We start from the raw sequence: 144,179 nt of genomic DNA, 5'->3' as shown, positions 1-144,179 counted from the left end.
CAGACCTCATCAAGTTTCACCATTTGTCCAAATAATGTCCTATGTAGCAAAAAAGGTTGAGTTCGAGAGCTCATGTTGTGTGTGGTTGTCCTGTCTCTTGAGTCTCCTTCAGTCTGGAACATTCCTTGGTCTTTGACTCTCGTGACCTGGACACTTTTGAAAGGGCAGTTACTTTGGAGACAGTCCCTCTGTTTAGGTTTGTCTGCTGTTTCCTCTCAATTAGATCGTGCATTGAGGTCATGCATCTGAGATTAGATGAAGATTGTGGTTTCCATGTATCACGGAATATTACAGAAGTGATGCTGTGTCCTGCTCACTGCCTCTTAACAGATGATACATGATTCCGATTTGTCCCATTATTGATGATATTAACTTTGATCACTTGACTACGATGCTGTCTTCCAGGCTTTTCCGCTGTGAATCTGCTCTTTTCCTCTTTGAAATTAAGAAATATTTCATAGGGAGTTACTTTGAGACTAGGTAAATATTCCCATCTCTTATCAAACTTTTCGTTTATTTACTTTTGTCTGTACAGACTCTTGATTCCATGGGTTATAATCCATTACTATTATTATTTTGGGGTTGCTCAAATTATCCTAGATTTAGCCTGTGATCACCCCTTCAGGCTGGCTTCTCTGTCCTTTTGACATGTCACCATTATTCTTAAAGCGCTTTCTTACTGTCTGGCATAAGATATTTCAGGCTCAGCTTGTGCTTTCCCTAATCTAGGCCTAAAATCAGCCATTTCTCTAAAGAGCCCAGGTTCCTTTTAGTGGCGAATGATATTTAGAAAACAAGACCTACATGTGCTTATTGTTATTGAGGTGTCACTGCCCCTAGGTCCTCTTGGTGGACAGAATTAACATATGTGCATGCACACGCATTTACATCTATACCCATTGTTTCTATAGACATCTATCTGTGTTGAAAACCACTAGTTTACCCTAATGGATCCAATTCCAATCTAAGTCACAAGGTTAATTGTAGTTTTTTTTTTTTTCTTCTCCATATTAGTAACTCCCTTCTCTGACAGTGAGAAATCTGGTATTCTCATTTTTTTTATTATGATCACCTATATGACTTATTCCCCATATGTAACCATTTTTAATTGATATTACCCTCTCCCCAACAAGATACCCTTTACACCCCACTCGAGCTCTGACACCACATGCTGGGCTGCTTTTCCGTGAGGATGCCCTCCTCACCACACGAGCTCTGGCCACCTGAGCTGGGCCACCCTCACCACATGCAGACACTCTTCTTATCTCGTTTGGGCTATGACACACCTCTGTGGACCAGCATGTACCCTCTGCCCCTCATCCCCCATTGCTGATGCTTACCTTGCTAGGACTCACCCAGTGGCATTTGGATTGAATTATTCAATTGTTCAAGAATAGAAACGAAGGGAAGGAAAGAGAAAGGGAAAAGAAAAGAGCGGAAGGAGGAGAGGAAATGGAAGGAAAATGTCAGGAGGCACATAAACCTTTGGCAAACTGGCTTTAGCTATGGGCCATCAATTCCTACCTTTGCTTACTGTAGTGAGGCAAACATTCATATATTCAATAAATAATTATTCAGTGTTTACTCCGAACCAAAGAGGACATAGGATTAAGTAATAAAGTGTTGTAGGGGAACTATTTCCAGATATGGAGCCACCTCTTTTGGGATTGTTTGGTCAACTTACTTCATCAGTTGCAAACCCTCTCTCAAATTTGCAGGACCAGCTTGGCCAGTAGAGTTAATTCTACTGATCGGAAATGACTCAGTGGGGGTGAGGTATTTACCCTACAAAGTTTCATCATTTTCTTGAGGCAGCTCCACCCAGTGTTAATAGCTTCTTCTCCAATTGAATCATTAAATCCTGGCTCTCAGACTGTCTCTTCCCAACAGCATCTGCTGGAATGGACAAAGTAGGCCAAGTTCATGGATCTGTGACATTTCATCCTGTAATGCAGCCTCCCCATGTGCAACATAGTAATAATATAACAGGTAACATTTATTGAGCACTGACTATGTTTAAAGTCCAATGCCTCCGCTTTCTAGCTGTGTGGCCATCAGCAAGGCATTTCTTGTTTGAGTTTCCTGTGGCTGAAGACTCGATGGTTTAAAACAACTGAAATTTATCCTCTCACAGTTCTGGAGGCCAGAAGCCCAAATCTGTTTTCCTGTAGCAAAATCAAGGCGTCTACAGTGCTGCACTCCCTTGGAAGGCTCTAGAGGAAAATCTGTCCCTGCTTCTTCCAGCTTCTGGTGGTTCCAGATGTTCCTTGGCTTGTGGCTGCATCACTCCAGTCTCTGTGTCCATGGCCTTCTCCTCTGTGTGTGAAGTCTCACTGTTTCTCTCTTATAAGGACATTTGTGATGAAATTTAAGGCCACCCTGGATAATCTAGGATAATCTCTCCACCTCAAGATCCTTCACTTAATCACACCTGCAAAGACCTCTTTTCCAAATAAAGTCACATCAAGAGGCACCAGGGTTTAGGACCTGATCCCTTTGGGGGCCATTACTCAGCCTACCACACTTCCCTCTCTGAGCCTCATTTGTCTCATTCATAAAAAGAGAATGGTGGTAATGGTAAACTACTCTCAGGGCTGCTGTGAGGTTTCAATGGGTTAATGAAAATCAGGCAGTTGGCACGCTGGCAGGCAGGCAGCCTTCCATGAATGGTGCAGTTATTATGAATTGATTTCTTGAGTTATTTCTACCCGCTACTGGCAATTGTGGGGGTAATTGATTCCAGTGATGTCACCTCTCCAAGTGCCAGGCTTTCAGCAGGATTAAATGTGCCAAATGGGCTTTGTTGAGCCAACTCCTCTGGGTATGAAGAGCTGCCATGCCAACCCGCTACACTGTTTCGTAGGACCTGTCTGCTGCTTCTCCTTAATTAATGCAAAGGCGACACCTGCCAGCAAGCCCACTTGCTGCCATCTCAGGAGAATAGAGCAGCACACGACAGCTAAATATTTGTACATTTCTTTAGTTACTGGATGGAAATAGTATTTGGGGCATTTAAACAGCACAGAGTGGAGAAGAGGGAGAAACATCACCTTATCTTCTACCCACATGGGCAGCCTCAGGGGGAAAATGCTCTAAGGAGACCCAACCATGTCACTGACAGTATCACAGAAAACTACTCTTGTTATTAAAGTGGAGAATATAAAAATTGGAAGCTGGCTTTCTTCATTGCATTTAGTTCCACAGTCATTTCTTGAGCTTCTCCATTAGACCAGGCTTTGCTAGATATTTTGGGCTTAAAGATGCTGCTCTCAATTCCTGTATTGTTACAGGGACGAATCATATACTGAATCCAAGCAGGTAAAAATGAGGACACAAGGAAATAAATAGGAGCACAGACTCTGGAATCTGACAGACGTGGGATCAAACCCTAGCTCTGCCACTTCTAGCCGTGGGACCTTGGGCAAGTGACATAATCTCTCTGCACCTCAGTTTCCTCATCTGTAAAATGGGGATCCATGTATCCCCTGCTTCAAAGTGTCGAGAATAGTTAAGGATCCACCTGGGATACAGGATGACACTCAGCTTAAGTCACATGGGGATACTGAAGGTGAGGATTATGGAAATGGCCTACCCAGCTCTCAGTAATTCTGGGTGAGAGCAGGGAGTTGATGAAAGTGGAAAGCACCCAGCTCACCTGTCAGGAGACCCACGATCTGGTCCTAACTGTTGTTAACTGGTTTCATGACTCAGTTTCCCTTTTTGAGCCTCAGTTTCCCTGTGTGTTAAGTGAGTGGGTCTGGCACGATGATTTCATAGGACCCTCCTACCTTCTAATTCCAAGTGTGGCTTTTTGGGTGTGTCTCTCACTCCTGCTGCCCCTGGCAGCTGGCCTTTCTCCAGGACCCAGGCCGGTAATGTGAGTACCCTACTGTCCTCATGAGGGTGGAGTAGAGACACACTTAAATGGGCAGAATGAGTGGTGAAGCTTTTCTCAGGGACAATGGCTCTTAAAATTCAATAGAGGAGTCTGGGACCATTCCAGGTGTTTGCTTAACAAAGATTGCACTTAGTTTTCAGGAACCGGTCCTGGCACACCATCCAGGTTGTATGACAAACCTCTCCAGCAGGGGTGCGGCTCTCCAGCTTGCGTCCCCATTCCCCCAACTACACAGGCACTTGGGATCCTGCCCCACTGGCCAGAATTTTATTCACTTATTGACTAAGTATTTACTAAGCACCTACTATGTACCAATCAGTACAGCAGAGGCTGGAACACAGCAGGAACAAGACAGTGAGGTCCTTGCTCTCTTGAAGTTTACAGTCTAGTGTAGGCAGGATGTTCCTTTAAAAAATTATTTGACACGGCAGTGAAAACCATGGAGGAAAAATTCAGTGTGTCCTGAGGTGACCTGACCTAGTCAACGGGGCCCACGGAGGGCTTCTCAGAGGAAGGGGCATTTACAGTGAGACCTGAAGGATGAAGCATTAGAAATGGGGGAAGAACCTTCCAGGCAGGGGGAACAGCACGGCAGAAATGTTGGCTGTGAGAGCTGAAGAAAAGGCCAGTGTGGTGGGCCAGGTTGGCCAAGGGTCCAGTGGATTGGTCACAGTGTGGACTTCATGCAGAGGGAGAGGGGAAGCCAAGGAAGGCTTGAGGTTAAGCAGAGAAGGGAGCTGCTTTGAAACCATCCACCAGTCTCTTTGAATTTGGGAACTTAGGAAGTGGAGGCTCTGCTATCCAGGGATGGCTCGTGGGTGCACATGTCCAGAAGTCATGGAAAACACAGGCCTGGCTTGATGCCCTATCTTGCACCCACATCTGACAGCCCAGCAGTACGGAAGTAGCATGGACTTTGAGATAGCAACCCTGACTCACTTTACAGGCCATGAGAATCCTCTGCCTCGCCCTGCTAAGTATCAGTTTTCCCATCTAAAAAGTGGGGTTGCAATAACCTATATGTCCCAGAGACACCATGAGAACAAAAGGAAGTCACACAGGCACAGGACAGTCATGTTCCGTGACTGCTAAGCAGGTACCGGCTGCATCTTCTCTCCTTTGAAGCTTCTGTTTCCACCTCTGCACGCCGCACGCCGAGGCCACCAGCTGCTCTTACTAAATACACTGCCACTTACCTCGTTTGGGCATGTCCTCCCTGTCTCTGGGCGTTGCTTTCTCCTCTATAAAGTGAAGGGTTTGAATGAATTGAGATCCGCCAAGCTGGGTCAGGTGGTTCCCTAACTGTGGTGAGGTCCGATCCCGCAGGGAGACTTGTCACTTCCAGAGAGAACTGGGGAGGGAGCTTTGACAATGGTTTCCCCAGCTGCTGTCATGGTTTAAGAGTCATATTTTATCCTAAAAGTGAGAGTCTCGCGCACCACATCTTTTCCAGAAAGCATGCTGTTTGCACACGGTACAAGCCTATCTTCAGAAAGTCAACCGTGGCAAAAGGAACCAGCCTGAGCCACAAAAGCTCTAATTCAGGACCCCTGCTACACCAAGGAAAAGCATTCTTTCAGAATTCCCTTGTGTATATAGGTCACGGCAAACTGCCAATCTACCTGGAGAAATCAGTATTTGAAGAGTTATTTTATTTTTCTAGTGGCTCCTCTTGTCCATAATACCCCCATCACGGAAATATCCATACTCACAGTGTGATGTGTGCTACAGGATTATTATTCTTATCATTGGTATTTCCATAGCTTGATTTTTTACATTAAATAATAGTTGAAACACACTTTGAGATGGCTGCACACATTGTGAATGTACTTAATGCCTCTGAATTGTATGCTTAAAATGGTGGGTTTTATGTTTTGTGTATTTGATTCCCCTTCTCCCCAAAAGTCACATATTAATAAAAAATAATTGTACTTTGAGCAATGCTGCTCTAGAAAAGTCTGTTGATAGGAATGCTTCTTGGTGACTGAAAAATGACTCAAGCGATAAGACCCCTTATTTTATCTTCTAAAAAAGAATCTCATTGTATGTATATACCATATCCGTTAACGATTCTGTACTGAACACTTAAAATTTTGTTAAGAGGACAGATCCCAAGTTATATGTTTTTTACCACAATTTTTTTTTTAAATTTTAAAAGGAAAAAGAAGAAGAAAGGAATTCCAACTTATGGGGTGGGGATTTACAAAGTGGGTTAATTCCGTATTTGACATCACCATGAAGGACCTAATTCTTCTCTCTTCCTGCCTTGTGATGGTCACAGCCTCTGGCTTCCTCCTGGCGAGATGCGACTGCAGCAGAACCACAGGTCTCCCACAGATGACAACACCCAGCACCACCCCTGCAGCAGACGTCCCCCGAAGCATCACTTGGGTCACCACAGTTGGCTTATATTTACCCCTGAGCCACATAGAGAGAGTCAATACCCTACTCCAATCATGGTGCAGCTTGAGTGAGGAAATTGGGGGAATCGCTATGAGTTTGTCAACTGGAGGTGAGCAGATAAACCACAATGTCCCTTCCTTTAGGAGAGAGGGAACTAAGCCCAGAACTTATTGAGGCAGGTGCCATGCAGAAAATTGTCAGTATCCGGGCAATTATAATACTAACAGTTATCATTTATCAGGTCCTGATAATGTCCCTGGCACTGGGTTAAGGCAGCTGTTAATGACAAACTGGTATTATTATCCCGATTTTACAGATGAGAAGACTGAATCTCAGACATGAAATACTGTGGAGCTAGATGAAGGCTTCTTCCTTCATATTAGGATAGCCTTGAAAAATAATATGAATACCAAAAAAGTTAGTGCCATTCCATCAGATAAATGTATTCCAGCAGGTGGAAGCAGGCTGAGCTACTGGAGGGTGCTGAATGGAAGGTTCTAGAACAGAATTCCATTTTCCAGCTTCCTCTGCATATAGGGGCAGGCCTGTTAGAATAAGGTCTGAAGAGCTCACCTGATTTACAGAAGAGGCTCTAATGAGGGAGGTCCTGGGCACACATCTGAAGAGGGCAGGCTTACTTGTACAGGTTTCTTTCAAGGTGATGACTTCCACATTGAGAGGGATGAGGTGAGTGCCACAGGCCAGGAGTTCTTGGAGGAATGCCACAGTGTCCAGGTGAAAATAAATAAACAAAATTGAGCGACAATAATTAAAAGTTCATCATGAGGAATGGTATGTCCCCCTATCATCCTGTGGTAGACGAAATAATGACCTCCAAAGACATTCACCTCCTAATCTCAGAACTTGTGAAGATGTCCATGGCAAAAGAGATTTTGCAGATGTGATGAAGGTGAAGAACCTTGAGACAGGGAGGTTATTCTGAATTATCCAGGTGTGAACATGAATCCTTAGAAGTGGAGAAGCTTTCCCAGCTGTGGTCCAAGGAGATGTGACAAGGGAGGAATGGTCAGAGGGTGATGCTGCTCCGCTGGCTTTGAAGATGGAGGACGAGGCCAGGAGCCAAGGAATGTGGCAGCCTCTAGAAACCCCAAAGGCAAGGAAACCTATTCTTCCTGAAGGCCTCCAGAAAAGAATGCAGCCCTGCTGACACCTTGAACTTAACCCTCACACCCCACCAGGCCATGTCAGACTTCTTTCCTACAAAAGTACATAAAATACACAGGATGTTAATAATGGGAAACTGGGTACAAAGTGTAAGGGGACTCTCTGTACTACCTTTTCAATTTTTCTGTAAATCTAAAGCATAAAAACTTTTATTTAAAAATATAAATGTCCAGGCCTCACCCCTGACCAATTAAATTGGAACCTCTATCTTGGGCATCAAGCATCAGGATTTTTTAAAAGCTCTCTAGGTGATTCAGACCTGCAGCCGAGGTTGAGAGTCACTCATGCATTGAAAGCATCTTATAAGGTATAAAGCATGATGGAAATGCAGGTTATTATGGTTAATCAACAAGGCATTATTTTTTTTAATTATATAAGTAACGGTGACCATCGTAAAATTAAAAAACCAAAGAAAAATAAAAATGAAAATCACCCCTAATCCTGTCCCCAGTAACATCTGCTTTTTTTTTTTTTTTTTTTTTTTTTTTGAGGTGAATGCCCTTTCACACCTTTTTTTCATGGAATACCTACATTTATTATTATTCCTGTTTTTATTACTACTAAAACACAAAACTGGGGCTCTGTCAGCCCCATAGCCCCAGGGTCTTTGAACTACCTGTCTACTTCTGCATCCTTTGTCTTCAGGGAGTGTGAGAGTCCCAGGGGAGAAGCTGGAGTGGCTGATGTTGCAACACTTTGAAAACCCAGAATAGATAAATGTGCCTTGGCAATGCCACCTGCTAATTGAGGGCATTGCACTGCATCCAGCGCTGTCACATTTCAGCTAAGGGGAGCTGCTCTGTGTCATCACACCTGATCTCCCCATTCCTATTTTCTCCTCCCATGCTAGGATACCCAAAGACACACGTCCAAGAACAGCCCCTTGTAACTGTGCGCTGGCCCAGGGCCCAGTGTGTGCAGAGTCCACCTGGATGGTCTCTAGGCAAGGCTTCCGCTCTCAGCCCCCTGTAGGCTATAGTTATCAACCTGTCACTAAATATTTAATATTGCTGAACTGTTTATATGGCCTGGCTGGTCCACATCTGGTAGCTTCTTTTAAGAGCTACAGCTGCAAGCCACAAGCTCCTGGAAAAGCAGAATGAGATTCACAAGCTCCAGAGGTTGGGCGTAAATCCTGCTCTCGTAGTTCTTGCTGTGTGACCTCAAGAGAGTTGCTTGATCTCTCCGAGTCTCATTTCCTCATTTGCAAAATGGAGGCAGAAATCTCACAGGTTGGAGGTTAAATCAGGAAATACATCTACAAGCACCTGGCATGCGGTAGGCATTCACATCATGTTAGTTCCTTTTTGTCTTTCTTTTTGCTTTCTTCCAATATCATCTCTCCTTTTTTATTTTGGAGAAAGAGGAGAAGGGATTTGAAGTTTGTGAATCTACTCATTCATTCTCAACAAATATTTATTGAGAGCCTACTCTGTGCCAGGTTCTGCGCCGACAGCAGGGAAGGTAATAATCCCTGCCCTGTGGTGCTGCTGAGAGGGCCAAGGCCCTGGAATCAGAGCTGCCCAGCTCTACCATCTACAAGCTATGGTTCCTTGCGCAGGTGATGCCACCTCTCTGAGGCTCAGTGTAGGCAACTCTAAAATGAGGACAATAAAATATCTCACAGGGTTCCTGGGAGGAACAAAGGAAAAGATGCTTGTAAAGATGCTTGATGAGCTACAGGCAGCTGTGTAATTATGAGGTTAGAAGTCAGACAGTGACGATGACCGTCCAGCAGAAGAGACTCAGAGGCTATGGCCTACAGCCTCAGGCTTCCAGGACCAGGCCAGAAAAGCCCTTGACTCTTTCTCCCACTAATGGAGCATGTTTGATCCTTTAAGGCCATTATACAGATCAGGAAACTGATGCCGAGAGAGTAGAGGGCCTCACTCAAGATGTGCAAAATCAGGACCTGAAGCCAGGTTTCTCATGACCCAATTCACATATTTCTGAAGTTCCTACCACACTTGGAGAGTCCCATCAGTAATCATTTATGTATTGGGCTCTTTTGCTCGGTGGGCAGCTTTGCCTGAGCTGGTAACAGTGAGTGGCTGTCTTCCCTGCCCATTGGGGACGCAATATGAAAAAGTGGCAGTGAGCTTGGCCAAAGGGGTAGAGACCATTAGGAGAGTAATCCTGGGGAGTCTCATGCACGGGGACAGGGCAGACCTTGAGAAACCATGAGTCAAGTAAAGGAAGATGTGAAAGAACGTGTGCTTACCTGAGATGCTCCTAGGTGCTTTCCATTTAAACCTTTATTTCCTCTCACGAGGGCAATCCTAGAAAGCAAATTGTTGGTATTCTTGTTAAAAGATAAACTGAGGCACATCAAAATTTTCAAGAGTGTTTTGATCATACATCAATTCAAACTGGGCAGTGCCAAATCTAAGGTGATTAGAGTCCTCCACCTATAGGCAAAAGCTAGGGGAGAAGTTTTCATAGAGAAGATGAGGAAGAAAAGCAAGGAAATCATTTTATTGGCTATAGCTTAAGCAGTTGCCTTATTCAGGAAAGGCTAGTTGGCTGTTTGTGATCTTAGGCTGTTGTTGTTCTTACGTTTAATTTTCTCAGATTTAGAGCATTGATTCTGGCTTAGGTTTTGGTTTGCTTGCGTAGGCTATGGGGAAGCATTAGAGCCACCTCCATCTAATGGCTTCCTTGTTCAATTATTTTAACATTCTTATTTCACAAATGAGGATGTCGAGAGATGAATTGACCTGCCCAACAACACACAACTAGCGTGGTGGAGGTTGAAATAGAGGCCACGATGTTCAACAGGATACTGTACTGCATCCAGGAAAAACAGAAAGAAGAAAGAAAAAATAAAGAGAAGAATGAGAAAAATGAAAGAAAAGAGAATGAAAGAAAGAGTGACTATTTTTCATTATCTTTTCAATAGAATAGTTGATACCTAAAATAATACTTATAACACGGCGAGTCATAAAATATACTAATAGAACCTTGAACCTGCAAGCATTCTAAGACAGTAGAAAGTTGCCAGTAAGTTGTTTCTACTTACACCAGGGATTCTCCAGGCCGGTTGCACATTGAATGCACCTGGGGACCTTGGGCAGCCACTGATGCCCTCAGAGAGCCTGATGGGATTTGCCTAGAGTTTGGCCTGGGCTTCTGGATTTTTTTAAGGCATCTGGATTTTTAAGACCTCTTCAGATGATTCTCATGTGCAGCCAGGTTTGAGAACCACTGGCTTATATTCTCCTTCCCTATCGTATCCCCCTGACTTTCCCTACCCTCACTTTTATCCGCCCAAATAACCATCATCTTGAATTTTATATAGTGAATAGATTCTTTTCCTTCATTTTTCCTTGATTTCAGGACTAGCGATTTGCTATCGATCCACCTCCCACCACCAGAGGGAGCCAGAGGAAAAAAACCACAGCCTTTTTTTTCTATTTGCGCGGTCTGTATCTTGCTGGAGGCCTCTTGGCCTTCGCGGCGCTCCGTCGCTGGTCTGTCGCCCGGGTAACGAGCTGGGAAACAGCGGGCTTTGGTGTACCGCGGCCGGGGAAGGTGGACGCAGGAATAAGTGGGTTTGGTTGGGGCATGCGGGAGCTGGGGCCGGGCGCTCTCTGGAAAACCCGGGCCATAGAGAAACGTGAGTCGGAGCTTGGACTCGGCCAGGATCCGGTCTCGAGGCCTAGCGGAAACCGCGGCGGGCGTCCGGGAAGCGAGCGCAGGACGCCTGGGGGCCGGTCTTCCGGTCCATTCTGCTCCCGTCCCGCTCTGGGTTCGACACTTTCTTCTGTGACCCCTTTTGTCCTGTGTGGATGTCGAGGCCAAGAGAGGGATGCGACTTGTTCAGGGAGCAGCCTGGGTTGTTTGTGGCCGGTCTGGGACCGGAATCTTGTTTCCTGATACCCTGGTGTAAAGGTTTATCCACGGGCAGTTTACAGGGAAAAGAAAAAAGCATGTCAATCCTGCTAGTTTCAAGGCAGAAATTATAAACAGGCGGTCTCAGGCTCAACTTGGCCCATAGACGCAGATCATTTCCTCTAGGTCTGGAGGACTCTGAATTTGAGACTTGGCCTGGTCTCCGGCATTTTGCTTATTCAACAGACGTTTGTCAAGCAGTATCATAGTCAGGCACTGTGTAGACCCTGCACATGGGATCTACACAGCGCCTCGCTGTAATAGTGGGTCAGGGGAAAAGGTGTCCGGAGTGAGACCGCTCTCTGCTTTCAAGTCTTCAGTTGTGTCCCAAGATTGCTCTGTGACCTGGGCAAATCGTGTATTCTCTCTGGGCCGCAGTTTCTCTATTTTTAAGATGAGGGATCTGCCCTGCATGCTAACCCAGAACACTTCCTGGTGTGACATCTGGACTAGGTCCCTCCTTGGAGGCTGCCAAAGCCAGGGCATGTTGGTCCCACAGGCAGCCTCTTGCAGTTAACAGAGCCTGGGTCCTGTGTAAATTAGGATCTCAGCTCTTTGATTTTTTTCTACTTTCTGGTTTTGTGATCTTGGGCAAATCACTCTACCTTTTTGAACTTGTTTCTTCCCTGCCAAATAACAGGGTGATTGTAATGGAAAAGGTCATATATACCAAGAGCTTGGTACACTTGTTCCTTAAATTATTATCCATGTTAATTTATGCAAAGCATACAAGTCTCCAGTGTGCCTGGTCCAGCATTGCTAGGTCTGGTTCCTTGTCTCAGTGCCCTTGGTGATGTCTGGCAGGCTTAAATCGATGATTTGCAGCCTTGATGGCAAATCATTTTAAAAATGCTGATGCCTGAGGCCTACACTAAGACTTTTTGGATTTAATTGGTCTGGACTGGGGCCTAGGCTCCATCAGGCGATTCCAGTGTGCAGCCAGTGGGTGAGGACCACTAACTAAAGGGATGAGGCCAAGCTTGTGAGGGTTCCTTGGGTGGCAGCAGGCTCATTTTCCTACAATTGCTGTTCATAGATGGCACTCCCCACGCTGCCCTCCTACTGGTGCAGCCGGAGGCTCCTAGATCAGCAGGTAGCGCGACAGCGACACCGAGAGCAGGAGGCCCGGCTTCGGCAGCAGTGGGATGAGAACAGCCGCTACTTCAGGATTTCTGACATCTGCAGCTCCAAACAGGCAGACTGGAGCTCCAAGACCTCCTATCAGCGGAGGTAACTGTGCAGTGACCACAGTTGGATGGAGGTGGGCGGTCACTTGCTGGTCAGGGGATGTGGCCTTAAGGACCTGGGGGAGTATGGCTTGACAGCATGTTTTCTTGAGAGAGTTTCTGAGCAGCATAGATTGCCTGCCTGGTGATGTTTTTCCAACTGTAAATTGAAAAAAGGATCATCATTGAAGTAAAACATTTGCATTGAAAAAGAAAATGATAGGAAATGTATGTAGAATCTGGAAGTTTCCTTGTAACCTCACATCCCCAGAGGCAACCACAATTACCAACCTGTTGCATATCCTCCCATACATTCTCTCAATTTTGTTTGTATGTAAATACACATACATCTGTTTTTATAAAAATACATGTAAAAATGTGGAAGTTAAAAGCAGAGGCTTTGGAATCAGACCTAGGTGGAAATCCTGACTGTGTTGCTTACTGCATGATTGTGCCTCAGTTTCTTTGTCAGTGAAGTGAGGCTGAAACAGAACCTACTTTGTAGGGTTTACGTGCTGGTTAGTATAAAACCATCGTTTTCGCTGGTACATGGTAATTTCCCAAGTTATATTTGCCAGTACAATTATCATGTGCATATATAAACACATTATACATCTTCTTATTGCAAAAACAAGGTTCTGTTATGCACAGTGTACTGACCTGCTCTGTTCACTTTGCCTGGAGATGACTTCTTGTGTCACCATTTTATACCTACCTCAGCCTCTTTACCCACACAGCAGAGCAGAGTGGTCCATATGGCTGTAGTATGACTGATTTATGGTGGGCTCCTTCTTACCCAGTATGCACGCCTACCAGCGTGAGAAGATGAAGGAGGAGAAGAGGAAGCATCTGGAGGCCAGACGGGAGAGACTCCAGCAGCTTCTGCTAGAGGAACAGGACCTGATGGCCAGAGAACTGGAGGAGCTGAGGCTGAGCATGAACTTGCGGGAAAGAAGAATCCGGGAACGGCATGGGAATCTCAAGTCGGCCCGGGAAGAGCAAAGGAAACTGGTAAATTCTCATTGCCCTTAGGAGTGTCCCCAGCCTGTCAGTGATGCACACATGGGTCACTTCTGGGTGGGTCAGATGAGATAGCAGTTAACTCCAAAGCCAACTGGGAAAACTGCTTACTCTAAGTTAGTTGCTCTTCATGTGTGTGTTTTGGACAAATCATTTTTATTCTCTTTGGCCCTTTAAATTGTTACATCTGAGTCTTTTTTTTTATTCCAGTTCTGTGGTTCCACAAAGCCTGGGACTGGTGTAATTTATCTTCCAAAGTAGCTGTGTGGAATAGTGAGCCCTAACCTGTGTTTTAAGCCTGCTGTATGTTTTGAAGCAGATCTGTAGCATCTAGGACCCATCTATAGCATCAGACTTTGCCCCTCTTTCATCACTATTGTAAGAGTCATTTGTCAGTGCCGTCCAGTTCCACTCGGGTGTCTGGCTCCTGGAGTCTTGAGTGCAAGGCAAGGAGGTTTGAAGGACAAGTGCAGTGCCAGTGTGCCAGACACCCTTAGTCTGAGCTGACTTGCATTGTGTGTTACCCAAAATGTGAATGGATTTGTGACATCAAGCTTCTTTTTTTTTTTTTTGACAGATTGCTGAACAACTTTTATATGAACACTGGAAAAAGAATGACCCCAAACTTCGAGAGGTGAAAATCAAGAAGATCTTCCCATTGATTTCGCCTAAATAGATGAAATCCTGTTTCCCAGCCTGTTTTAAACTTGTATCCTATGCTGGTTTGAGACAGGAGGGGACGCTCAAGCTACCTGAAAAGAGCACCACGCAGGAGATCTGGGTTAATTTGGTTGTTTAACTGCTGTTTATTGAACATCTTGCTGCCATGTCCCCTTGTGGGAGTGTGGAGATTAGAGGTGGTCTCCACTCCTGGTCCAGTGGGGAAAATAGTAGGCAGCTTGTTAACAGTACAGGATACAGAGTGCCAGGCAAGCCTTAGAAGACAGGCAGCGAGGCAGTGTCTCCAGCTCAGTCAGAGGTTGGGGAGGCATCCCAGAGGAGTCGCTGGGGTGGAGGAGTTTGGAAAGACATAGGCATTAACTTGATGGTGTAGAGGTTAGAAGACATTCTGGTTCGAGGCAACCATGCAAGAATCAAGCCTGAGTCATGAAAGCAGAGCGAGTCCAGGGAGCTATAAGTGGCTGGGAGGCTAGGATGTCAAAGAAGGGAGCCCCAAGAACTGAGGCTTGTGAGACAGATGGAGCCAGACCTCAGGCCGCCTTACGTACTTCCCCTGGAAGCACGAGGAATGACTAGATGGTTTTAAGCAGAGGAGCCATAGGATCCCAGCTGCATCTCTGGCAGTTGAGGGCGCTACAGCAGCCTAGGTGAGTGATGGTGAAGGCCTAAGCGGGTGTCAGGAGAAAGGAGGACAAATCTAGGACCTGGAGGCAGGGAGAGAGGGGGCGTCTGGGCTTGAGTGGCATTGTTCAGCAGAGTTTGGGCTAAAGAGCGATCCCATCACTGCATCTCAACTTATTTCAACTAATAGTTTTTGTATACATTTGGCATGTTAATTTATGTATTCATAATTACATTTAGAAATTGCCAGTCACTAAGTAATGGACATCTTTTTGCTTTGGAGTGTATGCAGTTAGCACTGACCATGAGAAGATGCCTCTCCCTGGCCGTTTGTCGGCTTAGTGGGTCCTCCAAAGTCATGTACTCAAAAGGTTATTTAAAATATTAAGTTGGTTGAAAATTTTCATATTTATAAGTTGAGAAAGAAAATTTAAACTTTTATAAACAGTTTCCCAAATGAAAGCTTTTGGACAGAGTACTATAATTCATTTTCTGATCCAAAAGATTCTCTAAACCCAAATCTCTTATTAACCACCCAGACTTGTTGCATCTACTAGAGCATGCGTCTTGATATGGGGAGTACGTTTTCTCAGCTACTGCTCTGCAGCGGAAATGCTGGGGAGCCAGGCAGAGTGTTGAGTCTTCCTCTCATCAGCTCCTGCTGCCCTGGGGCCTGGCATGCTTTAGCTGACCAGTGTGGCCTTTGACATGTCTGCTGACCTATTCTTGCTCAACGTCAAGGGACCTGGGAGAAAAGTTTCTGTTACTTCGTTCCAACTCTTGAGACTGGTTTAGAACTGCCTGGTCCTTTGGTTTTCTAATTGACTTGCATTCAGACTATATATGTTGGGGTCATCTCATACCAGACACGAGGGCCACTCCGAGTCCTCACAAAAGGAAGTCATTCCATTGTGTGGCAGTGTGCGCCCCGGGGACTATCTGTCAGATGAACCACTGAAGAAATTAATTTTCTGCCCTTTTATATCTTCAGATTGAATCAGACCTTCACAAGAAGCATGTGATAAACTCTTGGGAAACGCAGAAAGAAGAAAAAAAGCAGGTGTGGTATATGGCTCCAGAAGTATTCCTATGTGCTATGCTGTGGTGGCGACTGTCCCCATGTCTTTGTTTTCGATGTTAATGACTCCAATCCAAGAATAGCCTCTTCCTCAGTTTACTTAACACATGTTAAAACTGAATGTTGCTCTTACATGTCCTAGAATCCTGTCATTCCCAGGGACAGAATAAGACCAGGTGAGCAAGGCTGGTCTATGGTAGGGAGAATGTATGTTTTAAAGGATGTTTTTGTTGCTGGCAGTCTCTTTTGATATAGTATACATCATAAACTCTCAACCTTGGCTGATAGCTGCACATCCATGAACCCATCGCTTTGCCTCTGGGTTCACTTGGGGAAATGTTTGTTGAGCCCCTCTTTGGAGCTAGACACTATGCTGCAGCTCCGTCTCTCAGGGGAGCATCAGTCCCCCAGTTCCCACAGTGATCCCTGGGTTTCACAGACGAGAAGTGGCCTGCCCTGGTATAGACTCAGTGGAATGAGGAACCAGGCCTGTGGCCAGCTGAACAGCTGCGGGAGCTGGGTCTTTGCTGGCAGCATGGTACAGATACTGACCTGGAATCATTTGGCTCCATATAGCAAGAAGCCACGGAAGAGGAAGAGAACAAACGGTATGAAAATGAGTATGAAATGGCGCGAAGGGAAGCACTAGAGCGGATAAAAGCAGAAGAGGAGAGGAGGCAATTGGAGGATAAACTCCAGGCCGAGGCGCTGCTCCAGCAGATGAAGGAGTTGAAAGTAAAAGAGATGGAGGTGAGGGCATGCCCACAGCCACACAGCCCCTTTCGGCTGCTTGTTGTAAAATGGCCATTTCAAAAGCTGTTATAAAGAGTTCATATCAGGGAGGTGATTCTAAGAAATGCAGCAATACTGGGTTCTCCCTTCTGACATTTATTCCCATCTGTGATTTTTCCATTCTCCTAGGTTGTATTGTGAGCCCAGATTCTAGAACGTTAGCAATATGAAGGTAATGCTTGTTTTTTCAGACATGTTTTGAGACCTATCTGAGAGCCTTCTTAGAACTTTAAGTTTCCCATGCACTAAGCAGACTTGACTTAGTCTGATGTTTTAGCACACAGCTCTCCCTGGCTAGCAGGTTTTGGGTCTCAAGGCACAAACTGTGAGAGTCTTTGGTCCAGGAGTCTGTTTTGAGAATACTGTACTGTTTTCTAGAGAGGGCTGGGTCTTACCATTCAGATGAGGGAAGCACCCCCTTCCCCAGACCTGAATGATTCAAGAACTAGATCTTTAGTACCCACTACTTATTCTAGATGCTAAGCACTGGGCTGGGTGCTAGAAATAACAGCTGTGAACAAGGCCCATAGTCCTAGCCCTCACAGTAAGAGCAAAGTGAGGTGGAGGAGACAGGTGGTACGTTGCAGTAAGGCATGGACAATACAGGGTCCTGTGGGTTTATCCTTGTCTGCAGGGTTGTGAAATTTTCTTGTAGGAAATGGCTCAGCTGAGTTGAGATGAATCAGTTAAGCTGGGCCAAGGGGCTCCGAGCCCCCAAGGTAGGAGGGGATTATGATCACCAGCTGGCCAGGCCAGCCCAGCCCTCCGTGCACAGTGTCTGCTGAAAATGAAAATGAGTAATGAAGGAAACTCTGATTCTCATGATCTTAATTGAGGTAACTGTCATTGTAACCACAGGCCACCAAACTGAAGAAGGAACAGGAGAATCTGTTGAAGCAGCAGTGGGAGCTGGAGAAGCTGGAGGAAGAGAGGAAGCAGATGGCAGCCTTCCAGCAGAAGGCAGAGCTGGGGTGTGTGTGAGAAGAGCTGCCCCCACCCCACTTTCTCAGAGCCTCTCTCTCTCTTGGAAGTATCCCTGCTCTGGTATCCCTGAAACCAAAAAGGATACGACCTGTAGTAAGTAGCTGTCTAACCTCCGATTAATTCTTATAAGACACTAAAGGCGACCCATATTTTGCTCATTTTTAGACGCTTTTTGAGACATCAGTATAATGTGCAACTCCATAGACGTACACAGCAGATCCAAGAGGAACTGGTGAGTCTGAAGAGACAGGGTTTCTTTTACCTTCTTTTGAAAAACACGTTTTCCATTGCTCAGTAATGTGTCCTGGTAAGAAATAGAGGTAGAACAAAGTGATTTCCCTACGGACCAGCCCCTGTAATCCCTACCTCTCCCCAGAGTTGTCTGTTTTGGCATGTATGCTTCCAGATACATGTATATATTATATACATACACATATGGACAAGTGGTGGTTTTTTAAAAAATGGACTTGAAGTCTTTCTTCACCTAACAGTAAGCCTATACTTCATAATCATTCTGTTAGATTGAGCTTGCTCTTTTTTGACTAACTGCTCAGTATTCCTGCCAAGTATTTTGATGGGCTCCCTCCCTGAGATAGGGACAAAGAGAGTGAACAAGCAAACCCGTTTCCTCGCATCCCGGCCTACTATAGTCAGGCGTCCTGTCATGCAGATCCCCCCCACCCACCCAGGACATCTTTCCCATTTCAAGGCCTCCAGAGCACCCTCATTCTTTTACAGTGTTCCTGTGTATAGATGTACATGATAGCTAATTCTCTACCCATGCGTTTTGGGTTGTTTTCAGTTTTTCTCTCTTACATAACAGCTACAGTGAGGTTTTTGTGCATGTATCTCTGTGTATTTGTGTTTCTAGTCTGTGTTCTTAGAAGTGGAATTGCTGCCAAATTGTGTTCTAAAAAGTTGTGCTACTAGACATGTCTGAGGGCAGGAACTTGCATGTGGGTGGCAGAAGGGTCCCCTTTCAGGCGGAGAACAGCTCTTGGGCCTCTGCGGTATCATTTTAAACCATCCCTAAGAGTTATACCCTGACTCTTCAGAAACAACTCAGTGTCTTCCCATCTCTACCTGAGAAGATCTGGCAGCATCATGAGTGTCTGCACCAGATTGGAGAGGGGCTGGCAGGAGCGGAGGCCGTGGCTGCCCAAGGGTTCTGCACACGCCCACTGTGCTTCCTCCTCCTTCCTCTAGGAGGCGGACAATCGCATCCTGCAGGCATTGCTCCAGAAGGAGGAGGAGAACCAGCGCGTGCACTTGGCCAGGCGGGAGCAGGCTCTGGCTGATGTGGTGTGGATGAAGCAGGTCATCGAGGAGCAGCTGCAGCTGGAGAGGGAGCGGGAGGCAGAGCTGCAGATGCTGTTTAGGTGAGAGGCAGCAACTGTCTGGGCTGGACCCTCCTGAGTTCTACTCTAGTACTTGGGATCCAGTGCAGGTCTCCATGAGGGTAGTCTGTTATTACTGAAACACTTTTTATTGGTAATCTGTCCATCATTCACTAGGAGCACATCTTTGCAAATGGACTTGGCTTGTAGGAATGTTTCTCTTCAGTTATTTAAGATGGAAATCATTAGGGTTTAGAGTAAGGATCTGTTTATCTAAAATCTTAGAAATTCAAAAGGAAATTGTTATAAATTATGAAAATGTTGAATGCTTCTTAGGTCTATAAAATGGGTGTGGATCCTAAAAATTAATCTTGTATATAAAAACAACAGATAACATTTATTGAGCACTTACTGAGTGCCAGATACTTGGTAGATACTCGGCCATGGAGATGCAAAGTGGTCTCTCCTTTGCCCCAGGCCACAGGATGAGCTAGCAGGAAGCCCAGGGGCATGGTGACAGAGCTCAGGCACCGGCAGTGGCCTTCCTCCTCTCTAGAGTCCTGATGGTTTCATTCACCTCAGTGTTTAAATGGCCTGGGTGCAAATCATCACAAGTGCTTTTTGTAAGGAGATGGGAATATTTAAAAAGGTAACTTAAAGTACTTACCATAGGAATACTTTCTGTGAACTTGTCCTTAATCTGTTAAAAGCTTGTATGGATAAGGTTATTTGAAGATTGGCTCCACAGATGTGTGCTGCCTGATGCTTTGGAGCCCTGTTGGTTCTTTAGTTCCCTTCTGCCATCAGTGGTGCTAAGGAGCCTTCTTTCATTGTTTTGTGTTTCCCTAGGGAGGAGGCCAAGGAAATGTGGGAAAAGAGAGAGGCAGAGTGGGCCCGAGAAAGGAGTGCACGAGACAGACTGATGAGCGAGGTAATCCTAGCTGCGACAGACATGAGCTGGCTGGTCCCAGGGCTGGGATCTGGGACTTAATGACCATGTATTGACTCTGCCAGATGTTCTGGGAAGAGAGTCCTCTGGTTATTTTAAATGGACTCTTAATATCATTATAAAAGTAACATAATCTTATTAGAAAAAATTCAGCAAAGTAAAAACAAAGTCACCTAGCCCCCCAACATCCGCATAGCCACTATTACTGTTCTTTCCACTCTTCTGTTTCTGTGCAGAACGTTTTTCCTACATATTTCTTCCTATACTATGCTATTTGATTTCAAGCATTTTAACAAATTATTATATCTTTGTAAATATTATTTTGATAGCTGCATAATATATCATCACATGGGTATACCATAGTTTGTTTTTCCATTCCCCTTTTGCGGGTATTCCATTTTTTTTTTTTTTCTAATTTTGAGGCATTATAAAATCCTTGCAGTGAACATTTTGGTGCATAACCTTTCCATACTTAGGATTTTTTTTTTCTTGGGGTGCATAACCACAAGTGGACTAAATAACATAAGTGTTTTACTTGTCAGTATGTGTATAAGTAATGTGTATAAGACTCATCCCAATTAAAAGGATATCTTTTTGGGAAAAAAGTCTTCATTACCCATGTATTGAAAGTTATCTTAAAGCGGTTTAAAATGGAGACAGCATCAGAATGGCATAGATGACAAAGGCTCTGTTCATCTGCTCTTATGGCCACATCACAGTTGTGATGGAAACACGGAGCAAACAGCAAGCAGAGTCACCTAGGATCTAGATGAATAAGCCCTACAACTAGGAAGAGAAATAAGAAATCGCCCTACAATGGTAGAAGGTAGGACGGGGCGAAGATGCAAGGCTGCCCGGTCCCAAGCGCTGAGTGAGACAAAGCCTATGGCAGCAGCAGCCAGCAGCTGCAGACATTCCTCTTAAAGCGGCCATGTCCATGACCAGACTTTTGCAGTGATGGACTCGCTTGCCTTGAGCACCAGCACCTGGTTCGCTGCTGTGGGTGTGGGGGACCAGGGACCTATAGGGGACGCTGAGTTGTCCGAGTGAGGGCTGGAGACGAGGCTTCCTCCTGGGCAGAAGTGCTGGCGGTATCCATTGTTCCTCTGTTGAGCTCTCCCCACCTCCAATGTGCGGATGCAGCAGTGCCATACCTGAGATGTCCTCAAACTAGATAACAGAGGTCACTCCACTCAGAGGATTCCCTGAAACTCCACCTCCCCAACTCCTTAGCGAGTCCTGTGCAACTTGCTGAGCAGCGCCTAGACTCACACTGCTGGCAGCTGACTTCGGTTTATGGTGTGGTTTCTTGAGGCAACTGTAAGCACAGCATCTGTGGATTGCTTGCTGAACCTTAACAGGTAGCCTTAGAGGGACATAGGCTGGAGCTAAACCTGGTCTGCTGCTGAACCCCTCGCAGGACTGTGCCTCTGGACACCTCCTTCACAAAGCCACGTTAATAAGACTGGGAGACTTAGGAGCTTTGCTTAGTACATAGAAACAGACAGAGAAAGGCAGCCAAAATGGGAACACAAAGAAGCAGAAACTATACAAGAGAACAGAACAGATCCAGGCATAATGGAGTCAATCTAACAGATGCAGAGTTCAAAACACTGGTTATAATGGTTATAATGATGCTCAATGAACTTAGGGGAGATGTAGATGAACTCAGTGAGAACTTTAACAAAGAGGTAAAAGACATAAAAATGGAACTGGAAATTATAAAACGGAACCAGTCAGAAATGAAGAACACATTATCTGATATGAAGAGTACGTTAGAGGGAATTAACACCGTGGATGAAGAGGAGGATCAAACCATCAATATAGAGGATGGAGAAGCCAAAGACCATCAGAACGGCAAGAAGAAAGAAGCTAAGAATATAATAATTTAAGGAGTTGTTGGGACAAAATTAAGTGTAAAAACATCCGTGTAATACGGGTACCTGAAGGAAGAGAGGGAGAACAAGAAGTGGAAAAGTTATTTGAAGAAATAATGATGGGGAACTTCCTCAACCTGGTGAAGGAAATAGACATATAACCCAAGGAAGCTCAGAGAGTCCCAAGAAAGAGGAACCCAAAGAGGCCCACACCAAGACACATAATTAAAATGCCAAAGGTTAAATACAAAGAGAGACTCTTAAAAGCAGCAAGAGAAAATCAGTTACCTACAAGGGAGCACCCATAAGACTGGCAGCTGATTTCTCAAAAGAGACTTTGCAGGACAGAAGGGCTTGGCACAAAATATTCAAAGTGATGAAAACCCAGCATTTACAACCAAGAATAATTTATCCAGCAAAGCTGTCATTTAGAGTTGAAGGACAGATAAAGAGTGTTTCAGACAAAAATAAGCTAACGGAATTCCTCAACACCGAGCCACTATTACAGAAAATGTTCGAGGGACTTCTTTAAGAAGGAAAAACATGTATTGAAATCATGAATAAAAAATGGTAATGACTACTTAACTATCAATGACTATCTCAAATGGAAAAGAATTAAGTGCTCCAACCAAAAGATAGAGTGACTGAATGGATAAGAAAACAAGACCCCCTCATATGCTGCCTACAAGAGACTCACTTCAGATTAAAAGACACACACAGACTAAAAGAGGATGGAAAAAGATATTGCCTTGATGGACCTAGAGGGTATTGCGTTAAATGAAGAAACATAGAAAATGACAAATACCACGTAATTTCATGTACATGTGGAATCTAAAGAATAAACACTAATAACAAAAGAAACAAACCCAGATATAGAGGCTATTTTGAGGACTACTAGACAGGAGGGAGGTTGGGGGGGATGGTAAAAAAGGGCCTAGGGATTAAGAAATACAAATGGATAGTTACAAAATAGTCATGGGGATATAAGTTTAGAATAAAGAAAATAGTAATGTTGCAATAAATATGTAAGGGGGAAGAGGGATACTAGATTTAGTGGGGTGATCACTTGAACTCTGATCACTGCTGTACAACTGAAACTGATATTGGATGCCAATAATAATTGAAAAAAAAAACATTGAATTGTACAATGTAAATAGGAGTAACTGTCTATTATATTTCGATAAAGCTGGGGGAAAAAATAAAAAATGGTTTAAAATGGAAATTGTATTTTGTGTATGTCAAGTATGCTACATTTGGAAATCCATGGGAAATCAGGTCCCAATGGTACCTTTTCATTTTTTGCGAATACCAGATATTCTCCAGCATCTTTTTATTTTCCCCGTTTAAAATGTTTCTCTTAGTAGCCACTTTACATGCCCCTTCCAGAGACCTCACTGTTGGGTATGGTGGGTGGCTTCTGGCTGTTCTGGTTCCTGAGTCCTGGGCTGGTGGTGGGTCATAATCCTGCTCTGTAGCCAAAAATCAAACAGGTTGGGGGGATGACTCAGACTCCACCTCTGGTCATCTGTGTGGCTTGTGGCTTTTTTCTAGAACTCACCAATAGGGTGTGAGACTCACCTGGTTGCTGTGTTTCTGTGCCCCTGTGGAGGGAGCTCCATCCTGCTCCTTGGGGCTCAGCTGTCTCTCCTTAAGGCCCAACCTGCAGACATTTTGAGTGTGACAAGGGTGGGCGATATTGTTTGGACCGATTCTGTAGTCTGGGCTTGCCTCCATGTGGCGTATTTAGGCCTCAGGCTGAGGATTAGGCCGAGTCTCAGTGCAACTGCAGCCTATCCGTGGCTTGGAGAATAGGTATCTGTTAGAGTCAAACTAAAATCTTTCCTTCTCTCTTCTGCTGAGGCTAGGTCCTGAGAGGAAGACAACGACAAATACAAGAAAAGATTGAACAAAACCGACGAGCACAAGAGGAATCCCTAAGACACAGGGAGCAACTTATTCGAAACCTTGAGGAGGCAAGAGAGTCAGCTCGTCGTGAGAAGGAGGAGAGTGAAGAAATGAAATTGGCCAGGAAACAAGAGCTGGAAGCCCAGGTGGGGCCAACTCCATGGGTGGGAGGCAGCCTCAGCAAGGGGAGTGAGAGCTGCAGGCAGCAGGCCCTGCCGTGGTTCCTGCATCATTGTGGCGTAGGAACCAGAGGCCCTTGACTTATTTCCACAGCCTGGCACTAGTACCTTGTCCAAGAAGCCCATGTTTGAGAGCCCAGTGCATCCCTTTTTATTTTCAGCTGAAATTCTGATTTTTCCTGATTTGTAGTTCAAGCGTCACTCTAGATCCTTGTCTCATGTGGGAGCAAGGCTGTCATTACTGTCTACCATCTGTTTTTGCTGTCTGCATCTGAAAGCATTTAGCTCACTGGGCCACAATTCAATTTGTGTTACTCTTCTCTCACTTTGTAAGTTACATAAATGTCTAATCACTATTTTATACCTGAAACTAATATAATATTGTATGTATGTCGACTAATTGAAAACTTTTTAAATTAAAAATTTTCCAAACACGTGGCCACATCCAGAGCGTTTTACAAGGTACGTATTACCACACATATAACTTCTCCCGTACCATAAATGCCCTTTCCAGTTACTGGCACTTGCCATCACTGTTACATCTGATTCTCCAGCTGGGGTAGATCCAGAGGCTTTCCCTCTTCATCATAGGCAGGGCTCTGCCCCGTGGGCCTTGTCTTATGGTGACTTTGCTCTTTGTGCCCAGGTTGCAGAGCGCCGGTTGCAGGCATGGGAAGCAGACCAACAAGAGGAGGAGGAAGAGGAGGAAGTGAGGCAGACAGAGCAGCTCACCAATGCCCTACTGCAGCAGGAGGCAAAGATGATGGCCGAACGGGGCTACCAGTCCAAGGTAGGGAGTCTACAGTTGACGGACCACCACTGCTGCTGAGCCACTCAGCCTGGCCTCTGCTCTCCCAGGACTGTTCATAGCCCTGTGCTCTGCTCTGTTTTCCAGCCAGCTCAGTTTCTTCCTTGCTCTTCTCTTGTCTTTTTCCTTTTCTCAACTAGGAACCTTGACACAGGGTCTGTTTCAGTGCTTGGTTGGGCCTCCTATGGTCCTTGAGGTGATTTGCTTTGGCTCCTATCACTGCAGTCCAGGGTATGAGGTCCTGACTGCTAAGATGCATGTCTGTCAACCCTGTTTGAGGACAAAGAGCAATCTAAGAAGAACGCTGGCCGTCGATGGTGAGAGGTGAAGGCAGTGGTGCAAGGGCCTCTTTCCTTCCTCTCCTCTTGGCACCTGTGGTTGATCCTCTTCCCTCCTAACCTTCCTTCTTTCTCTGCCTCTCAAAGTACTTGAGTGACCCCCTGTGCATGGCATCTTGGGGGAACACAGAGAAACAAAGGCTGTCACCCCTGTTCCAAGGGAGCTGAAAGGTAAAGCACCCAGGAACTGACTGAGGGCCCAGCAGGCATGTCGCCTCTGCCCCTCCTTTAGCAGGGCCACCCAGGTGCTCTGAAGTGCTGCAAGACAAAGAGGCTGGCTCCTTTGTGGTCAGATAACTCTGGGAAGTCAGTGAAACAATCAGCAGGTACTACACCTACTACAGAACATTAATGTCCTAACCACTGGGGCTATTGAGGTTCAGGGAACAACAGCATTTTCTAAGCTTACTTAACCATGGATCAGTGAGTGTCACACAGCACATGTGAAAATCTTATTTCGGGCTGGTACTTAAAGTCATCGGGTGCCTTGTTTGTGGCTTAAGGTCAAAGCTTTTTCAGCTGTAAATGAAAACCATTTATACTGTGCTTTTAGCTCTTATTTAAAATGGGTTAATTCCCAATACTACAGAGACTGCTGATCTGATCAATCTTATGTTTTATTTTCTCAGCCTCATAGACATCCCAAAATTGCCTGGAACTGACTTCATTGGTACTGTAAGCACAGCGAACAAGGATGCTGAGGCCTTCGATATGAAGCCACCAGACAGTTTTACAATGTTCTGTTCTACTGTTTGGGTCACTGTAAAATAGTTCATCGAGCCTATTCAGGTCTGTGATTAAATGGATCAAGGGTCTGGCTGGACTTTAAGGTGCTGTGGATGCGCAACACCCAGTAGGAGGCCCCTTCCTGCCCTTCTTTTCCAGGAAAGGGGCTTTTCTAGTCACAGGTTAACAGTGCTGTCACAATCTTATAATATATTTATAAATAATATAAGATTCTAATTCAGTGCTAGGAGTACAAGTTATGTTCCATGACAGGATGCATGATCTCCTGTTGTCTTACCCTTAACTGTCAAACTCCAGTGAAGCTTCCAGCTAGAGATATGAGAGAAGTTTTCTAATTTTTAAAATTGCCATTTAAACTATTCTATTGAAGACAAACTTGTAGGTCTTGGTGTAAATTTATTTCAGGGTTTATAAATTTAATGATCTCAAAAGGATCACATCTTGTTTTCTGAAGAACTGTGAACCCTGAAACAGTCTGATGTAGCCTGTGGATACTTTCTGGAAAGGTGGTGAAAAATGAGTCTTTCCTCCTTTAGGAAGCGTTTTTGTAGAATTTCCCAGAGCATTGTGTCAGGGGGAAGTCATCCCAACATGTATGTTACTGAGCCTCATAAGGAGACCTCCAAAAGTCACTCAGACGGCTGACCTTTTGGCATGACACTTTAGACCTCGATGTCTTAAGAAGGTCTCAGCTACATGCAGCCTTCTAGGATTTATATGCCTTAAGGAAGAGGCACCGAACCTTAAAACTTACATCAGACTCAACCACAGATCAGTCAAAAATTTCTTTTCCAACTGTTATTATCAATGTGACAGTTCTAGATTAATCTCTACAAATAGCTACAAGTTCCTTGCAGCAATAATCATACTTTTATGGCTTGTATTTTTTTTATATTCTTCCTCTGAGGTTTCAGTTTTCATAATATTATGTTCAAGATTCCGTATCTTAGTAAATTACAGCTAATTACTGTTCCAGGTTATTAAAAATGAGTTTATTAAAAAATCCTGAGTTTAAGGGCTGCATTGCTTTCACTTCTGTTGTGTTGTAAAAACAAATTGAGCTGCAAACTGTATCCTTAATCTGTTTTTCATTTTCTTGTCTTGAATTTATTTGGATATGATCCCTGAGCTCCACTTTCATTATGCATGCTCATATTTACCCTGTTTCAGATGTTTATTAATTGTGAAATAAAGTTATGGTTTGATGGCATCACTTCCAGGCTTTGTTACTTTTGCTTTTATTAACTGCTGCAAAGTGTGTTGTGTAGAAGGATAGATTTTTACTAATTTAATCCATGTGTCCTACAGGTTTGTTCACATTTTCTAGGTTGTATTCATTTTTCTTGTGAAAGTGGTGTTGTCTCCCCTGTCATTTCCATTGGAGCCTCTTCTAAGTAAACCACAGGGAACGAGCAGTCATATTGTGTGAGCTTCCAGTATAGAATTGATATGGACAGAATGCCTGATAGAGGACTATGTACCCAAATATTTACTGAATATTTTTAATTTCTTGTTTTTGAAGCTTGCCAGTAATCTTCTCTATTAACATTAAAAACTTTTACACTGGTTCTTTACCCTAATATATTTAAATGTTTCCTCTCTAAAATATTTGTTTCTAAATTTAGAGCTTCCACTGTCTTACTATTTCTGGTATAGTCCACACTTTTATCTCGTATATATTTTGATCATGTTGTGGCTATACATATATTGGGATTATTGTTTTTAAGCACTTTTTTCTATTTATTATAAAAATGATTTATAGATTATGCTTCTGCAGATTCTTCTACAAAGTTTAATTCCTTTAGAACAAATGATGCAGAAGCCACTACTGATATAAAATGATTCTTGTTTCTGCATGTATGATTTTACTCTTTCTGCTCATTCAGCATATACTCTCTATAGGGAAGGATGCAGTGCTAGGCCTGGGGAAGTTACAAAGCTGAACAAGAACAGTGACAGGTATCAAACCAGTACACGGATGAGCAGATGTCATTGGCAGGCACAGAGCCAGTTGTAACTTGTGGGACTGAAGAGACCATTTGTGCAATAAATATATTCAGTACATCCATATTTCTTTATGGATATAATGAATATTTTTTCATGATGTGGGTTTTTAGGTAGTTTTTAGTGTTCATAAAATAGCATTATACATCCCCTGTTTCTCTGTAGAAACATTTAGGATAGAGAACATTGGCGTGTGGGGATTTCTCATGTGTGTGATTACCTAAACTATGTGGCACTGTCATCCATCCATCCTGCTGACTTGTTACTCCTGAGCCAAACTGAGCATTCTGGTTTAGAGTTAACATACACATTTCCTGCTCCATTTGGATTGACAATACAAATGGATTTCTTCGGGCGCTTTTGCAGAGTGAGTTTGGCCTTTACCAGTCATAACCAAGGAGGACCAGCCTTTGAGCCCAGGCCTGTCTTCACCACGCAGGCCTTTCCTAGGTGATGTGCGCCAGACTTCTGGCTTACAGCGCCGTCTCCACATCAGTAACTCCTGGATCTGTATCTCTAGCCCAGACTCCTATATCCACTACCACTTCGACATCTCCACTGTGTGTCTCAGAAGTGCCTCAAACTCAGCACAGGACTATCATAATCTCTTCTAAATTTCCATTAAAACAAAACAACAGACTCACTGGCCACGCGTCCCAGCCAGCCGAGCGATCTTACCACACCTTCCACCAAGACCTCACCAAAATGCCGTCTCAAAGGTAACGTCATGGAAACCATGATGTTCACTTTTCACAAGTTTGCTGGCAATAAAGGCTACTTGATAAAGGAGGACCTGAGGGTGCTCATGGAAAAGGAGTTACCTGGGTTTTTGGAAAATCAAAAAGACCCCCCTGACAATGGACAAAACAATGAAGGACCTGGACCAGTGCCGAGACGGCAGAGTGGGCTTCCAGAGCTGCTTTTCACTAATTGCTGGGCTGACCATCGTGTGCGATGACTATTTCGTAATGCTCATGAAGCAGAAGGGGAAGAACTAGGCAGCACCAAGCAATTCCTCCCACCTTGATTAAAGTCCTCTCAGTGGGTCGCTTAAGGAATATCTCTGCCCCACAGCTTTCCCTGTATAAGGATTTCATGAGTAGACTGAGACCCTTAGAAAATGTACACATAAAATCCCATTTTGACAAGAGAAAGAAAAGCCAATTAAAGCCAGATAAGCTTTTTGATTTTTATATTGCTTGCATCCTCTCGCCCTCAATAAATTTGTTTAGTTCCTAAAAACAAGGTAAAACAACAACAAAAAACATCTGGCAATATCTGGCCCTTCTCCAGTGTTCTCAAACAAGTGAATGACACCACCATTAGTCCTGCCCACTGCAGGAGCTATAAGCTTAGGGACACTGAGTCCTGCCGCTTTGACCTGAAATGTAATCCATCAGTTTGCTCCCTCTCACCACCATCTTTCTTGGCTACCACCGACTTCTGTTTGAAGTCACCCATCCACTTCACTTTTTCCTCCATCCTGCAGTCAGAGATATTTTATAAACATACACCTGAAATGAAAACCTTCCATCTTCGATGGTGTCCCTCTGCACTTAGGACCAAGACTCAAATGCTTCCCTGGCCTACCAGGCCCTATCCTGGCTGGCCTTCCAGGAGTCCTCCTGAGTATGCCATGCTGCCTCCTGGCCCAGGAAATATAAATAACAATCAGATAGGTACAAAGATATTCTTCACAGCATTAGTGCTATTAGCAGCAAAAACTGATGATCTAGATGTCCAACACTAGGAGGCTTTTTTTGAGTTTGTGGTTTTATTCAGTGCATTAAAATGAAATAAAATGTCTTTTTTTTCTTAAGTTCTGGAGAAATGTTCATACTGTGTTAAAAGTTCAAAAGCAATTTTTACATAATTCCATTTTCAAAAAATATTTTGTGGATGTTTCTACAAGTTGGGATAATAAATATTTTTTATTTTGGGTGGTTTTCCATATTTTACACAGAAAACATAACCTTTGAGATGAGGGGAAATGTTATTTAAAAAATAAGGCAAATACTAGAGAAAGTTAATAAAACTACCAGATAAAACTAAACAACTCAGCCTCTATTCCTTAAGGAGATACTTAACCCCCTCTGGCAGTGAAAATTAAGGACTCATTGTCAAATATGGGTGTGGAAGGTTTCTTGTCAGGGCATAGTCCTGTGATGATCTCTGTGGCCCCTCTCTGGGACCTCAGTGTCCAAACAACTTGGGGTGTTATGAACAAAGCCAGTCTTAAAAGGTCACATGCCATATTATTCCATTTATATAACATTTCTGAAAGGACAAAATTATGGAGATGGAGACCAGGTTTGTGGTTGCCAAGGCATAGGGTGTGACTAAAGGAGCAGCATGAGGTCTGTATCTTTACTATGGTGACAGAAACCGACATATTTGATAAAGTGGCATAGAACCGCATGCCCATGAGTGCCTATATATAAAATCCATGACATCTGAATAAGGTATGTGATTGTACCTATAGCAGTGTCCTGATTTTGATACTACACTACAATTATGTAAGATGTTACCATTGGGAAAAATTGAGTGAAGGGCACAGAGGACCTCTCTATTTTTGCAACTATTTTGTGAATCTATGGTTATTTCAAAATAAAACATAATAGTAGTCTAGTGTAGGGGAGGTTTCTTAAGACACAAAGAATACTAATCATAAGGAAGAGTGATAAATTTGACTACATTAAAAAAGTGTATCTTCAGAAGACACCTAAGAAAGGGAAAAGACATGCCACAGAATGAGAAAGGATGTTTATAATACAGATAATCAACAAAAGACTACTGTTCAGAACATTAAAAAACCCCTATGAATAATAATAAAAAAAAGAACCTAATGGAAAATGGATAAATCCTCAAACAAGCACTTCACAAAAGAGAAAATTTAAATGGCTAATAAACATGAAAAGGCACATAACCATGTTATTAATCAGAGAAATGCAAATTAAAACTACAAGATACTACTACAAACCCAGTGGATTGGGGTTCTAGTCCTGACATGCAGAATAGTGTGAAATCTCATATTCTGCTGGTACAACACTTTGGAAAATGGCATGAAAAGTGATACAGGTGTGGAGATGCACATACTCTAGGTATAGACCCTACATAAATATAGTCATACATGCACCAAAAGACATAATTATCATAGCAGTTATTTTCATAAATGCCAATAATTAAAAGTAACTGAAACACCCAACAATACTAGATAAATAAATCATGGTATATACATTCAATCGATACTACAACAACACTACACAACATGGAAAATGAACTAACCAGAGGTACACACACTGACTTATTTGAATCTCACAATGTTGAGGGAAAGGAAAGACTATATCAGTAGGGTTCCATTTACATGTTTGAAAACAGGCAAAACAAAAGCTCTTAGAGATGCATGCACATGTGTTGAACCAAACACAAGGAAGTGATTAGTATTAAAGTCTAGGGGAAGGAGGAGCCCATGGGACCTGGGTAGTGGGTATACAGATGGCCATGACATGGATATGTCTGACACATATCTGTTCACAAGTGGGGGCAGAAGTGTTGGGATGAAGAGCAGTGGCTGTGGCCCAAGCTGGATGGGGTTCTAGTCCTGACATGCTACCACTTAGAGGCCAGGTGACCACTCTTTGGACCCCATTCTTCATCTGAAATGTAAAGAATGACAATGTGCAGATGAGGTAAAATAAATACAGAAAGCTCAAAGCTCAATTGGACCTATTTTTCCTGCCAAGAGGATGCCACTTCACACCCAGGAAATATCCTGCCTATGGTAGAAGCATCCTTGTTTTAATTGAAAGAAGCAGGTCAGACTCAGGTTATACTCCCTTTCAACCGAGTCAGGCTCCCATGCTCAATGGGGGGAACTCACCCCCTACTCTGAAGATGGGGTGGACCCCCCTCATACTGTGCCCTAAAGGGAGCCCTCCTGCTTCTAGTAGCAGGCACAGGGCTGCTCTTTCCAGAATGGCAAACTTGGGGTGAGTCAACGTGCCACATGGAATCTGTGAAGGCCCTGAATCACTGAGACAGTTGAATTAGGCAACATCGTCTACTCACAGAGCCGTGTTACCAAGTGTCTCAATTTGAAACAGAAAAGATGAGGAATATTTGTGGCCAAAACAAAGAATTAGAAGACAAAACACAAACTTGGCCGCCCAGGCTCTATTTTAAGCCCCTCGCCTCCCACCCCCACCTACAAGGTGGACAGACTGGCATCCCACTTCTCCCTCCCATCTTACCTCTGCTGAGGTCGAGGCCATGGCTATTCCTCATTCTCTTCTGCTTCCAGAAGTTCTGCCATCAGCCATGTTCCTCCAGTCCTCCTTATCCTAAATAGTTCACCATGCCCGTAGAATGCTGTGGTTAAGAGCGCAGGTCTTGTGCTCTAACTTGCTCTACCATCACTAACTGGACTCTGAGGGCTGAGCCTCAGTTTCCTCATCTGCAAAATGGGGGTAGTTTCAGTTCCTACTTTACAAACTTGTACTTATCCCAGTGGCTGCACACAGTGAGTGCTCGTGTTAACTCAGCCCCTCTGGTCTGAAAGGAATAGGGCAGGGTAGGGTGGGGAGGTATGAGAGGTCCCGGGAAGGGGAGGGCTGGAAGAGGGAAGCAGATGGCAAGATGTGGTGCAAGGGGAGGCTAAGATGTCAACCTTAGACCCCAGGGTTGGGGAGGGCAGTCCATGTTCGATTTCAGAACTTCCTGTTCATAACTTGTTTGGGGGCTCATGAGGAAAAACAAGACCTGGAGGAAAGATGAAGCTTATAGGACTAAGCCAAGAGAAACGGTAAGGAGTAATTGCTTGGGGCTTCTGAAAGGGAAGGGGAGGGAAGAGCTGGGCAAGGTGCGGCAGGACAGAGAGGTCCATTCTATAAGGTCTAGGGGGATGGGGGGGCCTGAGACAGAAGAGAGAAAAGGGGGAAAATGAGTTCCAAGAAGGGAAGGTGTTGGGAAGGCGTGAGGGGTGAGAAGAGAGATTTTGGAGGAGAGAAGTGTGGGTCCTCAAAGAAAAGCTGTGTTTGGGAGAAATGGGGCTGAGAGGTTCCTAGTATGTTTACACCAGCAGTTTCCAACCTTTTTGGCATCAGGGACCGGTGCTCCTGTGAGAATCTAATGACTGATGATCTGAGGTGGAGCTGAAGTAGTGATGCTGGTGCTGGGGAGTGGATGCAAATACAGATGAAGCTTCACTGGCTTGCCAGCCGCTCACCACCTGCTGTGCTGCCTGGTCCACACTCCAGGTCTTAGGGACCCCTGGTTTAGACAGTTTGAGGGCCCGGGAAGACAGTGCAGTCAGAAAGCTGTGTAAGTGCCTGGGTGTGGAAGAGGAAAGATGGCCGTCGGACAGGATGAAGCAAGGGTTCACAAAGGCCTCTCCCGTCCCCAGGGGCCCCTCCCCTGGGGACCTATTCTGTGGAGAGCTCGCATTACTCCTGTAAAGTAATTAAAGAATCTGACCCACCTCGTGTGGCTCTGACTTCTGGCTAGAAGCTGGCTGGCAGAGGTGGGGACCATGGTCTCCTCTGCCTGCCATCTATAGGCCACAGGGACTGGCTCCTGGACAGTGTTGCACACAGCCTGCTAGGCAGTGGGTCACCCTCAGGTCTGAGCCGACCCTGTGGTGAGGCCACCCCGACTCAGCCCCATGGATAGGAAGGTGCTGCTCCAGGTACCTTAGAGCCAGAAGACAGCCTTTCCAGTTGGTCACTCAACAGGTGCTGGAGGGATTCTGGTGCCTGGGGCTCAAAGACGAGACAGTCTCCACTTAAGGTCCACATGCAGCCTGTGCCCCATTTATCCAATAAAGCCACATATTCACATAGTCACATATCACCCAGTGGCCTACTCTGATCTAGAGCGTCAGGGGAATGTAGCTGCCCCGAAATTTCACCTCCACATGAGGCCACATTCTCTGGGATTCCTTATCACAGACCCTAATAAGGTCATGAAAACCCACTTGGCTGATTAAGACAAAGTAGACTAACGGTAACTCACACACTCCCCTCTTCTTTTGATGTGGGACTTCACCCCTTTGAATGTAAACTTCCTCATCTGTACAACAGGAACTAACTCCTCTTGCTTCACACCCAGCACAGTGTCTGGAGCACAGCGACTAATTGATTAATGCTAGTCGTAATTAGAATTATCATAAAAACATGTTTAAAAGGAGCCACATGGGGGGAAGGGGAGCCTGGAAATAGTCTACAGCAGTGCTTTACAGAGTGTGGTCTCAGCCAGCAGTAGCAGCATCCCCTGGGACCGTGTTAGAAATGCAACTCCCAATCCCCAACCCCCGAGCTACTGAACCAGAGATGAATTGTTAGCTGTGTTTCAGCGAGCCCTTTTGGCTATATGCTGGCTCATTTGAGAAATCCTGCCCTCAGAGGAGCTTCTGAGTATGAGCTGGTGGGTCTGATCAGCTAGTACTGGGTCCTCAGACAAGATGTAACACACAGTGAACATGTTCCATCTTCCCCAGACTTCTTGCTTGGAAAGACACCTGTGATGACAAGGTCCTATCCCACCTTTCCTTCTGTTTGGGAGAAGAGCCCCAAGACACCTCTCCAAGAAGACAACTGTTGGGGACTGAGGGTGGTTCTGATGAACTCAGGTATAAATCTATATTCTATAGCCTCTCATGTGAATCTGCACGACGGGCCTTGTTCTGAAAGTTTAAGAGACCGGTGGCCTTAAGAGACTAAACTAACACCACAACCAGATCACTTGTGCTTGGCTGGCTTTCGCTGAATTTAAAAAATTAAACTTAAGAAGTAAATATATCATGATAAGATACCTGGAACTGATATCCTGATGCAGGATTTCTTTTAATAAAGCTATCTGCTAAGCTCAAAGGATGAAAAAGGTCATCATTCCTGTAAACTGACAGTGTTCAGGGTGAAAGCATATTCAATACTGTCTCATTAAAAATGGGGTTATGTGAGAACTTTCTCGGAACTTTGACAGAGTATCTGTAAATATCAACTAATTGATGGGAAACAGAATTACCACAAAGACACTTAAAGAGCCTGTTTATTGCATAACTAGCAGGCACAAATTCCAAAACAATTTTACAATGCTTAAAGGGTTGTACAATAATTACAGGAATAGAATGTACAATAAAAATGAAAAATAAGTACAGAATAATGGGTGACATGGATAAAACATTTGAATACAAGGCATTTCATTTTTCCTATGCAGCATTTTCCTTTGTAAAGACAAGGGTGACCTTCAACTGGGACGAGGAAAGAACGAAAATTGTTTGGAAAGCTCACAGTTGCTGTGGAGGACAAACATATGCTAGTCTCACTCTTGATTCTACAGCTTAAATTGCTTGAGGAATTGGATAACAGCTCCCGAGTTGTGCGTTTACAGTTCCAATTATATGAAGTGCTGTATTCGATCTTTGGGCCCAAATTCAGTGTTCTTTGGCAAATAAGAACTATTTGCATTTTGAGGCAGAAGATGACATCAGTTAAAGGAGCTTAGGGGTGGAGCTGTCTCCTCTTCAGCAAGTGCCAGTTTTGTAAAGTGCACCTCTGTCCTACCAGCTATGGGGAGGGGGGGGGGAGGATTTGAGAATAAAGGGCAAAATAATGACATTACAGAACACAGGCATTAGTGCAAGGCTATGGAACCCATGTGCAAAAGGCAGTGAACAACCGTTCAGACAAGGTGCGATTTGCCAACAGGACCAGAGAACTTCCGACACCAGATCTCAGATGAGACTGAGGAAATGTGCAGGGCACTTAAAGAGAAGGAAGACTTGCAGCCCTCCTGTCACCGCACGTCACTCCACTTGGGAACTTCTTTCCAGAGTTTTGGCACTGTAGGTTAACAGAGCACATTTCTGCGGTGTTCTTACAATTGTTGAAATGCTTTGTTAGTCCCCACATTCCCTGACTTTCTCTAGGGGCACAGAAACAGTGTCCTCCATCGCAGGACTTTGAATACTCAAGTGAAGACACTGCTTCATCCACTACAGATGACTCGTTATTCAGAAACCTGTCCCCCCAGGAGGCCAAGGACACCAACTCAAGGCTGCTGGGCCTTTCCCGAAGACCCCACGTGGGCCAACAGAAGGGCAGGTGTTTGCAAAAAAGAGGAGGGACAGCTAAGTACTTGCAGATGGTGCTTGAACTTAAAAGCAGAAGACATCCTTCGAGAAGGCATTCCCTCGTCATCTGATGGGAGCATGGCACTTAGGGTTGTGCAGACAAGCAAGTGGATGAGTCTTTTGGAGATGTGGACCCTTTCCCCATGCTACTCAGTGTAGCAAAACTTGGCAAAAGCATCCACACACAGTGACTCGGTAAACCAAACACCATCGCGGTGCTCCTTTCATAACAGCTTACGGTCAAGCTACAAAGGTGATTGTGAATCAAACAGTTCTGTGAAAATACAGGCTCATTTAGCATGTATTTAGGCAACTTTGATTATTTTGACTCCTTCACATGTGTAAATGAGCACTATGGGACAGAATATATGGGTAAAACAAGGACAAACAGCAATTTAACACAAGGTAGGGTGGCCACGTTCCAGGTAAGGCTGAGGCCAAACCAGGTGTGGCCAGGGAAGCCAGGCCCTCACACTGCAGTCTACAGGGACCCAGGGCAGAGGCTGTGAGCTGGCAGGCTAGAGAACACAGCTCTCCCACATGTGTACTTGAAAATGTTGACATCAGTCGCCAACATTTAGAAACAAAGATAGCACAAAAAACATCCAGATTTCTGGGGTCTCTTGAGAAATGAAAGCTCTGGCAACCCCAAGCCCATTTTTGCACCTGGCTCACTTCATTCATCTTTGTCACTACTGCCTGGCCCCTCTGGTCTAGGTCAGGGTCTGAGCCACACCCACAAAAAACTGCTGCACTAAGCAGGAACAGGAATATGTTTTAGCATTCAGAACAAGAAAGGTCTCTTGAGCAACTGAGAAAACAAACTCAGTATGTTCCAGAACTTAAATCTACTCTTTCATAGCTTTGGGATAGTAAATAGTCAGTTAGTTGACTCTAAGGAATTCTTGAAAGTCGATGTCTAATTTTTAAGTACCAGTGAGGTAATGGAGGAGAAACAAACTCAGATGGTTGTATAAATCTTACCTTATAAGAAGTCCTTCAAGGAAACAAGCTATGTGAAGTGGTTAAAGGAGTAAGCGAGTTTTGGATGAGAGGTACAATACAAGGTCAGGGAGTAGATTCTTTCTTTCCTTGGTTTATGGCAATGATAGTGGAACGAAGTGGTCGAGAATGAGTTATGGCCTGTGGACTGATGTTCCTCTTTGCTGTACGTCTGGAATGAAACGTCAGGTTTCCTGTGATAAGGCAAGAGGAGTGGACTATGCGTGACAATGTGGTGGTGTGCCTACCTGGACATGGCCAAATGTCACACGACGTGGAGGATGAGTGCTTATGTGATGCCACAGAGACTTCAGGATGATAGTAAAATAGAAAGAGAATATCAAGATAGAAAAATTAAAAAACATCTGACATGATAGAACAGTTAAAAGAAATGGAACAATTCACTGTTTCCTTTCAAGAGAGACCATTATACTATTTTTAGAAAGTGGCAAAATCCTGTGTCTACATAGATGCTTAGAGATATTCCAAACTTAGAGATTCTTGCAATAGGGTAGAAAATTCACTTATTGCACAATGCTTGGTAGGAAACATTTTTTTTTTTTTTAAACCCAACTCTCTCAAGAAAATGTTTCACTAAAAATTATTTCATTTATAGTTTTAACCATAGTCAAGGAGTTTAAAGGGCTGGAAGAATTCTAACAAACTTGAAACAATGAAGCTATGCTTTTGGATGTTTATGATCATTAACTGGACACTCACTAACAGCACAATAGAACATCAGAAAGTAAACTGGCAAACAGGCACAAAAATAAGGCAAGTGGGTTAAATTAATAGTTGAAAATCTGTTAGAAAACATGCAAAAATAATACTGAGTTTTTTTTTTAAAGTTTTAAACTTTCATTAAATGTTTGTTTCTATAAAAATTGGATGAGTTCCATGTTTAAATTTGAAACCGGACTTTGAAAAGCCTAGAAAATAGAAGGGCCAGCACTCTACTATTCAGTTGTTGTTCTCTTTGGTGGTGATAGTGACCAGCTGTTTAGCGGCCTTGGCGATGTCATACGCACACTGGATGACCTGCTGTGTGACCAGCTGGATGTCCGTGGGCGGACCTGAGTCCCCCGGGAGGGTTTTCTTGCACTCTGACTGAAGTCGGTAGGCACTGGATGTCAGTAGGCGAAGGGAAGTCCTCAACATGTCAGACTTGGGCTTCTAAACAGAAAACACAGCTGTTCACCATGAACTGCAGGGTGGACATCCAAGAGCAGAGATAAGCATTCCTCTGAAAACAATTTAGCCGATTCCCCAGTGAACAGCTATTTTTGGCACTTTTTCAAAGGAGGTGCTCAGAACACTTGAAAGCATTGCAAACCACAGTTTGAGAGATGCTCGAGCACTCTAACTCAAAGGTCAAAGTGCGTGCAGTGTCGTTTTAGTAGTATGTGCTATTCTGAGGCAGTTTTTAATTAATATTAATTAATATTAATTAACATTAATCCACTTGGGTGAAATATTCCAGATAAATTTTTATTCTATTAATGCTTTGCTTTTTGGGCTCTGACATTATTGTCTTATTAAAACCAATATCCATGTAGAAGAAAAATGTTTCAATGCCCTATATGACATATGACTATTCGCATATTTAAGACTCTGTGCTACAACAAAATTAAGATGATGTGAAAGTCATAAAGAAATTTCTTGCAGTTCATTTAAAAGGATCTGAACCAAGCAAGTAGGAAGTGACTTACTTTGGGGAACAATGCTGCCATTTCTGTAACAGCTACATGTATCCTCTCTGAGCAGGGAATATAACTGCAAAAATATTGAAGGGGTTATTCAAAGACAGTAAAAATAATTCAGAGACAGAGAACATTCAGGGGCTAGCACAGGTTCCATTGATGTGTTCTGAATGAAAGAATTAAGGCCACAGCCAGCCTGCTGTGGATCCCACACAAACAGAAGGCACTTGGTTTTAAAGCAGGGTCCCATGTTTTTTTGAAAGTTTATTCAATCTGATAAAAAGTCTCCAAGTATGAAACACAGGCATCATACACTACTAGCCAGGTGAGGCCGCAAAACAGTTAATCTATAATGATACTCACTCCTCCTCAACTTGGACATTTATTTCTCATGTGTTTCATCTTCCCAATTTCTCGAAAGTGAAACAGGGATTTCCATGCAAAGAGGCCCCAGAAGTTAAAAATAAAGGACTGAAATATATTCCTTAGAAATGGAGCCTACACCTCAACACCCACATGTCTTTTAACCAATAGACACTTCTAAATTCCTTCCATTCAATGCATTTGAATTGGGGTGTCAAAAGTTTTACTTTGAATAATGAGGAAACACTGGGGTCAGCTTCATATACTTGTTCAAACACTTATCTACCACTTCCTCATGAGGTCGCCGTAACTTTGTAATAAAATGCTACAAGCTCAGTCAACATTTTGTTTGTTGACAAACTCAAAAAAGACAAAGCACATTAAATTTACCTGTCCTCATCCTTTCTTCTAGGTCACATGGCCTCCTTAAGGGCCCCTAAGATGACAGCATGAGAAGGGAGCACTGGCTACATGCCAGGTTCCCTTCTCAGTGCTTCGCAGAAATTCATGTAATTCTCCCAGCGGCCCTATGAGGTTGGTACTATTAACAAACCTATTTTTCAAATGAAGAAACTGAGTCCTGGAGAGATGGAGAACTTGTCCAAAGTCTTACAGTTGGTAAGAGAGCTTAGCTTAACCCTGGCCATAAAACGTCTGAGCCCAGAACTCTCACTGCCACACCACAGGCCTCTCCCAGAATCAGAGAGGTAATAGATTCACATCTTTTTTTACAGCAAGCCTCTTTTCACTGATGACTGGTGATTCTGACTTCTTAGGTGATGAGAACTGGAAGAATTGAGACATTGGTTTCATTCAGAATTCTTATACTTAGTACTGTGACAAGCAACATATGGGGCATGTTTGCTGTACCTTAAAAATTTTAAGGTTCTGCCCTGAGTAGTATGTGTTAAAAGGTGCAGAGACAAAAACAAATTGAAGATAGTATTAAGTGACAGTTCTTAAATTGCCACCAGGCCTGGGTTTTGCTTCTAGAGGTGACCCACAGAGCCCAGGAGGGAAACTGGACATGGGAAAAGCACTTTAGGGGCCTGTTTTTATTTTATTGTGTTGAGAAATACAGTGTGAATGTAGAGATTTAGTCTTATACAAGACTCACGTGGTGTGTTTTAAAATTTCCCTTCTAAGATACAGAACTGAATGTCATTCAGCATCCAGCCTAGCACTTAAAGCCCTCAAGTGACATTCTTTCCCAATTTTTTAAGTCTTGAAGTTGACTTCTGTGTAGACTGTCATCAGCAACCTCTGTACTTCATCTTGTAAGAAAACCAGCATCAAAACTATTTTAATGAAGACTGCCTACATTTTAACAAAACCATTACATTTTAAGAAAATGGTTTATATTATCCCAAAATGCCTTCAAATGGGAGATCCTTTTACCTTTGTGAGCAATTAGAACCATATACCATGTAATAACAAAAATGCCAATGCATGAGTTATTTAACTTACAAACGTGAAAGGGCAACAACCCATCTGGTCACACAGACAGAAAGAGAAAAAGGCGACCACTCTATCGGACATCAATGTATCTTGAACCAGCATGTCCATTAATATCACATTAACTGAGAACCACGCTGAAGAGTTTTATGTTTTCTGGGTAGGGTTTTCATTCTGACTCAGAAATATGATTCATCCTTTCCCCCTGCTATATAGAGAAGAAAGTTTTTCTAAGGATATCTCTCAAAACATCATTCATTACAAGACATTTTAGAAAGTCTTCAGTAAGCCATAAAAGAAAGTACACACAGGTTACTAGGAAAGTCTTCCTCTACCAGAGGGAGTTCATGTTCACAACTTCAAATTATCCTTCCTTTTGTGCATAGTATGTAGTAATCCTGAACTGTGTAATTCTGTGTGTGTGTGTGTGTGCGTGCGTGCGCGCGTGAGAGAGAGAGAGATTGATTCTTTCACAGTCTTAAAAAAAGAAATCATATTGTAAATGAAATCGTACATTAAAAAAAAATTCAATTCCCCAAATTGTACCAAGCACCATATCACAATCTTTGAAGCCAGAAATGGGCAGATATTTATATTTTTGACAACTATCAAAGAGAACAATGCTACATAAGCACATTTTTTTTTTTTTTTTTAGTTTGAAATATAAGCATAGCACTTCTAAACTGGAGGAAATGAAAAGTAAAGCACATTGTTCAATGGTGAGAGAACACCAGGAAAGGAGTTCATCTGGTATCAAGATTACTTTAAAGACTGTACTGGTAAAGCTGAAATATTTTGCTCTAGTAATAAGATAATGAAGTTGCTTGTTGCCAAGACTGAGTTGTATTGAGCAGAGGAACTAAACACCTGTAGCATGTGATGCATGAAAGGTGCATGATAAAGAGGATGCCTGTGTAAGGAGGGCGATAAATAGTTCTATCATTTTCTTGGAAGCTGAGAAATTGTGCAGGTCCCTCTTTTTCTCTGATGATCCTCTAATGGTCCAGCCATGAAGACTCTTATTCTTCAATAAACATTAACTCTTCCTTTCCTACCCAGTGGGAAATAATGATACTGGGAGAAGTCTGAGTTGTATAAAAAAAGAGAAAAGACAGTAAAAGGAAGGTTAGCATGGCAGGGACAGGAATGCGAAGAACGCGAAAGAGACCAGTGCATCTTTACATGGAAAGAACAGAGAGGAGAAAGAAGGAGCAGTACTGCGGTCCTTGAACAACTTTTGTTTGTGCAAGGCACGAAATGAGAAGTTCTTCACTGAGGGCCCTAAACTCTGCTGACCTAATGAAAAGAATGAGATTGTTCTTGGGTTTTGATCAAACTCTGTCACTTTCTTAAACTTGATAGTATGATGTTAAACAATGTTTCACGAGTGTGTCCAGATTAGGCCAGCCACATGAAACTAGGACAACACCCAGGACAGTTAACAGCTTACCCAAAGTTCTTAGAGGACAAAAGAGTTAGAACAAGAGCCAGTCCCCTTCCTATGGTAAGAAGTAACGCTGCTGGATATGGTTCTGCTCGGAGTGAGCAGACTCTTTTTTCATGAGCAGAGTTACTTGGGTAGTGATTTGATCAACTTTTATTTGTAAACTGCTTGTTTTTTAGATGTTCACACATATGTAAGCACATACGCACACAAAAGACAGATAAGAAATCAGGTTCATTTCAGGATACTTTCTGTCAGCAAACTTCTTCCTAGCTAAGGAGATCACAGGCAGCAGCAGTGGTGGAAAAAATCAACTACAAGTTCTCAGGTAGCTTCTCTGCCCTCTGCATCTAGAACTAGGAATATCACTACCCCAACTACGCTGCAATTCTATTTCAAGAGACATTTATTTTCAGAGCACTTCATAACAAGATGAAATTGAAAATACGATGTAAAAAACCCCCCAAATTTAAAAGTTTGTTCTTGAGCCTGTTACGTAAACCTGCAATGTTCAAAAACTTTTAAAATCAGCATACTGAAAAAAAAATCCCTGTTCATAACTGGAGCAGCATCTCTTCAGAGCACGTACATACATTCTCCCAGGCAGAATTTTCAAGCCCCCTTACCTGTCGTGTTTATTTTCTTGGGCAGCTCTTAAGAGCTCCTGTATGTTTTTGGTGATCTGCTCGGTTTTCCGGATGACGTCTTCGGTGCTGGGGAGAATGGGGCTTGGGGCCATTAGGGGGTCTGCCGTATCTGGTACTGAGCCATCACCTTGCCACACCATACTCCTCTGCCTTCCCTTCCTGCTTGACCTGTGAATATTAAAGAAGTGGTTAAATGCAACAGGTGTTTATCAGCTGCTTCTCTGCTTCTACGAGCCACTGCATGTGCATTTGCTGAGTGCACAAGTATGCTGCTTTTGTGGTTTCCTTTATCCTGTCTGGCAGGAGACTCATGGTAAGGCTGTTTCATCAACAGGCAGCCACAACTCATATGGAGGCTTTTATTCTACTATAGGGCTGGAAAATATGACTCCCGTAGAAAGGGTAAAGATGGAGAAAGGAAGAGAAAAACTGGAAGAGGGAAGGTGTGTCATTATAAATCCATTCCTAATTGAGCCAGTTCCTTGGGGTACAAATGCAGACTTTAACCTAACATCGACTAAAGGGAAGTACTGATTTTAAGTGCATTACAGAGACCGAGACATGTGTATAGTATGTCGATAAAAGAAAAAAAGTCCCCTGTGGCAATAATGTGAAATGAGAAGAGGTGTGAACTATGAACTTATGCCTTAATATTTTAAGATCTTATGGGTCTGAAAATAGATAAAAGGGGTGCAGGTGATGAACTGCACCTCCTAACCACGGCCTGCTAGGTCTCTGGTTTAAGAGCCCAACCCCCGGTACATCCTTCCTGCAGATGTACCCCATGTCATCTGGGTCCGTGTCATTGGGAGTGTTGTCATAGTCACTTTCAGGTGTGCTGTTCTGCTTCTCCAGCCTGGATGCCTACAAGAGAGAAAAGGTGACCCCCATTAGTTTACAGTACAAGACATTTGTTGGGGACCTTCCCCAGGAATCATTACCTGTTAGGCTACACGGCTTTCATATCCCAGATCTCATTTGGGACAGGAGCCAATCCTTTATTGAAAATTTAGTAAAAGATGAACAGTGGATCCAGAATGGTTTCTTTCCTTCTTTGCACCATTTTCTTCTTGGCTCAGTGGCTACTCCATAAATAGATTCTTTGTACAAACTAACAGACACACAAGGCAGCACACCCACATTTAGTTCTTTAAGGAATACAAGTTTACTATAATGAGACCTATTTAAATAACAAACATGCCAGCACTTACATACTCATAGACCTTTAGCACTGGAAGCTACCTGCAGATTATCTAGTTTAATACCAAATGAGAATGACTTACCCGAGGCCACAGAGTCAGGAGAAAAACATAACCAAGAACCTCAGTCTCCTGTCTCCTGCTGTCTCCTGTATTCCACGCCTGGGGCTCTGAGGATCACCTCTGCTCAAAACATGTATGGCTCTCTAAGAACTAACCTCAGAGATAGTTTACGTGAGTCACACACAAAAAAACAGTATTGTTAATTTATTGCCACATGTTGTTTGTGAATCAAAATGGGTTAACTCAGTGTGACACTGGGTTTCCAACTGCTAGATAGTTTCCCAAAACATCTAACCCTCAAAATACAAAGATCTGGTACAACTGTGGAGATTGAAAGAAGGGACAGATTCAAAAGAGGAATCCTAAGACTATTCTGAGCAAATGGCAGCACTGCTAAGTACAGGGCCTCCCAGAGTGACAAAATTTGAAGAGAACCACATTCCTTTGACGGGGGTTATGTTAATTCCGGAATGTTTAATAAAAATAATTTTGCCTCAGTATTTGTTTTATTCATACTTTTTGAGAATTTCTTTATCTAGAACAGAAATCAGTGAAAGCTGATTTAAAACCTAAACTGAATGCCTTGCAAAATACAAATATAAACTATTGCCAGCTCTGTGCCTTGAATTTAATACAAGTTAATCCAACATGTGACTAAGGAATTTTATTGATGCTACAATAAAATGTTGCTAAAGATATAGGTGTATAGCTGATCCTTGAACAATGTAGGTGGGAACTGCACGGACCCATTTACATGCAAATTGTTTTCAAGGGACCTGCGCAGTTCAACTGACCCCATGCAGTTCACACCCACATTATTCGAGGGTCAACCTGTAGTTGAATATCTGCATACATGAAGTGCTCACTTTAAGTTATAAGCATACTTTCGAAAGCAGAGGCGGTTGGTGCCCCTAACCCCTGTGTTGTTCAAAGGCCAACTGTAAATTAAGAGCCCTTTTAAACATATGGGGACCTACAGTTCATCCAAAAGAGTGGCTACTTTAAAGTATGTCAGTTTGAGAAAGTCTACCTAAAATCTAATATTTGCTCCTTACTGATAATGCTGCCTGGCTCTCTGAAGGACCTACCCAGATAGGCAAGGCAGCCAGCCCTCAGGCGGGGAAAGACTACTTATTCACATCACATTTTGCTTTTATAGCCCCATGGCCTTTTTCTTTCCTCTCCCAGGGCAAATGCTCTCTTTCTCTGTCTGCTGAGGTCTTTCGCATTCCTCCCAAATGATCTATTTGGTCCTAGCTACTTGAACATAAAAAAACACTTGCACTGGGCTCCTAAATTCAATACGGTGATCTGGCACATGATTAAAAGTGTTAGCTTGGAGCCATATGGAGAGTCTGTAAAGCTAAGTTCTGTAAAATCTACAACTTGTAAGATCCCTTTGTTTATATCTCTTACCAGCAAGCAGTTATTCTTCACTTGCTGCCTTATTTTGATCTGGCTTTATGAATCAATCAATGAGATACTGGCAACTGGAAGTCTAGATGGAAGACCAAAGGCAGGCACCGTATCCAGTATAGGGAACAGTGAAACCAGGCTCTTCCAGAGGTGATCCCCAAAAGCCCTCAAAACAAAAATCCACCTTACCTTTCGTAGGGAATGTATGACTAATCTTTAAATTTCTTTTCCTTTAGTTTTTATATATACATGCACACACATATGGATGAGTGCATATGTATGTGTACATACACACATACATATACATAAATGTAATATAAAAAACTTGCATTTAAATAATTATTCTGGAAAATTCATCCAGAGCTGCTCTAGTGGAAAAATCTAGAAAACAGAATTAGCCCAGGAAATCTCACATTTTTATAATAGATCATTTTGCCCTCTTTAATGTAAATTTGATACTTACAAATCAAATGCATTACCCCACAATGATCAAAAGTACCAAGTTTCATTTAAAATTTTAGACGAGTAATAACTCATATATCTAATAAAAGTACTCAGGAAATGTTTCTCAAGTAGTGAAAACAATGTATAGCAGTAACCACCCAGGAAATCAGTTACTTACACATTAAGTCCTTCATCATTGAACAAAATATATGTACAGGATTTCAAATTAGCCAGCATTTAATTTTGTGAAAATTACTGTAAACATGCAGAGCTAAGATCTATTAGTTAAAAGTGCTGCTCTCTCAAAGCTGTTAATAGAAAAGTTACCATATAGCTGGTGCTGGTTCAGTTTACTTAATAGAGTTGCAGTTTTCCATAAAAATCTAAACTCATAAGAAGTTGTCAGGAACAATCAAGATTATCAATTTAAATGACTTAATTGCTAATCTTGTATAAACTTATCAGCAAGCAGTCCTTGCAATGATTCTCAAAAGTAACAAAAAAAAATTTTTTTAAGAAATTTCACTGGACAAAAGAAGTTTACTTGACTCTTAACGAAATTTCAAATGAGGTATTTCATTTCTATTAACTGTCCCTTAGTTTAACTAAAATGTTGTAATAAAAACACTGCAGTTCCATTTCAGGACTGCTCAGAAGATTAACTATCATATACCAAGAATTCTTTTTAATAGACTACTTCAAAAGTGCAGAAAAGAACACCCAAAGGGACTTGATGAGACTTATGGGACTGGCAGTGGGAGAGAACTATTCTCCATTGTTCCTACTGATGTAGAAGAATGGACAAAGGCCAAGTGCAAATCCCACTTGTCTCTGAAGGTACTTTCTCTCCTCTCGCCTTAGTTGCATTCCCCTTTTGTTTAAAAAAAAAAAAAAAAAAAAAAAAGAGAGAGCCAAGACCTGAATGCAGTTCTTCAAACTTTCCACGACTTCCCCAGCTTGCTGTCATGTACTCTTCATGCAAGAAAGTATTTTTTAAACTGACAGTGCCTTTGGGAACAGGGATGTCATCTAAGTCCCTAAGACCCTTTCACTGACTTACCAAAAGGCTGGGTATGGAGGAGGTGCTTAATAAATACTTGTTGCCTGGCTACTCTTAAAGAAGCATACCTGAATCATGTACTGTTACTGGGAATGTAAGTTATACATCAGAAAGCTGGACTTGACCAATAAAGTGAATAGCTTCATATTAATGGCTGCCTGCACCTCCAATGCTGCTTTATGTTGTAATGCTGACGTAAGATGCAGGGACTGCAAAACCTTGGTTTGTCGAATATGGTGCTGACATAAAATATGTCAAGAGGTTTTAAAAAAAGCATGACGTCCTAGTGTTTTAGTTAGTCCAAACATACTAGTTTTAATTTGATAACTAAAGCTCTAAACAAATTTGACAGATTCGCCCAATTACAATATTTAACCAGCAGCCAGCTAATTTTCTGATTGTTTAAAAAGACAGTATGCTCAGAATAAATGTTATAGGGTGAATTGAAAATTTCGTTAAATAGTAATTGAAACTGGGCAATGTGGAGTTAGACAAAAGGCAGGCTGCCTCCTACAGGCATGCGTGCATGTGTGTGTGTGTCTGTGTCTGTGCACGCTGCTGTGCTGTGAGACACCAGGAGGGAAGTGCTGTCTCATGCATGACAGAGGACAGGAGGGCCAGAAGCACAAAGCGCCCAGGAGCACTGCCCCTCCTCCATAGAGCAGACCATTCAGAGTGTACTTAACCCTTCGGGTGCTTTCATCCCTCGACCAGGAAAGTGTAGAGGGGAAGGAAGGCAGAGATGAAGAGGAGGTCACAAGCGCACTCCTCCCGATCTGGAAGGTGAAAAAGAAACACACTCGGAAAAATACAAATGAACAAAAACCCTACCTACCACCTACCCTGACTTCAGCCCAGATTTCTCAGTAAAAGAATCCTAAAAAGCTACTATGTGAGATTAGTGCTGAAACTTCTGTGACAGGTGGGCTGACTGCCATGCTAGCCGATGACAGATGCCCAGAGATGTGTAACCCCTTAGTGAAATGCCTCTCAGAAATTACTCGGAATCAATGGCTATTTTTCTATAACAGAAAATATAATGCCTTGCATAATGCGTCAAATTCACCAACAGTTTTTTAAAATACCCTTAAGCAAATATTTGTTTTTTAATTAGGACAGATAATATGAAATGAGAAACTATATGAATGATTAAAAGTTGGTATACATTACCAATCTTTGTAGTATAGATACAGAACTTTTGCAATGACATGATTCTTATATTCTAAATGTTTCTAAAATGAAAAAATATACTGCGAAAATTTTAAAAAGTTGCTTTTCCTACACTGTTTTCGGTTATACGAAAATATTCTTAACTTAGTTCAATAACATTCTCATTACACCGAATGCATCAAATCAATTACTTTAGAATGTTTAGCTCAAACAACTTAAAAGCTGAAGTAATGGACTCTCAATTATAATATAACAACACTATAATTTCACCACACTAAAGCTTGACAAAATTAAACCAGGGTTTAATTTACTAGACCATATCCTTTACATTTACTCTGAGAATTTTCTGGAAACCCTACAAAATTTGACTGAAAAAAATAACTGACATTCAAAAAGATGAATATTACTCTGAAAAATATCACAGAAGTTCAAAACGTCTGTAATATTTTGTCAAAACAGGTTTTAAAAATAAATGAATCCAAAAGAAACATGACATTTGAAAACCTCACAACACAATACTTATCCCATTATAAAAAAAGATTGTTAGCAGCCTGTTACACAATACAATCTTTGGAATACGACACTTATAAAACTGAGGTAAAGTTTTCACACCTCATTCTTATGAAATGACACAGCAATTCTTTCTCCAAGAATGGGAGGAGGAGGATGCAGAAGCTAAGCAGGCATGCTGACCACAAGTGCAGAGGCTGAGGAGGCCTGGGGGCTCCTAGAATCCTGTGCGCCCAGGCCATAGATGACACCTGTCCAACTATAAGCAGGGAAGGCACCCTGAATTCTAAGGGCTCCCTCCAGTTCATAACAGGGCACGTACCTGTCTACCTTGAAGAAGATGGCACTGACTTCTGCAGGTGACCTTTACAATCCGTTTTTGGTTTTGGAAGTGGGGGAGGAAGTTTCTTATAAAGAACAGTTCCAATACTGGTGGCTGGCTGGGAAAGATATTATGGATACAGTGGAGGAAAAAGGGGAGAAAAGCTGAACAACAGCCAGAATCCCCAGCCTTGTTGGAAAACTTGTGGCCAATGGCCCTATGTGCTTGTGGGAATGTCGCAAGCATCTGCTAACATGTTAATACAGCAAACACAAGGACGACTCTTGTACACAATTGGCAAAGCAGAGATGTGGGGATATGCAGGTTCAGAAGAGGGAATGTAAGAGTCAGGCTGAACAGAGTGAACAGTGGAAGCGCCAGTGATGTTACTTACGTGTGCAGGGAAAGGCTGGAGTCTTGTCCTGTTCTCTTCAGGGTGGTTCACTTCTCCCATTGGGAGATATGGTTTCTGACCTGATCCCGTCTCATACATGGACATGGGCCTACTGCCCCGGGCAGATGGACGTCGCTTTAAGGAAGAGTGGTTGGAAGTATCTGTGTACTCAGAACCAGTTTGCACCTGATATATATTGGTTGTGGCCTGTTTCCTGAGGTTCGAATTTTCACTCTGGAGTGTTTGAAGCTGAAAGAAATGTTTGGCAGTGGGACTGTGTTTTTCTACAGCAAGCAGAAAAAGCAAACACCAAATAAATGCATATAACTACCAGCTTTAAACAACAAGAACAATAACAGCTAGCTGGGTTGAAAGTAAAAGGCAACTATCAATGATAACTCTTTTTTTCTAGAATGAATGAAACACAATCAACACACTTCATCAGTTAAGTATATTAACTAGCTTAATTTCTGAATATGGAAATGCTGCAGTTTGGACTTTCTAAAAATGAAACATCTAATCACTTAAAGACTGGTCATGGTGGGCCTGGGAAATGTTTGCAGGTAAGCTGGACTCTGGATTATTCTAAGGCTGTTTCTAGCAAGAGCTTGAGATCATTAAGACATCACTTAAGTAACTTGCTTTTCAAAGGAGCCCTGAGCAATTTGCAAATGCCAAAAATGCCAGCAGACACCATGGAAGCAGCACAAAGATAACTGGAATTGCTGCAAAGCAAGAAAGGCAGTGAAATTCAGTTTATGAAAAATCTGATCAGCTACTGCTTCCCAAAAAGTCAACAAGAAAAATTATGATCAACAGGTTTTTATTACATAATACCCTTGATGTTCCAAATAAGTTAGCACTTTTTTAAAAATAGAGGGAACTGAATCACGGTATGTTTGCTATATTAACACATCATGAAGAAAACTGGAGATCTACTGAACTATGTTAACATCTTCATTTGAATGCTCCACGTAGCACGCTCACTTCCTCTGGTGATGGATCAGCTTTCAGCCAGGGTCGGAATATGTGGCCTCTCTCTCCTTTGGCTTTGTCACCCAAAATTGCGACCATGATGGTGTGAGCTTTAAAACTCTAATCTACCTGGCAACACCCCATTTTAGTTAGACGCTGTCACTTGGAGACCCTGAATGCTCTTTGCATTCCTCACATGCAGGCTGTTTCATGGTGTTTGATGAATTAGAGTTAAGGGATCAGCAAGGAATCGTGTTACTCTTTGGCATCTGGCATTTTAACACAATTAACTGAGTCCAGTCTGCACAGTGTCCTTTCCCTCTGGTGCTCCTTCATCTTCCATGACACTTTATGAGCTGGGTGTGGTGTGAGTTCAGCTGTCTACTCTTTGACAGAGATGGTAAAATCTGACCAAATTCCCCACCAGGGCCAAGGCTTAAGTCCACAAGCAACTGTACTTGCACCAGAAGATCATTACATTTTCAATGGAAAACTCATTGTGTTTCCAGTGTTAGAAGTTACTTTCAATTTTTAGTTAGGAAGCACCGATCTGTGAAAAATACACCAATAGTGGCTGCTCCTCTTCATTAATTAGCATCTTTTCCAAGTAACTGTTAAAATGTGAAAGAGCAGATACAAATCACACTACTTTGTCAACTACATATATATTTATATATATATATATATATAAATAAATAAATTAACTTTGAAATAAAATCAATACATCTTTGCTAAATAAGCATATTTCACATACTTTATATTAATAGTGCCCAACTTTTGTGAAAGCCTGACTTACCACCTCTGCCACAGAAACATCCTCAATCTGTTTTCTCAAAGAGCGATCCACTAAGGAATGATAGATTGCTTCTATACCACAAAGGCTTTCAGAGTATAACTTATATCTGCAACTCCCTCTCCAAAGAAGAAACAGCTGCAAAGTGACAAATTCCTATGTTCCAGGATACAGATGGGCGTAAGGTGCCTGTAGAAACTATGTATTAGGGAACCCATATCCTAAAGTGAAATGGTCGAGGTCCATAGAGTAAGGAGCATGACTAACACATGCCTGTCAATGAAGGACCAGGGTGTCTGTCTATGTAAAAACCTTCTCTTGGGAGTTTTAGACAAGGCCTTGAAATCTGAAACTTTATCTTAATGCTTTTCATGCCTCTGAAGTATCCAGCCTGGATTTTGCTTGCATGTGTTTTGATGAGCACAAGTTCCTGGTCTCTATTTTTAAAAATTTTAGTATTCTACATTTAGGGAGATGTCCTCATGTAAATTTGAGATGCTTTTCTTAATAAGAATTAAACACACTTTTTTGTTTGGAAGGAGTATAATGAGAAATGAAAAGTTATAGATAATTCGATAGTTTCTGAATTTAAAAACATTTCTAAGAATTGAGGAGATAATCTATGAGCAATGGCAAATAATTTCACTCTGCATTTCTTAAAGAAGCTCGAGACATTTGCTTTCAGAGATAGATTATTTCTGACCATTTCTACAAGTACTAAAAGGAGCATTATAGAATAAAAAAGGTGATGCTTAGCAAATTGATTTACAGTGGCAAAGTCAGCATGTTTCAGAAAAAGGCACCTCAACAAAATCATTAGTTCAACTAATGGGTCAAATCGAAATTCATTAAACAAAAGATATTTCAAAAAAGACAGAGGAAGTGTAAGCCCTGTATGTTATGGTAAAAGGGCTATTGGTCTGTTTTGTTCACAGCAGCACAACAGCCCTAGACAGGGCCAGCGCGGCACAGAACAAGTGTTTGATTAAAATTGGATAAATGGTGGAGCCATTTATCTCAAAGGTCTCAAAAAATGATCTAGAACTCAACACCAAAAGAATCCTAGACCAAGCCCCAGGCCAGGGTGCACTGCAGTGTACTTCCCTGACAAGTAGAGGGGTACAGACCTCTTTTTAGTTCTGTGGGCTTCCTTTAGGAAGTACCATTGAAAAGGGCCCAGTTACAAGTTCTCATTCTGTAGAGAATGATGAGAACAGTACCCACAAAGTCTTAGGCAGAATTTAGAATTTTTCAACTTCCTTTTCTTAGCAGTCTCATAAAGAATTACATATATAACCCCCCCATCTGAGGCAAAATCTGTGCTACTGTTAGTCGCATTCCTTTCAGGGATTAATATATTTATATATTTCTGGCTCTCTCAAAACGCAGTGAATGAGAAAATGCTGAGCAAATGGGATTGTTTCTTACCAGTGTATAAACCTGCCTACTGCAAACAAAATGTTTTCTAATATTATTGAGAACCTGCTCTGTGGCTGTTCCAGGCTCTGAGGATATCATAAATTAGTGGTTAAGTACCGGTGAAAAATAAAGCAGGGACGTGGGACAGGGTTGCCAGGGCATGGGTGAGTAACAACTTATAAGAATGAATAGGGAGAGCACCCCTTGCATGGGGCAGGGTTTGTCTATGTAAATGCTGATAAACATACATCTGTCCAGGGCTTTCATTTGCTGTGTGTCTTCATGGTGTGATTATTCTTTAGAACGTGCAATAGGAAGAATCACATTCATGGAATGGCACCCAGGATCCCAGGAAGCACAGAACAGTGCAAGTGTCACTACAACTGGTACAAACACTAGGTTGCTTTTACTTGGGAAGCTTTCTCTGGATTTATTTCTAATGAAAGCTACTTCATCTGAAATATCCAAGTACATATTGCTTCCAAAAAGACAGCCTGGCCCAAAGATTTTTAGGTCTGTTACAATAACTTTTTTCTTCCCTCTGACCTGGGATTCTTCCTTATACTATGGGGGTTAAAGAGTCAATCATCCTGGCATTTATTAACATGTTACCTTTTTCTGCATAATTCTCAGCTCGTCACTCAAGTTGTTATTCACCTTCATTAGCTGTTGTATCTTGGCCTCAGAAGCCACTAGGGCGTTTTTGACCTCCATAAATTCCTGCACAGTGACTGGTCCATCTGATAAATCTGAATCTAGGCTCTAAAAATAAATTGGGGAAAATGTTCACAATCTGAGACGATGATAACATTCAAAACTAACAGCTACAGAATTTCAATTCTGACCATGCCAGATGGATTTCAAAGTTAATCAAACCAAATCAAGGCTTCTGAGGATAATGCAAAAATAAAACATAAAGGTGGGCTTACTATAGCATTTGAAAAATTTTAAAGTCAATGTCTTCTAACAGAATAGGCAGTGGGGCTATCTACTCTGACACTGACTCTCTAAGTGCATTTGTCTTGTCTGCCTTTCCCTTGTCATTCATTTTTCCTTTTTATTCATTATTTTCATTAAGTCATTCATTCCAACAGATTTTTACTGTGCATCAGGCAGTGTTATAGGGGTTTGGGATATACAAGAAAAGAGACAACTACTTCTGTTCCATGGCATTTATATCCAACAATGAGGGAGGGAAAAAGCAAAAATAACTATATGGTATGAGAGAAAGTGATAAGTACTGTGAGAAATAGAGAAAATGGAGCAGGATAAGGGGCTGGGGAGCTGAAGTAACACTGAAGGTGAGTACATTTTAATTAGACAGATGGGGTAAGCCTTTCGGTAGATGAGATGTGAGCAATAGCCTAAAGGAGGTGAGGACATTAGTCAAATGGCTTTCTAGAGGAAGAATGTTCCAGCCAGCGGCAGAGCTCAGCTAGAGGGAGCGGGTGTGCAAGGTGGAGAAGAGGCGGCGGCGGCCTGTCAGTCCACAGACAACCCCATCAATATAGGGTCCTGTCATGACTTTCGCTTTTACCCAGTGAACCTGGTGCTTCTGGGGAGACTGGGCAGGGTCATATCAGACAAGTGGCTCTTGCCATCCCCTCCGCATTCCCTTCATCTGCAAATGCCACCATTATTTCCCTAGTCGTGTGAGCTGGAAATCTCTGGACACATCTATCTCCCCACTTCAAACATCCAACTTATTGCCAGAGCCTGTCTATTCTATCTTCCTGTTCATCTATTCTCAAATGTTTGCTGAGCCCCTCTGTGGGCTGGGTCTAGGCCAAAGTCCTGGAAATTCAGCACTGGGCGGTCCAGCCAGACCCCTGCTGCCCTCTCCTCAGGCTTACATTCTGCTACGGTCACCTCTCTCCTATCTGGATCTCTCAGTTCAAGCCCTTAAGTGGCCTGGGTTGGCTCTTCAGCAGTCCCCTAACTGGATTTCCTTCCTATATTGACCCTCCAGAATACTCCTAAAACAGAGGACCCAAAATGGCTGACCATCCCCTCCTGCCCTGTCTAAAAGCCTCCTGGGCTCTGCATTGCCTGCCGAGGTCCACGCTCTTCAGTCTGGAGTCATGTTCCTCTATGGTGTGACCCATCCTCTGATGCAGCTTTGAGTCCTGTTCCTTTTAAGCTATCTCTACACAGGACCAGGTTTTCCCCCAAACACCCCTGATTCACCTTCCCTTTGCCCAGACCACCCTTCCCTGCCTCTCCACATGCCCAAACCCATGTATCCTTTAAGATACCCATTAAGAGCCATCTCATTTACAAAGCCTCCACATATTCCTCCTTAGAAACAAATTATCTCTTTGCACTCTCACCCCTCTGCTGTTTGTGCTTCTTATGACACATGTCACTGTGTACCTTTTATAGCAGATATCTCTATTAGGCAGTGACAGCCTCATGGGGAAGAGACTAGACCTCATTCAGGAGAAGATCATCCAGAGAAGTCGCTCAGTAAACATTTGCTGAAAGAATAAAACAAACCATTCCTTCCTTGCAAGTTTTTTGAAGTCATAATTGCAGCAGGGCTGTGATTCAGCAACTGACTGACTCAGGGACAAAGGACCTCCTTTTAAAACTATTTACTTTGTTTAACCTTTGCTTGGTCCAAGCTTGTAGTAAACTCAACTTGCACTTTTCACAGGGCTAGTCCTCAAGTGATTTATAATTAAGGTAGTTTTGCAGGAGGAAAGATTTTTAAAAGAAACATAGTCTCCCTTTCTGTGTGTGACCTCACCTTCTGTCTGTTTGCCTTGCTTGCAGTGGCTTCCAGATCTGTGTCTTCGTCTGATGCCACGCTGTCATAGTCCGGCTGATCATTGTCTTGACTCTCAATAGTGTGCTGGTTATTGATTGTTTTCAGTATGAGCTCCACATTGTCTATCAATAGAAGCAAATAACTTTACTTAGGGCTTAAATAAACTCTCCTTTCCCCAAAAAAACTGTTGGGAGGATTTTTGGGTTTAGTAACTTAAAAGATGAAAAGAAAATGACAGAAATAACAATGTTATATTCACACTAATATAGAGATAACACTGCAGGTTATAAATCAACTAGCCTACTATAAACTGTATAGAGTTTTAAGCATCCCTCTGAGCTACTCACTAAATGTGGGCAAACTAATTAGATGGTTTAGGAAATAACTTCTCAGGTTAAGGAGATAGGTTCTCAAGTTTCTAATCATTCAGTGAGATAGTGTGTAGCTCCAAATCCTAAAGTTAAATCTTTATTAATACAAGATCGACTATGAGTCAATTATAACTGTAACTTGTTTACGTGGTAATATCAAATCAAAATAGAAAGGAAATTATTAAAGTTTAGCTTAGAAACTAGGTATTCAAAGAACAGGCATTTTGGTATTTACTCAGCTGAATGCCAGTGAAAGAGAGGGGAGAAGGGGAGGGAAGGGGGAGGGAGACGAGGAGGAGGAGGGAGAAATGACCCCTAGTGGACGCATGCACGCACGCATATCAGGAAGGTATGGTCCACAGGGGAGCAGGGGTGATTCTATAGGCTTTAACATATTTTGAATAAAAGATTTCGCAAATTATCCAAGTCTCTCCAATTAATTTTAGGCCACATAAGCTACCCTCTGGCCTTCAATATTGTTTCTGGATATTTTGATGGATACTATATGGGATAAATATGGGATACTTAAAAGAGATTTTAACCTTTAAAATTAGTATTTAAAGGACATTTGATTATAAAGATTCAATATAGAAACTGTGAAATTAATGATAATCATTCATAGCCGTTAATATATGTTTTTCTATTTCCTTCCAGTCTTTTTCCTAAGCATATACATATACTCATTATTTTCAGTAGTTATGGTCTATAAAGTTACTTTGAAGGCTGAATTAGCAAATATTAAACCATGTTCTGAGTGGAAGCACAGGTTTAGGTTCCTGCGAGCCTCAGGTCCCAATATTTTGGTCAAATGATCAATGTATAACCTTGTTTTATGTGTTTCTGTTCAGAGATCCTTTTATACATATATATATATATAGTTGATTCATTAATAGCCAACTCAAGGCCAATAGCACTGTAACTCATGCCTATCTAACACATGTATCTTCTCCATAAGGCACGTCGCAGCCTTCTTGTTCTTAGCAACCCTAGATAGCATTTCAGCACTACACTTGGGGGTCATTTTAAACAGTAAAATCACTAACAAAAAGCACACATATGTGGAAAATGTGGCACTAAATAGACATCAAAAAGGACACTGTTTACAATAAGAGTTAAAACAAAAGGCAGAGTTTTGCCTTGTTCAGTCTCAACCGGGTATGTGTTTTAGGTGACTCAAATTTTCCATAAATTACCATGAAAGTGCTGCGAGGACTGATTTTGGGGTTACAAATACATTTTAATGAGTAGGTAAATTTGCAAATATGGGATGGGTGAATGAGGACTGATTGTATATTTATACTTCATGTGGTATAGTCACTTGTACATATGTATGTATATAAATGTTTTCCTTACAAAACTAGTAGTATACTAAAAAAATTACTTTATACTGTGTCATTACATATTCTCTGAAAGTCTGTGTACTATTCAAATATGTGACTAAGCATTGCTCTATTATCAGTTTCTAATGTTTTCAGTGTTATACATATATATATATACATGTAGTAAATCACCTCTGATTATTTCTCCTCAATGCCTAGAAATGGAACCACCAAATCAAAGAGTATGTGTACTCTGAGATTCCAAATTTATGAAAGGACTCTCATCATTGCACCTTCACCAAAATTTTATAGACTTTTCTAGAACTTATTTATTTCTGGTTGAACCAGTAAAATCAAGAACAACAAATTGTTGTCAGTTAATGATTCTTTACTGTCTTTGACAAATGTGACATTGACCAAAAACTTAATTTTATGGTTTAAAAGCTTTATAATAAAAAATGTATTCTTAATTAAAAAAAAAAAAAAAGAAAAAAAGAACCAGTAAGAATATAGTATTGGGGCTGGGGAGGAAGTGTGTTCTTAAGCATGGAAACAGGCCCCTGACCTATTGATTTAGACTCAACAGGGCATCTCAGAAATAGGCACTTGGTGCTCTCTTTACAATTCTAAACCACAATAACTCTCACTGTAGACATATGAAGTTTATAGACGTTAATATTTAGAACGCATGTTTGTAGGTAAGCAACTAATTTCATTCAAGAGGGTTTATTTTCTTATGTACTTTAATAAAATCTAAGTCAGACTTTTGGGTTCTTTTCAGAATGCCAATTTTATAGGGAAGATAGATGACCCAAGAAGAAAAAAATCATATATAAATCTGAATAGCAGTCAATAACACTGAAATATTTACAATTTACCAGTGCTCAAAGAGCACGAACTTTTTGTCACAATATATTACTGGTAAAACTTACAGGGCTTTATCTAAGCTGTTGTATTGATGACTGCTTTAATTTTATAACTTTAAATCTAACACTTGTGTAAAGTTTATTAAGGCCAAAGAAACATTTAGAGGTCTGAAACAGTTACCTTTTGAACTAGAGAGAGGACTGCCCTGCTGTCTCCTCTTGGCATCACTGAGAATGTCGATAACCAGCGTGGCAAATTCATGGGCATTAAACCGAGCTAATTTCTGTCTGCCCTGAGGGCAAGAACATAATTGGAAATATTTCCAAATTTAAAAACACATACATAAATATTCACATAAAACTAGTCGTACTATTGTTAGGCTTTAGCAAAGAACTTTCAGCATGATTAAGATATTAGCAATCATAGCTATAACTAAATTAAACATTACCACTTTCCTTGCAAACGGTTTAAAACCATTTACATAAGAGAACAATATAACATTTAAGTTCTCACAATGCATATTTATTTTTGGGAGCAGAAACAAAATGGTTCTACTTAATGATTTTTTTTCTAACATCAATTCAGTTTTGAAGCAGACTTAGTAATGAAAAATTAATTTGGATGGAAATTTTAAAATTCCAAGATAAACAAAGTTATATTCTAGATGCTGGGACTCCATCATTATATATAGCTATTAATCAATAAAAATTAGAAGATCTTCCTAATTTACTCACCTTTTCTACTCTTGATGGATGCTTAGGCTGTTTTTAATGCTCTATTATTATACACAGAGCTTTGATAAAAATCACTGTGCATGAATCTCAGCATTTTTATTTTACTAGAACATAATCCCAAATAATTCCCATGTGAAAGCTACGCTTAATTTTGAGCCTTCTGAAACCGGTTAACGAATTGCTCTTCTGAAATCTGCAGCAATTTAAACTCTTATCTGCAGCATAGGAGAGCCCATCTTGCCACATCCTTACCAGCTTAGAGTACCCTTTACTACATACTTTATTAATTTGATTGATGAAACTTTCATTAATGCCTTTAGGTTGCTTTCTTTGATTACTAAGAGGTTAAACATTTCTTCACATTTGAAAGCTATTTATACTTCCTCTGTGAATTGTTTTATGTTTTTGCCCAGTCATCTATTCACATCTACTGCTTTTCTTATCAATTTCTGAGCTTTGTGGGTATCTATAAAGGATATTAACATTTCAATCAATCAAAAAATGTAAAAGATCTGTTCTGGGAAAATAAAATACCAAAATATCAGCTATTCTCAAAATACCACTACTAGTTACTTTTTAGACTTGGCCACTTGCCTGGTTCCGTGTCGATGAATACTCGGGATTGACCGGAAGGAAGGGGACGACGGTTGTCTCAGTCACCAGGGTGCTGTGGTTTTGCGTGGCAAGCCAGACTAGCCAGAGGAAAGAGCCAGAGATAGAATCTCATCACCACGGGTATGCCACTGCTCCTCTGAGAGCCGCGGTCCCCGCCTTACTAGGAAAACTCAGGAAAGCACACTCTGAAGCCAACGTATACAAAAGCAAATGTCCACACACATGTTATCAGGACAGAAGAAATTGGGGAAGTAAAACACTGAAGCTGGCAGCTTGTCACTGCCCACTGATAACAGAAGCTTATTAGATAAAGCCACATGTTAAGTCACCTGCATCAGTCTCTCGCCTGTCAACTTCATCGTACACATCCATGGCAAGTTCTTCAAACAAATGATTACTTAGCTGAAAGTAAAAAATATCAGGAACACAAGGGACAAGGATTAGCAGAATGAGTGGGGACTGTGACTTATTCACCCCTTTATCTCCAATGTCTCATCCAAAGCCAGTGCTTATTAGTAAATACTCATTGTTACACAGACAATAACATTTCCAATACAGTGCAGATTCCCTACAAATACCCGCCTCCCACAGCAACCTTACTCCTCGATGGTACTCAAATAAGAGACATCTAAAGTGCATATCCCAAACACAGGCTTCAGTTCTCTTTATGTGGTATCAACCCTTTAAGATGCTCTGCTCTTGAGAATGTTTGCCAGTTCCTCCAAGTATAGGGGATCTTAAACTTTTGGCAGGATAAAGATGCCAAACATGCCATTCTGAGAGGCTAGAACATGCTATTGTATGAAAACATCATCCAGATGTAAGCCTCTTTGATCTCTTCTTCCTCAGTAGCAGTCCTCAATCCCCAGAACTGAGCATCCCCAACAAAAGAAACCCTGTCTATTCAGTACGTTGAGCAGGGTCAGCCAACAAAACAATCCCCACACAGACTGGGTGCCTGCCTGGCAGCAGCCGGGATGGATAGGGTAGTCAAGGTCTTCCTCAATTCAGATGAGGCCAAACCCCTGCCAGGGTGGCTCCGGCTCCCTCTGTGCTTTTTTCCTCATAAAATGCACGTTGATACTTAGTGGCTGTTACTTTTTAGTTGACTGCTTTCCCATTCTGTGAGGGTAGACACTGAATCTGTTCTATTCTCTACTGTGTTCCACACATACACACACAGTACCTGGCACTGAGGTGGGGCTCAGTACATATCCACTCACACACTGACCACAAGGTATTTTATGTAGCAATTTTAAATGCTGGCTACCCAGACCTCTCAGGAACACATTAAAATGGATAAAACACATTGTTGGGTGAAAAAAAGCAGGATATAAAATTCTATAATTATGACTGAACTTCAGTTTTAAAAAAAGATATGCATCTGAAACAAGAATTAGAATATTGAGTCTGATTCCATTATAAATATAGCGAATAAGGATAATTCCCTTTTTCTATTCTCCAAATTTTCTCTAGTGTAGTTATATTATGTTTATAACTAAAAATAAACTCTGAGAGCCATTTGCTGGATAAGGTGATGAAGGACTGGAAACTTGAACCTGCATCATAAATACCGTCTCTTTCCTCTTAGGGGCTATAAGCTAATGTTGTTATTACTAACAATAACTACAACAGCAATACTGATTGCAGGCTTACATTCCAGACACTATGCTAATATCATATTTAATACTCACAATACCTCTATGAAGATAGAAACTATTATCTCACTTACAGACAAGGAAATTGAGGCACAGAAGTTCACAGCTTGCCTAATCACAAAGCCAATAAACGATGGATGTGAGATCCAAGTTTAAGTCTCTCAAAATGTTAACGTTTGCTAATTCAAGGACTATATTAGTCTTATTATATTTCTTTCAGCTTTTCATTAGGGAGGAGAAAGAGGGGAGGGAGAAACAAAGGGAAGAAGGAAGGCAGGAAGGAAAGGAGGAAGGTAGAAATGGAGATATTGTAGGATAAACACTGACTTGGCACCGATAAGAACTGTGAGGTCATTCTCATTCTCACCTTTAAGAAGGAGACCACAAGGTGGTCAGCAACAACAGCAGCTCACCCTCACAGAGCAGGTCTGATCTGCAACCCTTGCTGGATCATTACCTACCTTCCTAGGAGGACACCAAGGCACAGAAAGGGCTTCTTAGCTTGTCAGGGCCAAGATCTATACCTGACCAGTTTGACCCAGAGCCCAAGTTCTTGAGAGCTGTACTCAACTTTGTTCCAGATATTTATCTAGTGCCTGTCACATGCTAGATATTGCCATATGCCAGAGCTATTACAGATGCAACCCCGGCTTTCATGTAGCTTTCAGCCTAGCAAATATAGGATAGTCAAAGGGAGCTTGGGTTTTATTTACAATGTTGGAATTAAAATAAAAATTGGATTACATACTATAAGTAACTAAAAGGAAATCACAGAATATTTAGTGCTATCTGACTCCAAAGCTTATCATCTTAATCATCTTACTACATGACCTCCTTAATTTAAGAAAGGCAATAAAACACAGACACACAAAACCATAGATATAGAACACAGAGACACCAAACAAATTGCATAAAATACATTTATTTCATATTACAGTTAAATACTAGTAATGATAAATTCATTTTCTGTAATATTTAGTACTTTATATGCCATTCTAATAAAGGGTCTCCAGTGAAAAGGGGAATGAAGAAAAAGTCACAATTTTTAGGAGCTGCAATTTCAGCTGTGCTTTGGGAAAACTACCTACATTGTGAAGGTGGTCAGATTTCGGCTGCTTGAATGATGAAAGGGATGGAGGTGGGAAAGGAGAATACTGCAGGCAAAAAAAGATTCCTGAAAGAGGACTTGAAGGTGGCAGCTCATAGCTTCAGACAGGGGCTAATCCATAATGAAATATTTAAGCACATATACACACAAACACACAATGGGAACCAGATGGGAAGTAGGGCAAGAATGAAAAGGTGAGAGTTGGATAACGCCATTAAACGTTACAAAAAGAAGAATCTTGGTTCTGATCCCAAGATCAATGAGAACAGCTGAGGAGTGTAATCTGGTGGTGAAAACAGCTGAGGAAGTGCCCTGGTGAGGCTTCATTTGTGGGGACTAAACTAAGAGAAAGCATTCCCAGAGAAGTAGATTCCTGACTAAGGGTGAGGTGGGCAGCCTGGAAAGAAAAACTCAGATTAAAGTGAGGTTTGACCTGTAGAACCTGGCAAACTCTGAGCACATACCCTTGGGCAGGACCATCAGCTTTCTGAAGCACACATTTACAAAGCTCTGATAAATGGCATGGGATATGAGAGAGAATTACAACGGTGGCTGGATTCCAATGGCAGCAAGTAAATCTATGGTACTCACCATTCCAGCAACAGCTTTTATCATTCTTTAGCATCCTCTAAGGCCACAGGAAGTAATCCCAAGAAGTGTCCCACTTACTCATTTACATTGGGAAAAACAAGGAACTCTTACAAGGAGAAATTTCCTAATGTCAAAGGCATTTAAAATGACAGAAAAAAATGGCATTTGAAGCAGAGCCAATAAACTGGATATTCTAAACTTAATAGCACTTCCAGTCTTCACTGCTACATACTCAATGGTCTGCTTTTGATTTAACAACATCTAAGAGTATGAAACAGAGTCATCTGATACAACAGGTAACCAGCTGAGAACAGGTATTTAGCAGGATACATTTACAATACTGGAGTTCACTAGGAAACAGAGATACTCACAGATTGAAGTTTCTTCTTAGCAGCTTTTGCCAATTCAGACAAATCCAGGCTGCTAAGAAAATGTACAAAACTAATAAGCAAAGAAAATCATTTTCGTGAGCTCTACAGAAGATTAAGATAGCCAAGGGATCATGATATTAATTATAGTTCATGGACATGGTTAGAGCCCCAAATTCTAAAACCCAATAGAGTCAGTGAGAACACTTTAACTATAACAACTTGGTGAAAGTAACTCCTTCTAGAAATGCCATAATCCTGTAACATGGTAAAAAGAAAAATAATCACCTACTAAAAGACAAAAACTACTGCTAGGTTAGTCCCCTGGCCCTTGGTGTGAAAAATCACAATTTTTGATGTGTTAAAAAAAAGCATGATAGAAGAAAATACAGAAAGGGCAGAATGTGAAAAACCAGAATGGCAAGATTACACCTGGAATAGCAATTAATCATTTCTTAAACTCTTGACAGTATTTGTACAAAGAATTGGCAAAATTAAAGGTTCATTCCTACAGCCATGAATTCATCTGACCTTACAGACCAGGGGTCGGCAGATTATAGCCCACTTTGTGTTCATCCCATGAGCTAAGAATAGTGTTTACATTTTTAAATGGCTGGGGATAAAAGGAAAAATAACACTTTATAACTTGTGTAAATTATGTAAAATCAAACTTCTGTATCCAAAAATAAAATTTTATTGGAATAAAAATGCCCTTCATTTACACAGCATCCATGGATGCTTTCAACAGTAGAGTTGAACAGTTGTGGCAGAGGCTGTATGGCCCACAAAGCCTAAAATATTTATTATCCAGCCTTTAACAACAACAAATAAAACTTGCAGATCCCTGTCAGACTAAGAATATACTCTTTTATAATACAGAAATATTCTGTGAATATACTCTGTCAGACTAAGAATATACTCTTTTATAATACGGAAATATTCTGTGAATATAATCTATAGACACAATATACTGTCACAAACTGGCTAAAACTATGACAATATCATTGACTCCCATTTCCTTATTAATAAATTTGTTACTTGTGCTCTTTCAAACTTAAGTTTTTACATGGTGGTTTACTTACAGCCGTCTTATTTCCATATTGTATAGCCATAAAAGAGAAAAATGTATGGGCTTTGTTAAACACAAAATATAATACACTTAAACACTATACAACCAAGGAAATACTAGTGACAAATAAAATCGATCAGTATTTCAATGACCTTACCTCTCTGCCATTTGAGGTATTATAAAGTGCTGTCCATTTTTGTGATCTGAAACAGAAACCAAGCCAAAGTTTTGTTGATATATTGATAAGATCTATAAAAGAACACCACCATTATTTTCTCAGTTAGTATCTTCCCATAATTATGAATTATGTGAGAGAACAGAAGTTGCCTGATTGGCTTCAAATTCCAGAAGACCTGGACAGTAGCAAGGATCATATCTTCATTTTCTTCTGATACAAAGGTCCACACATCATTAGGCAGAAAGCCTATGCTCATCCTAATCCTTACACTTTGCTCATCCCCAGTGTAACTGATGATCTTCAGCCATGAAAAGAACATTTATGGAGTTGAATTAGCTCACAGCAGGCTTCTATTAACTCTCTATGTGAGATGAGTGGAGCTTCCTTGAGATTTGGTGGCTCACCTTCAAATTAATCAATTAGTATAAAACAGTCAGGGCTGGGGCAGTGGTCTTGGCAGATCCAGGCAGAGGCTCAGTTTCCTAAAATGCTAGCTGACTCAGTCCTAATCTAGCTCTGGAGAACACTAATGACTCAGTCCTAATCTAGCTCTGGAGAACACTAATCACAAACCAATGAATAAAGCCAATATATGCATTCATGTTTAGGTTTCTGTGTAAACACGTCTTTATTTCTCTTGGTTAAACACCTAGGCATGAGATCGCTGGGTTATAAGTAAATATATGTTTAACTTAGTAAGAAACTGCTAGACTTTTTTCCAGAGTGACTCAATCGTTTTGTTTTCTATCCAGCAATGAATGTCAGTTTCCCCCATCTCCCTCAGCACTTGAATTGTCAGGTTTTCGGTTTTTTAGTTTTAGTAATTCTAATAGGTATGCAGTGGTATCTTGTTGTAGTTTTAATTTGCACTTCCCCAATGGCTAATGGTGCTGAATTTCTCTCTTCATGTGCTTATTTATTTGCCAACTGTATATTGTCTTTGCCCAGTTTTTACTGGGTTTTCTTACTGCTGAGTTTTTAAGTATTTAAGTATAAATATTCTGGATCCCAGTCCTTTGTTGGATGTGTGATTTCCAAATATTTTCTCCCAGTCTGTGGCTCTTCATTACCTTAACTGCAGTTTTTGTAGGGCCAAAGTTTTAAATTTTGACAAAGTCCAACGTATCAATATCTTCTTCTATGGCTTATGCTTCTGGTGCTTCATTCAAGTACTTTATCTAATCCAAGATCACAGTTTCTCCTGCGTTTTCTTCCAGTTTCATAGTCTTATGTTTTACATTTAGATCTATGATCTATTTCGAGTTTTTCTAGAAGATGCAAGGTTGAAGTTCATTTTTTCTGCACATGGACGTCCAGTTGTTCCAACACCATATATTGAAAAGACTATCCTTCCTGCATTAAATTGCCTTTGCATCTTTGTCAAAAAATCAATTGAATATAATTATGTGGTTTTATTTCTGGACTCCTATACTGTTTCATTGATCTGTGTCTGTCTCTTCACCATAACCACACTGTCTTGAATACAGCAGAATTTTACAGCAAATCTTAAAATTGGGTGGTGTGAGTCCTCCCATGTTATTATTATTCTTTTGCAAAACTGTCTTGGCTATTCTAGTTCCTTTGCTTTCCATAAGAATTTCAGAATAACATCGATAATAAATTCCTGAATTGCATTAGATTCACAAATTAATTTGCAGAAAATTGATATCTTAACTATACTGAGTCTTCCAATCCATAAACACAGTGTATCTCTCCACTTATTCAGGTCCTCTTTGATTTCATCAGCATTTTGTACATATTAACTACATATATATACATCAGCATATATATCCCATACATATTTTGTTAGGTTTATGCCTAAGTATTTGATCTGGAGCTACTGTAAATGGTATTATTTTTGTTTCAATTTCCAATTGTCCAGTTAGTCTGTAGAAATATGATTGACCTTTATCCACCTTGTATTCTGCAACCTTGCTAAACACAATTAGTTCTAGGAACTTTACCATAGATTCCTTAGAATTTTTTACATAGAAATCATCTCATTTATGAATAGGAGCAGTCTTATTTCTTCCTTTTCAATCTGTATATCTCTCCTTTATTTTCTTGTCTTATGGCACTAGTTAGGATTTCTAGGTCAATGTTGAATAGGAGTGATAAGAGTGGACTTTCTACCTTTGTTCCTGATCTTTGGGCAAAAGCACTCAATTTTCATAATTAAGGATGAAGTTAGCTGTAGATTTCTAGAGATACTCTCTATCAGATTAAAAGAAGTCCCTTCTATTTCTGGTTTTAAGTTTTTTTTTTTTTTTTAATCATGAAGTGGTGTCGAATTTTGTTAAATGCTTTTTCTGCATCAACTGATAAGATTATATAGTGTTCTTTTTGTCTGTTAATGTGACAGATTATAATTACATTATAAATGATTCTCAAATATTTAATCAGTCTTACATATCTGTAAATCCCATTTGTATGTTGTATTTTTCTTTTTATATATTGTTGGATTCAATCTGCTCACATTTTGTTGAGGATTTTGGTGTTTGTTTACAAGGATTACTTTTTTGTGCTGCATTTCTTGGATTTAGTATCAGGGTAATGCTGGCCTAACAAAATGACTTGAGAAGTGCTCCTTCCCTTTCTATTTTCTAAAAAATATCTTGTAGAACTGATGTTATTTATTTTCCAAATTTTGATAGAATAGTCTGTTATGTAAAAACCTAAAATGTGAATTCCAAACACTTAAAAATATGCATTAAGAATCATAATTGCAAACCCAGCAAACCATGCGAGTCATAAACCATATTTATTGTATTGCTATATAGAAACATCACTTCAGTCTGTTCATTCTTCACCAGTGAAATCATCTGGGCTAGGGTTTTAATGCAATGTTTTTAAGAACAAATTCAAATTCTTTAAAACATAGGATTATATATTTACAATATTTCTTTCTTCTTAGGTAGGTGTTGGTAGTTTTGTGGCTTTCGAGGAATTGGTTCGTTTTTATCTAAGTTCTTCGATTTACGTGCACAGAGTTACTTTTAATATTTTTGCATTACCTGTTAATGTCTGTGGGGTTTGTAGTAATATCCTACTCTGTGTATTCTTTCCTTTTTTCTTTGCAGTATGGCTAGACATTTACCAATTTTGCTTATTCTTTTTGAAGAATCAGCTTTTTGTTTGATTCATTTTTTTTTTCAATTTCATTGATTTCTGCTCTTATCTTTATTATTTCTGGCTTTCTGCCTGCTTAGGGTTTCTTTTGCTCATCTTTTTCTAGTTTCTTAAGGGGAACACAAAGATTTCAGACCTTTCTTCTTTTCTAATGTAAGAATTTATCTTCTTAGACCCATGGATTATTTAGAAGTATGTTTTTTAATTTTCAAGCATGTAGGCATGTAGGTATTTTCCTAATAAAAATAAACTTAATTCCATTACGGTTAGAGAATACACTTTGCAGAATTTTAATTCTTTTAGATTTGCTAAGGTTTCTTTTATGACCCAGGATATGGTCTAACTTGGTGAATGTTCAATGTGTATTTTAAAGAAATGATGTTGGGTAGAGTATGCTATAGATGTCAACTAAATGCAGTTGGTTGATGATTTAGTTTCAGTTAAATATCCTTGCTGATTTCTCTTACTATTACTAAATGAAGACTTTTAAGTCTCCGATAATAATTGTGGATTTGACCTTTTCTCCTTTTTCTATCAGTTTGCTTCATGTATTTTTTGAAGCTCTGTTGCTGAATGTGAACACATTTAGAATTGTTATTTCTTGGTGAACTGATTCTTTTATCACCATGTTATATACTTCTCTATCCTTGCTAATTTTCCTTGTTCTGAAGTCCATTTTGTTTGATATTAGCCACTCTTTCTCTTACTTAGTGTTTTGCATGGTATATGTTTTTATAACTTTTTGTTTTTAGCTTAACTATATCATTACATTTAAAGTGGGTTTCTTGTAGACTGCATATAGTTATGGCTTGTTTTTTGTTTTAAATCCATTCTGACAATCTCTGCTTTTAATTGGTATGTTCAGATGATTAATATTTAATGTAATTATTGATATGTTTGGACTTAAGTCTATAATGTTATTATTTTCTGTTTGGGCTTCAGTTTTTTGTTCCTCTCTTTTAATATTTTGTATCAAAATATCTTTTGATTACTTGAGTAACTTTTAATATTCCATTTTAACTTATCTCTAGAGTTTTTGACGATATATCATTGTACAGTCTTAGTGGTTGTGCTAGGGATTATAATATACATAAGTTTTTACAATTTACTTGGAAATAACATTTTACCATTTTAAGAATGCAATCGTACCTCCATATTTCTTTCACCTTTTATCTTGTAGTTATCAAATGTGTAACATTGACATATGCTAAAAACCTGACCAATTTTAACTTTTACTTCAAACTTTCAAACATATCTTAAAGAATTTAAGAGGAAAACACAGTCTGTTACATTTATCCAGATACTTATCACTACTGTTGCTCTTCTTTTGTTCCTGAAGTTCCAAGGTTCCCTCCGGTATCATTTCCCTTTCACCCAAAAAAACTTTCTTTAGCATTTTTCTTAGAGCAACTGATTCTTACTTTTCATCTTAAAATGTCTTTACCTTCATTCCTGAAGTCTATTTTCAATGAAAACGAAGTTCTGTTTTACTTCCTTTTCATCTCCATAGCTTCTAATAAGAAATCCAGTCAGTCAAATAATGGTTCTTCTGTATGTTATATGTCATTTTTTACCTTGGCTGTTTTCAAGATGTTTATCTTTGGTTTTCAGCAGTCTGAATTTGATGTGTCTGATTGAGAATTTCTTTGAGTTTATCTGGTTTGGAATTCTCTGAGCTTCTTGAATCTGTAAGTTTGTTTTCTGTCAAATTTAGAGTTTTTAGCCAATATTTCTTCAAATATTTTTTCTGCACCACACTAGTTTCTGATCTTCTTCTGGGAGTCTGATACAAATGTGACCTTTTGATATTGTCTGATCATAGGTCCATGAGGCTCTGTCCAGTTTTTTCCCCTCCTAGTCTTTTTTCCTTCTCTATTGCTCAAACTGGATAATTTCTAGTGATCTATTTTCAATTTACTTGCTCTTTTCTTTGTCATCTCCAATCTGCTAATTTAGTTCATCCAGTGAGTTTTAAAATTCTGGTTATTATATTTTTTAGTTCTAATATTTCTCTTTGGTTCTTCTCTATATTTTCTGTTTCTCTGCCAAGACTTTCTATATTTCTATTTGTTTCAAGAATGTTCACACTTCTTAAAGAATGAAGTTACTGTCTGCCTTTTAAATCTTTGTCTCGTAATTCCAACACCTGGTGATCTGGGGTTGGCGTCCACTGACTGCCTTTCCCCTTGCAAGTCTTTGGGACTTTCTTGGTTCTTCATATGACAATTATTGATGGTATCCTGGATACTTTGAATATTATGTTATGAGACTCTGAGTCTTCCTTAAATTCTATGGAGCTTGTTAATATTTTTGTTTTAGCAGGAAACTGACCAGGTTAGATTTTGCCTCCCAGGCCAAGTGATGAGAGAATAAAGAGAAAAAGAAAAGCAGTCAGGATTCCCCTCATGCTCTTGGTCAGAGATTTAGGCACCTGTGATGCCACTGCTGTTGCCACTACTGTAGCCACAAGTTTGCCTAGGGCCTAGGGTAGGGGAAAAAGAAAGAAGAAAAAAAGAACGAGGGGATTCCCCTTACTCTCTGTTTGGTGGGAGTTCCATTTCCTGCTTCTCAGACCAGAAAAAGAAGGAAGGCTTCTTTGCATCTGTGATGCAATTCCGAGTTTCAGGCTATTGTGGAGGGCATATCAGAAGCAAAATAAACAGGATACTCACCACTAGCTTGATGGTACTTTGAGTTCTCTAAACCACTAGCTAGAGTCCTTAGATAGCTACTCCATACCTTTTGTCCAGGGATTTTAATTGTCTTCAGGAGAGACAGAGTGGGGTGTGCTTACTCCATCTCACCAGGAAATGGAACCATACCAGGGGCTCTTAACTCTATGAACAACCAAGATGGAGAACCACTGCATACATGTATGTGGATATTCTACATCGGGGATTGGTAAACTTTTTCTGTAAAGGGCCAGACAGTAAATATTTTAGGCTTTGTGGCTACATGGTTTCTGTCACAAATACTCAACTACTAGACTCTGCTGCTGTAGTGCAAAAATAGCCACAGACAACATGAAATGGGTGTGGGTATCTTGCAATAAAACTTTACTAAAAAAGCAGGTGATAGGCTAGATTTGGCCCATAGACCATGGTTTGCCGACCCCAGTTCTACCTCTGAAATAAAGGTGGCTAATGGCAAAGTTCACTTTTGGATTTTTACATTACTTAGATAGCAGAATTCTTCAAGTAACTACAGTAGTGACTGCTTTGCTCTTCTATTTCTAGTCCTATTATGCGCAAGAACTGTGATACACATTCAGTTTTGGTTCGATTATGCTCTTTGATACTTAAAACAGTCACAACTCTAGAGCTAAAATAAAGTTTTAAAAATTAAAAGTCAAGATTTGACCAACATCTTTTACATATAACTGAAAATGCTGTCATTTCAAATTGAAATCCTTATTCGCAATCTTTTTGAAGATATGTTAAAGTAGAGGTCAAAAATGACAGTGCCCCAACTTGTTTTTCCAGAGACTGACTGACTGAAGGTGTGGAGAGGCTTCTGTCTTTTAACTCACCTGGTTTCCTGCCACAGAGATAGAAGGCTAGTCTGTCAGTCAGCTCATACTGTATTTCTACAAGACGCTCTGCCAGCTCATGGTGCCCTCCTTGCCTACCAAGAGAAAACAAAGTACCATTTGTATTGCTCACCACTCACTGGCTCTAGAATAGAAAAGTACAGAGACATCTCCTGAGATATCTAAGTGATTGATTAAATATGACTTTTAGAATCATCAACCTTTTTGTATGAGGTAAATTGTCAAGGTCTACTTTGACTCCCACAATTATAAATTGTTTTCACAATATGAATTACTTCTTCTCCTTTATTAATTTATAAGACAGAATACTTTAATAAATGTTCTAGGGTAGAAATTCTCAAAAACTAACTAGAGTGCTTTAAAAAATATACAGATATCTAAGCCCCACTCTTGGAAATTCTGAATCAGTAAGGATGGGATGACTATGGACATCAAAATTTTAAAGAATGTCCTTCTCCTAAATGCTTCTGAAGACCAGCCTCACTTTGGGTGAGTAAGCACTTCAAGGTCTTCCATTCAGGGAGAGACAGACTAATCTAATCTATACCTGTAGCTACTTTCACCTCCTTATCTTCAATTTCTGTAACAGAAAATATTGTTTCCCTCTCTTTGTTCATGAACTAAATACCTAAGCTGTTTGAAATCCTTTTAGTAATAAGGCACATAAACATATTATTATGCTGAGAGACAATTATATGCAAGGTATACATGAAAAAATTCCAAAGTAGGTGATAAGTATCATTTACTGAGGGCTCTCTTCCTCTTAAAAGATGTCGTTTCTGTCAGTTTCTTTCTTCTTCCTACCATTTAAGGTACTATAAAATATTCTCCAACCTACCACACATCTTTGATTTCTGTGACACACATCTTTTTTCCTCATTTTTTAACATCTGTGAATCAGGAAGCATCCTACAATTGATGACACATCATCATTTAATTGGTCAAGTTTTTTTCTTTTTTAGTGATATATGAAATAATGATGACCCATACAAACAGTGGAGTCTTAGATCTGATGAAAAACTGTATTCGTCAACACCTTAGCTCTCATATTCCCAGACACTATCTAATCAGGTCCTCTGCTGTGGCGAACATGTGCTGCCCATCCCTCCCTCCTGAACTTGACTCATGTCTTTCTTTTCACATGGAATGCCTCCCAAATACACCCAAATTCAACGCATTCTTCAGAGACCAACTAAAGAAATTTTTTAATGATTTGAGCCACAATGAAGAAACCCTATATAATATACGCCCTTCAAGACCAGTTATCCATTTTGGCAATGAATTCTACATTATCTTGCCTCATTAAACTCTCATGCATTTATGAATCATTTCTCCATGAGACAGTAAATTCTGGGAGGGCAGAGTTTTGTCATTTTGTCCATTTCATTTTTTGTAGGGCAGAGTATAGTGCTTTGCAGTTAACGAAGATAATTTTGAAAAATTATCTTTGATTCATCCAGTCACTTAAATGATATTCAAGACTAACCTATAGATTTATTGATTCACCTTTCTAGCAGTTCACTGTCAGATTTTTTAAACAAAGAAAAATTTAAAGAATTTTACAGCAAGTACCTAGATGTCTACTACCTAAAACCTACAATTAACATTTTACTGTATTTGTTTTATCACATATCTATCTAGCTATACGGATTTGTTTTTAAGTATAAGCAATGACTAAAAATATTTTAAAAATGAGGAGATTTTGCCATTACTGACACTTGATTAAGACTCCTTGTCTCGAATTCCACAACATCATAAAGGATTATTACATCAAAGACTGGAAACTAAGCACACCGGCTAATGGTTCTACTTTCTCTGACTTTGCCAGGCTCTGAGCTCATATGCATCTGAAATGTCATGTGCAAAATAAATGTAAATCTTTAAAGGGGTTAAATGTTAATCCTACACAATTTAGCCACTTAACAATGAATCATACACAACACAAATAAGCCCAAACCGAGAGAAAAGACAAGAATCTAGATCTCTTACCTTGCATAATCAACAGGAGTTTTCCCACTGGAATCCTGTGTGCCTGGGTCTGCTCCATATACTGCCAATAATTCTGCCTGTAAAATCTGCCCTGCTTTGGAGGCAACATGGAGTGGGGTGTTTCCTTTTTCCTAAGAATCATTAATAAAAAGCAGACCAAAAAAAAAAAAAAATCAAAGTAAATAAACAAAAGACTACACAAACAGAACCACTTAGTTTCAATTTAATATGTGGATTGATTCATGCTTTCTTACGGGGTGAAAAAAGTTGGCTTGTGCTCCTAAAGATAACAGCCTCAAACAGGTTTCAAGATTCCCTGTTCTCACGCTTGAATGGAGTTGCTGAAAAACACACCGACAAAAAATATTGTTAAAAGTGTAAAAAGTGATGTACTACAGCATCTGGCAGACCATTTTAATATGTTATGTTAGTTACACATAATCTTTCTTTAGCTCAGTAAGGTACAAGAAGCAGTCTCTCTCTTGTTGGTCACAACCAGCCCTGGGCACTAAGGCGGGGCCAGGCCCATTTTAAGGTTAAGAAAAACAGGGTAAGGTCGACCTGCCCAAATGCGGAGTCTACCTAAGTAGCACAATTAGACACTGAATGAGAAGCAGTATGAGGAGGTGACTGAGATCGGCTCTAAAGTCTGAAAGACCTGAATTTCAAACCATACACCCTTCAAGCTATGTGACCTTGAGTGAGTTCTTTAAGCAATCAGAATTTCGGTTTCATTATATCTAAATGGTGATAATAATGCCACCTAGTCACAGGATTACTATAAGAAATCAATGATACAACAAAGTGCTTAGCATGGAGCTTGTACGTAGGAAATGCTCAAAGAATACAGCTGCTATTATTATTATTGTTGTTGTTATTACTGAATCTAGGGATTTAAGGTTTCATATCCTACACTGTGCAAATTACAGGGTTCTGCCTTATACCACACCCCCACCACAACACTAAGCTTGTCAGCCTTGTATATAAGGCTTTAATGAAGTCTTTTTGGGTGGGAAACAGGCCTGTAGTATACCAAATTCTGTACCATTGTAGAAAAGTGTTTATATATTCAGAAGATGATCTGCCTTCCTTTAATTCTAACCTAGAATTGTAGAAAATGCAAAAACCTTTATCATATATATGAAGAATCTACCCTAACATCTGTATCTAAGTCTTATTTTTTTCAGTTATTTTATTTTTTAGAATTGTGGTAAACACACATGCCACATTTTATTCCGTAATGGAAGTAACAAAAAATGGAAGTAATGAGAAACAAAGAAATATATATTTCTATGCAAAGTTTAAAATTCTGAACTGTGAGTACCCAGTGCTCTGTGTGAGCATCTGCCAAAAGCAGTGCTTTGAAAATAAAAATGTGTATTTCTTGTAGCATCTTTGAAGAACACGCAAAGGCCCACATAAAGCCATCTACTCATTTTAAAAATATAATAAATCATCCTGTGTACTACAGCTTTGAGTCACACCCTGCTTCCTGAAGATCCTACTTAGTATGCAACCTAGAAACCTGAAGAAATCCCACAAACTTTCTTTCTAGTCCCTTCTAGAAACAAACTCTGAGATGGTTCCTATTTCAAAATCAACAACAACAAAAACACCTTACAGAAATACAATTTTCAAACCATGTCTGAAAAACACAAACTTTTTTTGGTCAATACTTATTTTTCCTCTTTGCCTTTAGCTTTGCTAACAGGAATGGCTGCCATCTGAAGTAAGATTAAAGACAAAACCAATTGCAAAAAAAAGCTGTTATAAATTATCTAGTGAATAGTTTTTGTTTTGTTTTTCTTTTCTTCCTTTTAAAGTTTTTCCCCACCCAACAAAACAATATGCTGTTTCATCCAGCAATTTTAGAGATTTTAAAAGGTGTGACCCACCTTACTAAGATCTTTGGCAGTCACACTATCATCATCCCGGCAGGGCAAGCGATGAACAAATGCTAACATCTGATACTTGGCTCTGATGAATTCTGCTTTATTAGGACTGGTTGGAAAACAAAAAACAGTTCACTTGCAGTTCAGATACAACATTCCCCATTCTTTAGACTATAAAAAGAAGAGGAAGTGACCCACATCCCCACTCAAGAATAAAATGGACAATACTGAAATAAGTTTCAGCTGTGCGTAAACCAGCAATCTGAAAATATATATTAGTCATTACAATGGCCAGGACTGCAGAATGACTGCTTGTTATAGCATCTTTCTTCTCTGTGTAATTTTCTTAATTGACCTGGTAACCTTGTGAGGAAGCAGCATTTCATCCCATCTTATAGGTGAGGCATCAGGCAGACTGGAGCCCAGAGCCCAGATTTCCAGTCTAACAGCCTCTTATTTGAGTCCCCAAGCTTAAATCTTTTTACATCAAAAGCCTCCAAGCCTTAATCTCAAACTGGAGAAACCACTGACTCATGTTGGGTAACCATGCAAAAGGAATGGTCCAGTGCCCAGTCTTTGCACCTAATAACAAACAGATCAATGAACAATTGGGGTAACCACCTCCTGTATTGCCCTTGTGGAAGCTGGTCAAAAATAGCTGCACTCCTTTCAGTGGACCCCATGTGTTATGAAGAAATAAAAGTATTTATAAATATTCCACTTACTGTACTTTATCCTGTGGATTAGCTTTACGTCTTCCACTCATTATAGAGGCAGGGTCCAGCAAAGAATGCTCCCATATAGAATTAGCACCATTATTATACAAGGTTTCAACCATCTAAAACCAAACAATATAAAATCATTTTAAATTTCTTTCCACAATTATTCAGTGGGAATTAGTAACTAGGAAAACAAAGCCCTGTTACAAACACTGGCAAGACTGGGATATCATGCACTTCATTATTTTCTGATTTTAGAATGTGAAAGATGACCCTGTACACAGGATTCAGGTTTGACCAGCAGGACAATGAAATATCTAAACGGGCTGGAATATATTGTTCTTACAGATTATGAAAGAAGAGTACTTTGACACTTTAGGGCAGTGTTTTCTAAGACTGATTATTCAAATACCCATTTGCAAGGTTCTTAACCAGCTATATACTGTCTATTCACTTAATATTTTTCTTTAAATCCATTCACTTTTACTAGCAATTATGGTTTGAGGTGCAACAGTTGTCATATATACATTAAAATAATGCAACAACTAAATTACTGACATCTGTCTTGAGTACCGCTGGTGGTACATGTGCTATACTTTGGGAATTGTTTTAGGGTTAACTCTGGCATTTAAAACTACTCATCTATGGACTTTATTCAGATTCTATAATAAAATCTGTAAACACAGACTTGAGAGCAGTAAACACCCACTTTCATATGAGCATGAGCTGTTAGAAACTTGTGAGCAAAAGTTATTTATAAACCATATCTCCCAATTTCATTTTAAAGCATGACTCCTGACATGGCTCCATCTGTTTTTTTACATCACGGGAGTTTTGTCACATTAGAAACCCAAACCTACTTGTTCTGGTCCCTTCATTCGTATAGGCATATTTAAGAGACATGTTGTGCAGCTGCCATAGATTTAGTAAAGTATGTACTCAAGACAAATGAAGGGGAAACACATGCTTAATTCTTAGTTCCAACAGAACTTCAAGAATGTGCACCCCAAAATAGAAGTACAGGTGACATGACAATGAACCCCCCAAAAAACAACCCACTTAACACTTAGTAGAGTGTTAGGCAATCAATCAAAACATGTTAACTGAATTTGTGGTCTCTACCTAGTAATGAGAACTTTAAGAAAATTTAAATCAGATGTTTCAGAAATTTCTGAGGAATCTCAGTCCGTGTTTCTATCAAAGCAAAAAAAAAAAAAATGTTCTAAATATATTATCAGGTACTCAGGAATAATTACATTAATGAAAAGTTTCTAAGGCAGTAACTTTCAGAAACATTCATCATAGCATGTGGAAAAGATGGACTATTTAAAAACAATTTCTGGAGACATTCTAAAAAGTCAGCAGTGAAACAGTACCAAGAAATTTTAACTACTATTTCTTTCTTTCTTTCTATAATCGAGCTATTGTGACGAGATTTATGTTAGGAACAAAATATTAAATAATGAATTCAATATATTTGTATAGATATCTACTGATACACACACACAGCATTGATAGGCACAGCACCTCTATCTAGTTATGATTCAAACATTTTTGTACGATTTAAGGAATAGGAAAATTTTAGTTGCTAAAACAATGAGCCCTAAAAAATTAAATTAAAAACCATGAGAAAAATTCTTATCCTTTACCTGAAGCAATGTTGGAGGCCACGGTGTGTGTTTAAGATGCCTTACTTGGGAGATATGGCGCCCTAGACTCCGATGGACACTGCAGCACTCGTCACATATAAAAGTTCCCCTATTTACTGATGCCCAGGAAGGATCTGAAAGAAGAATGAAATCTCAGTGATGGGGACCAGTTAGATGCTTTAGTGCCAGATGGTAAAAGATGAATGAGGTAGGGTTTTTGAAAAAACAAACAAACAAACAAACAAAAAAAACAAACGACATTTTTGTTGTTTTGATATGCTACTCAGTATACGAAACTGGTGAGCTTGTCAGATGATCCCACTTATCTTGGCTGATTCAGTACAACGTTAACTGAGACTAAAAACATGAGTTGAAGTCCTAAATAAGCAGTTACTTCCTTTCTGGTTCAGGGCCACAGTCTGAAGCCCTAATGGGATCTACCATATCAGATGTATGCTCTTTCATTCAAATTAAGAGAAGCAAAGTTGGGAGGATACAGATGAATCATTTTAAATTTATCTCCACAAATGGCTAGATAATATAATCGCAACACTGAATAATACACATAGCATTATCTACAGAAAATAGTGAAAAGACTGCTACAAATCTACATGCCTATCTGCTTAGCAGAAAGCTGCAAAGTGACGAAACTGTAAAACTGCTCAGCTTCTGTGGTTCTGGAGACAGACTGGGAAACCTGGTGTCTTCCACTAGGGGATGTTCTAGGACATCTACTGTTGTAAAGAAACTACTGAGTCTAATACTGCAACTGATCTAGAAGAACAGATCTGTAATAACAGCAGCTTCACAGAAGCAAAGATATAAAATAAAAACTTCATTTGATATCCATTAAAACAAGGAATAATTTACACTTAATAAGCAAAAATAATTCACTGTGTAAGTAAACTGAATACTTAGAAATCAAAATCAAAACCAAAAAGCAAAACAAAACAAAAATAGACCTGTATTTCATCAGATTCACAATGGGGTGACAATAGGTGCCACTCAAGCTGCCTGGTCTAATGGTTATGTTTAAAAATTCTTCAATGTCCACAAAAATTTCTAAAATGCATATATACCATCTTTACCATTTTAAACAGTTTATCTAAACCCTTTCCAACCATATAATGAAAAGTTATGGGATTTCAATCAAAGACAAATCCTAGGAGTCACAGAGTGTGGTAGTTAAGAACACTGGCTCTAGAAACAAGCAGTCCAAGGTTTGAACCCCAAGTCTCCCACTTCGCACAGTGATCTTAGGCCAAGTTATTTTTTTGAACATCCTCGCCATGGATCAAATGGGAATAATAACACATCTCAGGGTAATCAGGATTTAAAAAGTAAAGTTGCTTGCATATAGTTAAGTACTCAGTATTGTTAGCTGTTATAACTTAATTAATTTGTAAGTACCATTCAAATATTTTCAAGGACCCAGTGAAAGTGACCACTGGAAAGTTTTTGCTTGTTAATACTTCAAATATCAAATGTTTCATGTGAACACTGTATTACTATAGTGAAAATCACAGTGGAGTTTTAAGGTATTTAAACACAGAGCAGGATATATTTAAAATGAACTAGATTTATTTTTTTAAAAAGTCAAATATTTACTACGATGTGATCATGGTTAAACGTTAAACAAAACAGAAACAAAATAATTCAATGAAGTACAACTCTGTTAGTACTACTATGCCATTGTAAAAGCCAAGATTGGAAACATTAAGATGAAGGATCCCTACAAAGATACATAACATTGTTTTTTGCAATATGGTGCCACTACTGATGACAAAAAAAAAAAAAAAGACTTTAGTTTTCACATATCATTTAGAGGATTCACAATGTTCTTAGAGGAAATTAAACACGAAGAAGTCAGCAAGCATTTAGCACACATTAAGTAAGATTCTCGATTAATCACTTAATATCATAAATCAGAATCCCATGGAAAGAATATTAGAATGTTAACAGCACAGTAAAATCCAAATTGAGTTTGTATGAATGACGTTAGGTTAGGTGAACCCCTTCCAGTATATCTGAATGTTTAATGCCAGGGCTGCTTAACCTGGGCTCCAGGAACACAACAAATAGGCTTCAGAAATGGCTGTGACCCCACTGAGAAATCTTAACATAAATTCCGTATGGAAAAGTCAGTACCTGTACATTTTCTGAGGAGAGGGCCTTAGCATTCATCGGAATCTCAAAGGGACCCCTAACCCTAAAAGTAACTTTCACCAGGGCTTCACAGAAAAAGCAGCACAAATTCCTAGCTGCTCAACTTCATAGAACATTTCAAGGTAGTGTAATTACACTCAAAACAGGAAGGAAGTGACTCAAGTCTTTGTAGATTAGGCATATGAGACAACTAAAATGATACGATGGAAGAGAAAATGCTCTGAAATAGACAAAATGCTACAGAAGTGCCAAGTAGTATTTAGGGTGGCAATGGAGCCACAGTTTTCCTTTGCTCCAAATCATCCACTGAGAAGTAAAGAATACATATTCCAAGAGGAAGTTTGAATCTAGACTCATGTGAATCAAACACATCACAGACAGTTCAACTGAAAACAGGCAAGAAAATAAGGAAGTGGAACAAATAATGTTTTTAGAGCATTGATGGAGTTTGTATAACACACACTAACTTGGTTTATAAAACACCTCTTTTAAACTCCTCCACCCTTCTATCTTCAAAGGAAACTGCTAACCCCACTGGCACTATACAGGCTATGAAATAACCATATGAGGTTTGAGTTATCACAGTATTAAAATCAGTCTCCACTTTCATATGACAAGATAAAATTCAGAATAGTTGCAAAAACACTGCTGCTCAAAGATTTCATTAAGATTTTTATTGACGCTATTGTGCCAAGGAAGCCATCTTATCTTTGAATTACTTCAAATTCAAAGCGGATAAATCCAAGCACCGGAAATATCATAGAGACCGGTCAATTCAGTTCCAATTGCTAAGATGGATCTGAACTCTAAATTTGAAAATTACACATGGGAGGAATGGTTTTTTGGCTTTTCAATGCCCCCATATGCCTATGCTGCCCCAATGCCAAAATGTGTCTATTTACTAGTGATTTTGCTTTTTTTGTTTTGTTTTGTAAGTTGTAATTAGTGTGTGATTTAGAAATTCAACTCTACCTTTAAAGCGCTGCAAAGGTTCTGTACTGAAGAACACAATACAGAGGGGAAAAAAAAAAAAACTTAGATGAAATGATCCCTAGAATATTCATCGAATCTTCTAACCCCTGAGTGCGGTTCTCCCAATTATCCCCATTGGAAAATTGAGGAAACCAAGGCTTGGCCAAACGAAGTCAGCAGCCCAAGGTCATCCAGAGGCAAAATCTAGTTTGAACTCAGGCCTTTCAGATCCCAAAACTTGACATATGCATTGCCTCCTAAGTGCTGGTTACGTTCACAAGACACCGACATCCTGGAGATACTCCTCGGTGGAGCAGGAGCCCAAATGTCCGGAGCGGAGAAATCATTAACGGGTCCTCTGGCGCGTTTCGGTGGAGGGAAGTGGCGAATGTCGCTCACTCTGGGTAGAGCCCCCTCGTGGAGCGGGGCTCTGGGAGGTGAGGGGTGGGGGAGAGAGAAGGGTGACACCTGCAGCCTCTGGGGGCCGCAGGCGGGAGGACGCTCGCATTGTACTTCTGTAATTGGCCTTCCTGTGGATTGCCCAAGCCCCCTCCCGTTGAAGTACCAGCCCCGGCCCCGAACCAGCCGCCTTCCTGCTCGGCCTGGGACAGAGGGGACAAGAGGGAAGAGAGGGACGAGAGGGCGGCGGCCCCCTCCCCGCCTGCGTCTGACAGGCCTGAGACGGCTCCCGTCCCAAGGCCGCCTCAGTTCCTCCTTGTCGCGACCTCGGGCATGGAGTGCGGGGCTCGGCCGCCGGGACCGCCGAACCCAAGGGGGCGGTCCCGGGGCAGTGGTTCGGGTCAGGAGAGCTGAGGGGAGCGGGCCCGGCCGGTGCAACTCACCCGGCCCGCTGCAGTCAGCGCACACCTCGCTACTTCGGAGCCGCTTCGACATGGCTCCCGCCTCCTACCTGCCCGGTACGTGGGGCCCGGGACAGCGAAGGCGGTGGCGGCGGCAAAAGCGCTTCCGCTCTAACGGGTCCCCACCGCGGCGCTGGCGGCGGCGCCTCTCCCCTCAGCGCCTGAAGCCGCGGCGTAGCACGCACGCGCGGGGAGGCGCCCTTCGGCGTCTAGCAGTCATATGACCGGAAAGGGCACGTTGCCTTGTCTCCATCTTGATTGAGGGCAGATATGTGTCCCAGATTCTTACGTCATACTTGTAAGTCTTCATAATGGGTCTTCCTCCCCACTAGAAGAGATTCGCTTTGTCTCAGCACTGATTAATACCAGGGCAAGGAGCAAAATCTAGTGACCAGACTCTGCAGCCACAAGCTTCCTGAGGCAATCAATAGTCAAGTCATATAGTATAACTTTGGTTCAGTTCATTCATTGATTCATTCCTTTACTCAAAAAATATTTATTGAGTACCTACTATGTTCTGTACACTGTTCCAGGCACTGGAGAAACAGCCATGACTGAGAAAAGAAGAAAAAATATGCTGTTCTTACGTAGCTTACGTTCTACTGCTGTAGACCTACAATAAAATAAGTAAAACAAATATGCTAGATGCCTCTTTAGGCTGCAGTTTTAGTCTTATCTGCAAAATGGAGATAATGTGTTATCTACCTTTAACCCTCGGTTTGCTATTGTATGGCCTACTACCTAAGAATAACTTTTTACAATTTTAAAGGGTTCTGAAAGGGAGTGGCCCTTTTACAAGAAAAAAAGGAAGAGGAAGAAGACTATCAACAAAACTCTTATGTGACCTGCAAAGCTGAATATTAACTATCTGGCTAAAGACAAATGGAATAACTTACAGAAAAGTGTGGTGTGCTTGTTGCATAGTAGTAAGTCCTCAATAATAGTGGCCTGTTAGTATTACTATTATTCTTTAATCACAACTTTTTTGGGGGAGAATAAGAATAGATAACCTAGAGTAATTTACAGGATGTTGTGAGATAAACATAATGAGATGAGTTCAATCAGTGTGAAGGAGAGACGTGGCTCTAATACTAATGAATATTTATAGTGTGTATCTTATATGTTACCGAACACAAAAGACTTAGGAAGCTTTGACTACAAATAAGTGACAAAGATTTATTCAAGGGTATTAGGATTTGCAAATAGAAAACACTACCAGTTAATACTCAGTGTTCCAAAGAAAAGAGAAAAGTTGAGAGTTCTTATAGTAAAAAGTACATCCTTGAGAAGAATCAGTCCTGCATTCTTATCTTCTGAATTGATCTGAGATGGTGATCTTCCAGAAGTCAGGCTGTCTGGATAATGGATGTTAGGTCTGGACACATGAACATTTTTTCTTAGTCGTTCAGAGGGTTATCTATAGGAGATACACACACACACACACACACACACACACACACGTATGAATGGATATATATATGTATGTATGGATATATATATGTATGTGTATATAGAATGGATATGTGTGTGTGTGTGTGTGTGTGTGTTTATATATATATATCCCCAGGCATTGATGCACAACTGAGAAGAAGTTCAAAAGTTAAAGTCTTCAGGCTAGTTAAAGTAAAATAAAATCTATTCTTCATGCTTTGGCCCATTTGGTCTGAATCAGTTTTGTCAGTTTCACTATACAGACTCTATTTTTAGTCAGCTTAGCTGACTTCATCTTGTTTTCTTCACTCATTCCTCACACAAATATGAGCTCCATTTAGCAAATATTGGATGCCTATTATGGACCAGGTACTATTTTGACTTTAGGTACTTTGGTAAGCAGCCATTGTGGAGTTTTTCAATTAATGAATAAGAGAGATGTTCAATAATAGTGAAACGATGAAGAGAAAGAAGATTAAGTTGCACAAGACTTCTGAAAGCATACAAAGTCCTGGGAGAGGGTCTCAGAAGCTCTGGTCTTTGGTCCATCTCTCCATGTGTGATGTAGCCATAACTACATAATTCCTACACATTCCACAGTAAGAGCCTCTGGGTGCCACCCTGATGCTCCTGCATCCTGTTTTGGTTTGCAGACTCACACATCTTCTGGGCTCAACATGTGTAGAGAATGGATTAAGCAGGATTCTTGAACAGCTGTTGTCGCAGGCATCTGAAAAGCTGGATGTGCACAAGAGGAAAGACAGAGGGTAAGCTTTCAGGATGTATTAAATAACTTCACCCAGCTATGTGGTCTAGTCGTAGACAGCTGTGCAGAAAACTCAGGCTGGTGAGTAGCTGTAAATTGACTTGGTTCTTCATTCAATCACGGATCTGTAGTGTCTTAGGTTGAAACTCAAAGAATTAACTTTATACTTGCAGAATGTTGTCGTCTGGGTATTATCTACTAGTTTTTTCATCTACAAACCCAAATTCAAATTGCTAGCTTCAAAAATAAATGACACTCATATGTAAAATAGACCATCACCATAGGTAACTGAATCATAACCTAGTTTGTAGTTCAGACAGAACAGTGATTCTCAACTGAGGATGACTTTTTTCTTCTAAAGGACAATGGGTAATGTCTGGAGACATTTTGAGGGGAGTACTATAGGCATCCAGTGGGTAGAAAGTCCAGGGATGCTGCTCTTTATCCTACAAAGCACAGGATCTCCCCCCTTCCCGCCCCCCTCCCCCCCTCCCCGCCAAGAATTGTCTGGTTCAAAGCGCTCATTTCTTGAGAAACCGTGAGATAGAACTATCCACACATAATATTTAATGCCACTTCTCCAGGGGTTATAGTTCCCCCTTTAAAATTGTTTGGTGTTGCCTACTTCCAAAATGGCTTCTGACCATCATGGAAGCATCTGCCCAGGTCCAAAAAGGCTGCAAGAGTGTCAGCAGCTGGAATGGTTTGGCTCAGGCCCTGTTGTCACCCCCTGACCGCATAGCCGTTGGAAGAGGCCCAGTTGTGGACTGAACCATATGAGGTTGGTGGAGCAGGGGAAAGGGACTGGTGAGGGGTAGACTGAGTTTTCCATGTCCACATCCTGGGCTAAGGGAGAGAATTTTATTTCTTTTTTGGGGAACTAAACTGTGTCTTCCGATGTGGAGTTGGAGGTGGGTGGGATTGGGTGGATCCCAGGCCGGGTGTCTGGCCTCGCCTCCTCCCCGCCGCGGCGTGCGGTGGTTCGCTCCCGGCACTTCCCTGTTTGAGGCAGTTGGGCCCGCAGAAGTCGGTTAGGGAGCTGTCAGCTCGGGCGGGAGCGCGGCGGGGCGCGGGGTGGGCGCGGCCGACAGGGTCCCCGGCCCAGCCCGCGACCCCCGGCCTCCCGCGCGCCCAGCACTTGACCCACGGGCCGCTCGCAGGCGTACTGCGACCCCCGCTTGCTCGCCTCGCTCTCGCTCGCCGGCCACGGGGCAGGCGGGCGGGCGCCGGAGACCCCGCCGGGGCTGAGCCTTGGCAAGCGGGCGGTGAGGGCCCAGCTGCGGCTCCTCGCCATGTCCTCGGCCAGCGACGCCAGTGGCCACTTCCCTTTGCACCTCCTGGTCTGGAACAATGACTACCAGCAGCTGGAGAAGGAGCTGCGGGGCCAGGTGAGGTGAGGGGCGGGGTGGGGTCCGCCCCCGGTGAGGGGGAAATCCGGAGTGGTTTCACCTCCCTGAGCCCATCTTCTGCCCTCTGCCCTCGGTGCCGTGCAGACTAATCAGTTCCGCAGTAGTGGGACAGCAATAATAATAAAACATGGATTGAGTGCTTACTGTGTGCCAGGCCCTGTGCCAAGGGCTTTATTACATTATCTCTTTTGCCTTTCCAGCAATCTTAGGAGGTGCTATTATTATATTTGACAGAAAAGGAAACGGAGATGCTCAGAGGTTATATGCCTTGCACAAGGTTTCCCACCTATGAAATACCAAGTTGGGATTTTAACTGTGGCTGGCTTGTTCCAGGGAGCACCGTCTTAACCACTAGCTAGGCTCCACTGCCTCTCCTAAAGATGTTAAGAACTACACATACCATTCACCCCACCCACCCTTTTTGTAAGGAAGTGCTTGGTTGGGTTTAGAGTCCAGGTTTGGAGTCCAGGTTCGAACTGGCCCTGTGACCTTGGGCAAGGCATTTTTCCTTTCTGGCTCCTGGGAGGCTTATACATATCAGAATTTGAGAGGCTGGTATATACCAAAATTTGAGAGTCACTGGTGCCCAGGATCCTTAAAACTTTCTCTTCTAAAGTGCTTTGATTGCTTGTCTTTTACTCATTGCCATCTCTTTAAAGCAGTGGTTCTTAATTGGCGGTGATTTTGACCTTTCACTTCTCTAAATGGTGATACATGTAGACATTTTTGGTTTTTACAAATGGGGAGTGGTTGCTATTGGGATATAGCGATAAAGGCCCCAGGAATGCTGCTCAACATCCTACAAGACAGCCAATGCACAAGACAGCCCCCTGCAACCAAGAATTATCTGGTCCAACTTGGCAGTAGTGTTTTGCTTGAGAAACCCTTGTTTAAAGGCATCTCAATTCTGGGAGTTATTGGTGTTTTCAAGTTACAAGCTAACAGACTTAGCAGTTAGAATAAGGGTTTGTAGTTATTTGGCATAATTGTATTTTTGGCTTCATTTTATCCAGTGTGCTAAAGTCCTGGGTTTTGAGTGGCTCAAAACTGACGTTATAATTGTCAAGAAATTTTGAAGGAAAAGGGAGCATTGGTTTTCTTTTGGTTGGCAAAAATTGAGCAAAGTCAGCATCACCCCATTTGATGAAGAGTTACTGCTAAGCATGTTCTTATACCCTGCCATATTTCTTTTAAATCTGTTGAGCACCCACTGGAAATCAAAAGTTGCTCTTTTTCATTTAAATCCTCCATCTACGGAGAATAAACTTTTATTATAAGAGTCATTGGTCTTAATTAGATCATGCCCCCAGAGTAAATGATTCACCATTAGGCATCCTAGTATACCTAATGATTCAATTATCTTTCTGTTGCTAGACGTGGCTCTGAGGGAGGACTCCATCATTTTGCTCTTAACTCTAAGTCTTACTCACCTTGGAAAGGTTGAGATAAAGTACAGAGTTAGAGAATTAACATCTCATTTGATAGAAAGGTTCATCAGTATCATTAAACCACACGCTCTTTCAATACCAATTTCTGAAACTAGGTGTTCTAGTCATTGGAGGTGAAGAAAAGAGTTTAAATGAAGTGCAGTTTTTCTTTATAAAAAAAACTTGTTTGATAAGATTGAAGTCTTGGTTTATAATCTAAAATATGGCATAGTTGAATTATCTCTTTTTTTCTGCAAGCTGTAATAAAAGTGTTCCTTGAAAATTCTCTGTGCCCCTTACCTTGAAGAATGTTAAGGATATTTGTGATTAGAGAATAATAATATTGTAGCAGATTTTCCTGGAGTAAATTGGTCTTTAATGCCTTCAACTCTCAAGGAGGTCAAGGTAGAATATTAATACTTGCTAAATTATTTGGCTTTGACTTTGTTATTGGTAATCACTGTAGATCACTTCACACTATGCCTATTTCCTTTGAGGAAGAGGTAGTTGAAATGTATTCATAAAGAACATCTTGACCATGCAATCCAATTTCAATCCTGTAACTTGGCCATTGAAAGGATCAAGATGGGCTGGCTTCTGGGCCATGCTACCTGTGCTCAGAACAAGCTCGTGCATAGTTTAATATGCTGCTTTTACTGTCTTGAAATTTATTTTTTTGCATTTTCATTTTTCACTGGGCCCTGTAACTTATGTGACTGGTTCAGGGTCAAGAAGTTGATAATTGATATCATTAAAATATATGGCAGGGAGTATTTTGTTGCTTTCATATTTATTGAGCTACTCGTTGATTATGAAACAGCTACCTACTTCTGTGACTTGAAGGCAGTTGGATTAATGGCCAGTACTGATGCTGATTAAGTTGTGAGAATAGGTGTGTTATTTACTCTTGCTGAATTGTTTTATCACTTGTAAAAATGGAGAGAATAACACTGAAAGCTTACTATTTTGCCAGGTACTTTGCTGAAAAGTTTCATGTGCAGTTTTATATTTAATTCTTGCACCAGTCCTATGGGGTGAGTGCTATTAAAATTCCCATTTTACAGATTAGGCAACCGAGGCGGAGAGGCTCAGTTGCATGTTTAGCTAGTGGCTGAACCAGGATGTGAACCCAGAAAGTTAGACTCTGCCCTAATCTTGTATTCCAGAAAGTTAGACTCTGCCCTAATCTTGTATTCTTAACCCTTCTGTTATATTTCATTCAGTAGAAGTTCCTCCATTTCAGGATTGTGGAAAATAAGGCAGAGTGGAGAACTGATCTGAAAATGCAGGCACGTAGTAAATGGGTACAATACCATTTGCCGTGATTGCTGCTGTTATTATGGTCGCGGGTCTTTAGCTTCTTTTATGTATGTTCCAGTTTTTCCACAAGGAAAACATATTGGTTGTATAATTAAAAACAAAAAATTCCTACTACCCTAGCAATAAAACCAGCTGTTTCACTTAATATTTTGTTTGCCAGTAAGTTTCTGCTGTCCATTCCTTCATTCTTTCCATTTCGCCAGAGAGAATTAAGCAGGCATACTGGTAACTAGAAGAATTTTATTTTGTTTTAGGAACAGTAGCACAGAAAGAATCAAGTTTATCCAGATGAAGCAGATAAGCAGGAAGCACGTGTTTCTGAGTGTGTGTGAGTCAGCCCCCCTTCTTGCTAATAGCTGGAGTTGGCTGTTTATATAACTTTGTCAATTATGAGATTGTTTCTAGTTTTCAACAGAGGCACTTTATTAAATGCCTTTTAACCCATCACTCTACTGTCCTTGATATTCAGTAGGGTCTTGATGTTGGTTGGTGCAGTTGAAATGTTTGCATTATGGTTTTGCCATTTGTCATTTAGTGAGAGAGGTCTGTAAAACATCTTTGGTTTTACCCATGCTGAGAGAATGAATGAAACCGTAAGGGGACAGTTGCAAAGGTCAGTCAGTGCATCTTAGATGTGGGAGGGAAAACCCTGGGACTGAGTAGGGTAGAGGGTGGCAGACACTAAGGGCCAGTCCCCTAGCAAGTGAAGGCACAAAATCCAGGCAAGAGGATGAGGGTGGTCTAGGCATCAGTATTTGGTACTATGGTGAGGTGCTCACCCCAGCCTGTGGCAAGGCTGGGTAAGGCCAGTGGGCACACGTTTGAGTCAGTGCCTGTTTACTGGAGGCCGGCCATGAGCCAGGGGCTGAGCATCCAAGATAAAAGCCTAGAACCTGTTCTCAAGTGCTCCTCCTCAGCCCTGGGGATTCAGGCTCACCTTAGGAAACCAGGCTTGTGGATACCTTTATTCCACTGACCTGGAGCTGGGGAACGAGTTCAGGCCACAGCCGCAGAGGACAGGGCAATCTGAGAGTGCACAGGAATGAGGGTGGTGGCCTGAGCTTCCTCCCTAGAGGTAACAGTGATAGTTTATGAAGCCTTACTTCATGCACAGAAGGGTTGAGTAATTCACCTGAGGCTAATAAGGGACCCAGCAGAATGGGCCTGTTGTTTGGCTTTGCAGCCTGCACTCAAAGCTCGGCCTTTTACTGCCTCTGGAGGACAGCAGGATGGTAAAGAAGGCTTTCATCAAGAAAAGTTGATGGGCTTAAATTAGCAGATAGGAAGATGTACAGAAATCTCATTCCTTTTCTTTGTTGAGAGGCACAATTATAGTTAGAAGGGGTGGGTATTTTTAATTTGGTGTAGCTCATGACTGAAGAAACTTAAAACGATCAGCTTTGAAAATGAATTCCAACGAAATTCAGATAACTCTTGCTCACTGAACTAATGTCCTTAGTTGAAGACCCTAAGCCCCACTATTACCAGTAATGAAATTTGAACAAATACCTATTAGGAAGAAAGTGACAACTTATATGAAACTACATAGCATGAGTGTATGATAATAAGAACTATCTCTTCTTAGTGCTTACTATGGAGTTAGGCATTGTGCCTTGACCTTTGTAAGAATTCTGTAAGGTAGGTGTTTTTTGTTCTCATTTTACAAGGGAGCAAACTGGAGCTCAAGAGAAATTAAGCAACACATCAAACAGAATATAGATGATACATTCGTTTTATGTCTTACATAAAACACATACATTGATTTTTAAATATCTATATTGAGATATAATTCACTCATACAACTCATCCATTATAGTGTATTATTCAGTGGTTTTTAGTATATTCACTGAGTGTGCAACTATCACCACTATCAAATTCAAGAACACTTCTATCACCCCCAAAAGAAACTCCATTCCCTTAGTTACTCCCCATTTCCCCCAAGCCCTTCAGCCCCAGACAACCATTTATCTACTTGCTGTCTTTATAGATTTGCCTATTCTGGTCACTTCTTACAAATGGTATTGTACAATATGTGGCCTTTTGTATCTGGCTTCTTTAATCTAACATGATGTTTTTGAGGTTCATTCATATTGTGGCATCTATCAGTATTTTATTCCTTTTTATGGCTAAATAATAAATATTTCATTGTATATGTATCACATTTTGTTTATCTCTTTACCAGTTAACGGACATTCCCCGGCCCGCCCAATTTTTGGCTCTTATAAATAATGTTGCTATGCACATTTGTGTGCAAGTTTTTGTATGTTTATTTCTTTCGGTAAATACCTATGAGAGGAATTGCTGGGTTATTTGGTCACTTTACGTTTAACTTTTTGAGGAGCTGCCAACTTTTTCAAATTGGTTGTACCATTTACATTCCCGCCACCAGTGTATGAGAGTTCCGGTTTCTCTATGTCCTTATCAACACTTGTTATTGTCTGCCTTCTGATTGTAGCCATTCTAGTGGGTATGAAGTGGTATTTCATTGTGGTTTTGGTTTGCATTTCCCTAATGATTAGTGATATTGAGCATCTTTTTATGTGTTTATTGGTGATTTGCATATTTTCTTTGAAAAAAACATCTATTCAAATCCTTTGCTCATTTTAATTGGGTTGTCTTTTTATTCCAGAGTAGTTCTTTATGTATTCTGCATATCAGCCCCATATCACATTTATGGCTTGCTGATATTTTCTCCTAATTCTGTGGGTTGTCTTTTTCTTTCTTTATGATATAATTTGAAGTACAAATATTTTCAAATTTGATGAAGTGCAATTTTTCTGTTTTTTTCTTTTGTCTCTTATGCTTTTGGTGTTATATCTGAGAAGGCTTTGCCTAACTGAAGGTCACAATGGTGTACCCCTATGTTTTTTTCTTTAACCTTTCACCCTTTTCTCCCAGTCCCACAACCCCTTCTCTCTGTCACCAAATTTTCCTCTATATATTTGTGAGTCTATTTTTGATTACTTTGTTCTTTTTGTTCCTAGATTGTACATATAAGTGAAATCATGTAGTATTTATCTTTCTCTGTCTGACTTATTTCACTCAGCTTAATAACCTCTAGGTCCATCTATGTTGTTGCAAATGGTAGGATTTCATTTTTTTTAATGGCTGAGTAATATTCCATTGTATATATGAACCATAACTTCTTTATCTAATTGTCTGATGATGGGCATTTAGGTTACTTCCATATCTTGGCTATTGTAAATTGTGTTGCCATGAGCATAGGAGTGCATAGATCTTTACAAATTATTGTTTTGGTTTTTTTGGATAAATACTTAGAAGTGCAATGCTGGGTCAAAAGTATATCCATTTTTAATTTTTTGAGAAAACTCCACACTGTTTTCCATAGTGGCTGTACCAATTTGCAATCCTACCAACAGTGTATGAGGATTCCCTTTTCTCCAGATCCTCGCCAACTTGTTCTTTGATTTATTCATGATAGCCATTCTGACAGGTGTGAGGTGATATCTCATTGTAGTTTTAATTTGCATTTCTCTGATGAGTAGTGTGACCTGGAGCATCTTTTCATATGTCTCTTGGCCATCTGTATTTCCTCTTTGGAGAAATGTCTGTTCAGGTCTTCCACCCATTTTTTAATTGGATTTTTTGGGTTTTTTGTTGTTGAGTTGTATGAGTTCTTTATATATTTTGAGTATTAACTTTTTATCAGATGTATCATAAGCAAATATCATTCAGTCGATTGTCTTTTTGTTTTGTTGATGGTTTCCTTTGCTGTACAAAAACTTTTTAGTTTGATGTAGTCCCATTTGTTTGTTTTTTCTTTTGTTTCCCTTGCCTGAGGAGATATATCTGAAAAGAAATTACTGTTAGCAATATCAGAGTTTACTGCCTATGTTTCTTATGTTTTCTTACAAGGGTTTTTTTTTGTTTCAGCTGTTACATTTGGGTTTATGGTCAGTTTTGAGCTAATATTCATGTAGGGTATATGTAAAACGTCATTCTTTGCATGTGGATATCCAGTTGTTCAAGCATCATTTGTTGAAAATATTTTTTCCCATTTAATTATTATGGCACCTTGTTAAAAATCAGTTGACCAGAAATGCGTAAGTTTATTTCTGGACTCTAAATTGTATTCCATTAATTTATTTGTCTTTCCTTATGCCAGTACCACATTGTTTTGTTTGCTATAGCTTTGTGTTGTAAGTTTTGAAATTGGAAAGTGTGAGTCCTCAAACTTTATTCATCTTTTCCAGATGGTTTTGGCTCTTCTGGATTCCTTCCATTTCCTTATGAATTTTAGGATCAGCTTGTCAGTTTCTGCAAAAAGCCAGCTGAAATTTTGATAGGGATCGCTTCGACTCTGCACCTCAATTTGGAGAGTATTGACATCTTTATATTAAGTCTTTGAACCATGAATGAACATGGAATGTTTTTTCATTTATTTAGATCTTTATTATTTTCAGACTATAAGTTTTGTGCTTTATAATTTTCAGACTCTAAGTTTTGTATGTCTTTTTAAAATTTATTCCTAAATGTTTTATTCTTTTTGATGCTATTGTAAATGGAATTATTTTTTAAATTTCATTTTTGAGTTGTTTGTTACAAGTGTATAGAAGTACAGTTGATTTTTGAATGTTGATCTTGTATCCTGCAACCTCGCTGAACTCTTTTATTAGTTCTAAAAGTTTTTAAACATCTTTAGGATTTTCTATATTTGAGATGGTGGTGTTGTCTGTGAATAAAGAGAGTTTTACTTCTTCATTTCCAATTTGGATGCCTTTTATTTCTTTTTCTTGCCTTATTACTCTGGTTAAAACCTTTAGTTCAATGTTTGACAGAAATGACAAAAGAGAACATCCTTGTCTTGTTCCTTACCTTAAGGGGAGAGCATCTAGTCTTTCATCATTAAGTATGATGTTAGCTGTGGTTTTTTCATAGATAGATGCTCTTTGAGGAACCTCTTTTCTATTTTTTTTGTTTTTTTTTTTTTTTATGGTGAAGAGGTGTTGGATTTTGTTAAATGCTTTTTTGCGTTGTCTTAGTCTGTTTGGGCTGCTGTAACAAAATACAACACACTGGGTAGTTTATAAACAATGGGAATCTATTTCTCACCGTTCTGGAAATTTCCGATTTTAGTAATTTGAATCTTCTCACTTTTTTTTCTTGGTCAATCAAGCTGAAAGTTTGTCAATTTTGTTGATATTTTCCAAGAACCAACTTCTGGTTTTGCTGGTTTTTATATCCTCTATCTCACTAACTTCCACTCTAATCTTTATTCATCCATTGTTTTTAATCACATTGTTACCATACCGTATCATAACATCCCTTCTCGCCTCTCAAATGAGAAAGAGAGGTACAGGAGGCTCAGAAGAGTTATAATTAGCCATGCAAAGTATGCTGCTATGGCTCATATGTATAGTTTTCCCTGTAGTCCAAAACAGAAGAAAGTCAACAATTTAATGTATTTGGCATTGGTTTTATATGGTCACTCTGGAGCTTGAGAGTTAATCCTTAGTCTGAGATGTTAGTTTTGTTCTGGGGTGTGAATTGCAGTAAGTAGTTTCCCCTTTTGTGTGATAAATATTGTTAAGCATCTCCTGTATTTTAGGCTGTGTGCTAAACCTAACACCTTTCATGTAGATTGAACTTGTTAGGTAAGAAAACAGTTTATATAACAGATTTATAAGAAGATAATAAATTTGCTAATTATGTCTTTCTTACTAAAATTCAACTAAGTTCATAGTTTTTCGCCAAATTACATAAAAAAAAATACAAAACAATGATTTAATGCAAATTAGAGACTAGGTTAGATCCTCCTCTTTGAAATTCTCAATCTCTTTGGTGAAATAGGCATGCCACACCCTTGAGAAAAGTCAGGGAATCCTGGGAAGTAGTGCGGGCCCTGTTTGAGGAGATATGTTGGTATTTCAGCACTTGAGAGAACACTGAGAACTGGGATTGGTCCAGGAGGACGTGTATTCACTTAGCAGAATATTTTCAACCACCTCTATTATTCCTCAATGGCATTCTTGTCTTCACTGCACAATAGACATGATACACTTAGCAAACAGGGAGATTCAATAACTGTTGGACAGTCCTGTTTACTTTTCTTCCCTGTGGCCAATAAGTGGAACATTCTGGATATATTTGGAGGCTGCAGTTAGTACCTGCACAACTAGCATCTCAAATCAAGACAAAACACATTTTCTAAGAAGTACTATGGCACTTAAAGTTTTTACATTCCAGAAGTCCCATGGCAGTTTTCTGCATCCTTGGAAGAATGTTCGGAGCCATCTTTGGAAGGCAGGCATCAGCCATTCAGACTGAGCTCACACCAAAGAAATAGGCACTTGGCTCTGGAGACCCAATGCAGGTGCCAGAAGGAGAGCCAGAATAGGAATGAAGAGGAAAAGCTAAATGGGAATGTCCAGCATGGGAAAGAAAACCCTTGAGGGGGAATGGACTGATGGTGGGTGCATGTTATTACGTTTATCGATAAATATGTCCACATGCACACCTGGCGGATCATTCTCATTGTCTGGTAGGACCGCCATGCTGCTACTCCTGGCTACCTGGAACTCAAAACACAATAACGAGAGTGGTGTTTCGCTGGAAATCCAGCTAGAGAATGTAATTTTATTCTGATCCAAATTACCTTCTGTATTTTCAGGTTTGATTAGAGGCTTGCGTTTCCCGTTCTAGCCTTGAGTGCTGATTTGCGCTTAAGAAATCCCTCACATTCCGTGCCATGGGGTAGTTGCATTTTGTGAAAGCCCCTAGCCTTGTTTAGACTTAATTTGAGTGTAGTTGAGAACTTAAGGTTATGTTTGATGCTCTGAGGTCTATCGCAAGCATTAGACACTTAATTTTATAGAAAGAGGAGCTCAGTAACTATCATCTTTGTTTATAGCCCCCAAATTCATATTCCAACCGTGCCCACATGCAAGTATTCATTTTTCCATATATTGCTGTAATTAATGTGTAAATACTATTTTCTGTTTTTATATTTATATTCTCTCAAACACATTGCCACATTTTTATATAATATTCCCAATTATATAAATGCCAGTGTTTACTTTACAGAATGTAGAGGCTCTGGATCCACGAGGTCGAACCTTATTGCATCTTGCTGTGTCTTTGGGACATTTGGAATCTGCTAGAGTCTTGCTCCGGCATAAAGCAGATGTTACAAAAGAAAATCGCGATGGATGGACAGGCAAGTATACTCATAAAAATTATTTAAAGACTTTTATTTTGGTTTCTCTTTCTGAATAAAGGCCCGTCTCAATCATCATTGTTATCTTTATCTTAAGACTCTTTCTCTCTTGGAACTAGGAGCCAGGATAAAGAGAGAGCGCCTTGGATGCTGCTGGCTGATTTGCAGCACAATGGCCCAAATTGTTTCCTGGGCCAAAAGCCCTAGGTAGAGAGTGACTCCTCATCTAGAAAGCAGCTCTCAGTCCAAACTCTTTCCACCACACACAAGGGTAGAGGCCAGATTTCCTGAGGAATGGGATGCTAACGCCAGTGAACCCATCAGGATAGGCAAAATCAAAAAGAAATTATGGCTAAAAGTGACCTTCCCAGTGAAATCTTGGCATTTCACTTTTTTGGCAAGCTCTCTTATTATTCAGAGTAATTTTGTGTTGACTGAACTGGGATATGCACGAGCATGAGCCCTGCCTGCGCAGTCTGCATGTAACCGCAGTCGTGTGGTCACATAGTTAAAGCCAGCTTCTTGAAGACATTGTCAGGATTTCAGAACCAATGGTAAGAAAGGGGGATAAAGGAAGGGTGGAAGGGTTTTGACCAAGAGAGTAGGAGTGCTCTATTTTCTTCTTTTCACTCATTTAAGAACTAGCAATAAGATGTCATGGTCAGAAACGAGACCATGTGACTGCAGCCTTTCTCCCTCTGGGAAGAAAATGTTGGTCTTTGATTTATAGAGACATTTTTCAGACTGGCTTTGGAATTTGTCAGAAAGTGTGAGAATAAGAGGTGATTAAATTTCACCTTTTTGTTTTCTAGTTTTACATGAGGCTGTGAGCACCGGCGACCCCGAAATGGTATACGTAGTTCTTCAACATCGAGACTACCACAACACATCCATGGCCCTTGAAGGAGTCCCTGAGCTGCTCCAAAAAATTCTCGAGGTATCTACAAATGTGGTGTTGCCATCATTCGAGTTAAATGCTGACACGATAACTGGAAGCACAGTTTGACATTCTTGTGTGCTTCCCTGAAGAGTTTTCTGAATCATGACTATGATATGTTGAATACTAAATAGCATTATTTCTTACCTTTCCAACTTATTAAATGTCTGAGGTCTTTCACAAATTATGTTTCTAGGACACTAGACTTACTCTTTTAAGGGCTATTTAAAAACTAGAACTAAAACAAATGGACAACAAACAATTAACTTGTCTAGGTGCCTGATTTCTTAAGAGTAGCCTCCTGAGCATAGGTCATCTTAGGGAGATTATGATGGGCATCAGTTACTGGACAGGGATTTTCAGGGTCTGTTGAAGTTAAGAGGTCTGTGTGCAACTTCTCCTTGCCACTCCTTAATTAATCTATTGCTTTAATTTATTGACAATTTTTGGCTTTTGGGCACTTTATCTCTCTTGTGAATTAAAGTATATGGGCTCTGTGACACTTAGGGAACTTTCTTAAAAAGTTTTATTTTTAGGTTGCCATTCTTCAGATAATCTCTGTTACCTGCAAAAATTGTCTGATTGGTCAACCATGTGCAATATTCCCAGGGTAGGAGATGAGAAAGTACCAGTGATTCAATTTTAATGTCATTTATCCTCAATTTAAGCCCAGAAGTGAGCTCCCCAAATAGCTCCAAAGGTATTTGGTAGATAAATTGGCTTTACAATTTTAGTCAAAATACATTTCTTGAGAAAAATAAACAGTTCTGTTGTGCAAAGGAACAATTTTACTGGAAGTAAGACAATCACTGCTTGTTATCTGAGTACTCTTTTTAAAAAATTATTTCTATGACACTCAAGCTAAATCCTGCATAATATATTAATTTTCCATGTACTACAAAGAAACCTTCCATGTCATGTGAAGTAGTTACATGCATTGTTTTTGAAATAGGTGTGTGTTTAAGTGTACAACAATCTCATGGATTTATTGTTCTCTTATCTAACCTCCTGCAGGAGGAACAAAAAACAAAATGACTTACTTAACGTGGAGTCATCCCTCATTTAAAAAATTCAATGTAAGGGATTTTCTTTCTTTTTACCTGTATTGAGTCATAACAATGAACTGCATTGAATTGTATTCTCTGCTTGAAGTTATAAGCCGCCCGTAGTTGATCTGTGTGCTTAGTGGCACCAGAGGCAGTTGTTGACATTTTGTTTCCTTATATCATGCCTGCCTTATCCACTGACCTTGGAGAGTGTCTTCGCTTATCATTGGAATCCTAACTGGTTTTACTCCAGGGTAGACTCTTGGTCTTCCTGCCCTGTGCTTCTGTAAAAACCATGGCAAAGCCTTGGAGGTGGGAGGGAACAGAAAAACACCTGGAATTTCTTTTATGTCTCTTCTTGGATGGTTACTTGAAATTAAGTAAGATGACACTTAAGAAATTAAGTAGCTCTCCAAGAACCCTCTATAAGAATTCATTGTGGGTCAGAAAATCATCTTAAATAGATTTCTTCCAAAATCTTATGTAAGGCAAATTGACTGACAGTAACTTTCATAGATGTTCTACTTTTATTTCTAGATTTATTTTATTACTAGATCAGTAAAACTTTATAAGGCCAAATTCTAGAAGTTTAAGAGGAAAGTCGGGGCAAAAGTCTTCTGTTAGGGGAAGGAAATATCAACTTTTTGGGGAAGTGATGTCTAGCTGCCTCTTTTGGTTTCACAGAGTGGTCTCATAAATATGAAGCACTTTCCCAGAACACAAAGCCTTTTACAGTCAAGTTCCCCGTGGAATAGATGAGATTGACATTCTTTTCTCTTTGCTTAGAACAGCCTGTTACGCACATTGTGTGGCAGTACTTAAGCCCATCCTCCCAGGCTCATCTCTCTGTTACTGTTAAGAACCTGATCAAGCCCCTAAATTAGATTTGACTTTTATCCCCCTCCAACCTTGTTGCTTTCAGTTAACTTTATTAACTGTCTAGACATTTTATATCAAGATCAAATAACACCCTGAATATAAAATAAGCGTTTATTTCAGCGGGTTTGCAATTTATGTTTCTTTTCATTTTCTCTATACTCTCCCTTGCCTCTGCTTTAAAAAAAGCCTATTAACCTGTCCTATGTTTGTGTTTAGTTAATAATGCCAAGAGTAATTTCTTTTAAACCTTTGTCCTTCAGACTCCGGATTTCTATGTGCAGATGAAATGGGAATTCACCAGCTGGGGTGAGTAGCTGTGGGCTTGTAATTTGTTTCTTTTTCAAATTTATTTAGCTTGAATATAGGTTTACTTGTTCTTTATAAAAGTTTCATGTGTTTTTAATCTAGGAAATACATAGGTAAGAGTAAGGAAAAATAGTCACCTGTGTCCCTACTTAAACACAGCTACCATCTTTTCCCTCACACATATGACTTTTCCCTCCAAGCATCTATAAATATAACATATGGACAGTTTTTTTTCTTTTGTCACTTATAGCTGGGATTTATCCATATTATTAGTTTTTAAAAGGCTAATCTTTTAGTAAGTAGATTTCCCATAATTTAGTTACTCATTTTCTAATGTGGTTCGACTTGATTCCTTATTCTAAGGAAGGTGAGATAAATATTGGAATAGCTTGTTTTTTAAAAAATAGATGTATTTTTCCAAAATCTTATAAAAGGCAAACTGACTGACAGTAATTTTCATAGATGTTCTGCTTTTATTTCTTGTAGATCAGTTAATGACAGCTCCTGAGTTTTCAGCCATTTTCACTTCTAGACTTCCCTTTCAGGCAAGAAGTTATATTTGTAATGAAACATTTAAATGAAGTAAAAAGTACATAAGATCACTTCAGATTCTTCTGTGAAACTGATGAGTTTTTTTTTATAATGCAGATAATCTGATTTCAGATTTTGTTAAAAAGGAGCACATTTTAGACATTTGATATTTCGAATGGTGAATGTGACAATATGGTAGGCTGCGGCCATATGGAGAAGTAGCATTTGTGAATGAGAAAGGCCGGATGGACACACTCCAGCCCTGATGGCATTCAATGATAGGGGTTCATTTTGGGATTGAGAATACTCTTAGGAAATTCATTTAGCGTTTTCTCTGGACAAGACATAGATCTGCACTTTTATAAAGAGCTATAGCACAGAAGGTCCATTTTTATTTTTAAGACTGATTCCTGTGTCAAAGTGTGGGAGCCAAATCCAGTTCTATATGATGGTCACCATCTTGCCACTCTTTTCCTTTTATTAAAGTCAGAATCCTGATTTCTGGGACCTGGATGTTCCGCTTGGCCCTTGGGTTTTTCTCAGTAGTGCGCTTCTCTTCTCCAGTGCCCTTGGTTTCCAGAATATGCCCGAATGATGTCTGTCGCATTTGGAAAAGTGGTGCCAAACTGCGTGTTGATATTACGTTGCTGGGATTTGAGAACATGAGCTGGATAAGAGGGAGGCGTAGTTTTATATTTAAGGGAGAAGGTGAGTGATTCTGTTGCAATAATCACTGCTCATGCTCAGTTACAGAGCGACTTTGAACCATCAAAACGTGTTCACATTCACGTGTCTTATCTGATCCTTTCTGGGGCATTTTTTGGTTATTCTTATTAATTATTCACCTCTCAATCCTATCTTATTTGTCTACATAGTTCTTTTGTGTGTATCATTTACCACTCAACACTTACCCTCTTGACCTGTGTTTGTCTCATGTTCCAGAGCCTTTGAGTACAAGACTCTGTCTTGTATCTATATTCCCTCCATAATCAGGCATGACCCTTTTAATGGAGGGTGTGAAATGGCATGGCTTACCCAGTGTTTTGCACAAATACTTTATATTATGTAATTATGTATTTAAAAAAGTACACAAATAAATGTGCCGCTAACAAAAAATGCTAATTATTTTAATTGTCTGCATCTTTGGGGAAGATGGCCCAGAAACTATGAGTTGTGAAAGGCTGGCTAGATAATTCCTGTGCAAAGTAGGTAATCGATAATCAATAGTCTTTAGGTTTTATCAGATGGCACTTGGTGGGAGGGGTGATTGGGAAGGTGATGCATTTTAACACATGAGGCTTTCTTCTTTTTGCATCTTCCTACCATTGTGCTTACTTACACCCTTGGTTCCATTAACAGACAACTGGGCGGAGCTGATGGAAGTCAACCATGATGATAAAGTGGTCACCACTGAACACTTTGATCTTTCCCAGGAAATGGAACGCCTCACTCTGGACTTGATGAAGCCAACAGGCAGGGAGATTGAGAGGCGGCTCACAAGCCCAGTCATTAACACCAGCCTTGATACTAAAAGTATTGCTTTTGAAAGGTACAAATTTAGGTTTGGCATTTCAATGTCTTGTTCCTTTGCTGCCTTCTTTAGTGGCGTGTATATATTGTTTGGAAATTATGGGTGGATTGGGATTTTTCTAACATGGCAATTTAAGCACCAGTGGGTTTTAAACTTGATCTCTGCTCTAACCAAATAGAAACCATAGCTGATATCCTCCATCATATATCATTTTTGTAGCACATTGGTTAAGTCTTGGAGAAATATCTTTATATTCTTCATGGGCCCTTTCTAATGGACTTTACTTGAATTTTCTTTTTGTTTTGGTGTTTGGGGATCTATAAGACTCCCTAGTCCCAAACCATGAAGTTTTAGTTTCCAGAAGCTAGAACTGATCCAGTATTGAATGTGATGTTAGTCAAATTGATACTTATCTTATAGTAAAATGTGATTCTCTAATAGTTTAGAGCAAGAGTCTGGAGTGGTTCTATTCCAGACTCTACCTGAAGAAACCTCTGGAGAGGTCTGTGTCTCGGTTAACCCAAATGAGGGCACTGTCTCTGATCATCTGCCTTGTCTCTGGTCATCTGCCTGTGGGCTGTGCAGAGGTGTGTAGAGCCTTTGCGAGGGAAGTAGAGGCTGTCATGGCTGTTAGCCTAAGTGTTTCTATTATAGAACACACGGAGCCCAGGGAATCTGTAAGAGCCCTGAGTGTTTGCCTAGGATGTCACATTCCAGCTCTCTGTAAACCAAAGTTGCATAACGTGAGCTAACATGGACAATACTATCCTGGATTTAGACTTGCTTTTCTCTTGATAAATATACTAACTGTCCTCTTTTTTTCTTTTTCTTTTCTTCGGTTCCAATATAATATTTATTAATAAAACCGTGTTTTCTACTGAGTCAAACATAAGACTTGTTAAGTGTCCTTTTCTTCTAATTTAGATTGAGCTGTGGAATTAGGATATTTGTTTGTAGCAGAAGAGAAACCCAGAACATCAGGTGCGCTACTGCTTTGGTATTGGCACCATCCTGAGGCAGAGTCAGTGCCCCATCTCCACCCTCCTCGCGCTGGCCTTGCCTTGTGGCAGCTACTGTCTTCCAGGGAGGCTGAGGGACTGATTGGCTTTACCTGGAAAGGTCTTGGGAAGACGTATCGAGGCTTAATCATATGCCTCTGCAGATAGGGAGGGCACTTCAGCTTAGGGCTTAGTTCGCAAACCTGTAAGGTGGAAGAGCCTGCCCTCACTGCCGCAGCCCAGCCATAGCAACAACAGTTAGAAGAACTGAACATCATCAGCAGGGCTGCTATCTAACTGTGCGGCTTTGGGCAAGTGGCTTAATCTATCAGAGTTTCTGTTTCCTCAGCGGAAAGAAAACAAAACAAAGTGAATCTAGAGATGAAGTCTCTTAAGTCCACAGTTCTAAGATGTCATCAGAAGAGCCACTGTTCCCTTTAGTTCATCAGCAGAGTTGCTAGTCATTGTTCTTAAATGTAATTTACAAAGAGTGTGATGGTTACTGGCTGTTACCCACTCAGTGTACATGGGAAATGGTGGCACATTCCATTTGTCCTGAGGACTAAGTCACATTTCGAATTTGTATTATCACAGGGTTTTCAGATGGTTCAAGCTAACCCTCCTTCTGCAACTGATAGTGGGTTGCTCAGAGAGAATTTCTGGAAGACAGTTGTTTGATTTTGTGGTGCTCAGGATTAAATTATGTGATTAGTGAGTTTCTTGTACATTGAGTAAGGATTTGAGCCACTGTTGAGTGTGAGGTTTGCTGGTAAAAGAGTGTGCGTACCTACTGCTTACAGGAAGTGTGTGTGTTCATGGGATTGTATTTGGAAGATGTGACTCTTTCATATTAGTTATTTTTTATCCATTTCTTCTAATGTTACTTGGGGCTTGATGCTTGCAAGTTAATACCTTCTGGCATGACTTTTTGGTCTGCTAATATATACCCTCTGGTTGCAGTTTGGATTTTTCTCTTCTCTGAAATATGCTCTGCCTACCTTAAACAAAACATTCCCTGCTATCATCAGAGCCTTTCTCCAAGTTGTGTAGCAGCCTCCAAGCCATAGTGCCTGCTAAGTGGCCTTTGGTATGGTAGTCTCAGTGGAGATAGGCAGAGGGAAACTGGTTATTCTAGCATCTTCAGATGCTTCAGCATGTAAAGTTAATCGAGGCCAAGGAGTTATTAACTAGGATGTAGACATTGAGTTTAATAATTAAACTGTCAGAGGACATCCAGTCAAGATGGCAGGGTAGTGGAGGGACTTTGTGAAGGAATTGGTGCCAGACTAGTGGATATTGCTATCTGGGTTGGTAATTGTTCAGATTACTCCTGAGGAGATGCCTCTACTGCATGGAATTTAGTGTCTCGCATCGTTATTGAAGAGCTCCCAAAATAAATTCTTTAATTTTCAAAACAAAAAACAAAACGAAAAGACCAAAAATCTAAACTGTCAGAGAGTGGGAATGGAAAAGAGAGTGGAACAGCCAGGATTGCCGGTAGAGCAAGTAGAGGTGAGTGAGCAGGTGGAGGTGAGTGACGAGCTTGGCGGTTCCCAGGGAGAAGAGTGCAGCCCTGTTTTCTTAGCACACGTGAAAGATAAAGTGGAGCAGACCTAGTGATCTTTTGGTACCTTGGATGACTGTGTGCCAGAAAAGGATTATTTCCCATGCTGAAATATCAAGTGACTTAGTGAAAGACAAGGAACTGAGGATTGAATTTGTGAACCAAAAGGAGTATCTCAATTTTCAATTATTGATGACTAAAAGGGGACTCTGGTTTTTTAATTAGTTGAGTGTGGTTCCTAGCCCCCTGCATCACAGGATTATTTTGTTTCTGAAATGTTAGTTGGAGATAGCCAGCAGTTTGTGTAATCCTTTAGGATTCCTTTCTTTCCCTCTGTGGGTCATGGCGCATTCATTGGATAACTAATAGGAAAATGAAAGCTCTGGTCCCTCCTTTCTCTAAAGGGCTATAATACACACATAAAACTCCTATACCTCATCCGACCTAATTTCATTTACCAAATCCCATTAGAAGAAAAGCAAACTGGAAACACAATATGCAAATAATTGCATACCTTCTTTGTGACTTGGCTAACCTGCCACTATTCCTGGAGCTTCCTGCGTGATGTTTGACTTCATTCCAGGGTCAGAGCAGAAGGCAGACAGTTGCCCTATACAGGACCAAGTGCGGCAGTCACAGTGGAGCTAGGATGTGATGTCCTAGACAAAGGGGCATTCTGGTCAGGGCTCCCCTGTGAGTGGTAGCATTTCCCAGGGTGAGCTGCTTTGAAAAAGAATCAGAGCGTCTTGGTTGGTCTTGGTTCCTAAATAAATTTTTTCCAGTAGCGTGTTGAGTGGAATAACTGGGTTTTTGGGCACTTTACCAATGATGCAGCTGCTGCTGGAATGCTGGGCTAATTTAAAAGCAATTCCACAGAGCTGGGATCAACGGCTGGGCTGAAGAACTGCTTTTAACATCCTTTCCCCCTGCTGCACCAAACCTAATAAAATGCGTGACTCCCAAGGCATTTTGCAGGCATTAATGGCTTCTCCAAGCAGCTCACCCCAGTGATGAGTTCTTGCCCCACCTACTCTCTTCCTAAGAGCAGGATGGTCTGTGCCTCCTTGTTCTAAGAATTCCCCGATCGAGATCCAGCCACTTGGGAACAGAGCTGCTGTCATCTGTGCTCATAGTTAAGGTGACCCAGATAAATGCTCTGACCCAGGTGCCACCTTGTGGTGAGCCCTTGGACACTGATCATCTTCACTCACTTTTTTAGGACAGCTGTCCAATAAATGTCACCATCTTTGTCACCTATGCTGGCAGTTTTTGTAAAGAAGCCAAGAATGCAGACTTTCTTTGCCAGGGGCGAGGCAAATTGATTAATAACTGTGGGAGGGGGCAGGGGGATGCTTAAGCCATCTATCATTGATAACATCCTTTTGTGGACAATCAGACCATAATTTCCAAGTGTCCTTCACTAACTTAAGCTGGGGGAAAAAACTATAAAGGCTGCAGGGATAAATCTGAATGGCATATTGTACATGTAGAAATTTGTGGTGTTCACTTTTTATCAGAACTAAATCCGGATTCTGGGGCTGGAGGACAGATAAAGCAGAAGTTGTTAATGGTTACGAAGCAAAGGTAAAAGGAAACTCTTAAAATAAGATTTAATATAGCTATGTAGCTTCTATGCAAATGAGGAGTCTGTTCAGATATTTTTTTCATGCATCTGTGCCATGGAGATGCTCTGGGGACTAAGTACTGTCTAGGGTGTCTCTCACTTGGATTTTTATCTTATTTGACTTTCAGAAAATGGGATAGCATGTCCCGAGGAGGTCTCTAGTTATGCCAAAGAAAAGCAATGTGTAGAGAAATGAGTACAGGTACCAGCTGTCCTGGTAGAAATGGTAATTCTTTAATTCTTTAAAAAAAAAAAAGAAAAAAGGAAAGAGAAAGGATTAGACTTAATATGCTGGTTCATATTTTTTTATAACTCGAGTTTAAAAAATCATAAAGGAGCTTTTATGAGTCTCCATTTTTTTTAAGTTAGCCTAATAGTAACTGGTAGGCTTACAGCCCACTTACGTGAAATCAGTGAATTTAGAACATAGTTGTTAAAGTGGAGATGACAGCTGGCATTGTCCACTGGAAATGTGTTTCCTGGCCGTTCCTTGGCCCTGCAGTATAGTGGGGATTCATGGCTCATGGTGCTGGAGCCAGGCACTGCAGAATCTTCTGGTGACCTCTGAGCTAGCAGAGAAAGCTTACATCATCCTCAGCAAGGTACATTTAGTAACAGTAGTTCCACTGCTGTGTGTGTTGCCTGAACCATGTATGGCAGATACAGTTAATTCTGTGTCAACCAAGATATTTGATTTTTCAGACCCCCATAGTCTCCAGTCAACCTTGATAACAGAGCATCTACTTTAGCAGTTAAAATAATTTTTGTCAATATGTGGCATACCTTTTAAATAGTGACTTGCTGGTTGTCTGTATAATCTGTGTAGAGAACCTAGTGTTCATTTCTGTTTCCTTCTGTCCAGCAGATGGCTGTCTAAGTCAGTCCTATTATAAGATGACCACAGATCAATAGCAGTACTCGAGGAAGGTTTGGGTGCCTTAGCAAAATAGAAATCCAGCGGGGAGGACATTCTTTGAGAGTGTTTAGCAACAAGAAGGGCAATTAGGAAGATGCAGCCTGTCACTGTTAACTCCTCAGTATGTAAAACTCTCAGAGATGCAGAGTGACTGCTGATGCATTTCTAAGCTGATCGCTAGTATATTTTCTCTGAAGGATCCTAATGATTGTTAACCATTTCTCATTTTTTATTTTGCTGGATTTTTTTTTTTTTTGGCTTCAGCATTCTTGCTTTTGCTATGCTTATTTTTTGAGTTTTGATTCCCCGTGTCACTGTTTTCTCTTGCACACGTTTCTCAAGGTTTACACAGTAAACAATGTGAGTGTGATAACCAAAATCCGGACAGAACATCTAACCGAGGAAGAAAAAAGGAGATATAAAGGTAATTCTTCCTCCACTCCCTTTTTTAAGCCTGGAGGGAACTTTTGTTGGTTTTGTTGAGTTTGGGGGTTAATGGGATGGAGTGGTGCTAATCCTAACCCGGACTTCGTTTTCATATTTTCTTAGTCTGACTCATTCTTGGAGGTAGTTGGCTTTAGCTGTGCTGAAAGCCATTCACGAGGGCTTGTTTATGTGTTAGAAGAACAATTGTTGAATTTGACTGAAAAGATAGATAAGGATGTTGGAGAATATTTATTACTGAAATGAATGATTTTGTCCAAACTATTGTGATGAAAGATTTGAACAGAACTTGGGCCCTGAGCCAAAATGTTGCCAGTATATGGTTGCCATATCCCAACTCCTTCACTGGCCAGTTCTGTGGCCTTGTGAGGTTACCTACCCGCTGTGCCTTAGTTTCCTCAAAAGTGAAATAGACGTGCTCCCAGACCTTCCTTAGAGTTATTGGGAGGATTAGATAAGTTACTACATGTAAACCTTTGGAGCAGTGCCTACAGTGTGATAGATAAGGAAACTGAGGCCCAGGACACATGGGCAGTGACCAGCCAATGTGAGAATTGGAATCCAGATCTGGCTCATTCCCGAATCCAAGCTCTTTCTTCTATTCTGCTTTAATTCTTGTAACTGCTGTTCATCTAGTTTAGAGAACCTAATAAAAAGTGTCCTACAAGGGATAAATTAGCTGATGCTTATTGTGGGTGATTTTGGCATCAGCCCATCCATAAATGGATTTCCTATTGGAGGTAGCTTGGATCAGAAAATTTAAAATATGATGAGAATCTTTTTCTATAGTCAAAAATAAAGTATGATATCAGGAATTAAACTTTTCCCCACTCTGTAGCGGACAGGAACCCACTGGAATCTCTGCTGGGAACTGTGGAACACCAGTTTGGTGCTCAAAGGGTAAGTTGAAGCAATGAGCTTTTGTTACCGCACAGGGTGATGTGAAATCCACCGTTGCCCCAGTGGCATGGTGAGGGTCCTTGGTTCCTCCCCGCCAACTCAATAAAAAATTACAGGTCAGTGAGATTTAGAAAAAGTAAGATTTGTTGAAAGTACATTTTTAGAAGGAGATGGGCCACACAAGGAAGCCTGCAGCCCTATGGAATTCAGGAGGTAAAAAGACAAAAGATAAGAGTATGCTCCCAGGGAGATGTGGGTTACAGTGAAGAGGGCTGTAACAGCGTAGAAGTGGGAAGGTCTGTTTATATTTGGGCTGTGATGGGAGGTTACTAGGGTGGTGCTGGATGATAGGCATATGAAGTCATTTTGATTGACAGTTGGCTAGTATATAACCCTTTGCCCTATTGAGCATGCACTTACCCAAAATTCAGTGTTATTATTAGATTCATGAACTTCTGGACATAGGCATAACATAATGATGATATAATAAGGCTGAGGTTAAGGGCAGGTTAGGGTAGTACTTGTGCGCAAACACGTTAGCTTTTATGGCCTTTGTGCCTTAGGATATAGGGGTAATTTATAACCATAAAATGGGTGTTTCAGGGAGGTCCTTAATGGAGGGTTTCTATGGTTACAGAACTGGGCCTTCGCTCTTATTGCTCACGACCTAACTACCTAACATTTTCAGAGCAGTTTAAAGAAAGGAGATGACTTTTCTGTGCTTGGGATAGCATTTACTGAACAAGCTACTCTTATTTGAAAAAGCTAAAGAGTATTCCCAAGAGGGAATTTGAGATACTCTCTTGGAAGAGAATTAGATAAACAAGTCTTTGAAAATAAAGATATTATAGGAAGGGTTGTGATTAATCAGTTGCTTTTTCTCTCTTACCTGTTATGAACTAGGATTTCTGTAAAAATGGAACATAAAGAAGATTCAGGACTTTATATTTTAACAGAGCACCTTAACAAATATTTTCTTCCTTGATCCTCACAATAACTATATGAAATTGCTACAGTGGATGTCACTGAGGGTCAGAAAAATGAAATAACTTTTCCAGTGTCACAAACTAGAGAGTGACAGCTGGAACTTAAACCCCAAGTCTTCCAAATCTCACATGCGTTCATATATTTCTCTCTCTTATCCTTTCTATAATCAGGAGATAAAAATAAAAAGTAGAGTGGAGAAATATTTTGAAATGGAGAAATCCATGAGACTTACACCTTTGTAGATTTTCTTATCCTGTGCAGTAACTTAATAAAAAAAAGTTACGGCTAGAACTTTCTGATCTGTAGCTGGTTAACATGTCCACTTCAGAGACTGAGTGCCATAGGCCTCCAGTTGTGAGCATCACTTGTCATTTCTGATTCCCCTGAGTTCTGGATCGGCAGGACCCCACCACAGAATGTGCCACTGCAAACAACCCCACAGCCATCACTCCTGATGAATACTTCAATGAAGAGTTTGATCTGAGAGACAGGGACATCGGGAGGCCAAAAGAGCTGACGATTAGAACACAAAAGTAAGAGATTTGTGGTCATTTTCAGCTTATGGATTGTTACAGAATTGTGCTATTTTATGGTGTCATCTTCATTCTTCTGTCCTCTTTCTTAAAATTTTAAATTACTTTATTTGACAAAAGCTAACAGTAGATTGCCCATCTTATTAGCCTTTCTCCAGATGGAAGATAGATTGGATATAAGAATTCCTTATTTTACTGTCAACAAGCTTCAGCTAATTAAGTGAAATGGTTTCCACCATTTCACCAGCTAGCGGTTTCTTCATGCTTGCTGTCAGTTAAGGCTCTTGCAGGAGGTTGTAGTGGAGGTCATTTTCCTGATTGCCGGATTTTGGAGTGATCTGAATTCTTTCTGGGCCTAGTCTCTTCATAGCTTCAGATTATGAAATGTAAGATAACTGGAAGACTGGAGTAAGGAAGCTGGTGTTGTGTAGCTTACTGTATAGAATTCAGTTTCCCCATCTGGTGGAGGTGCCCTCAGTCTCTATTGGTTAAATCCTGCAGGTTTAAAGCAACGCTGTGGATGTGTGAAGAATTTCCTCTCTCTCTTGTGGAGCAGGTCATCCCCATCATTGACCTGATGGCCAGAACTAGCACTCATTTTGCAAGACTGAGAGACTTCATCAAGCTAGAATTCCCACCTGGATTTCCTGTTAAAATAGGTACCGTTAAGGGAACCACAGGAGCACTTGTAGGTTCTGCCCTTTTTGTGGTGACAAGATGTGCTTTAGGGCATTGGAGCTCTTTAGGTAAAAGTAGCGTACAATAGACGTAATTGAAGTCAGAATTATCCTCTAGATTAATTTGGTTTAAAGTGTCATGATTCTCGGTTCATTTTGCATACAAAAATTAGGAGATTCCCCAAACATTAGTTCTGTTTTATTGATGTTGCTGACAGATGTAAAAATGCATAAAAAATGTGACATATTCATCATTTTAATGAGACACAACTTAAGTGAAACCCCAAATTCAGTAGTTAATTGAAGAAGATAATTGACACCAAGATCCTTTGATGGGCCTGAGCTAGTATACATAATACCATATACAGTGCATATTACTTGAGAGGAATTTACATTTTGGATAGTCATACATTCATGACACTTCAATCCTGGCTCTCACTGAGATCAGGAAAAGTTGCTCAACCTCTCTGAATCTGTTTCCCCATCTGTATATTGGGAAGGGTTGTTATAAGGATGAAATGAAATCATATTTATAAAAAGTATTTGGCATAGTAAGCACTCACGGTTAATTATTAATGGTGGCTATTATTATTCTCAGTAAGGTGTATTTATATAAGCTTTTATTTTGTTAGAAATTCCCTTGTTTCATGTCTTAAATGCACGGATTACATTTGGAAATGTTAATGGCTGTAGCACTGCTGAAGAAACTGTATCTCAAAATGTGGAAGGGACCCAGGCCGATTCAGGTAAAGATTCTGGTAAGAGAAGTTGGGTTTTGAGATTTTTTAAAAAAATTTGTTAGTTATTATACTAATTTTGTTTGAAATTAAAGTATCTTCTGAAGTAGATCTCTGTGTTGAATAAAGGAAAGTTTAGATTTAGTGTAGATTAACTGAAAAAAAAGAACTTTGAGAATCTGTATGACCCCACTTGTATTAAAAAGACAGCATAGTCTTAAACAACTTTATTCAGGTGTAATGTATATACAATAAAATGCTCCCATTTTTAAGTACGACAGGTCAATGCATTTTGACAAATGTATACACCTATGTAACCACCACCACAGTCAAGATAAAGAGCATTTCTGTCACTCCCAAATTTCCTCAGGCTCCTTTGCCATCAATTCAGTTAATATTTGGATTCTACTGTAGATGGATTTATTGTCTTAACTTTTATGTTCCTGTTACTCATTGCTAGTATATATAAACATAACTGAATCTTTTTCAGTTTTTGAAATTGTAGTAAAATAGTGTTCTGTGTGTTAGGCTAGAGATACACAGGTGTTTGTTTTATATTACTTTTAGTTTACAGATATATATACTATTTTATGTGTTTATTATATTTCATAATAAAAAGATAAAAAGACATTAGCATGACTGTGTGTATGTACACATTACATTCCTCAAAGGACATATGAATAAACACTGGTTACCTCTGGAATTTGGAAATATGAGAAAGGGTATAGGAGGAGAGCTCTTCACTTTTCATTTTTATAGTCTTCTATTTTTTTTATGACTATGCATTAATTTTATTACTAAAAAATATTCAAGGCAAAAAGTAAAAAGCAATATTCTGGTACTTTTCTCTGTCAAGATTATTTTATTGATTGATGATTGATTTATTATATTTCTGTGGAATCTAGTTATTTCTCCTCTTTCATTTCTGATTTTATTTATTTTTTATTTCCATTTTTAATTAAGTTTATTGGGGTAACATTGGTTAATATAATTATATAATTTTCAGGTGTACATTATCATTTGACATCTGTATATTCTATTGTGTGTTTACCACCCAAAGTCCAGTTTTCTTCAGCTAACATATATTTGATCTCCTTTACCCAGTTCACCCTCCCCCTAAACCCTATATTTGACCCCCTTTACCTTATCTACCTCCTCCTGCCTCCCCCACCCTACCCTCTGGTAACCACTAGTCTATAGTCCATGTCCATGAGTCTCTGTTTGTCCTGATCCTTTGTTGCTTTTAGGGTTATATCCCACACATAAGTGATATCATGTGATTTTCAACTTTTTTGTCTGGCTTATTTCGCTTAGCATGATCATCTCGAGGTCCATCCATGTTGTCGCAAATGGCAATATTTCATCTCTTCTTATAGCTGAGTAATATTCCATTGTATATACGTACCACAGCTTCTTTAGCCAGTCATCTATTGTAGGACACTTTGGTTGCTTCCATGTCTGGGCCACTGTGAATAATGCTGAACATTGGTGTGCAAATATCTTTTCGGATATGGGTTTTCAAGTCTTTAGGGTAAATACCCAGTAGAGGGATTGCTGGATCATATGATAGGTCAATTCTTAGTTTTTTGAGGAACCTCCATACCGTTTTCCATAGTGGCTGTACCAATTTGCAGTCCCACCAGCAGTGTGTGAGTGTTCCTATTTCTCCACATCCTCTCCAACATTTGTTATTGCTTGTCCTGTTGATTATAGCCATTCTAACAGGTGGGAGATGGTATCTCATTGTGATTTTGATTTGCATTTCCCTAATAGCTAGTGATGTTGAGCATCTTTTCATATATTTATTGGCCTTTTGTATGTCCTCTAGGGAGAAGTGTCTGTTCAGGTCCTCTGCCCATTTTTTGATTGGATTGTTTGGTTTTTTTGTTGTTGTTGAGTTGTATGAGCTCTTTGTATATTTTGGATATTAGGCCCATCTCGGAGGTGTTGCTTGCAAATATATTTTCTCATTTGGATGGTTGTCTCTTTACCTTGTTGACGATTTCTTTTGCTGAGCAGAAGCTTTTCAATTTGATGTAGTCCCATTCATTTATTTTGGCTTTTACTTCCCCTGCTTTTGAGGTCAAATTCATAAAAATCCTCTTTAAGTCTAAGGTCCTTGAGTTTAGTTCCTATGTTTTCTTCTATGCATTTTATTGTTTTAGGTCTTATATTCAGGTCCTTAATCCATTTTGAGTTAATTTTCGTGTGTGGTGATAGACAACAGTCTAGTTTCATTCTTATGCAGGTGGCCTTCCAGTTTTCCCAGCACCGTTTATTGAAGAGGCTTTCCTTTCTCCACTGTATGTTTTTGGCTTCTTTTTCAAAAATTATTTGCCCATATAATTATGGGTTTACTTCTGGACTTTCGATTCTGTTCCTCTGGTCTATGTGTCTGTTTTGCTGTCAATACCATGCCGTTTTGATTACTGTTGCTTTGTAGTATAATTTGAAGTCAGGCAGAGTGATGCTTCCAGCCTCATTCTTTTTTTCTCAGGATGGTTTTGGCAATTCAGGGTCTTGCTTCCATACAAATCTGATGATTTTTTTGTTCTATTTCTTTAAAAAATGCTGATGAAATTTTGATGGGGATTGCATTAAATCTGTATAATACTTTAGGTAATATGGTCATTTTAACCACGTTGATTCTTCCAAGAACACAGACTATCTTTCCATTTCTTTGTATCTTCTTTGATTTGTTTTAATAGGGTCTTGTAGTTGTCATTATATAGGTCCTTCACATGTTTCGTTAAATTTATTTTTAGGTATTCTTTTTGTTGCAATTGCAAAAGGAATTATTTTTTCCAATTTTTCTGACACTTCATTATTTGAGTATCGGAATGCTGTGGATTTTTGAACGTTGATTTTGTATCTAGAAACTTTATTGTATATGCGTATTGTTTCTAGTAGTGTTCTTGTGGAGTCTTTAGGGTTTTCTATATAGAGAAGCATGTCATCCACAAATAGTGACAGTTTGACTTCTTTCTTTCCTATTTGGATGCCTTTTATATCTTGCCTGATTGCACTTGCTAGGACCTCCAATGTTATATTGAATAACAGTGGTGATAGTGGACAGCCTTTCCTAGTTCCTGATCTTAGAGGGAAAGTTTTTAGGTTTTCACCATTAAGTATAATGTTGGCTGAATCTGTCAAGATTATTGTTTCTCAAAATCTCTCACATAGTTGCAAACTTGATTTTAATCATTTTAATCTTTTCATTTTTTAAAATTTAAAAATGTTTATACAAAGTCCAAGTGGAAATTTATTTTACTGACTCAGATACTGGACTGTCATCTTTTGTATTTCAGCTACCCCGGTCACAGACTTTGAGGTTGATCAGTCTGTGTTTGAAATTCCTGAATCTTACCACATTCAGGACAATGGCAGAGACGTGCATTTGCAGGATGAAGATTATGAGATAATGCAGTTTGCCATCCAGCAGAGCTTACTGGAATCCAGCAGGAGCCAGGTACATTTATCAGAATAAATGGCAGGGCCCTCCAATTTGGCCTCAGTTTTTAACTAAGCTGAAAGACTTACTTTAAATAACAAGTTTGGCATATTTATGATATCAATTGAGATTATTTTGTATTTTATACACCCGGTCTTTTATAAAAGCTTATTGTGTGAGACATATATCTCATATAATCTGTATAGCCCCATCAGTGTCATTCACAACATGTCTCCTGACTTTCCTTTTTCTCATATTCACCATGTAGCTAATAATCATGCGTCTTTCAAGAGTATGCTGTATAGATTTCTAGTACGTAAATAGTAAATTCATGCTAGTTTGCACCATCATATTTTTCCTAGAATATTATCTATGTCTCAGTAGTCTCCTATGAAGGTATGCAGATTTTAATTTCAACTTTTTCCCCAAGGAAGACCAATCAGAAAGGGGTGTGATGTAAACGTTGGTCGATTCTTTGTTATTTTTTTTTTTTTTTCACTTAGATGTTTTATTCTGTTGTAAGGGATAGAATCCCAAACTCTCTGAGTCTCTAGCTAAAAGTAGAGCTAAGGACAGGACAGACCAACAGAAGAACAGTTGCCTTTTGTCTTCTGATGTGGCTCCTCCTCCGGGCCTCACTTGCCAGGGACAGTCTGGGGATTGAGGTCCTCGTCTCCCATCATCAGCCCCTTCCATCCTTTCCCTCCTGTGGCTTTCCCCAGCTCAGGTTTTTGACATTCTGGCTTCATTCTTGAGCTTCAGAGGTTAGGTAATGTGAGCCCCTCTCATCCCCTTCGTCTGGACCCGTTCTCGGAGCCATTCAGTTTTCTGAGGCTGCTGGGCCAGGGGCCAGACCCCACAATTGTCACAGTCCCTTTGGGAGGCCTCCTGGGAAAAGACTCAGCCTCTGGACATGACTGTCCTGTATGCTTTTTCTTTCTCTATATAGGTGCGCTTCCCCCTACCCTCCAATATCTATATAAACCTTGTTGACCATAAATTTTGCAAAGGGAAGTAGTCAGAGTCATAGATGACAAATTCAGTTATGTGCCACTTAATGATGGGCAATGGGGATATGAAATGCATGGTTAGGCAATTTTGTCGTTTTATGAACATCATAGGGTGCACTCACACGAACCTAGAATGGTATAGCCTACTGCATACCAAGGCTATATTACATATCACCATTATATATACAGTCCGTCTTTGACTAAAACCCTGTTATGTGGCACGTGACTATATAGAATTATGTGTTCTAATCTTGCTCCAGAAGAATAACCTGCTTTGTTCATTTAAATTTTGCCTAAGTTAGCTGTTTTAAATTAATTTTTGTGTCAAGAATGAAAAGTTGTTCATTGGGATAGTGTACCATATACTACCTGACATATAGGTGTCATTTTAGAGATAACCCAAATTCCTGTTAGTTTTCCACATAGCACTATGAATAATGAACATGTAAATATTTTTTATTTTGTTCTCACTGCTTTCATTTTCTTATCACTATGACACCTCTTTCTTCTAAGAGGTATTCATGTCTGTCATGCTTGTTTTTCGTAGGAACCAGCTTCGAATGGAGGGATCAGCGAGACACATGCCTATGACTCCCAGTATGAGAGGTGATTGACATGACTCTTGATGATTAAACTGAGGTTGGCACAGGCGCTTTGTATATGCAACATAGTGCCTGGCAGGAGAGACTTGATAAAGTGTGTTAGCTCTCTTTCTTCCTCTTCTGGCAGTTATTTATTAAAATAGCTTTAATCTCTTGGTGGCTGAGTTTCCAGGAATGGGTGATAGAATTGCTGATTTGTTTACAGGCCAGAGTCATTGGCTGACAGGCCTTGATGAAATGTTTTTTGATTGGTCTGACCTGAGAAGATTGTATGATAGATCACACAGGGTCTAGATGCCCTCATGGGAAGTTTATATAATTTAAAGGATGATGACATTTTGGGGGAGAGCCACAGGGATGATTAGATTTTTTCTTTCTTTTTTTTTTTTAAAGGGAGGGAAACCAGAAAGGTTCATTTTATGAAGCGTTTTCCTATACTTTGGGCATATGTGAAAACCTGTTAAAACCTGTTAAAGCAAAACCTGAGTTTTGCTTTAAAATAGGTCCAAGTTCAGTTCCTAGCCTCATTACTTAGTAGCTGAGTGATCTTGAGCAGGTTTCTTAACCTCTTTGAGCTTCCAGTTTGTCATAGTACCTACGCCCCCAGAGTTATGTGAGATTGAGTGTTATCATGCACATAGAGAGCATATAAACTGCCTGGCATAGTGTGTACTTGGTGAGCAGTTAAGAAATGTAGTTGCTGTGCTACCATGATGATGATGGTTATCACTATTTCTTTTTCCCCTCTTTTTCCAACCCAGGGCCATCCAGGAAAGCCTCCTTACCAGCTCGGAAAGCCTGTGCCCTGGTGCCTCAAGTGAGACAAGCCGTTTTGATAGTGACTTGCAGCTGGCCATGGAGCTCTCTGCTAAAGAGCTGGAGGAGCAGGAGCTGCGGCTACGGGAGGAGGAGGCGGAGCTCCAGCAAGTGTTACAGCTGTCTCTCACGGAGAAATAGACCTTTCTGCCCACACACTGCACAAAGCAGAGGCTCTGGGCTGTAGGCGAGTGCTGTGTCACCAGGGCCTTAGGGCTGAGGGACTGTACATTACATGTACACAGCAGAAGGCAGCTGTCCCCTTCTTTACGCAGAGGTGCAGGACCAGGGACTCCAAGCTCCATCCACGACACTCCCGGTGAAGGGGCTGGGGACTGGCAGACCCCATCTCCAGGCTAAGGGGAGGAGAGCATCATCACTTTCCATTAGCTGTATTGGCTTGCAGGTCACATCTTTACTACCAGCTTTAGACAAAAACCCCAATCCCTGCAGGTTTGTAGATTAATTTTTACCAAGGAGTGATAACCAAACAAGTTATTGCAGAGTCAGGGTGCTTTTATATGTGAGAACAGCAGCCTTTGTAGAGTGTGGTTTATGAAAATTTATGAGATACTTCTTTACACTTCACCAAAGAAATGGATAATCTATGCCGATCTACTCTTTTATTTTTACAGGGTTTCTAGGATACTGTCACTATTCCTCCTCCATCTCCACCATATTCTATTCCTTTCACCCTCAGCTAAAATTAAAGAGGAGATATGTAAAGGATCTATTTTAGATTAGGGTTAACTATTTGCATCAAATTAAGATGTACTAATAACCACAGATGTTGCCTTAGCCTTAAAAATTACTAATAGTTTCAAACCACCTCACTCCACTTGTTGAGAGATCTGATTTGAATTTGTAAAGGCAGTTCTTTTGAGAGCAGGATCCTCCAGGTGAAATCCAAGGCAGCTAATCCTGGCCCTGAAGAAACAGGGAGGAGAACTTGAGCTTTGTTCTTGAAGTGGGCAGGCTGTCTCCAAAATACCAGAACAGCATAGAACCAAACCAAGTGTGTGTGTTCCAGGCTGCCTCTAGTACAGGACATCCACGTAGAGGCCTAGGAAGACCCACTACATGCTCTCGGCTCACTGGAGAGGAAGGGGTGGAAGTTAAAAAGGGAACTACAAACAGAACTCAATGGCCCTGAATTCAGAAGGGAAAACGATGATTCCACATTGCTTTTTAGAGTTCAAATCAACATCTTTCTGGATAAATATATTTTTTAACAGAATCTTTTTATTATTTTTAAAAGATATAAAGAATGACTACTCCCATCAGTAGCAATACAAGGTTATACATTTTAACCAGATTTTCTCAGGCCTTTTTTGGATACCTTTAGTAGTTAACTATTTTGTCTAACACTTCTGTAAATAACCATCGCACAACATACAGAACCCTAGGGAATACACCTGAGGGCACCCTCACTCCGGCCTTGTATTCATTCCCACAGGCTGCACTGAAATGACCTGGTAAACAATATCTGCCTGTTTTGCCTCAGTTTACTATCTGTTGAGCTTCTTTGGGGATGGGAAGAGAAACTACTGTTCCAGTTGAACTCTGTATCATACAGTTGGCATTACCAGTAAAATGTTCCCAGTCACAAAGAATTGTGCTTTTGAGTCCACATAACCATCTGCCTTTTTTGTCATAGTCTAACCAAAATTCCTTCTCCGCACACGAGGCCAGTATATTCAGCATCACATTTTCAAATACGCACCTTGGCAATTTGTTTAGTATTTACCTTGAGTGAAGACACTTATTGGAAATGGCTGCAATCCGGCCACATCATTTACTAAGGTGAATCATAGGTAATCTTTATGTTTGCATTGTGCTGCTTGCTGATGTCTCTGACTTTATCCCAGGAAGTCAGTTAAAAAGGGACCGAGCTTTTTGTCTATCTGTTTGCAGCATTTTTCATGTGTTCACTCTTAAAATGCAAATAAAGACTGCTTCCTTAGAGGGTGCTCATACAATACCTAGACAGCCTTTGAGTCTTTTTTCATTGTTTTTCTAGTCACTGAATGTACTCACACTTCCTGTTATTATATTATTGGAACATTAGAATGCCCTCCTAATGCTCAGTTGTATATTACAAAAGTGACATGCTCCTCTCAGCCTTCCTGCCCAATCATATAGTGCACATGCCCCACGCTGCTTGTTTCAGATGGGAACTAAAAGCAAGCCAGTGTCAGGGCTGCTCTGAGACTTCTGCTGTCCTCCTCTTGGAGATGGACTGGCTCTTGTGAAGTAAGGGAAGCCATGCCAATATCAGCTCCCTAACGTGACCGAACGTGATTTCTCCTTTGAAGCTTAAGTGCTTTGTGAGGCTGTTCTTAGAAGTTCTGGTGATGAGGGCTTCCAGACTTACCCTACACCAAATATACTGGTATTAAGGCAGGAACCAGTAAAAAAATGTTTGGTTCCAGAAATGAGGCCTTGGTATTTCTGGGAAAATGAAGAAGCTCCTTTGTTTTTTGGGGGAAAGTAAATAGAAATACTTTGAGCCAGTGGAACACTATGAAGAAAACTGTTATTCTTCTTAGGTTAAGATGCAATACCTATGGGTTGTTTGATTAAAATAAGTTTCTTTAGGTTCATTAACACTTGGGTGGCTCAATATCAGCAGTAAATTTTGAGCAACTTCTGCGTGTAAGATACTGCTAGGAACTAAGTAAACTTCCTAAGACACTTTGCTCCATAAACAAGCTCATCACACCATATATAAGGTGAGGTATTAAGGAAGCTAAGTCTGTAAATAAGGACAGGAAAGACTTAACCATAACCACCAGTTTGGTCCCAGTTTCCTGCTGAACTTAGATGACATCAAAGACGACAAGTTGGGTTATGGCAACTTCAAATGATTTGCAGTGCAGTAAGTGATGGAGTTCAAAGTCCAAACTAGGCCCATGTCTAGAAATATGTGTAGCTTTAAGATTGAGGTCCAGCTGGAAAAAATGTAATATAGTTGTAAGACTCCAGAGCCCCTAAATCTCAAGCAGCACTTGCAGACTTCTTAATCTCAACTTTAAAGAAAGTTAAAATAGCTCATTTTTATGATTGGTGCAAATCATATGTTCATTTGGATACTCAGTTGGTCTTCTGAGTATAGTTCAGTGTATGAGGTCTAGGGTTTGGCTCCTGTCTCCCCCGTAGATGGTCAGGAAAATAATTCCACTTGAAGGTACTAGTTGGTCAGCTTCTGGTGCATAAAAGTTTTTAGTATAATTGATTCTCTCTCCCAGAACTGATGTTTTTGTCTTTACTCATCTCTGTAATAAGCCTCTATGGATTCTTTGTCTTTCTTTAGCTTGAAATCTCATACTGAACAGATGGTATATTGGAATGAAGATGTAGGCTGGGTTTTGCATTTGTACGTGGAATAACTATTGCAAGGTTTTTTTTCATAAAATGAACACGATCCCAGTACCTGGCCGGTGATTACTGAACAAACAGGTCGCAAGGTTTATGGGCCTGGCAAGTTTTCACTGTTTCCTTTGAAAGTCCTAAAAACGATATATCAAAATATGGCATTACAGATGAGGTGGGACTTTGTCAATTCGAGTCCTTCTCCTCAGAATCCTTCTCACTCCTCCCTCCAGTCAGTAACCACAGATTTCTAGGGGACAGGCCAACTAGTAATCCTACCTTCATTTGTATGTTTCCCAATCATTTCATCTTTACTATAATTGTAAAAGAAAGTTTGTGTGTCACCATTTTACAGATAAGAAATGACTCTAGAGAAGTTAAGCCTATTTATAATTGGAGCTGGGATAAGAATCTAGGTCTTCTGACCCCTGGCCCAGCCTGAGAGATTATGGCTCAGTTTTCTTGAATGATGCTTTGCCTTGGGGCAATAGTGTTATTTCACACGTGAATTTAAAATTTCATGTCACAGTGCTTCCTTAAAAGATTAAATCAGATTCAAACACACACCTACATTTTAAATGCTTGGAAAATAATTAGGAGTAAAACAGCATGTAAGATTTTACTTTAATTTTAATTGATATTTTGCTGATAAGCACAGAATAGTTAACATTCTAATGGCTCAATGATGGGTTACAAACAAAATAAGTCAAAGAGTTACAGGATCTCAACTTTGTTATTTCACATTAAGTATGGGTAGTTAAAAAAAAAATCAGTGCTGTGCTTGGAGCATAAGATTGAAGCATTTCAATTTAATAACAAAATTAAAGCTAGCACCTTTAAAATAAATACTGATAATCACTTTCTAAGTATGAAAGTATCGTTTCAATAGTGGGAAAAATCCAGTTCACCAACAGTGCAAACAAATAGCAGCATTTTCAAAGTTGAAATTAAATTTGTGTAAACACATGCCCACCTGCCATTCTGCCTGGCAAAATAAACAGGCTCTTCTATTGACTGAGCCCTCCCCATGCAGAGCTGAAAAGAAAGAATTCCTGTTGAGTATTCTAGATTCCAAATCTGAAAAGCTGCCACCAAGTGTTAGGCCAAGAGCTGGGAAGACTTAAGTGCAGTACAAGAAAGATCAATATGTTTGAGTAGAATGAGTTCCTTCTCAGGCCAATTAATAACATTTCCTGTCCAACCCCAGCCTTCTAGCCCAAGGGTGCACGCAATCATAAGCCTGACTGATGTGACCCTGATTTCAATGCTGGCACCTGAGTGCAGAGCTCGATGCTGCATGAAGACTGATGGCATAAGTTCCCTGCAGCTGACACTGCTTTGCAGCCAGAGCACTCTAGGCCAACTCTGTATAATTTAAAACATTTGTGATTCTTAACCCATTGTTACCAAATGATTCTTCAGTAGGGAATATCTACATGTTAAGTCTTTCTTATCTTAATATTTTCAAACATCAATGATTAGTCTTTTCCAAAGAAGTTTTTATGTAACTCACAAAGTTACTGAGTTTTCTTTCTCACGAGTACTCCATCTCTGATCTGAAACTTGGAGCTTCAGGTCTTATTTTTAAAAAGTACAGCCAGATAGAAAAAAGAAACACTGAGAAGCAAATTCAGTGGCCAATTTTTGCATTACAGTGTTAGGAAAAAATAACTGCTAGATGTTTTTTTCTAAATAATTTAGCATTTACCAACTGTCCAAACCAAAGAGCATGCTTAAGCAGCAAAGTTCTGATTCCAACTTCTCCACTGACACGTGTGCAGCGTAACTTATTCTGTTCCCAAATACTCGTAGGAGAGAACTTGCTTGCTCGGCTGTCATCGGCGCTGAATGGGCTTGTAGACACAAAATGCCATAAGGATCATGGTTACCAGCAGGATGCAGAAAATGGTTCCCATCAGCACTGCAAAAGGAATACAGGTTACCTCCTAATGGAAACTCCAGGTTCTGTAAGTCCTCCATTCCCCAGCGATGATTTACCAGATGCCACTCAGTGCCAGGCAGCACTGTGCCAGGTGTGGGGAAAACAGCCATGAACAGATCCTCTCTCTGCATGTCTCCATGTATGAGAAGGAGGGGGGAAGAATGTAAACAAATAAGAGCATTTCACATAGCCTGAAGGGCCCTGAAGAAAACAGTAATGTGATAATGATGGGGAAGGGGCTGGCAACAGTCAGTGTGGTCGTGGAGGAAGCATCTGAGGAGGGGACACACAAACTGAGAGCTTAACGAAGTGAAGGTGCTGGCCATGTGAAGATTTGTAGGGACAGTGCTGCAGGCCCAAGGATTAGCAAGCAAAAGGCCGCAAGGCCAGAGCAAGCCAGAAAGCTAATGAACAGGAGGCAAGAGTGGCAGAGGTGGCAGCAGTGAAGGAAGAAAAACAGGAAATGAAGCCAGAGAAGAAGGCTGCAGCCAGTCCATGCAGAAGGAAACATGGATTTTTATGCTAAGTTTAAAGACAGGGGTGTAGGCAGAGAGTGACAACTGAAAAAAACAGCAGGGAGCCCAACCATGTTTTTAAAGCCATTTATAAAAAGTGGAGATTCAATAAAGAATAAAGTATTTCAGTCTCTATATTATAGAGTCTTGGCAAGGGCCTTCTGATCAAAGAAGCAATACTATGTTTTTAAGAGTAAATTTCTCATCTAAAATTTACAAGGTGCTCAGGTGAGAAATGAGACCTACAACTGATAATTCAAGTTGATCTGTGGTACAGGACTAGATATAGGGACCTGGGCTTTAAGCTAACGTAACCAGCATCCTGCTGGAAGTGACATGCAATTCCATGTGTGTGACTATCTCAGGGTCTGTGGAAGGGGTTAAAAAATATTACTTTTAACAAGCAAATATATGTTTATGTGTTTGTATGAACGTGGACCCATCTCAAGTTCCAGCTGGAGCCTAACCATGTTCTCCAGTCTGGTTACTCTCAAAAATTTGACCACAGTTTTGTCTAAATCAGTAATTTGGGAGTATCTATGACCTCCCCTACTTAATTCCCCCACACTTAACCCAGTTATTAAAAACTGACCATATGGAAATCTCATCTTTTTTTTTGGTGAGGAAGTAGGAGAGGATGAAGAAGGTGACAAAGACAGTATGTCAGAACTCCCAAAGGCCAGAAGTAATTTCAAAGGTCTCTGTTAAACAAAATCTGACTTACATGAGCTAAATGTCATATCTCAAAATAGCCCTTGCTACCTAAATACCTATCCTAATTTTCAAAGTCCTGAGTTCCACAAGTTTCTAAGGTTCTGACTGCAGTTGGACCTAAAGTTGTCTGTTCTATTTAAACCATTTTCTTGCATTTTTGAAAGGCTCTAAACAAATTAAAACTCCCATAGCAGGAATGCAGGGGGGCTGGAATTGGAGAATAGAAATCTTAAAAGAAAAAAAGAGTGAGTTTGAAACCATGAGTTGTTAGGTACTCACTATCCATTTGGATAGCTATTCATTTGGGTAGGGCTTGATCAATTCTCCCATCTTTACCTGTCCCACATTTTGCATGTACTATTAGTTGCCTGAATGGCAGGCTCCTTAGGACTATTTAGGCAGAACCTTAGGACTATTTAGTTCCTTCCCTATGGTCACTTCCCATTGCTGAGCTTCATTTTCTACATCTATAAAATGGGGAAAATGAAACTCATCTCACAAGGGTTTCTTTAAGCCTATGGTAACCTATGAAAAGCATTTAATACAGTGCTGGACATATAATAAGCACACAATAAATAAAAGCAGTTATTATGACCAAGACAGGCAGCACAGCACAGTGGTCAAGAATTCAGGGTTGGGGTCAGATTGTCTGGGTTCTCATCTACGTTTACAGGCTTTGTGATCTTACGTAAGTTATATAACCTGTGTCTGTTTCCTCTTCTGTAAAAACGGAGATAAAAATACCCACTGCACAAGATTGTCTAGGGCAGTGTTTCTCAAATGACCTGTGGTGAAAGACTAGTTTTTGTAACTTTTAATCTGTCCCAGGCCATTACATAGCCCTACTGTGCATGACTAATAAGCAACTCCCAGTACCTGCAAATCATTTTAGTTCAGGGACCTAGAACTGGTCTCTACTTGCTTGGATGTTGCAACAATGTCAACATGTTAAGTTTCTACACACTTAACTTATGTAGTCATCTCTTTGCAAAGGACAAGTAGTTTGCAGACCCCACTGGTATGCAGATCATCCTCTGAATAGTACTGTCCGACAGCAGTGGTTCTCACTCAGGGCTATTTTAACCCCAGTGGACATGCACAATGTCTGGAGATATTTCGATCACTTGGACTGGGAATGGGATATGCTACTGACATCTAGTGGGTAAAGGCTGGGGATGCTGCTAAAGATATTACATTGCTCAGGATAGTGTCTCCATTCTCCCCAGCCCAACAATGAATAATAGTCTTGTCTAACCTGCCAGTAGTACCCAGGTTAAAAAACTCAAGTTCCAAAGGATAAAGGAAGATAATGTATGGAAACCACTCAACAGAGTGCTAGGTACACAGTAAGTGGTCAATAGACAATGAGTTCGTGTAGAGTCAAAAAATAATCCAGAAAAGATATTATGCAGCAACTTTGTAGATATACAGATGTACTAATGAGGTGCAGTGGAAAGGGAGGGCTTTGGCTAAAGAAGAGGCAGTTATTTTGAAGTCTGCCAAGGTTTACTCTCCAGGGTTCCCTCCATAGCCATGTACATCCATATGTATGCATGTGTGTGTATGTGTATGTTGAAGAGTTGCTCCCAAACAAAACCTAGGTTCTAGCTGTGTAACCTCGGGGAAAAAATTTCGCCACTCTGACTTTTTTAAAAAGCTATAAAGTAGGGCTGAAAACCACACCCTTATTTACTGTGAGGCTTAAATGAAATCACGTATGCAAAACGCTTAGCACAACACACGGTATACAGGAATTGCGAAACAAATGTCAATTACCGTTATTACTATGACTATTGTCCCCATTAGGAAAGAGGGGGTAGGGTATATCGTATGCTCCTTGTTGCTAGCCTGGGCCCACACAACCAGAGAGGAGGGGGCCCAGAATGAGACCCAGGTCTCCGGACGCGGAGGTTATTCATGCAACTAAACATACTGAAAGCTTACTGTGTACCAGGCCTTGTACTGAGCGGTAAAACTCAGGCCTTCGGAGAGGAGGTAACATGGGTAGCCCCAGCCCTCACTCATTCTTCGCCTCTGCCAGGCTCCGGTGCCCCAAGAGGCGAAAGCGCAGGCCTGACCTTGCCGCCCATTAGGCCGCAGTCTCTCACCCAGGTTCTGCCCACGCAGCACCGCATACGGTCGGCTCCGTTCCGATGACTCCACCGGACTCGGGGCCTCTGCCTGCCCTACTAGGTGACTGCACAACCCGAAACATAACCACCACCACAATGTCCGTAGCATCTTCCAGGTCTCTTGGCCGCGGAGAGATCCCTTCCGCCAAAAGCCCCACCTTTCGCCTCCTCCGGAAGTCCCACCTCCGCCTCCGCCAGAAGCCACACCCCTGTCTCCGCCGGAAGTCCCGCCACTGTCTCTCCCAGAAGCCACAGCTCTGTTACCGTTGGAGGCCACACCTTGTCTTTAGCCGCCCAACAGACTGTATGGGTGCATCCTCTTCCGAGGCGCTCGTCCTTGCCACGGTAACTATGCGGCTCGCCTGAGTGCCGCCTTCGTCACAATTCCACCAGTGTCAGCGTTTTACCCTGACCAGCGTTTCCGCCGAGCGCAGCTTCGCGCGGGATCGCTGTTCCTGGCGGGACCGTGGACAGCTCTCTCTTCTGTGGCGCCGAGCGTTCCCCTTCTGTTTGGATGCCAGGTCTCTTCCTTAGAGATCTCTTAGGTCCAGGTCCAAAGTGGACCTATGGAAGATTGTTTAAAAATCTGCAGGTCTTCATAGTAATCATTTCCATAAGCCTGAGAAATAAGATACTGTATTTCCATTTTATAAATGCCTCCTTCTCTAGGAGCCTTACTGGACATCCTTTTCTAAAATTAAAACCTTCCCCCTTTCTCAGAATACACATTCCCTACTCTAGTTCCCTTTTTCATCCGCCGTCCCTCTCGTTTTATCACGTGTTGTTACTGCTCTGCTCTGTCCTAGAGTCCAGGAGAGTAGCATATTATGTGCAATGAATAATGATTGCTGGATAAATGAGGAAATTGAGCTTAATGAAGGATTTGGCCCGAATACTAGAATTTGACCCAGGTATAACTAGAATCCCTCTTTTGTACGGCCTCCTGTACCGCCTCACCTCATTGTTGAGACTTAATTTGTAGTTGGGTTGATATCTCCTTCATAATGGATGTGCGATGCGAAAAAGAGATGGAAAAGTATTCTGTCAAGACTGGTTATATTCAAGCTCACGAAATCCCAAAGGGGAGTGTATTTATTCAAAAAGTATGAAGTCCCAATCACTCCCCCGCCCTCACATAACTTACAGTCTAGTTAGGAAGACAGGTATTTAACAGTCACACAGAAAATTGTATAATTCAAAGTTGTGATAGATGCCAGAAAGGGAAATAATAGTAATGGCAGGATGCTAAATTGAGGCATCAGGGAGGCAAAGTATCATCAGGCTGGTAGACTCTGTAGAAACCTGTCCTGGGAAGTGGTAGAATGTGGGGCATGCAGTGAGCCTCCACCTGAAAGGAGGAAGGAGAAAGCTTCTGTTTAAATAGGATCAGGAACCTGAGACAGTGACATCTCTTAGAGATGTTTCATGGTAGGTCAGTCAGTCCACGCTAATATTCATGGAGTCCTTTAAAAGTAGAAAGAGGCAGTAAAGCATAGTGACAGGCTTCGAATCCCAGTCATGCAGTGTTTGTATAATTTGATATTAAATATACATATATATGTATGTATACATATGTAATTATATGCTTAATAGAGAAATATAACTTTAAAATTGAATTCCTATTATTATTTTTTGTTTCATCTGGAATGTATTTTACATTGTCCTAGAAATGTCTGGTGACTTGGAAATAGTAGAAATGTGTGAAGATGGTATTCCAATCAAGAATGGATGCACTTTTTATTCTCAACATGTTAGCTTTGTCCCTCTTCACTCTGAAATTTTCACTATCAACTGTATTTTTGGGCCAGGAAATTTTCTCTCATAACTTGTTTTCATAAACAAAATAATAATATGAGGGTCTGGGATTCAGTTTTTGAAACAAAACATGTACCCTTAGATGCCACACAGTCCATGTAAACACACACCTGTCTACAGAGCAGCAGTGTGTGTTCGCCCTGAAAGTTTTTTGATGGCCCAGCACTATGGTTGTGTGATGATGTCCATCTTTCCTTTCATTCCAGCTGTCTCTCTATGAGCTGAGAGAGAACAGATAGATTAGTAGCTTCTCACACCTCAAGTCCTAAAGACAGGAAATCGGAACTGTTGTACAGGTATGTTTCTATTGATCTGAATGCTGTTCTTTCAAATGGGCTGCTTAGCTTTTTCTGAAAATTATTCCTCATCTTTTTAAAATTATTTCTACCATTCTGGATTTATCTAGAGAGTTATAAATATTTTAAATTTTGTCTTATTACTTTATTGATATTTCTGATTCTTCTAACAAGCAGGCTGCCTTAAATATTTTTCTAAATTTAGAAAAATGTATTATTTCCTAGTGCCAACTTTGTATACACTTTCCAGTGAACAGATACAGAGGGAACACATCCACACTGTTCTCCCTGGGTAGGGAGAATCTTGATACCACCCCAACCATAGACATGACAGGAAAGAGGGATTACAGGTCAACTCTTCTGAATGTGAATGCAAAAATTTGACACCAAACATTAGCATTCTAAATCAAGAGGTTTTACAAAGAGAAGAAACCAGAAATTCACAGTGGGATTTCCATGGTTTGATGTGGACAGAATTCCTGGGTGTTTGGGTGCTGCCTTGGAGAGTGGTGAGAAAGGACGGTGCCTTTGGGTAAGAGGAATGAACATTTGGTGACGGAGGTTAGGAGGGTCTTGGTGGTTCTCTGCGAGTGTCCTGGTGTGGGGTCACAGGCTGTCACTCAGGAGAGATTCCTCTCAGAGGAAATGAGACTCAGTCCACTGCCACTGCACAGTGTAGGGTTGGAGGAGGTAGTAGAAGAGACTGAATTTTGTTGAAGAAGGACTTGGGCAGGGAAGGTGCACACTCAGAGCCAGAGCAGCCAGAGTCTGCTCTCAGCCAGGCCTTGGCGCAGGCTGCTCAGACGGTTGCTCAGATCAATAGCAAACAGTGGAGCTTTCAGCCTTAATTCATTGAATCACTAAGGTACCACATTCTTGGCTCGTGGACATCAACTCCACATCCAGGGTTGGTCATGAAAGGGAAGCTAAGTTTTCAAATGTCGTGTGGCAGCCAGTTGGTCCAGAATGTTCTGAGTTGGCTTGGGAGTCACCCAGACCACTGGTGACTCAGAGTGGTCCCTTGTTATGGAGAAGGCTCAGAGTTAGACAGCTGGAGTGGACAGACACTGGGGGAGGATGGCCACAAATTGGGCATCCCTAGTCCTCTGAGGGGCTGTGATTGGAGGGAAGTGTCGTATGTGGAGTCAGAGACTGAAAGATAGGAGCTGGAGACTGCATGATAGATTTGGATTCTTTGTGGCTCAGCCTCCTCCTCCAGGGTATCACCTCTCTCCCACAGAAACATGGTTAATAAAGGCATTATTCACAATAGCCAGATGGTGGAAAGAGCCCCAAGATCTACCAAATGATGAGTCGATCAAATGCAATGTGTGCACATAGTGGGATGCTATTCAGCCATAAAAGTAAATTAGATGTTAAAATAGGCTACAACATGAATAGACCCTGAAAAAATACTGAGCTTAGTGACATCAGGCCTGTACAATAATTTATGATTCCATTTATATGAGATTTCTGGAAAAGACCAATATCTAGAGACAGAAAAGTAGAGATTACAAGGGTGGAAGGAGGGTCAAGGCAGAGTGATTTATTCCTGAGAAATGTTTTGAGTCTAGACAGCAGAGATGGGTCCACAGCACTGTGAATGTAATCAATGCTACTGACCGATATAGTCACAAATGATTAAAAGCAGCATAAGTATGATGTAAAGTTCATCACAATAAAAGCAAAATATCCAATATTATACATGCTGAAGACACTAGCAACATGTATGAATGCATGGATGCTGAAATGGTTCTAACATTTGAAGAAAAAGTGAGTATTTGGTTGGGCTTTAAAAAGGACAGGAGGAATCAGACACTGTCATTGAAACATAGCATGCATTTTAGATGATTTTAAATGGATTAGATTCCCTTTAACTAGACCGCCAAAGGCTCTATTTCTCTTTCTTGCCTGTTTCTTTCCTTGGCTTTCCTTTATCCACTATGAGGTTATCCCAGTGGAAGCTCAAACCATAGTATTTATCATCCACATCCACATTCTCCAGCCCCACAACCACCTCAAGCAGAGCTCTCTCAGACAGTCCTGAGCAGCACCATCAATAACTGACAGTGACTCTGTGTCCCCGTAGCTCCCACTCACGCCACGGTGGAGCAGCTTCCTAGAGTGAGGTCCTTTGAGGAGGTCCCATCTGCTTCTAAGGTAAGAAGGCCTTCCACCCTTTGAAATGGAGATGTTGCTTTATTTTTCTATAAAATTACAGTCTAAAAATGTGGGCACATACCTGCTAGATGATAGAGACAATCTACTAGATGGGAGAATTTTGAGTGAGAGTCTATGACCACCTGAAAGCTGATTCAAGAGAGCATTCAAAAAGGACAGCATTACTTTCACACTGGAGTGCTGCGAGCAGCGTCCTCAGCAGCACCGTTTCCTCCTTGAAAAAAGAATTTTGTAATTGCCAATTCAAAGGGACTTGAGACAGCTTCCATGAAGAGCTCAAATAGGTGTGCCCTCCATGCCATTCCCACATAAGGAACTGTCCCACTGTCTGTTGCCTATTTGAGAGAGGACACACAGTGACTCAATGGCACGCACACATTGTATAGAAACAAAATGACAGAGAAGTTGTTATCACAGATGATGACATCAATTCTACATAATGAGATTTCACTCTTTTCAAATCTTCTGTATTTTATTCACTTCATAAAAAAGGATTAGTGAATAAATAAATGGGATAGTTTGTGTAGAAGTGAGTTATGTCTCCAATAAGTTTGATTTGCATTAAGTTAAATACCTTACAGAAGTGTTTTTGATGAACACAGCAATAGCAGGTATGGATTATGAGGAAAAAATGATCTTGGAGGAAATCACGAAAACAGTGACAATTTAGCTGAATCTCAAAAGCATAGAAAAGTCATATGACTGTCTTTGAATCATACCATGCATTTTAGTGTTTACTCTTTGTCAGATTGACCATTTTACATGAATTAGTTAACCCTTAGCTAGAAAACCGAGAGCTTTTTCCTTTTTTCCTGTTCCATTTTTGTGCCTTCCTTCATCCACCCAGGAAGACGGCCTTGCTGATCATTGCAGTTTGTAGTTAGCAATCACCCACTCCACACTCTCCGTCCAAAGTGTACATCAGGCCCAGCTGCCTGAGTAAATCCTGGGCAGCATCAGCAATGACTGACACTTGCTCTGTGTTTCCCTAGCCGCCCCTGATGTCGTGGTGGAGGAGCCTTCTGGAGACAAGGCCTCTGAGAAGGACCCATCTATTCCACATGTAAGCTCTGCTATCTTCCTTTGCGATGGAAATGTTGATTTATTTTGTTTTAGCACAATTAAATCATGAAGATGTGCACATGTACACTCCAGATGGTAGACAATTTAGTTGGTGGGCAGATTGTCGAGTGTGAGCTTTTTACGTAATTTTTCCTGCTTCAAGAGGGCATTCAAAAGGATAGCATTAGTCATAAACTGTAGAGTAGGGAGCATTTTCCTCTGCATAGAATTTTCCTCCTTGAAAAAGAGTTTTGCATTTGTCAATCCAAGTATACTCGGAGACCTTCCATGAAGAATCAAACTTTCTCACAGGTGTTCTGTATGTTTTCTCTTGGGGTCATTAACTCAGGTTTCCAGTCTGCTGTCCTAAAGACATCAAGAGAACAGAAGCCCTGTGCAAGCCCTGTCCAGGATGATGTTTTCCTAACAGTGTTTTTTTTTTGGTGTTGTTGTTTTCCTCTCTCTCTAATTGCAGGTAGATGCAGAAGATGAAAAAGGTATGTATTCAGGATTCAGTCTGTTGCTAAGGCTAAATCTGGGTGCTGACCATGGTGGGGCTTTCCTGCCCATTTGGTCTAGAAGGCCCCCAGATCTGTGTTCCTGATGAGAATGAAAGTTGGATTGTAGTGGAAGGGTGTGTGGTGCAGGAAAGAATTCTGGCCAGTTCTACTGTGGCCAGCAGCCGTGACGACTTTTAGGTGGTGGGGTTTGTGTGCTTGAAGTTTGAGAGTGTTTTTGGTGAGTATGTGTGCTCTGATTGTGAATGCAAGTATGTGTGCGTGGTGTGTTTCCTCAGGCTTTTACCGAGTTACACAACATATTCCCCTGGTTTACTTTCTAAAAAGATTCTCATCTTCACAGACTACATAAGTCATTCTTCCCTCCATGGCTGTATCTGGAGCTTTGTTACTATTTCATCTCCTCATATAGAGGCAGAGCTGAGATGAATGGCTCAAGCTCTTGACCTCCTACGTGGAGGAGACAACATGTGAACCCAGGCATGGGTCCCTATGTTGATGCTCTGGACCATTGACCGGCACTCACCATTCAGCCATGGGGTCATTAGTCACAGAGGGAGGGAGTTCCAGCAAATGTGGACACGGCTGGAAGTGCTAGTGTCTACATAGCTCCCAAACATTGCCTATCAAGAGTAGATGTCCTCATTGGTCACATAGACCAGGGCAGCTGTCGGTGCCTTTAGCTGCAGACTTTGGCATAGTCGTTTGCATGAAAGGCACATATAAGGTCCACATGTTGCAGATCAGCACAGAGATTCTAAGAGGTGTGAGGCCCCATGAAGAACAATCTGGATCAGCACCTGTCAGTGCTGAGGTCACCCCTTAGCCTCTATCTCAAAGAGTTAAAAATCAAAGAGACTGCATTACAGCAAACCTCAGAAACATGGAAACCTGTCAGCACATACCCAAGGGACGGTGGCAAGTGAGAACTCAGAGTAAAATTGGGGGCATCCTGGTGCCCATCCCCCTTGTTGCAAACCTCCTGCACAGCTAGGATAGACAGAGACTGTGCCCCCCATGCCTCTCCCACGTAAGGAACTGTCCCACTATCCATGGCCTGTGCGAGAGTAGACACACACCGACTTAATGACACACATACTATATAGAAAAAAATGAGAGGGAGGAGATTATCACAGATGATAGCATCAACTCTACATAATGGGATTTCACTGTTTTCAAATCTTCTGTATTTTATTCACTTAATGAAAAAGGATTAGTGAATAAATGTAATAAGATAGTTTGTGTAAAAGTGAGTTATGTCCCCAATAAATTTGCTTTTCATTAAGTAAAAAACTTACAGAAGTGTTTTGATGAACACAGCAATAGTATGTGTGGATTATATAGGAAGAAATGATCTTGGAGGAAATCAAGAAGACACTGGCAATTTAGCTGAATCTCAAAATAGACAGAAGGAATCAGGCCTCTGTCTTTGAAACAGTATGATTTTGTGTTTATTCTTTGTTAGATTATTTCCCACTGATTAGGTTCCTTCCAGAAAGCCATTTCTTCTCTGCTCTTCTCCTTGACCTTTCTTTCTTGAGCAAGGAGGAGGGCCCAGCAGCAGCTCAGTTCATACTTACCCACCACCCTCATCAGTACACTCTCGCCCCTGTCAGCACTCAGCAGAGCTCCCTAGTCCTTCATAAGCAGCAGCACCAAGGACTGACAGTCACTCTGTGTCCTCACAGATTCCCCCGAGGACCTGTGAGAAGAGCCTCCCAGTGAGAGGGCAGATGAGGTGAAATCCTTCACCAAGGTAAGCTCTCTCTTCTTCTGTGAGAGAAATAGGGCTTTATTACTTTATCAGTAAAATTAAGATATGAAAAAGTGGGCATGTACATTCCAGATAATACAGACATTTACTTGGTGGCGAGAGTGTCGAGTGTGAGTCTAGTACCAACTGATAACTAATCCTAAAGGGCCTTCAAAAATGATAGCAGCAGTTTACAAACTGTATGAGAGGGAGCTTTTTTTTATCTTAGCAGTTTTTCTTTTTTAGTAGAGAAGTTTGTAATTGCCAACCCAAAATGGCCTTGAGAACAGAGTTCCTCCAGGAAAGTTCGTGCCCTTCAACCTGAGTCCTGTTCTTCCTGGTAGGTTTTGTTGACACCTCCAGCGTTTCCCATCTGGTTTTCTAATGTCACTGAGTTAAGCAAAGACCTGTGCAAGCAGGACCGGGCATGATGTGACCCTCATAGTATTTTCTGTCATTTCAATTGGTTCCACTTGCCCTTGAAGATAGTACGTATTCTAGAATCCTTCATTTGCTGAGGAAAAATCTAGAAACTGAGAAAGGGGTGGTATTCTTGCTGGTTTTACTGTGGAGAGCCACTTTGATTCCAGCTTCTTGCTGGCAGTGAGAATCGAGGATGTGGTGACGGAAACTGATTTTCTAGGTAAAGAACTGTGGCCGTGATCTCCAGTTCCAGGTGATGTAGGTTTGTGTGCATGAGTCTGAGTGTGTGGGCATGTGAATCTATGTGTGTGTGATTGAAAGTGTTGTGTGTGTGTGTGTGTGTGTGTTTTGTTGTTTGTAATTTTGAGAGTTGTGTGCATTTTTTGACCCTGTATATACTCTGTTGTGTGTTACACCCAAAGTCCAGTTTCCTTTTCCTTCATTTAATGGTCCCTTTACCGCCCTATCTTCCTCCCTCCTCCTTTTTTATTCCCTCTGCCCCGTCCTCCTACCTCCTCTCCCCCCCTCCTACTCTCTCTCTGTAAACCAGTCTTATAGCCCATGTCCACGAGTCTCTTTGTTTGTCCTGTTCATTTGTTGCTTTTAGGTTTATATCCCACATATAAGTGATATGTGATTTTCAACTTTTGCTGTCGGGCTTATTTTGCTGAGCATGATTATTTTGAGGTCCATCTATGTTGTCACAAATGGCAGTATTTTATCTCTTCTTGTGGCTGAGTAATATTCTATTGTATATATGTACCATAGCTTCTGACTTTTTTGTGTTTTGAGTGTTTCCCTTGATTCTTGTTACTGTAAAGACCACAGTTGCTGGTGCCAACTTTCTAACATACATGCCCCTCACCATCACATCATGAATGGATAGGTACATAAGTGTATATATTAATGACCTTGTAGAGTTTGAATGTGTGCATTCATTATTGCCAAGTATATACCTCAGTTAACTTGGACACAAATCCCATCACCTCTCAGGACGATGTTCACTGGCTTCTTAATGGATAAACATGCTTTAGAATCTGTTACCATGCCATAAAAAATTCATTTAGTACAGAACATAACCTCTCGGTAAGTCTCATGGCATTTTGAATGCTCATGATGTAGCACTGCTGCCACTTCATTCACAAAGCCTTTCCATTAAAGGAAGGCCTCAGAATGACTCCTCCCCCTTCTCCCCCCTTAGCTGAGTGCTGGGCAGGGCTCCTCCCTTTTGCAGGTGGCCCCCAGTGTAGCCCCATGCCACAACCAGTTCTGGAGGAATCTGAGTCAGGAGGAGCCTCCAGGGATAGTTGAGATCAATTCCCTGTGACTTTCTCCATAGTAGTCTAGTATTTATCTTCAGACACTCTTGCTGAGAATACAGTGTCATTTTCATGTGGAATATTTGCCTCTATCACTCATCCGTTCTGTGGACTTTGTGTGCTGGGTGAGGAACACTGTGTCCAAAGAGAAGAGAACCGAGAGTTCTTCCTCAAAACTGAACCCTCGGGATGGAGGTCCCGAGGTCACCTTCTAAGGTCTGAGGAGCCTTCTGGGTCCTGCACACCCACCTCCACAATCTCTCCTCCATCTGTTTCTGTGGCTTCCCAGTGATTCCAGCACCTGTGTTTGTGTTGCAGGTTCTTGTTGACACCTGTGGTGGTCATGACCTGGAGGCCTCAGCCAGGGCCTCCGAGGGGATGGAGCTTCTACAGCGTCAGGGACCTTCAGTGAGGACCAAGGACAGGAGCCTCCCTGCTGCTGCTCTCCCGGGGCGTTGCCCTTAGTAGGAGTTTAGTTTTGTATTGTATAGATCTAGTGCTAGTTCTAGGTACATGTGTATTTAATATAGAAGTTTTTTACATATTAAATAACATTTATCACTTGCTAGTTGCTTTAAAAGTGTTTTTCTATATAATCAAACACAGATATAGGAAAATACTTTAGAGTTGGAACTGAATGCATTACTGTGAGACAGTCTTCCTAGTGACCACACCAGTATCACTCCTTATTTCATACAACTTTCATTGAATCTTTACAAATGTAGTCCTTACCAGCCATCCTTATGTCAGTGTCCTTCTGCGGAGTTTTTGTTTGAGGTTTCTTTATTTCGTTGCTTGTGGGACACTGTCACGCAAGATCTTCTCGATGACTTGGATGTCAGGGCCTTTTAGACCTGAAAGTCAGCTTGGCTGGTATCAAGTTCCTGACTCTTTATTTCTTCCATTGAGTATTTCAATATGTTGCTCTGTTTTCTTTTGACACAGTATTTCTTTCGATAAAGGTTGATCGAATTGTAATGTTTTCCCTTATAAGTCATTTGCTCTGTGATTATTGATGCCTAAACGATTTTTCCTATCTTACATGTGCAGTATTTTGCTAGCTATCACTTGCTGTTAGTCATTCCAAGTGGGTGCTCAGTGTTCTCTTTAATAAATAATTTCAAAGCATTTTTTTCTTTCCAGAAGGAATGAATTATAATTGTTAATACTTGCTTTGAATCATTGCTTTGGTTATTGTTTTTCAGGCACTCAAATTGTTACATATCAGATATCTTCTCATTGATTCTCTTCAACTTTAGATCCTAGTGACCAACTATTTTATACTCTCTTTCTGAATTTCTTTTGCAATAGTGATCCCATTTTTTAAAATCTTCTATGGCATGATTGTCACCGTGTTTCTTCTAGTTTATATTTTATTTCTGCAGAGATTTTTAAATTTTGTTTTTCTTCTTTCCTGAGTTCTGTCTTTACATTTTTGAATTATTCTATATCTGATCTATGATATACCTCATACCTTGTATAGTTTTAAAAAAGACTTTCACCTAAGTTTTGAAAAATTACATTACACAGTACATAAAACGTCAAGATGGTTGTGGGGTGTGTGTGTGTGTGTGTGTGTGTGTGTGTGATATGCATTGACTCGCTCCAATGCCTGGTGACTCTGTGAATGAGTGCTGTTCATAGTGTCTTGTCCCCAACAGTCCTGCCCAACTTTTGTAGACTCGTGTGTGTATGGCTCCTTTGATAGAGTCAACCCATATCATATTTGAGCTTCCTCTTTTCCTTCTGCTTTCTATTTTTTCCAGTATTATTGTTTTTTCCAAAGAACCCTGACTTCTCATGACGTGTCTGAAGTAGGACCACTTCAGCTTTGTCATTTTTGCCTCCATCGCTGTTTCAGGTTCCATTTGCCCTAGAACGTGCTTGTTTGTCTGTCTGTCAATCCTGGGTATCTATAGAGCTTTCCTCCAATGACGTATTTGAAATGAATTTTTTCCCCCCTGTCATCCTTATTCACAGGCCAGCTTTCATATCAGAACAGGATAGCTGGGGATATGAGTGTACGGTTGACCTTGGTCTCTAATGACACATCCTTGTTTGTGGTGATCTTTCCTAATCCTTCCACTGCCACTCTTCCAAGTCTCAGCTTTCTCTTGATTTCTTGTCTGTAGTCTCCATTTGAATTGATGACAGAAACAAAGTCAGCGACACCTTGAGCCATTTCAGTGTCTTCATTGTCCATGTGAAAGTTGTATATTTCTTCTGTAGTCATGATTTTGTCATCTTTACGTTCAAATGCTACTTTGCATTTGCAGTGTATTCTTGTAATTTCATCAGAAATTGTGTCTAATCTTTGCTACATTCTCCTAGTAAGATGGTGTCATCTGCATGTTAAGATATTTCTCTATCTTCCACCAATTTTTTCACCTTCCTCTGAGTCTAGTCCAGTTGTTTATAGGATACATTCTGCGTACAGACTAAACAAATAGGCAGGTAGAATGCACCCGTGTCTGACACCTCTGCCTATAGGAAACGGTCCTTTGTCTCCATGTTGTGTCCTGATAGTGGTTTCCTGTCTACAACACAGGTCACGCATCAGGACCATCGAGTGCTGAGGCATGCCTGGTTCTTCCAGAGAAACCTATAGGTTTTCATGACTGACACAGTCAAAGGCTTTCCAGTAGTCTCAAAACAGACTCCCTTTATGGAATTCTTTGGGGTGCCCCACATCCAGCGAGTGCTCAAAGCAGTTTTCCAGTGCACCTGCCTTTCCTGAATCCATCTCGAGGGTCCTCTTCATGTTCACTTTGCAGTGGCATGACTCTGCGCTTGGTCCTTAGTCTTTTCCCCTTTGTATGGGTACCATCATAGTCCCATCACTACTTCTCTGTTGGACAGGATATGTTATATCAATGTCTAACAACTATGCTGGATACCCAAAACAATTAAATGAAAATTCTAATTGAAAACAATGTAAATTTTAAAAATTCAATACTGTGTGTAGCAAATTTCCCAGGCGCATATCTATTAAAGTTTTTAGGCTTTAATGTAGCTTTAGGTTGTAATCAGTACAAAGACATTCCAGATTTGTCAAAAGGTGTGTGCCTGCTCTTTGTATCAATCTGTGTTCATGTCCAGTTCACATGGGTATCACCTACCATGATACACTCTCCTGGTGCCTGCTGATCACCAAGGGCCAGGTACCTGAGAGGCCATGCCAATGTCATCCAAGTCCCAGCTACTTAGCCAGGTGTGACGTCCAGCCTCAGCCTCCTCCACTTTATGCTGAAGGCTGAAAGAAGGCCACAGAGAGAAATCTGGACATTTCAGTATAATGTTATGAGACTCCGGGTCTTATTTAAAGGTTCAATTTGAGTTGGAGTTTCTTTGTTATTTTAATTTTTTATGGTGACATTGGTTAACAAAATCCAATAAGTTTCAACTGTACACTTTAACAGTAAGGCATATATATATATTTACACTGTGTGTTCACCTTCCATAGTTAGATTTCTTTCTGTCACCACATATTTGACTCCCTTTACCCTAATTCCCCCGTCCCTCCTCCCCTCTACCCTCTGGTAACCACTAGTCAATAGTCCATGTCCATGAGTCTCTGTTTGTTTGTCCTCTTCATTTGTTGCTTTTTGGTTTATATCTATCCTAATATAAGTGATATGTGATTTTCAACTTTCTCTGCCTGGCTTATTTCGCTTAGCGTGGTTATTTCGAGGTTCATCTATATTGTCGCAAATGGCAGTATTTCGTCCCTTCTTATAGCTGAGTAATATTCCATTGTATATATGTACCACAGCTTCTTTAGCCAATCATCTATAGTTGGACGCTTCGGTTACTACCATATCCTGGCCACTGTGAATAAAGCTGCTATGAATATCAGTGTGCAGATATCTTTTGGATATGGGTTTTCAAGTATTTGGTGCAAATATCCTGTAGTGGGATTGCTGGATCATATGGTAAATCAATTCTTAGTTATTTGAGGAACCTCCATACTGTTTTCCATAGTGGCTGTACCAGTTTGCAATCCTAGCAGCAGTGTATGAGGGTTCCTTTTTCTCCACATCCTCTTCACTATTTGTTTATTATTTGTCCTGTTGACTATAGCTATTCTAACAGGTGTGAGGTGATATCTCATTGTGGCTTTGATTTAACTTTTCCTAATAGCTAGCGATGTTGAGCATCTTTTCATGTATTTGTTGACCATTTGTATGTCCTCTAGGAAGAAGTGTCTGTTCAGGTCCTCTGCCCATTTTTTGATTGGATCCTTCGTTTGTTGTTATTGTTGTTTGTATTTGTTCTTTGTATATTTTGGATATTAGGCCCTTATCGGAGGCATAGATTGCAAATATATTTTCCCATTTGGAAGCTTGTCTCTTTACCTTTTTGATGGTCTCTTTTGCTGAGCAGAAGCTTTTTAGTTTGATGTAGTCCCATTCATTTGTTTTTGTTTTTCCTTCCCTTGACTTTGAGGTCATATTCATAAAATCTTCATTAAGTCCAAAGGTCTTGAGTTTAATTCCTATTTTTTTCTATGTATTTTATTGTTTCAGGTCTTATATTCAGGTCCTTAATCCATTTTGAGTTAATTTTAGTGTGTGGTTAGAAATAACAGTCTAGTTTCATTCTCTTGTATGTGGCTTTCCAGTTTTCTCAGCACCATTTATTGAAGAGGCTTTCCTATTCTACTATAAGTTTTGGGTTTTTTGTCAAAAAGTATTTGCCCATATAACTATGGGTTACTTCTGGACTCTTGATTCGGTTCCGCTAGTCCGTGTGTCTGTTTTTCTGCCAATACAATGCTATTTTGATTACTGTCACTTTGTAGTATAATTTGAAGTTGGGCAGAGTGTTGCCTCCAGCCTCGTTCTTTTTCCTCAGGATAGCTCTGGCAGTCCAGGGTCTTTTTTGCTTCCATATAAATCTGATAATTTTTTGTTCTATTTCTTTAAAAAATGCCAATGGGATTTAATGGGTTTTGCATTAAATCTGTATAATGCTTAGGTAATATGGTCATTTTAAGTATGTTGATTTTTCCAATCCTAGAACTCGGAATATCTTTCCATTTCTTTGTATCTTCTTTGGTTTCTTTTAATACGGTCTTATAGTTTTCATTGTATAGGTCCTTTACATGTTTCCTTAGATTTATTCCTATATATTTTATTCTTTTTGTTGCAATTGCAAAAGGAATTATTTTTTTCCACTTCTTTTTCTGACACTTCATTATTAGAGTATAGGCATGCTATGGATTTTTGAACGTTGAGTCTGTAACCAGAAACTTTACTATATTTGTTTATTGTTTCTAGTAGTGTTTTTGTGTAGTCTTTAGGGTTTTCTATATAGAGAATCATGTCATCTGCACATAGTGACAGTTTGACTTCTTCATTTCCTTTTAAGATGCATTTTATATCTTTTTCTTGTCTGATTATACTCGCTATGACCTCTAATGTTATATTGAATAACAATGGCGATAGTGGACAGCCTTGCCTTGTTCTTGATCTCAGAGGGAAAGTTTTTAGTTTTTCACCATTAAGTATAATGTTGGCTGAGTGTTTCTCATAGATGACCTTTATTATGTTAAGGTACTTTTTTTCCATTCCGATTTTGTGAAGTGTTTTGATTATAAATGGATGCTGTATCTTGTTGAAGGCTTTTTCTGCGTCTCTTGATATGATCGTATGAGTCTTATTTTTAAATTTGTTTATGTGGTGTATCACATTACTCGACTAGCGTATGTCGAACCATCCCGGTGCCTCTGGGATGAAGCCCACTTGATCATGGTGTGTAATCTTTTGAATATGTTGCTGTATTCGGTTCGCTAGTATCTTATTTAGGACTTTTGCCTCTGTATTCATGAGAGATATTGGTCTGTAGTTTTCTTTTTTTTTTTTGCTTTATCTTGACCAGTTTTGGTATCAATGTAATTTTGGCCTCATAAAATGAGTTGGGTAGTATTGCCACCTCTTTGATTTTTTGGAAGAGTTTGAAGAGAATGGGTATTAAATCTTTGAATTTTGGTAGAATTCACTAGTGAAGCCATCTGTTCCCGGACTTTTACTTTTTGGTAGGTATTTGACGATTGTTTATATTTCCATACTGCTGAATGGTCTACTTAGATTTTCCATTTCATCTTGATTCAGTCTAGGAAGGTTGTATTTTTTAAGTACTGGTCTATTTCTTCTAGGTTATTAAATTTGGTGTTATATACTTTTTCATAGTATTCTTGTATGTGGTGAATGTGTGCCCTGACCCCACCCCACTGGGAGAGAGTGGACCACCTCATTACTGCTGAGTGGAGGATTGAAGTCCAGTCTCCCCAAACTTGACTTTCACCAAGGAGTAGAGGACTGACTTCCTGAGTATCCAGTAGGGATGGAAGTCTGACTTCCTATCCGGGCTTCTCTGAAACCACCAGTAGCTGTCTAGTGACCCCTGCCAGAAGGGGGTTGTGATGCCTCATTACAGCCTAAAGAAGGTGGAAGTGGAGACTCTAAACATGGCTTTTCCTGATGTGGGTGGGTGATTGATTTAAATAAAGATTCTCCGGTTGTTCTTTGTGCCTGGGCTTGACTGCCTGTCCCTGTGATACAAATGGGAAGCACGACAGTCACCTGGCTTTTGCAAAATGAGGCCAGATAGTCTCCTTGTCCAAGAATAATGTGGAGAAGAGCCAGAAGAGAGAAACAGTGCTTGTGATGTGAATTAAATATTCCATAAGTCCCTGTTAATGACAGAACTGAACGACACATGCTGTCAAGGCAGCAGAGGACAGCTGCTGTGAGCATGAGCTTCGGAATCAGACAGCCCTGGTGCACACTACTGCTCTGCCACTAATTGGCTGTATGACCTCGGAGGAATTACTTCATCTCTCTGAACCTCAAGAATAAAAATGACAATTGTTCATTTAACATGTTTTGATTCCCTCTGTGTGCTAATAATTGCTATTATATTTATTGCTACTCAGAATGTAGTTAGTCACTTCTCTTTTGTTCATCTTAAGATCTCTATGAGGGGATACTGTGGCAGATTGCAAAAATGGCCACAAATTATTTCCTTCATCTAGCCATGGACTGTGGTGTTTGCCTGACTCAGCCTTGATCATGTGACTTGCTCTGGCCACTAGGATGTTAGTAAAAATGAAGCATATAGTAATGTACGCTCATGAGTGTGAAAAGTGCTTGTGTGTAGAGCTTGCTCTCTCTTGCTGCACTCAGGTCCCAGCTGCCATGTGAAGAAGCCCAGGCTGGCCTACTGGATGATTACAGTCCCAGGGCCCAGTCATACCTTATCACCGCAGCCAGGAGCCGCCCACTCCTAGACACACGAGAGAGCCATCGTAGCCCATGACCCGACTGGCCAGCTGACCTCAGATAGAAAAGGGACCCCAATAGCCAAGCCTAGTGCCCAATAGGGTGAACTCGATAAATGTTGTTGTACTAAGCCACTACACTTGGGATGGTTTGTTATAAGCAATAGATTACTGGCACAAAGATGCAGGCGGGGGAGTCCAAGTTCCATTTCTGCAACTCATCCACTCCCTTATGACCCTCAATAAAATGGAGTCAGAACATCTCCCCTGAGCGTTCCTGAGATAGGTAGATATTGTGAAGCAGGAGCAGGTGGTAGGAGCTTTGTAACTTTGTTTCCTTGGCACATGGGAGAGATGTATGGACCAGGAACTGTAATTATAATCCCATGGTGGAGCTCACCTCCACAAGAAGGAGGTCTTATCTGTGAGTTTTAGAGATTGTTATGGGAGCCTGCTCTGGCTCTCTGGGCCTGCAGCTCAACAGTCCCCAAAATGAGATCCAGTTTCTTCAGCAATCTGAGCACTTACTGTATGCCTGGCACTGAGTGAGCCCTAGGGATGGAGAGGAGGAAACAGGAGACCTTCCTCCCCCTAATAGATCCCTGTAGGTCACAGAACCCATTTATGAAAGCCTCTTTTGAAGAATATTGGATTTCCTCTTTGCATAACCCGTGGATTCTTTGCTTCACCCTCAGCTCTTGTGCCCCCATGTCTCTCCTTTGCACAGGCTAATGGGCAACGTCCACCACAAGGCGGAATGTGTGCACCACTGATAACGCTGAGTTTGCCAAATGGAGTGAACGCACAACTCATTTGGTCAGGGCCCACAAAATTCTGACAGAAAAGTATAAAAGTGTATTACAGTTTCTTGCCTAGAAAGCCTGCCTGCCCCTGACTATTATAGTTGCAGCCCAGTCCTGTGACTATAGCCTCAGGTAGGAAAAAATAAATGTAGTGACATGAGGAAGAATGAAAACTATATATTCATACCGTCGTTCTCCTACATTGGGAAGAATGGCAGAGTCATGCCAGCCCCTTCTCCCATCCCCTCACACACACATCCACCAGAACACATTGGAGTTTGTCTGGGGGGTGAATCCTCAAGATGGTTGGGTGCAAACACTCGTGAAGGCCGATAAGCAAGCCTGTCATGCCTATACCTCCAGCCTTTTGAGATAACCAAAGTTTTCATTGCTTGTTCCTTTTCTCAGTCAAACCATCACTCTGTGGATGAGCGTGTGTCCCTTGGTATAAAAGACACTCCCGGGATTTGCACCATAGAGAGTATTTCCTCCCAGCTTCCTGCACATGTTCCCGTCTCATTCTGGAGAGGCGAGGTGGAAAGCACATTGAACCACAATTCTCGCCTGCACTCCTCACCCAAATCCCAAATCCTGGGACTCGGAATATCTGAGAGAGACCCATGTCCAGCTGCACCCTGAGGTCCTGAATGGCTGTCAGGAGTTCCAGAGGGCTGCGTGAAGGGGCTGTGTGCCTGCTTCTCATGCTCATTCCCATGGCCTCAGAGACCTGGTCTCCTGGGACTGACCAGATTGGGAAAGGGCCTCTGAGCTGCAGGAGGTCACTGCTTCCCTGAGAACACACCACTCCCATTAATAGAGCTGCCCCTGCCACCCCTCCCCCATCATGCCCATCCTGTGACCTTGGCTTAGGCTGGCCCAGGGTCCCCGCCCTTTCAGGCCTTCCAGGACACCTGGCCAACTCTGGCAGGTACCATGTATTTATGTGATTTATGTGGCCACACCTGCTGTATAAACCCCATGACTTCACCTATAGACCTAGAAAATTTGAGACAGTGACCTTACATTAGATTTCAAGTTGATTCTTTCTAAGGGGCTAAAAGACTTTCGGTTATGAGGCAGGGATTACATATCGCCCAATTAAGGTCCTACTAGGCACAGGACAGTCACTTGTTATGGTGAGTTGGTTGTCACTTTCTCCCGCAGAACCCAGTATGACCCAGACTCATGACAGGTGCTCTTTGGGTCTCAATTGTTTAATTCCTTGATCCACTGATCGATTAGTGATGGTGTCGTTAAACCCATGAACATTGTTTTAATGGTCCCATATTGAAGAACCATATATTTGGTGGAGGTGGACAAGGAGAAAGGAAATGGACTCTAATTAGAAGAAAGGGAAGGAGAAGGGAAGTCGTGAGGGACATAAGGCAATGTTATGCACAGTCCGTCATGGAAACTGTGACTGCCATCTTAGAGGAACAAGGTGACACAGGCATGGTTTCCCTGTCACACTTACAGAATTTGAAGGCTGACAGGGTCCCCGCACACCTGAGAGCCACTCTTCATTGCAGAGGTGAATTGATCAAGGCCCTGGGGAGGAGCATAGAGATGAAGACAGAGTGTGTCTTAAGTTCAGGCTTTGTTTATGCTGCTGGGAGCAGGAGCACCGAGTTCTTACCTTGACTCTTAACTCTCCCCTTTCCATTCCGGCGGCCACCCCAACATCCTTACTGCCCAGGTAACTTGAGGAATGTTTTGTGCATTTTGAAGACTCCCGCACAGAGAGCAACATCTACATGTAACTTTTTTCCTCTTTCATTTGTATTCTTTCTCTTATCTGTCAGCTCTTTTTTGGGACTCTTCTCCAGCCCCTCCTTCTCTCGTTTTTGATTCTCATGCAAAGAGGTCTTCTCTAGGTACTTGAGGTCCTAGAATGGTCCATGTCTGTAATATCTCCCTCCAGTTCTTCATGTCCTCTCAGGGCATCACCCTGGCTCCTGACCCCCTTTGCATGTGTTGAGCCACCCTGAGTGGGCCGGGCAGGGAACTGGGCTGGGAGTCAGAAGGGCTGTGCCCAACATGCTGGAGGGGTCCTGTGAGGTCTGGTTCTGCCCTGGGCACCCCCGACATGGGCGCTTTTTGACAGTGGATGACTCTGGCCATGCACAGTTGTTCTCTTCGCTGCAACTTTCTAAAACTCTCTAAGAGTTGCTTCTGCAGAAGGAGCAGAGGAAGTAATTTTGTTGGAAGAACCGCGAGAAATACTGTGACTTGGAAAGCTTGGGATTGAAAGAATAAGGCAACAAATGCACATGTTCTTCTTTGCTTCCTAACATTTTTTGTGTGAGGAGTCATTTTATTAAAAACAACCCAACTGAGGAGTCTCCTGGGATGTCCTCTCTTGTGTGTGAACATGCAAGGGAGACAAGAGGATGGTGAAAATCAGCAAAGGCAAGTGAAAAATGTCGTGAGATCATCTTTCGTAAAGAGGCTACTCAGGCCGGGGAAGCTTCTAAGTTGCTGAACCCATTCCTCCACTGCCCCCTTAATCTGGAGGAGCAGGCTGTCGGTTCCTGTAAGTCCACAATGTGAGTAACTTCAGGGTTATAGTGTACATTGTCTTTTCTGTGAAGAGGCCTCCAGGATATACTTACGCTATCGTCTTGCAGGACAAAGCGGTATACTCCTCATGCCCTCAAGATCACAGGGGCATCCCTTAGCTGGAAGTTCAGTGCTGGATCTCTTATCCCTGGGTATGATGAGATAGTGGGGGTGGCCTGACCTCCCCAACCTCAGGCCTCCTGGGAAGAGAAAGCGGAGGATAAAAGTGCCCTGGGGCTCCTTCTCATGCAAGCAAGGCAGCTCACCTTCCTTAGCATTGCAAGCCTGTGAGAGCTTAGTACTCCCAGAATCAAGTAAGGGGCACTGCAGGGTCCAGTCCCAGCTGGGGACCCCTCAGCATCGGTGGAGCCCTGTGAAGGGCCTGGGGCTAATATCCTATATATATACACACACACACACACACACACACACACACACACATATATATGTACATATATATATGTGTGTGTATA

At 40.7% G+C, this 144,179-nt stretch overlaps 3 protein-coding genes and 1 long non-coding RNA gene across 17 annotated transcripts; 3 read left to right on the top strand and 1 right to left on the bottom strand.

Moving 5' to 3' along the window:
- Nucleotides 1–10,900: 10,900 nt before the first annotated feature.
- TCHP (trichoplein keratin filament binding) lies at nt 10,901–27,132 on the top strand. Of its 3 annotated transcripts, none has more exons than XM_039861927.1 (13): nt 10,901–10,969; nt 12,414–12,607; nt 13,404–13,614; nt 14,201–14,257; nt 15,917–15,985; nt 16,580–16,753; nt 17,654–17,766; nt 17,945–18,011; nt 18,986–19,158; nt 19,966–20,047; nt 23,808–23,993; nt 24,673–24,816; nt 25,802–27,132. In XM_039861927.1, the coding sequence occupies exons 2-13, from the start codon at nt 12,414–12,416 to the stop codon at nt 25,832–25,834; spliced, it is 1,503 nt and encodes a 500-aa protein (XP_039717861.1). In that variant the 5' UTR covers nt 10,901–10,969; the 3' UTR covers nt 25,835–27,132. The 3 variants fall into 3 exon arrangements, with proteins under 3 accessions (XP_039717861.1, XP_039717862.1, XP_039717860.1); XM_039861928.1 differs by having other exon boundaries at nt 10,968–11,102; XM_039861926.1 differs by lacking the exon at nt 10,901–10,969 and adding an exon at nt 10,979–11,234.
- Nucleotides 27,133–34,949: 7,817 nt separating this feature from the next.
- Nucleotides 34,950–81,183, bottom strand: GIT2 (GIT ArfGAP 2). 10 transcript variants are annotated; one of them, XM_039861916.1, is made up of 20 exons: nt 80,984–81,182; nt 77,004–77,137; nt 75,361–75,473; nt 74,639–74,744; nt 72,998–73,084; nt 72,744–72,874; nt 70,734–70,828; nt 64,055–64,100; nt 62,832–62,880; nt 59,433–59,505; nt 59,083–59,180; nt 57,935–58,046; nt 55,177–55,319; nt 53,040–53,189; nt 49,241–49,489; nt 47,531–47,620; nt 43,444–43,526; nt 42,642–42,830; nt 38,763–38,826; nt 34,950–38,226 (listed from the first exon to the last, which is right to left on the bottom strand). In XM_039861916.1, the coding sequence occupies exons 1-20, from the start codon at nt 81,033–81,035 to the stop codon at nt 38,014–38,016; spliced, it is 2,277 nt and encodes a 758-aa protein (XP_039717850.1). In that variant the 5' UTR covers nt 81,036–81,182; the 3' UTR covers nt 34,950–38,013. The 10 variants fall into 10 exon arrangements, with proteins under 10 accessions (XP_039717850.1, XP_039717849.1, XP_039717851.1 ...); XM_039861915.1 differs by having other exon boundaries at nt 62,832–62,883; nt 80,984–81,175; XM_039861917.1 differs by having other exon boundaries at nt 53,085–53,189; nt 62,832–62,883; nt 80,984–81,175.
- Nucleotides 81,184–84,226: 3,043 nt separating this feature from the next.
- On the top strand, nt 84,227–117,005 carry ANKRD13A (ankyrin repeat domain 13A). 2 transcript variants are annotated; one of them, XM_039861997.1, is made up of 15 exons: nt 84,227–84,586; nt 94,399–94,531; nt 95,344–95,468; nt 97,654–97,699; nt 98,795–98,938; nt 99,590–99,779; nt 103,841–103,907; nt 105,206–105,287; nt 106,146–106,207; nt 107,597–107,727; nt 108,229–108,386; nt 109,037–109,150; nt 112,450–112,610; nt 114,150–114,208; nt 114,966–117,005. In XM_039861997.1, the coding sequence occupies exons 1-15, from the start codon at nt 84,491–84,493 to the stop codon at nt 115,159–115,161; spliced, it is 1,764 nt and encodes a 587-aa protein (XP_039717931.1). In that variant the 5' UTR covers nt 84,227–84,490; the 3' UTR covers nt 115,162–117,005. The 2 variants fall into 2 exon arrangements, with proteins under 2 accessions (XP_039717931.1, XP_039717930.1); XM_039861996.1 differs by having other exon boundaries at nt 109,037–109,162.
- A 6,894-nt stretch (nt 117,006–123,899) lies between these two features.
- On the top strand, nt 123,900–134,040 carry LOC120601993 (uncharacterized). 2 transcript variants are annotated; one of them, XR_005652612.1, is made up of 7 exons: nt 123,900–124,040; nt 125,717–125,806; nt 127,896–127,966; nt 128,980–129,050; nt 129,525–129,546; nt 131,256–131,323; nt 133,381–134,040. It is a non-coding gene; the product is annotated as an uncharacterized LOC120601993 (long non-coding RNA). The 2 variants fall into 2 exon arrangements; XR_005652613.1 differs by lacking the exon at nt 123,900–124,040 and adding an exon at nt 124,181–124,216.
- The last annotated feature ends 10,139 nt before the right edge of the window (nt 134,041–144,179 follow it).

Source organism: Pteropus medius, unplaced genomic scaffold, assembly GCF_902729225.1.
Source record: "Pteropus medius unplaced genomic scaffold, Ma_sr-lr_union100, whole genome shotgun sequence".
NCBI classification, from domain to species: domain Eukaryota; kingdom Metazoa; phylum Chordata; class Mammalia; order Chiroptera; family Pteropodidae; genus Pteropus; species Pteropus medius.
This window is presented reverse-complemented; position numbering and strand designations above follow the sequence as displayed.

Coding starts and splice junctions, on each gene's coding strand:
- TCHP (XM_039861927.1), top strand. CDS start 12,414: ATGGCACTCCCCACGCTGCCCTCCTACTGGTGCAGCCGGAGGCTCCTA. Junction 14,258..15,916: donor ATGACCCCAAACTTCGAGAG/GTGAAAATCAAG, acceptor TTATATCTTCAG/ATTGAATCAGACCTTCACAA. Junction 17,767..17,944: donor CAGCAGAAGGCAGAGCTGGG/GTGTGTGTGAGA, acceptor GCTCATTTTTAG/ACGCTTTTTGAGACATCAGT.
- GIT2 (XM_039861915.1), bottom strand. CDS start 81,035: ATGTCGAAGCGGCTCCGAAGTAGCGAGGTGTGCGCTGACTGCAGCGGG. Junction 74,745..75,360: donor AATCCACAGGATAAAGTACA/GTAAGTGGAATA, acceptor TTTTCCAACCAG/TCCTAATAAAGCAGAATTCA. Junction 73,085..74,638: donor CTGCCAAAGATCTTAGTAAG/GTGGGTCACACC, acceptor TGTGTTTTTCAG/CAACTCCATTCAAGCGTGAG.
- ANKRD13A (XM_039861996.1), top strand. CDS start 84,491: ATGTCCTCGGCCAGCGACGCCAGTGGCCACTTCCCTTTGCACCTCCTG. Junction 105,288..106,145: donor AGAAAAAAGGAGATATAAAG/GTAATTCTTCCT, acceptor CCCACTCTGTAG/CGGACAGGAACCCACTGGAA. Junction 107,728..108,228: donor CTGACGATTAGAACACAAAA/GTAAGAGATTTG, acceptor TAAATCCTGCAG/GTTTAAAGCAACGCTGTGGA.